The 144179-nt window shown below is 31.5% G+C and overlaps 3 protein-coding genes, 1 long non-coding RNA gene and 1 pseudogene across 6 annotated transcripts in view; 2 read left to right on the top strand and 3 right to left on the bottom strand.

The window, feature by feature from the left end:
* The first annotated feature begins 2540 nt into the window (after positions 1 to 2540).
* LOC134725510 (epididymal secretory glutathione peroxidase-like) lies at positions 2541 to 5016 on the top strand (annotated as a pseudogene).
* A 4010-nt stretch (positions 5017 to 9026) lies between these two features.
* Positions 9027 to 30281, bottom strand: LOC134727201 (uncharacterized). The gene is made up of 10 exons (XM_063591581.1): positions 30164 to 30281; positions 28409 to 28556; positions 26970 to 27020; positions 26634 to 26678; positions 22747 to 22896; positions 22399 to 22503; positions 21466 to 21497; positions 20308 to 20425; positions 15949 to 16011; positions 9027 to 9826 (listed from the first exon to the last, which is right to left on the bottom strand). Exons 1-10 carry the CDS (start codon positions 30272 to 30274, stop codon positions 9621 to 9623), a joined length of 1029 nt encoding a protein of 342 aa, XP_063447651.1. The 5' UTR covers positions 30275 to 30281; the 3' UTR covers positions 9027 to 9620.
* A 13799-nt stretch (positions 30282 to 44080) lies between these two features.
* Positions 44081 to 111672, bottom strand: LOC134725504 (uncharacterized). Of its 2 annotated transcripts, none has more exons than XM_063589376.1 (11): positions 111543 to 111672; positions 72864 to 72984; positions 65559 to 65715; positions 64692 to 64736; positions 63546 to 63590; positions 62349 to 62498; positions 59978 to 60082; positions 59693 to 59724; positions 52477 to 52594; positions 50680 to 50742; positions 44081 to 48514 (listed from the first exon to the last, which is right to left on the bottom strand). In XM_063589376.1, exons 2-11 carry the CDS (start codon positions 72972 to 72974, stop codon positions 48336 to 48338), a joined length of 1005 nt encoding a protein of 334 aa, XP_063445446.1. In that variant the 5' UTR covers positions 72975 to 72984; positions 111543 to 111672; the 3' UTR covers positions 44081 to 48335. The 2 variants fall into 2 exon arrangements, with proteins under 2 accessions (XP_063445446.1, XP_063445444.1); XM_063589374.1 differs by lacking the exon at positions 111543 to 111672 and adding an exon at positions 76937 to 77051.
* LOC134725505 (uncharacterized) lies at positions 80872 to 133076 on the bottom strand. Of its 2 annotated transcripts, none has more exons than XM_063589377.1 (11): positions 132679 to 133076; positions 102232 to 102382; positions 100695 to 100851; positions 99484 to 99528; positions 97844 to 97891; positions 96650 to 96769; positions 95120 to 95227; positions 93163 to 93194; positions 92406 to 92529; positions 87690 to 87764; positions 80872 to 86041 (listed from the first exon to the last, which is right to left on the bottom strand). In XM_063589377.1, exons 2-11 carry the CDS (start codon positions 102370 to 102372, stop codon positions 85911 to 85913), a joined length of 981 nt encoding a protein of 326 aa, XP_063445447.1. In that variant the 5' UTR covers positions 102373 to 102382; positions 132679 to 133076; the 3' UTR covers positions 80872 to 85910. The 2 variants fall into 2 exon arrangements, with proteins under 2 accessions (XP_063445447.1, XP_063445448.1); XM_063589378.1 differs by lacking the exon at positions 132679 to 133076 and adding an exon at positions 106219 to 106326.
* Positions 133077 to 136567: 3491 nt separating this feature from the next.
* Positions 136568 to 144179, top strand: part of LOC134725506 (uncharacterized) — an 8612-nt gene continuing 1000 nt past the window's right edge. Inside the window, exon 1 of the long non-coding RNA XR_010108565.1 lies at positions 136568 to 136667. This is a non-coding gene — a long non-coding RNA (uncharacterized LOC134725506). The remainder of the gene's footprint in view (positions 136668 to 144179) is intronic.

Below are 144179 nucleotides of genomic sequence, written 5' to 3'. Positions count from 1 at the left end.
GGGATAACATACCTAATTATTTAAAAACATCTCTGGAAAACTTACAACTAGAAGCAGCAAGAATCGTTACAGGTGGTACTAAGGTAACATCGAGACAGTTGCTGTACGATGAAACCGGTTGGGAAACTCTCCAGTCTCGGCGTGATAAACATAAGTTATTAAAAGTTCATCAAATGTTTCACGGAGATTGTCCTGATTATCTTTCTGTTTTAGTTCCAAATCAGAGACTAGATCTACACGACCACAGGACTAGGGGGTCTTCAAATTTACAAACTGTATTATGCAGAACAAGCTATTATCAAAAGTCATTTCTACCAGTCGTAGTAAACCTTTGGAACAATATTCCTGACGACATTCGTCTAAACCAATCAAAATCGGGTTTTAAAACTTATCTTTCTCAAAATATTAATAAAATACCATTGTATTTTCACTTCGGCTGTAGAAGAGAACAGATATGCTTAGCAAGACTAAGGCTCCAGAGTAGTGTTCTAAGGGACCATCTATTTAAAAAAAATCTAATCGATAACTCACTGTGTTCCTGTGGTCGAGTAGAAACTACCTTTCATTATTTCTTCAAATGTCCAAAGTATAATGAAATTCGAAGGGATACTATCGGGACGATCTCTTGTTCTAATCTTAATTAGATTATTTTATATGGGGATAGTCTAAAAGCTGACGAGGACAATATGCAAATATTTCATAAAGTTTCTGAATACATTAATAAAACAAAACGTTTTGAAAGTTAATCTAGTATATAGAGAATAATACATGGCAAAATCCGTATCATATGTCGTATCATCCCGAGACATCAATATCAGCCCGAGGGCCTTTAGGCCCGAGGGATGATATTGGTCGAGGGTGATACGGCATGTGATACGGATTTTGCCATGTATTATACGCTTTATCATATATTTCAACAGAAGAGTACTATAGTACATGAACTGTTTTCTGATCCATAGCACTGGGTTACCTTCAGTTCTGCTTTTGTCTTGTTTCAAAGCTTTAAAATAACTGCTCAATTACTTATACGAAGCACCTAGGTTACCTTACAATCTGTTGTTTTGAAAATATTTTGTTTATTATTGTATATATTTAAGTGTTTTGTATTTTTTATAGTTGCATTGAGTGTGCCAAAAAATATGTTGTAAACACTTGATGTTCGTGACGTCACATACAATATGAAAACTTGATGTACGTGACGTTACATACCAAACAATGACGTCATTCCAAAAAATTCCCTATTTTTTGAAAAAAAATTCTTAAGCAAAAAAAAACTGACTTTAGATATAAAAAAAAAGAAAAAAAAAAGAAGGTATGCGATACGGGTTTTACCATGCGATACGGGGTATGCGATACGGGTTTAGCCATGCGATACGGGGTATGCGATAATCATACAGGGTAGGTGATACAGACTGGAAAAAGAACCTTTATTAGATATACAAAATAGCTGTATTTTGTACTAAATATATGATAAATGTATTTATCGGGAATTTCTCGCTACATTGAAGACCTGTTGGTGACCTTCTGCTGTTATTTTATTTGGTCGGGTTGTTGTCTCTTTGACACATTCCCCATTTCCATTCTCAATTTTATATATATTATATATTTATACTTTTTTTTTTTTTTTTTTTTTTTTTTTTTTTTAAATATGATGTACAATCGAGTGGATGACCCGGTGTAGTTGATTATGGTCGGACGTGTGTATTGGTTCCAGTGACTGTCTAGAAAAGTAAATAAGAGTTGACTGTTTCTTGTTTTTTTATTTATTTTTTTATTTTATTTTTTCTCACTTTTTTTTTTTCCTTTATTTTATTTGTTGTATTTTTTTTATTTTGTGTGTGTGTGTGTTTATTTATTCAATGTATCATATGCTACCATAAAATGAATATACTGTTGGCACGTAATATTGTATGTTAAATAGATGTTTTTTGTTTTTTTAGGGAGACGGATTTAAAAAAGTTTTTCCAAACTTGTTTCCGAATCCCATATTTGTACTTTATGTAACATTGTAATATTTGTCTTGAAATTGTTTATTAATAAATATTGTTTAAACCAAACATATGATGAATAGTAGCAAATTATCATCATTCTTGGGTTAATTATACATGTTGAGCTAAACAGGAGATATAGCTTTTGAATTCCCTGCATTTCTTCGCTCTTAGTTTTTAATTTCAACAAAGTTCATTTACACGATTTGACAAATAATATTTTATTTTAGAAACAACCTCGATTTGATGAACAAGTGCGAATCATTATAAAATCTATATGTAATGAATGTATCTTGTTCATCAATGATCAATCCATCGGATGTAACACGTTTTAGTATACATTATACAAACAGTTTGAAAAAAAGACAATATGTATACGTACTACAAGTACTATAGATTATTGTATCATTCAGTTTTTGTCTGTTGATGAGACAGATGTTCTATCTCTAGGCAATAATTGTATTTGAATTGTGATATTTTTACATTATAAAGCAAAAGGTTGACATAAAGTTCAGAGGGGTTATGTGGGTGAAATTAACAGGTTGATGTACCATTCTTACACATGATCACCATAACAAGTGGTGTTTGTCACTGAGCAATTTTTTTTATCCTCCACCACAGGAGTAAACAATGAAAAATATTGCCACAATATCATAAAATGAGCATGACAACTGAGGCACATTATGAAACCCACAACAAGCCTTCGAAGGTTTTGACATCGATATAAAAGTGTCGTTACGAAGACCGACAAATACACTTTGGAAACTTGTGCGGTAACATGGCATCCATGTATGCCCTGGTGCTACCTATCTTGTTATCAGGGATACAGTGTTCTAAATTTTGCACAATATGTGACAAAGATAATTCGCTTTACCCCCAATCACTGCAAAAACTTGATGGGAAAAATGTGACTCTAGGACAGTTAGTGGATGGCAATGTAACTCTGCTTCTGAATGTAGCTACATTTTGAGGTATGTGCATCATAAATTACTCATTGACAGAAAGAGTTGTCTCTGTGTATGTGAAAACAATCTGTGTATTTTCAATATCTTTTTTTATATAATTTTGTAATAATGATCAAGAATAAACATTGTTACACAATAAATAAATTTATGTACAAAATCATGGTACATTGAGGGAAGAAACTGTATGTGTTGCTAGCTTTGTATATTTAATAGAACTGTCTATTTATAAACTTATGAGTAGAAGTAGAAGTCGGAATTGAATTATTCATATAAAATATGATTCATATAAGTTTTACTCGCGTAGCACTCAACAGTTTCGCATGTTGGCCACGTTGAAATTTGCAAGTATGAAATACTGCTTTATATAAATCATTTTAAATGCAAAATATGTTCAATGGCCGAATTAACATGCATGAAAGATACGTGAATCACAAGTAAGATGTTTAAGTAAAGTGTATACATTCGGTGTTTGTTGTTACTTGTAAGGGGAATTGGGGAACTTACAAAATGAGATACTATTTAAAAAGAGAAATTAAACATTTCGGCGACATTTCACTGAAAAAAAGTGTTAACACAAATATCAAACTCCAAGGTTAATTAAAAAACGGAGAGTCAGAAAATTGATAGATTAAAACCAACAAACGGAAGGAATGGAAAACAGTTGTCATATTCCTGACTTGGTTCAGGTATATTCCGAATAATATGCTTCATACTTGGTTACCCATGTCTGAAAAGTGTTAAATCCTCCTCTTGCATAGGTTAAGATGGTCAAACAGCACAAGTGAACAAACTAAAAACCAGTTGGAAAAGGCTTGACGTACATGTATTAGATCGCCGCTAATTCGCATAAATTCATAAAAAAAATCCAATAAAATAACTAACAGCCCAATGTTCCGATTTAAGCACAAACAGTTATTAAAAGCTAGCTCTTAACCTATGAAAACTTATACATTTCTCCTCTAAATGAATTTAAGAAAAAGAAAAAAAATGCATAAATACAGAAACTTGTGCGTCCTCAATAATTTTCAAATCAAGGAAAGTGACAAATATTAGATCATCTCAAGAAATTTTAAATTTAAATATGAATAAAAGTGATTAAGAACAAAGTGAATTTTAACATTTTATTTCTTTTTGTAGCTTTTACATACCAATATATACAGTTAAATGCACTTATTAAAAATGTTACAATGATGGGTACCAGCTACAACTTGTCAGTGATTGGTATCCCATGTAACCAGTTTGCCCACCAGGAACCAGCAGACAATGCTACAGAACTATACAATGGTTTACAATACGTCAGACCAGGAAGTGGATACATTCCAAAGTTCAAACTCATGAAGAAAATAGATGTCAATGGAGTTAACGAAACCTTATTTTATAAAAAATTAAAGGTAATTATTGAGTCGACATTTTTATTTCCAGCGATAAAAGTCAATATAGACATGTAACCGATGATCTTGATTCATTGTGGATTTTTTCTCACAAAATTTGTTGCACTTACATTTATTCTAAATATTGCAATACTATTATTCCAAATTCTACATTCATCAACTGTTTTTGTATTTACATTACCAGGAATCATGTCCATTACCAGAGGCAGCCATTTTTCACCCAAAGGAGAGCTTCTGGGATCCTATTTATCCAAGAGATATATCATGGAACTTCGAGAAATTTATTTTTGATCGACAAGGTCGACCTCTTCTAAGATGTCTACCAAAGGTTGAACCGGCTGATATTCAGGGTATATTAGAATTTGTGGGGAAAAGCAATTTAGATCTTCCGCGAAACCAGCTTGTAACTACCCTGACGAATAACTTCTTGCCTGGTATTGAATCGAAATATACAACCACTCTTAGTTAAATGGAATTTGATTTGTTTTAGATATATTAATGTATCGTTTAATTTTGACAAATTTGTTCCAGACCCAAGAGGAGAGCAAATTTTGATGTTTTGTTTAAAAAAATGGTTTGTGCATTGCCTTTTCTTTTAAAACGAAACCATAAGCGGTACATAATATACATATACACAAATAAAAATGTTGGCTTTTATTGAAAATATTGTTTTAAGTAAGAATAGCCAATGTCGCCTTTAACAAAGGCGGGAGATATAAAGGGAACATTCAGACTAAGAAGTTGAAAAAAACCTCACAACATAATAGCAAAAAACGAAAAAAAATAGAGTTGAAGGGGCAATAGCTGTCAAATTCATGGTCACCAATTTGACTCAAATTCTCATATTTGATTTATAACAATGTAAAACATTTATCCAAACTACCAAACGCTAAAGTAAACTGTTTACAAAGCATGGGGTAGAGAATATGTAGGTTCGTTTCGTGTGAATTTTAGTCCAGACGCCATCTAATTAGCTATCGATTTGGCCTCAGATGACCATATAAGCGATGTAATCATAAATAAAGATATGAAAAGATTAAACCAACACGTGCAATTGGATTTTTATAGTTCAGTTTGATTTTATTTTTATAGATTAAAAATAATGTTTCTCGTTGTTTTTAACAGTATAAGATGTGGTTCGAATCAGTAATCAAATGATTAACCGTAGTTTCACTTCCATTGTTGACATTCTTTTTATTTGAAAATAACCATTACACGTACAATGCATGCGTTGTCAATCTCTAATAGGGGCTTAATTGAAGTGTACATGCATACAGATTTAATGAGTTCGAAATTGAACCAGTTAGGCTGCTAAAAGTGAATTATCATTTCACTATTACACTTTCATAATTAATTGAAAAAAAATCTTCCTTTAGATTTTTTATATATCTCGTAGATAGTGCCCCTTTAAATAACAAACATTACAATTTTTAAACATTTTATTTTATAAGGTCTTGCTGCCATGGTTTTAAAGATTAAAAGCCTCGTCATTTTGAATTGTATGGATTAATATACACATGGAAAAAAGTGTTGCAACACCTTGATTTTTTAAAACTTGAAAAATCAGCCTCTTTTTTTGATGAAATATAATAAAATCGGTGTATAATAGTATTGAAACATAGTTTATGATAATATTGGCATTCAAACGAACAAAAAATGTTTGAAAAACAAAAATGATTAATATAACCACAATTTTAATAACAAAATGAAGTGTTTTTTGTACAAAAAAATGCATTTTACAACTTTTACTGTAGTCGAACTTTACATTGTCAGACATTTCAAAATTAATCTTCAGATGACTGTTCACATCACAGTTGATCGTTATACGCCAAAGAATTAGTACTTTGTGCGCAGCCTCCATTTAAACGGAAAACCGCATCTAAACGTCTTCTGATTCCTGCCATAAATCGACTAATTTGTTGCTTAGGTAGCAGCAACCATTTCTGATGTAGGGCATTGTTTATTTCATGATGTGTTTGAACTGGGTTGTCCTTTCGCGCACTTTCCGCCCAATAGTGTCCCGAATATGCTCGATATGGTTCAAATCCGGGCTACGACCGGGCCAATCAAGATGAACCGAATTCCATTTGAACATTGGACCTTCCTCCACGATCCTTATTTCCGACTTTGATGAGCTCTGCACTACATTGGAAACGGAAAACTGTGTGTCTGTTCGTTATCAAAGGTCTCCGAAATGGTCTTATCGCACGATAACCAGTAGCGATGAATCGATCTCGAACAGTTCTTGTTAAAAGGCTACTGTATGGTCACCACTCTCTTTTTAGGATTGTCTTGTATGCAATGGGTTTCCTTGTGACCAACCTTCATTATGCTTGATTTTCCCTAGCAAATGGTATAGGGGGTCTTCATTATCTCGAAAGGTCTTTAACAGCGTTTATTGCCTGATTTTTATTCTCAAAACGACTTATAGTGGAATGCTAATGACCAACACTACGTGCAGTTGTTACAGCGACATCCCTGCTTCTCTTATGCTGATAATCTGCAATCTTGCTGCAGTTAAAAGTTGTCAAGGACCCGTTACAAGGTGTCAATCACATAACTTTAAAAACTTGGTTATTTAAAGTGTTGAAAATAATGAGGATAAAAACATCTGTTTTGCTGTTTATGGGTACAGTAGCTGCATGTGCAGATACAAATTTATCGAGTCGATATTTATTGATTAAACTCAGGTGATACTTAAATAATGTTTAACCTGTTCTATTTACCAAATTATATCACAAAAAAACTACAGAGTGTTTTTTTTTTAATTTCAATTTCAATTTGGTGTTTGGTGCAATACTTTTTCCAATGTGTATATATTATACATCACCTTCCCTTTTAAAACTAATTCAGGATACTCTTGATTTATTTTGGGTTATACTTACCTGTGATGTCAAAAAGTAATCAAATTAGTTAACGTAATAGTATATATTAACAAAACACTCTGTCATGATTAATATTTTATTAGTGTATCTAAATATTAATTTAACGAAGAGCATTGTTGTATTATCATTATATTGTACAACGCAATTAGAAGGATTTCAATCAAAACTGGTGTGCTGCAGTATTGTGACATTTTGTTTACAATACACAGATAACAATACATATGTGCAAAATAACACAACTGAAATAGTACTATTTCCGGAAACGTGAGTTCATTTATGTGTAACTCATCATCCTTCACTACAGCAACCATTTCTACATTCACTATTACACAGACATTTCTCCCTCTGACATTCCACCCTCTGATGTTCAACTTAATTATGGTCGGTTTACTTCAGTTCACAATGATATACTTAGTATAATGAATAATTAGTTTTATGATTTAGTTTCACCAGTATCATTCTAAAATTTAATGGCTTAGTTTTCTCGTTTGAATTGTTTTACATTGTCTTATCGGGGCCTTTTATAGCTTACTATGCGGTTTGGACTTTGCTCATTGTTGAAGGCCGTACGGTGACCAATAGTTGTTAATGTTAGTGTCATTTTGGTCTTTTGTGGATAGTTGTCTCATTGGCAATCATACCACATCTTCTTTTTAATATATTCAATACTTTTCCCCCTCTTTTTTCACTTTGCAAACGAGAGGCAAGGGATTTCAAAAGGATATTCAAACTCAGAATTCAAAAATAAACTGACGATGTCATAAAAAACATAACGAAAAACACTGAAAAGACAAAACAAAACCAGTATACAAAACACAACAAATCAAACACAAAAAATTGCAAACGATTAAACAAAATTCATTGGATTATACAATTCGTTGGCATAATTATCTTTTAAGTAGGACTTCATTTATAAATACAGAATTGTATGTGTTCAACCATCAAATAAAAAATAATAATATGCAAATATAGAGAAAGACATATAAGAAGATTAATAAAAGATAAGATATTATCCGATTATTACATGGCATTTTTCATATCGCATGTATTGACCGAGGGATGATAACAATTGCGATATGACAAATGACATGTTATGATCTTTTTATCATATGCTTCAACAATGGAGAAAAACTGATTCGTATATATTGATCCTTTTACGTGGTTCTGTAATAGAAGTTCAAAGACTGAAAAGTTCACGGACGTCGGACCCCAAATTTACATTCGATATGAAATCGTTAGATATCATTTGCCTCAACAGAGAAGAAACACATTTTAATATGAACGAATCGACAAAAACAAACAAAAAATAACAATACACATAATGAAGACTGTTTTGCAACTTTTAAAGTAACTTTCTAAATTATGTTTGAAACTTTTAAACAATGCATTTATTTAATAATTTTTTTGTTATTTTTGTTATTTTTGTTTTTTGGGTTTTTTCTTGCTTTTTTATTATTTCACAAAATATACTTTCCAGTATCCAAATGAATGTTTTGTACACTACTTTGTAATGGTTTCCCCTGAAAACGTAGCATTGATGTTTATTTCCGGAATTTGCCGAGTATTACCAGAATGCCATGTGATAACGTTACGGAAAGGCATGTGATAACAATCGAAGTATGTGATAAACTTTTCATATCAGCCCTCTAAGAACCAATTCGAAAAATATGGAATTTAATGGTATTATCATACAGTAAAAATCATATGTCATTTAGTCTAAGTATATGATAAATGTCAATAAATGCTGTTCAAATTTTAAATTATCGAAAATATTGTTTATTGGGGTATCATATCAATTCCAACACATAATATACAGAAATGAAAAGATAAGTGTTATCATAATGCAACCAATAATTAAAATATATAAGTTGTAATTTAGTCAATGTAAAACTGTGTTTTCTTATTTTGTGTTATTTTCTCATTTCTGAATCAGTGGGAGAATTATATTTCTCCTGCACTTGTAAAAAAAATTTTTCTCGACACATGATTTGTCATAAGTATAATTTTTACTTCAAATTTTCTTCATTTCTTCTACAATTTCCTATTGTGACGTCATAAAAAAGTCGACCATGCCTGAGGAAGCCACATATAAAGAACATAATTTTCCACAAATCTTTGAAAAAGATTGCACAAAAATCATTAGAAAAACAGATTCCACCACTACAACTCGTGCATTACGATATTTCACAACACTCAACAGTTAGAATTGAATAATTTAAAAAGTTCGAAAAGCCTTGCCCTATGAATATTACATTTTAATTGTCTCGAAGGGAAAGATATCATTACACACTTGAAATATTTACATTTCACACAATTTCCACATCAAAATTGAAAATGTATGCACGTTTCACTGTAATGATAACTCTCTTTATGTGGGAGATAAACACACGTCTATAAAAAAGAGCAACTTTGCATTAGGCTATGACATTTTTCGCAACGTGTCTTGATAAATGTTTGACATGTTCCATAAAATTGCAAAATTGAAAGACCTATAACCGCCACAACAAGAAGTACAAATATTGCCCATAACAACATATTTGTAGTTGTAAGTTGAGAAGTTTCTGAATTATGCATTTCTTCTGAACTCGACATTCCTCCTGAAACATGAATAAATTGCATTACTATATTACAACAAACTAAGACAAAAATGAAATATAATTATAACAAACTTATAACAAACATTATTGTCAATATAATGAAATTTAATACGACTGTCATAAATATCAATAATATGACAGTTGTTATCTATTTGTTTGATGTATTAGAGGATTTGGTTTCGCCATTCGATTCAATAACGGATTTTCCGTTTTGCATTTTCCTTGGAGTTCGTTTTTGTTGTTGTTTTACTTTTTACAGAATGATTTTAAAAGTCATCAGTTTTTGTAGGATTCGTGTTGCTTAGTCTTTCTATATTCTGTCTCGTGTACTATTATCTGTCTGATTTTTTTTTTATTGTTTTAACCATGGCGTTGTCATTTTTTTTCGATTTATGTGTTTGTTATTTTCATCGGATTTTGTCTAATGCTTAGTCCGTTTCTGTGTGTAATACATTTCTATGCGTCGTTGTTCTCCTCTTATATTTGATGCTTTTCCCTCAGTTTTAGTTTGTTACCCAGATTTTGTTTTTTTGTCCATGGATTAACGAGTTCTGAACAGGGGTATACTACTGTTGCCTTTATTTGAATGTTCCTCTGGTATCTTTCTGCCCCTGATACAGGAGTGCTTTCCTATCAATGTTATATGTCCCTCGAATAAGGATATTGATTGTCAACAAAAAAAATTGTTAATAACTTGTTCTTATTCATTTTGAATGAATTGAAATATTTTGCATCGTCTTATTATTTGAGATATTGGCATATTTTTCGCTAAAACAGCACAGCCCTCTATCAACTAGATCCTAAAAATTCGTTTAAGAAACAGAATGTATGGGTATCTTGATGACATCAACTTTTTATCTGATTTTGTTATGGGAATGCTGTTTCACATACCAATGATCAAAGAATTGACCTCGAAATTTATAATATATTTTTTGAGAGGGTAGTCGACATGCTTGTCCCTCTCGTTTTTAATAAAGGGTTATCACATTAACTACAAAGTCTGTCACTTAGTGTCGGTAGAAGACATTCGTTAATTTGTCTTTGATGTATATAAAAAAGTAAATGTTTTGTTGTAACACCTTATATCTGCATTTAAATAATCTCAGATGTTCCCTTAAATTCATTATATTTTTCATAAATTTATTTTGGTTTGTTTTTGTTTTTATTTGAACTTCAATCACGATGAACGATAAATTGATATAAAAAATTTACGATTTATAAGTGACTATAAGAATTTCATTTTTTCTATTTTCTATCAAATTGGAACAATTTAAGAATCTTCTATTGTTCGCATCTTTTTTGGACTTATAATTTTTATTTCGCTGAAACTGTTACTTTGAAAAACTCCCTATCCACAGACAGTCACTTTTTCTCGCATAGAATCCGATCTCAAATGTGAACGCATCTTATACTTCAGAAAACTTAACAGATGCGACGGATGAAGATGTAGGATATCAATAAGTCTCGATTGACATTTATCTCTATAGCAACTGTAAGACGCTAATATATATCCTTTAGATAAATTAGTTAGCTGTTACGCATGTGGCCATAGATGTATTCTGAAAAGACAGTATGTATTTCTACCATGGTACTCCGAAAAACTACAAAAACAACCAATATATATGTGTGAACTAATTAATTGTCAAATCAAATTAATATTCGTTTGGATGTTGATTTTATTTGAAGTACAATTGGGGTGACAGTAGTTTACATATTTACTTGTATCGTAAACCGAACAGGAAGTGACAAATCAAGGTAATAAACAGAAACTTAGAAAAACCAATCGACCAACAAAGGGAGCGAAGGTGGATGCTGAGACAGGGTAAACGCCTCCTGCCATGTAACTGCGTCCTCCGCCATGTGAATTCACATTCAATATAATTGTCGCAATCGGGAATGAGATACAATCGGTAAAATTACTGACCAGACAACCTAGCTAGTGTCCAAAGATCTAGGACCACAAAAACGTGTCGGTAACGAGTTTAGACACATTTTATAAGTTAACTATTTGGTATGGTGATTGTAAAGCTATCTTTGATTTACAGTTCACTGGAATGTATTAGCTGGTACACTCTTAACAAATGCGGGTCATCAAATGACAAAACATCATTTATATATCGAAAATAGATATTAAAGAGTTTTACAAGAAGATGATGTGGTATATCATAGAGTGCAATACAGAAAATATACTGCAACATTTAAGCAATGTATTTCTACATAGGTAGCAATATACAGTAAGAAAAAAAAAATATCCGCATAAGTAAACCATCCCTTTTTCCTGGCTGTGTAATGATAATTACGCCTAATGTTAGTTTCGTATATGTGCACTAGATTTTATTCAGTATCTTCAACATATTTTATTTGCAGTATTAAAATGGTAAGATATAGTTTCTCTTAGGTGTATGCATGGCAACAATCTAAAAATATTTGCTATTAAAGATTGCAAAAAGGGATGTGAGGATGTCACACTTGGCCCAAAAGGTGTGTAAAAGTAGAATTTCAATCTCTTGGATTGATATCTTTCCTGAAACTGTTTAAATACATATACCAAGATATCAAATAAGAATAATATATCTTTCGTCTCCCTATTTCGTACATTTGCGTAAAACTTTTTTCGTGAAAAAAGTATTAGTAATTATAACAATAAATTCTCGGCATATGAAACTTGCGCGGTAGGAAAACTCGGACTGTCAAACAGAAAATAGCCCATGAAACATGAAAAATAAATCTTGATAATCATTTCAACCCACTTTAAATAGTACGGTGACCAGACCCAATATTTTTTTTAGATCTAATCGTCAAACATACTATATGGCTATATTTTATATCATTGGATTCAGAAAAATGAGTACTATTGAAATATCGATGTCGTCAAAAAGAAATGTGGTAACAGTTTTGCAAAAAACGAGGTCAAAGATCAAAATTCTGTTTTTATTTTTTTCTTCCATACTTTCAAAATTTGAAGAAATATATAACAATTAAGGTTAAATTCTAGATACAGACATTTTCTTTTATCAATTAGCAATGAATTATCTCGAAAAAGTTAAAAAAAAAAATGAATAAGAAATCGATTTTTTTCTGGAAATTGGCGTTTTTAAAATACTTGTTCTATTACACAAGATCAACACATATTCTGTTAAAATTACAATAGTTACCTTGCCGGCTGACATTCAACCTCATCAATAAATGATAAATATTATTTTTACCTGCATCCTACTGTCATGAAGGCATATTTTGCATAAGATCATTCATGAAATTCATTAAAACTTAAAAGCACTCAATACTTCGAAAAAAGTTACAATTTAACATTTCAATCAAAGAGATCCACACAATAGAATTTTATCTTCTGGTTAATTGTCAATTAACATGATTTGAAATTTTCTACATAATTCTGACCCTTTACAGGACCAAAGCCCCGGGCATGTAAGGTTTTGTAGTGAACAAACACATGACTCTTTCACATGCAGATTTTCCTTTCAATGAGGACACAAGATCCTGCAATGATTTCTGCTAAAATATGCCCTTTTAAATACACGGGGTGTAATGCATCATTTTACTCTCGCCAACCGTATTCTTAAGATGACCGGATAGGGGTTTAGCAATGTGTAATGCGGTCCAAATTTTTAGTTTGAAACGAAGTACGTAAAACATACTGTTTCAGTGCCCTCTCGCAGGAAGGTAACCTGACTAAACTTACATCTTTACTAGTGGTAAACCTGAATAATTATTATGACGGAGTGGTTTTAAAGAGATAGTTCTGATCATAAACCTTTGAAAGTATCTTTCATGCCAAAACAAGGGCTTCATCATTGTCAATATAACCGAAACTCTAAAAACAACTGAAATAGTCGTGCGTGTCCTTCGAAGTCCTATAGACAGTTTGTATACCTACTCCAAACAGAGACGAAGTTCATACATGTGCAGCAGGCAATAGTTTACAAATTGTTGGGGAAAGACAGACACATAGTTGTTGAATGGGTGGAAATATCCGCCCATCATTTACACTGCTAATCTTCCACATCTGCAACCACAACTCGCTTGTATGTGATCGATTGTTTTTATAGTAGCGAACACACAGAACTGCATGTAGTCTCTGTGCGGCGTTCCATTTCGACAGACTTTATAGAGTTGTTCGTGTCGAAGCGGTCAAAACATTTGCTACTATGTGCGCCATAGAAATTCATTGGGACATACTAAATTACTAAATTGAACCAATGCCATACCATCTCTTATGTAATAAAATCAACGGTACCAATTTTGATGCACCAGATGCGCATTTCGACAATACATGTCTCTTCAGTGATGCTCGTAGCCAAAATATTTGAAATCCAAAGCTTATATAAAAGATGGAGAGCTATAATCCAAAAGGTCCAAAAAGTATAGCCAAATTCGTGAAAGGAATCAGAGCTTTGCATGAGGGAGATACTTTATTTGTGAGTGATTGTATAAAGGAAGGTAGAGAAAGTGCACAAGAGACTTAAGATTCGAATTGCTTCACAAAATCCGACAAAGTGCCGTCATTTTCAAAAGGGGATAATGGAATGGGTGCAACAGCACATGTTCTATGATTACATCATCTCTTCATTCTGCCGAAATCAGTGCACGTCTAATCACAAGTTATGGATTTATGCAACCTGAAAGTATTTCCCCCGATTTATATTTAAGGTTTGTGTTTGACTTTGATATTGGACTATAAAAACTCCTTGTGATCGGAAGAAAGAGCACTAGTGATAAAATGTTTAAACATTTTCAAGCCTTCCTCGACAACTGTGAGCAAAGAACCTCGAATATGTCTTGAAGCATTCATTTAAGAAGACATATTGATAAGACATTGAGGGTGGGATTTCACACCAAAGGGATCAGTCATGGATCATTTAGATGGTTCACAATGGCAATAACATGCTCTTCATCTCTTTTCATTGCTGTTGGCTTTGTTTCTTCTTGTTAATTTGCATAATTTGCAGCAATTCCATCCCTTTTCAGCATTACAAGACTAATGGATTATATGAAATGTCTAGTAAGGGTCCATCTAACAATCGCAATATTTTGATTTGTTATGCCTACAGTGCCACCTAATCCCCTTGAGGGTTTTATAACGGTCTTTTCTGTTGCTATGTCATAGTACTGTTAAAATATCCAGGACTCTGTCTAAAAAGCAAAGTAGCCATCTATAAAAGGTGATCGAATGTTCTCAGAAAATTGAAGCATATCGAGTATCCACCTTCGTGTGGTACGGTTGGTTACAAGAATATAATGTTACATTTGAGATGACGATCTAAAGAAAGAGACCAATTTCCTTCTCATTTTGCTCTAACATTTGACAGCTTAATGTCTACTGCTTCAAGGAACATATCCCAGTATGTAAATGAAAGTAATACATCATATCCCAATTGCGTATTTGTATCTATAAGAGGCTGTATATGAGCTTCGAATAGCTCCGTCATATGAGCGTTATGAATTTTGTCTGGCTTGAATTGCTGAAATATTGCTTCCGAGATTAATGAATTTGTTATTTTTGATTAATAAAGGTACAGACGTATGAAATTATTAATTGCTATACAATAAAAGGGTTATTGCATGAATATTATAGGGTTATTGCATGAATATTGGGGAATATTGTCCCGAGTAGAATTTTATATTGCACGAGCTTGCGAATATATGATGAAAAAAAATAAAAAAATTAGTCATTGACATGTCAGATATAGTCATAACAATATATGTTCTACGAGGGACAATATTCCCCAATATTCATGCAATAACCCTTTTATTGTATAGCAATATGATATTTGAAAGGCAAAATTGGTTAATACATGCGGAACTGCACTGCTAACTGTATATTGCTTCCTAAGTACATACTAAGATTACTTTATGAAAGGTTTTCTGTACAGTACAGAAAGATGTGGCTTTGTAGTAACAAAGGGAAAATAATTGAAAGCTGGCAAATTATTTTGTCTATGGAGTATATTAACTAATGAAAACAAAACCAATGGATATTATGAATAAAAAGAAAGAAATTTAGTCATTGACATGTCAGATATAGTCATAACAAAATATATTTAGATGGTAAACCACTGTTTTATCAAACAAGATCAAGAGTAAAATTATATACTTTTTATAATTACCTTTCATCAAGGAAGACGTAGAAACTGACAGTCCACAATTCGGATAATCACCATTCATCGCTTCTGGAAAAGATACACAACTTTAACATTGTCTAGCAAGTAACACATGGACATAATTTTAATGGAAACTAAAAACTCTCATTTGTCTTAAACTCTAACTGATTGTCATGTACGATATTTCAACGTGTGACAGCGACAGTGCGCAATGTTCTTTTTATGAATGAATCTTTCAAAATATTTTGTCAATAACCTGCCGATTTATGCTGTTAGCATGGTTAGGTCGAGTTTTTTAAATTTCGCAAATTTTTTTTTAATCTAAGTGATCCTTGGGTGTTTATCTTTATTAACATAAACTCGCCAGTAAGTGTGTCGAAGTCAATTCTATTTGTCATACTGTAGCTGTTACACCACTTCCCAGGTTAGGAGAGTGTTGAATTCTTTTGCATTTAATCAAATAATTTCCATACTATAAAACGTAAGAAAATACAACAGACAAATTATTTGATTAAATGAAAAAGAAGTTATTCATGGAAAACGAAAAGTATATAAAAAACTTAAACAAATGTAAATCTTAAAGTATCTTACTACGATCACAAGAAGTCATTCCATCGAGTACTTACAGTGTGTTTGATTATAAAACCTTTAAAAAGGCCGTTTCTGTGAATGGATTGATCGTTAACAGACAATGTTTTTAGCATTCAGATTTTAAAGACTAGTATTTCCAGTAGATTTATTGAAACACGTACCAATTGAGCATCTCTTTCTTAATTGATTCAGCAATAGTTATAAAACAAGATATGATACACTTGCCAATGATACAACTATTGATATAAGACTAAGTGATATAGATTTAAACAAAAATACGTCACCGTTTAGCCAAGCACATTCCATAATGATACAGTGGTATATTATCGTTAGAATTATTTGCTCACTACTTTAAAGGGACACTAGCTACGAGATATATAATTCTTTTTAATACATTATTTTATTTGCTCAATCATTAATGAAATACAAATAGTGAAATAATTATTCGCTGTTAGCAACCAGTATGGTTCAATTTTGTTAAAATAAGCAAAATATCATTGATTATGAATTATTCACTTGCAAGTGAATAATTCGACCTCATGAAAAACCGTATTCATGTGAACTTAACTTAATTTAACCCCTTAGCTTGAGAAGGAAAACACGTGAATTGTATGTGTATATTTATTTAAAGGAAAAGAATGTCACCATTGCAAGTGAAACAAATAAAAGGTAAATCATTTGATTGACTGATTCGATCCACATAAAACATTCTATATTTAGGTAAAAACGATTATAAACACTTATTTTTCAGCTATACTATTAACAAAGTGTAGATACTATTCTGTACGCTTTCCGGAAGTCGCGATTTTCGAAGCGAGAACTTTTTGGATCACATTTTAAATTTGTCGGATATACTATATTAAACGGTAAGATGTTCATCTGTACATTGCTTAATGATTAATTCAGCTGACATCGATACTCACAAATAGTTTATAATTAAATTTAGCACATTCTTTATTCGATTCGTATCTTTGCCTTAATAAAGAGATTTTCAAGTGCATCACTAAGGAAAATCAGTCGGTGAACCTAAAAACAATCTTTTTGCACTCTTACTGTACAAATTAACGTTAAATCCAAACTTAATTTACTAAATAAAGTATATTTTAAGTGGTGGTAAAAGTTTCAGCCATATCTTTGAAGCCAGAAATAAGAAAATTACACTTGTTTGAATTTCTCACTGTACGATCAGTTTTGCTTGTATATTTTGAAACTGTATGATCAGTCTTTATTTCACTGTATTCTAGTAGTGATTTCAAAGTTATTTACGATACATTAGAAGATGGCATTTTTCTAAATAACACAAATATATTTTAATAAATGCATATCCTGTAAACCTTTCAAACATGTTTTAGCTTGATAGGGTGTACTCGACTTACTACATTAAGTATAAGGATGTTTGAGTGTGGCTGAAATAAGAAGAAGGTTTGTTTGTTTATAGAAGTTTCAGAAATGTCCTCCGTTATACTTAAAATTGTACAAACACACAGATTCAATTGTTACTATATAAAAATGCATGAATTTACAAACATTCGAGGCCGTACTGTAGCCTGTAATTGATCACAGTTCCTTCACTTTGTTTTGGATGTAGATCTGTCTCTTTCACACTCAATTGTACACCACTTTGTAAAGCGATGGTTTATAGTGATAATGAAGTCCGTCTTTCCGTTCGTCCGTTGGACCGGTACAACATGTTTCGCCGGTTTTGCAAGCGCATCTCCTCATAAACAACTTAATATACATTGGGGTTTCCAGACATTTTTAAATAGAGAGGGGGTCCAATCCAGGAGAAAAGAGGATTCCAAATATATGTTCCCATACAAATGCATTGAAAGTTAAAAAAAAGAGTTTCAAACCGCCGGATCTCAATTTTCTTGAATCCGTCACTGGTATAACTGGTAATTTATTTTTTTTTGGATTCCGTATCATAAATAAAAAAAAAAAGATGCGGTATGATTGCCAATGAGACAACCGTCCACAAGAGATCAATATGACACAGATATTAACAAATATAGGTCACCGTATGGCCTTCAACAATAAGCAAAGCCAATACCACAAAGTCGGCTATAAAAAGCCCCGAAATGACAATGTGAAACAATTCAAACGAGAAAATTAACGGCCTTATTTATATAAAAAAAGGAATGTATTTCTTATTTTATTAAAAATATTTTATGGGGTCTCTTTATATAAGATACGGACTTGAACATACCTATTTTATATCCAGAACTTCCTTCAGACACTTGTCATAACTTAATGAATCTTTTTCAGATTCCTTATCATTTAATTCAATTGTGTACCTCTTATTTTGTTTTTTCGAAAAATCATCAGTTTTTTTATTTCCATGATATGGACTTTTCCACTAACTTATTGGGTGGTACCCGTTTACTATACGCAACTTTCAAAAACTTACCATATACTAGTATTAATAAAACTTTCTCATATTCGTTATTAAATGATGCCCCTGTGCACCTATGATTTAGTTTTTCTGGTGGTTTATTTTTTACCAAAACATGGACTATAGAAGTGGCGGGGTATAATTTCGTTAATTCTTTCCTCAATACCTAAAGTTTTTAAACAAAGCTTTCTCTATCTATTTTTTTTTGTAATTTTAAAAGAGACAGGCTTGATGTATGTAATCACCTATTGGTCAACGGTAGACGGTGTACATAATCTTTAAAAATGTAATAGTTAAACAGATAACTGCAACGACACACTAATGCGAATCATGTATTGCTTTTTAGGCATTTGATTTTAATTAAGACTGACGGAACAAAAATTATTTTGCTGTCTACAAAAATCATCAGAAATATATTTGTATTGGCTGATGAACGACATTACACGTTATAGTTCCATGGACACAATCATAATATCACACAGTCACGTATATACCTTCAAATTGCCGTTGTTTTTCAGTCAATGTCGTTAAAAACTTCCATTTGTTGTTGTTTTTTTCTTCAAAATCACGACTGGTCATACAGACAAAAAATCTGAAATCGCTACTAGAATACAGTCAGTTTTAGACTGATCGTACAGTAATTTATTTTGGGATCCTCAAGGAAAGCATATTTTTTTATTTGAAATACGAACATTCTACTTAAATACGGTAGGAATATTGAAACAGTATATATTTTACTGTAAACTGATGCAATATATTTGCAATAAAAGATTATTTGCTTTGTACTACGAGAGCAAAATTGTCAATCGATTTCACTTTTTTCTATGAAGTTGGTGTAATGCACGCGAATATTCTATATTCTACTGCATGTTTTAGTTACAGTTACTCATATTTATGATGTTATTCATACATTTAAGATGTGCAAAGCACTTTATAGATATAGGAGTAAACAAATGATGAGAAAAAGCACCACAACAAAACCGTTCTGTTAGCCAGTTTGAAATCCTCGCTTCGAAAATCGCGACTTCCGGATAGCGTACAGAATAGTATCTACACTGTGATTAAACTTAATATAGAATAATAACAGCACGAGTTTGCTTAATCTATTTTAATCTATATTTATGTCGACATCGCTTATATGTTCATCGGATGACTTTAGAGGTTAACTCGATAATTAATAAGATGGCATTTAGACTAAAAAACACTCGAAACGAAGCTACGTATTTTCATGTCAGTGCCCTGTTAATTGTTTATTTTAGACTTTTAATAGTTTGGACAAATGTTTATCATGGTTATAAATCAAATATGAGAATTTGATAAAAATCGATGAATATGAATTAGACAGCTAGTGCCCCTTTAAGGGGGGTTTCTACCATACATACCGTTCCATTTACAGACATATGTGTCATGATTATCTAGTCGTAAAACACACTCAAGGTTATTAGAATTACTACAGTTTTCCAACCCATTTGATTTCTTGGATTTAGTACACAGTCTTTTCTGTTAAAAGAAAAAGCATACGTACATCTATGCAAAACATTTTGGCTTTTTAAAATAATTACATACGATGAATACAATTTTTATTGTGTAAGGTAATCCTAATTACCATTTTTGATTTAATCATCTGCTCATTTTGTGTCTTTTGTCTTTATTTTATTTGATATCCAATCTTTTTGTATACTAGTTATAAGTCTAAAATATAACTCGTAAGTCTTATTTTTGTATATTTATATAAAAAATCAGGTTGAATTAAAAGAATGAATGAAGTGAGTTGCTCTTTTCTCTTATTTTGAAGTAACCTAAAAATGAGTACGTAATGTTTTAAATTAGTTTTATGAATTTGAGTTTTTGCACAAAACAAAGATACATCTGAAGATATGACACTTGCATGAAAGCTGGATAGAACTACGCAGATTTGTTTTATCTGACATAAAACTTGTCGTTAAAATGACATATAAATAAGAAATTCAATTCTAAAAGTAAAAACACAAAAATACTTAACTCCGAGGAAAATTCAAAAAGGAAAATCAAAAATTAAAAGCAAAATCAAAAGTCCAAACACATAAAACGAATGGATAACAACGGTCATTTGATCGTAATGCTATCTTGTATGTGTTGATGACCGTAGAGAATGGTCTAATTGAAAACTAGTTTTCATGGATCGTATCTGAATAATACGATCTCAATACACAATAGCATGATAAAATTTGATAGCCCAATGGCATTGATACATATATTAATGTACACATTAGCAGTCAACTTTCTTTCAAAGCCAATTATTTGGATTTCAGAAATTCTAATTTTAGCGATAAACTTTTTTTTTCAAATGATTTATATTTTTTTTCCATGATAAAGATCAAAAGGAAAGCAAGACACAATGGCTGAAACTGATTAAAAAAACTAAAAAAACATGAAATTGGAACTTGAATTCGAAAACCGTTTTGGTTTTAGTGACAATTGGTGATCATTAAATTATCATACAAATGATGAATTCATGAATTGGCAAATACGACATATAGTAATATAGTTTTTATACTTACAGAAATTTTTGTACAGTAAGTACCACCAGTTCCTTAATTGGAAAGGAATAAATAAAACATTAATCAACTTTTTGGATAAAAGAATTAGACTGAAAAGTGAAGACACTTAGTTTTGCAATATGTTTTGTAAATACAGATATTTGTTTTTGTCTGTCTATCATGCTGATAATTCGTTATTATTAAGAAACTAAGGATTCAAATGGTAATTAAAGATAGTTGTTTTTGTCTGTTTATCATGTTTATTATTCGTAATTATTAAGAAACTAATGATTTTAATTGTACATAAAGATATTTCTTTTTGTCTGTTTATCATGCTGATAATTCGTAATTATTTAAAAAATAAGGATTCAAATTGTAAATAAAGATATTTGTTTTTGTCTGTTTCAGCCCAGTAGTCAGCACTTTTGTGCTGACATGAATTATCATTGAGATGCTTATATTTAAAAATTAAATGTTTACAAAATTTTGAATTTTTGAAATACTAAGGCTTTTCTACCTCAGGCATAGATTACCGTAGCTGTATTTTGCAAAACTTTTAAGAATTTTGGTTCTCAATGCTCTTCAACTTCCTACTTTATTTGGCCTTTTTAACTTTTTTGGATACGAGCGTCACTGATGAGTCTTTTGTAGACGAAACTCGCGTCTGGCGTAGATAGAAAATTTAGTCCTGATATTTATGATGAGTTTCTTTATCATGTTTATAATTCGTAATTATTTTAAGAAACTAAGGATTCAAATTTATCAGTAAAAAATTACCATTGGTGGATTTTGAACGTTCCTAGTAAATGTGATATAGACAAGAGCATCGGACGTATTAAATTCATAGGGAATAACATAATTTTTATTCTTTAATAAAAACTTAAATTTCAGTTTCTGAAATATGTGTTTATTTTCAAGGAGATGAAAAAATTGAACGAATTTGGTTTTACATACCTGGTTTACACAAACACTTCCAGGATTTCATAATTTTTTCAGTGCAGTTATAACATTTGCCGAAGTTTTGGCATGCACAATACTCTTGACTCGTACATTCTTTACCTATCAATATATGAATGCTGCTAGTATAAAGTAAAATAACAAATATACCGAACTCCGAGGAAACAGGAAATGGCAAAATTTAATGTGTATTAATGTTTATCAATTAAAGTTTATATAGTGTTTTTTTTCCTTTCAGCTGTCAATTGTCTCTCCATCTCTTATTCTTGACTTATTTTTTTATTTCTGCAAATTGTTTAACCGAAAGTGTTTAATGAATAGACATAAAAACAGTGTTATACTTACAAGGTCTTTTCATGTAGTGTTCGGTCTGAGACACCAAGCTATTCTTTGTTTTAGGGCAAGTGACATTATAGTCGCACATACATAAAAGAGGGATATATAGCTGGGTTCCCGGACACTGAAACCTTTTTTTCAGGTAACCACTAGTTCCATCTGAAACAGATATTTCGGTTAAAACGAAGAATCATGAGTTGTAAAATAAAATAGTGAAAAGGACCTCTTCATCAGACCAAAGATTTGTATAGTGCTATACACAAATCTTTGATCAGACAGTCTAGAAAAAGGCTTTAATAATAACAATGAGTCTACTTTTTTCAATTTTTACTCATATAAACTATATGTCGTTATTTTTACTCACATATTAGTTTTATTTAATGGTTAAAAATAAAAAAACAAAGGAGTAGGTCCGGTAAGGATCAGTTTTGGCCTCAAATTTCAGGTTCATCTGACGAAAGATTTTGACCACTTTTTAAACAACTAAGTGTCTATTTCATTTGAATCAATTAGTTTATGTGACAGATTTTAACTCTTTTAGTCATTAAAAACGACCCGATTCAAGCATAAATATGAAAAATCTACCAAATATGCCGAAAAATGTCACTTTTCAGATAGTTTTTGTGAAAAATGAAAGTGACCGCATCCGTGTTCTTCCTCAACCTTTATATATGTTATGTATTATCTAAAATACAACTTCCATTTCAATATTAAGGATGAACACGAATGCGGCCACTTTCGTTTTACACGAAAACCGTCTAAAATTTAACTCAAATGCTGGAATTGTGAATATTTCAGTAATTTAGCCTGACTTAATTGTGCTAGTACCCGATATATGTGCATTGAATTGTCAAAAAACAGCCTATATTTATTTAGCAGAAGCATTCTACTGTCCAATAAATAACTAAAAGTTTCCATTTTACCAATTTTGAAAAACTGCTATATTTTGGGACCAAACAGGGGTCTTACTGGACCTACTCATTTGTATTTGTTATGATGACAACTCGAACTTTTGCAACAAAATGTGACTGTTCGTCTTTGTTTTCTTTCTCTCAAGAAGTTGTATACACGCATATATTCGTGTAGATCTTTAACCAAATAATTTTGATAAATCAATGGCATCAAACATTCACAGTTATCGAATATTTGTTCCGTATTTAGAAAACAAAAAAATAGCAAAAGTTGTCTGTGAAATCAAGATCTGTGGTAGGTCATTAAATTATATAATGGCAAACTTCAGTCTTCTTATATCGTAATTCGTAAATCTTGTTAATTTGATCACTTCATTTGTGGGAAGGTGAGTAAAATAGTCACATAAAGGTTCCTATTGAATATGTTTAAAGGGGCATTAACTACGAGATGAAACAAATATAAAATAATATTTTTTGTTTTTCAATCATTAACGAAAGTTAAATATTGATATAATAATTGACTTTTAGTAGCTAGTTTGGTTCAGTTTTATCAAAATAAGCAAACAAACATGGCTAATGAATTATTCACTCACAAGAGCCTAATTCGACCTCATTAAATTCGCATTCAATTGGACCCTGTAGCTAGATATGGGTTACACATGAACTAGGCGTGCTTAGCTATAAACATCATATTCATTACATCGAAGTTTTGCGTTATTAGTTGTTTCTATTGGAATTTTTGGAATTTTGATTTAGGTTTTAGTATCTCATAAATCAAATATGAGAATTTGAGTCAAATCGGTCTTTATAAAATTGGTAGCTAATGCCTTTTTAATCAAACATTTTTGGGCTCTCAATAATGACGACTTCAGTATGCCAACTAAAGAGATTTATCCTACCGAACTAACTTTAAATAAAGCTAATACTAACAATGAAAACTGCGCTTTCCTGGATCTTGATATCTATATCTTTAACAGGAAGCTTAATACCAAAATGTATGATAAATGCGATGACTTTTCATTTCCTATTGTTAATTATTCAATGTTAGATGGTGACGTTCCCTTGGGTCTTTGCATAAAAAATAAACACATTCAACAACAAAAAAAGTTATTGGCTTGAGACGGGATATGTTCTTCTCATATTTTTTATGATGGTATAATACTAAACCCTTGCCTAACTGTAAAAGTACAAAACGTTAAACATACGAAAAAATACATGAATATAACTTTGCAATTTCGGTACTTATACAACATCGTATTTCAAATGTTTGGCTTTGAGCGTTCCTGATGAAGGTAAATCCAGAAAAGTGCTTCGGAAATAAGAATAATTAAACGTGTTGTTTTTAATATTTTACATAGCTCTTCATCTTTTATATAAGCTTTGGCTTTCAAATATTTTGGCCTCGAGCATCACTGAAGAGACATGTATTGTCGAAATGCGCATCTGGTGCAAGAAAATTGATACCGTTAATTTTATTACATCACATGGTCGATACCTCTGCTGGTGGACTATCAGTCTCCGATGGTATCATCAGCTCAGTAGTCAGTACTTGTGTACTGACATGATTTAACAAACTTTACTACAGGAGTAGGTCCGGTAAGGGCCGATTTTTTCCTCAAATTTCAGGTTCATCTATTGATTTCAATTGATTCGATTACTTTATGTGAAACATTTTTACTGGTTTAGTCATTAAAAAACGCTCTGGTTCAAGCTTTTATCTGAAAATCTATCAAATATGCCAAAAAACGTCACTTTTCAGATGGGTTTTGTCAAAATTAAAGTGGCTGCATCCGTGGTTATCCTCAAACTTTATATACTTGTTGTAATATCATCAAATACAACTTACATTTCAATATTATGAATGAACACGAATGCGACCACTTTCATTTAAGACGGAAACAGTCTATAAATTAAATAAAACGCAAAATTTTTGAAGATTTCAGTAATTTAGCAAGACTTAATGATGCAAGTACGCGATATTTGTGCATTGTATTGTCAAAAAAACAGTCAATATGTAGGTAGCAGAAGCATTTTACTTTAAAATATAGCTTAAATATTACATTTTCCCAATATTGAAAAACTGCTATATTTTGGGACCAAAAAGTTGTCTTTATACTGAACCTACTCCCGTTTATAAATTTTGAAATTATCAAGAAACTAAGGTTTCAACTCCTTCAGGCAAAGTTGGCTTAAGATGAATTTGGCTATTTATTTGAGGTATTTTGAGATATAGCTCTTCGACGGTTTCGGTACTTATACATCTTCGGATTAAAAAAAACCTATAAAGTGAAATATTCAAATCCGGGAAATTCGTTAATAGTTAATAGTAGGCTCCCTACATGAAAGACTCCATTATTCAATACCTATGATTCTGTAATCCATTTCATATTTAATGAAGATATGATACTAAACCCCCACCTGGAGGGATTGTACTTGATTTTCATATGCTGAAGACATAATCTTTCAAAATCAGTTTGATTGAGGTCTGTAGCAGCATGTCAGTAACTGCTACTAGTCCTTTGATTATTTATGTATCCATGTTTTTTTCTTGCGTAGTTTCTTTTGTTACCTATTCTGACATCAGACTCGGAATTCTTTTAAACTAAGTTTACTGTGCGTACTTCTATGTGTTCCTTATTTTACAGTGGCTAGAGGTATAGGGGAGGGTTGAGATCTCACAAAAAATGTCTACCCCCATCGCATTTTTGCGCCTTTTCCAAGTAAGGAGCATCTTGCCTTTCTTAGTTTTGTTTTCTTTTTCACTTATAGTTCATTTATATGATTTGGAGTTTAGTGTGACGTTCATTATCACTGAACTAATACACAATTTTATTCACGGGCCAGCTGATTTTCTCGCTCTGTTGAAGACTAATTGGTGGACTTCGGCTGTTGTCTTCTCTTTTATGGGGTCGTTGTCTTTTCGACTCATTTCTATTCTCAATTTTATTTATAACACTGCGGTTTATACAAAACACTTATATTTACCCATAACTTGTTTTGGTCTGCAATACTCATCCAAATTATCTGGAACTATAGTAAGATATAACATCAGTAAACATTCAATAAGTTGTAATAAGCATATTACACGAACAGTATTTAAAGATATTTAGCTTATTTAAAAACATCTGTTCTTAATTTGAATGATACAAATTCAGCAAAGATGTCGTAAATAGTAATTGAAAATATTTTGAATGACGCATAGAAGGACCAAATAGTACGATTCGCATATATAAAAATGATAATATCCGTTTTAATATTTAAAGCCAAAACCACAATATGTTTTGCTTAAATCTGAAATTACCTGAAAAATATCAAACTTACTCGATTTCCAGTATTCCCTATCGGTGATGTAAGCACATGTTCTGTCTATGGCTGAAAAGGAGGAAAATGAAAAGTGTAGTATATAAACTTAATGTGGCCTGTAGAAATGTACTGTATAGTTTTTTTAAATGTTGATTCCAGATTTCTGTTTTTTTCTTTCTGCATTGGTAACCTTGCGTTTATTGATATGTCGATGTTTCTCCAAAAAAATGGTCGTATTTTCACTAAGTTGCTAAGTTGTTTTTTTCTATGTTACATTCAAGATTGAAATTATAAGTTTTAATTGATTTAAAAAATAAAGTTATTTGAAAAAAAACACTGAATTGTCAGTAACTGTCTATTTATGATAAATCTATGATATATTAAAGGTAGGTTATCATAACCTGACAGTATCGCATGTAATCTATGAGTTTTAATCCTTTCATCGGTAAAGTATACACGAATCAAGATATTAAATTGTATTTTTTTCATTTTTTTTTAAATTTTCTGTTACTAATTTTATCCAACTATTTTAAACACCATATATTCCAATACAAGAAAAATAGCAACCAAAAAGATGCGCCTCTCGTTTAATTTTCTTTTTATTATTATTTCATACAATATATATATATATATATAAATATTGACACCGTATGTTTGTGGCATATCATCGTGGCCACAAGTTAATTTTTTTCTGTTTAGTATTAAATTTATATTAAGATCCATTTTGTTACATCTTTTGATCAATTTTATTTGGCAATCGCCAATGGCAGTCAGCAGGGTGAAAAAACATCGGTTGTTCGACCTTTTAGTCAAATACGTTTTGTTTAAATATATTTTTTCACTTTTTTGGGATTTTGGAAAATGTTGTTTGTGCTGTTTATAGACCCTGCTACAACGAAATTTGTTTTACATGCACACGTATGAAAATTGCGGTTTTTATCCAACGCAGTCATAGATTTGGTTAGTCATATGAGTCATAGGGTTCTTTATTCATCAATTGTACATCACATGCATTCATCTTATAATTACATACACTTACCAAATTTGTGGAACTGAGTTTGTACAATATATAACATCAACAGCTACACTATTTAACTTCTATACTAGTGTCCTTATAAAGATCAATATATCATGAATCTATGGTCAATACATAATATCATTATCAAAATACGCTATATTTCTGGTTTCTGACTGAATATATGTGTATCAAATATCACTGAATGATTCCGTCCTTATATGAAAAGAAACTACACAGACTGGATACTAAATAATTAAACTATTTAAACTTTTGTCAACAAAAACCAAAATTGACCAGTCATTAATTTAAATTCCCTCTATACTTATCTATACTAATCCCGGCGAGGGAAGAACACAAAAATTGCGAAAGCAAATTTACAGGTTAACATTGTTGGGTTAATGTTTAGACGAGTTCTATAACTAAATAGTCGAATAATTACCTTTCGTTTTATCAGATTGGTTCGCCGATGATTCAGGTGAGCTAGATTGCTTCGTAAAATTAGAAGGGAGTGACGGAAATGCAACTAACGCCCATACTACTGCTACCATCATTAAAATCATACACACGGAAACTGTCCATTTTATGCACTACAACACAAAGATAAAATGCAGGAAGTTTATTGAATGTTTAAATCACTCGTCTATGTAAGAAATATCCAGGACAAAGATTCAGATAATGCTGTACCTAAAGTAAAATACAGCTCAAAAGATCCGTTTATCCTGTAATAACATGCAGGAATGTTCGGGGACAAAATACTTGAAAATCCAAAGCATATCTAAAGGATAAAGATATATTATAAACAAAAAAGGACAACAAAGTATAGCCAATGATGGGCAATGAACTGGAGTTTTGGATGAGGGATTTAAAAGCCTTGATTTTGAATAATTTTCTAAACATTTGTAACAGCAAGATTTAAGTCCATATTTTCATGCCAATACCGACGTACAGGCTACTGAGATTGTAATACCATCGGGGTATTTAAATCAGCATTCATTTATTGATATTCATATCTGTATCGAAATATCCTTATTCTCATTAGACAACTAATATCTTCAACATCAGTTAGCCTAAGACATATTAAACAATGAATGTACCAAGAAGGTCTTCAGTAATCATTAACCTTGAATTTCAATATTTACAAGAATATTCAAAAATATATTACTCTTAAATGATTATAAGTTTTGATCTTACTAGTACACAAATGTATGTTAAAGTAATCAAGAACATCCATTATTTTCAGCCTATAAACTAATAACTGTTGGTTTAATTTCAAGGGTTGACCCTTAAACAAGTCTATTTCATAAATTATGAAATTAATATATTGTAACATGATTTATTTTTCCTTACATATAAAATAACTATTTTGGAGAAAAATAACACAATCAAATTAATTCTTAAAGGTACTGTCCAACCATTAACGTGATGCATATGGGATTCAAACTGTTCAATTCAAATGTGATAAATAAAGAGTAGTATACCGGTGTTCAAAAGTTATAAATTAATTGGAAAATAACGAATCTGGGCTACAAAACCAAAACCGAGGTAAACACATCAACTATATTAGAAAAGAAGGACCAACAGCAATACTGAAGTACAACACAAAAGTACGCCATCACACATAGAAACTAACTATTTGAAAACAACTGCAATATTCCTGACATGGTACAGGGCATTTTAAAAAATAAATGGTGTGTTGAAACTGGTTTAATGGCTAACCGAACCTCTCACTTTTTCACAATGTTAAAAAATATCACAAAACACTACGTGACAGAAATACAGCACAAACAAATATTCAGAACAGAGAAACGTTCAACCAAATAATATTATAGTCGACACAACATGCAACCGTAGAACAACAACTAACATACTCCACCAACGACTGATACCACAGGATATTAAAACACTGACGAGCGTACGTAATTAACATGCAATCTCGAACTTTTTTCAATTATTATCCCAAAATTCGTCCAAACAATGTTCATAACAATGATAGTATGGATACGTAATTTTATATATTTATTTTGACAACAAACGATAAGACATAACAGATTATCAAAACAGAAACCTCTTAAGTGAATACATGTTGAATGTATAAAACACCGAGACGCACCACACAGCAATGCAAATTCACACCCAGTTTAACAGTCATATTCGGGAATATGACAATGATAAAATAAAATTATAACATATTTACTTTTTTAGCATTATAATGGTATGTAGCCTTGGGATCTTCTTGAACCAAAGGGTAATCTTCTTTTGTTTTTTCATTGCCATCATCTCTGTTTTGTTCATTTGTATCACCCATTCTATTAGCCATTCTTTGTTGTATAATAAAAGATAAGTTTTATGAATATCAAGGTCCTGAATAATATAATGAATTTCTATCTTAATTATAGTTAAGATAAAAGTTTGCACAGACAACCATAAAATGACATTAATCAAAGTTGAAAGTAAATTCTGCTGTTGTCTGTTTTTTGGTCGGTTTGTCGTCTCTTTGACACATTCCCAATTTCCTTTCTCAATTTTAAATATTTACATTACGCTTTTGAGCATATTTTATTTCAAATTCATGTGTAAGGTAATTCTGAAATGTACCGCACTCTTCTGGGAAAGATCTGTTTAAGTTATAAAAATAAATTTTAATTTAATACGTTTCTTCTTCTTCTGATAACAATTTTAATTAATAATTGGGTTAATACTGCAATTGTTCTATATTCAGAATGTTAAATTGTGGTTACTGTATATAAGGACATGATTCACCTTTGCAAAACATTTGACAATTAATCTCAACTTAACTGTTTTTATAATTTGATTTGCTTTCCTAGAGGACATACTTTTATTTAAATTTATCCAGATCTTTTTCCACGGTAATTACGAATTATACTGAATATTCCATTTTATTTGACAGTTTGGAACTATATCTAAATTTAACGAATATTGGATTAATTTCAAAGATATCTCACTTGGGATTACTACTTTATTCTGCTTATCGTAAAATTCAAATGTATTTTTAATATAATAACCATTTTTGGGGGGTTCTGGATCAACGTGTACGTTTTTTAGTCTGTCCTTGAACAATTTAGGAATAGCTAATTTCAGCCTTGCCCATTCCGAGATCCAGTTTCTCTCATCTTTAAGAGTATTGTATATAAAGTTGTCGCTTTTGATGTTTTTCGTTTCTTCATCCCAAATATCATTTATTGTATGAATTCAACTTTTTCCGAAGTTAGCGAAAACAAATAGGTTTTTTATTGTATTGAATTTTTATGTTTCCAAAAAGTTGTTGGTTTAGGATATCGTTTTTATTTATTGGACTTTGTATACTTAAAATTTTTGACCACGTTTTAATTAACTCAAGATAGTATTTTGGAAAATTTTCCATTTGCAATCCTCGTAAGTCTGAACACTTTGCTAAAAAATTATTACAATTATATTTGATATCAAACTTCTGTAGCCACCATTTGGCTATTGTGTTCCAGTAATCGGTTTTTGATCTTAAAATCTTTTGCATACTTTTGATTTGTTTGGATTTAATGAACGAGTCTATATTGATCATACCAATCCCCCCTTCCTCTAACGGTAAGCAACACACGTCCCTTTTAATTAAATTTACTTTCCCCTCCCATATAAAATTCCACACGACATTGTTTATTTCTTTTTTATATTTTTCAGGTATACCTTGCATTTCGATTTCGAACCCTATTTTAGAAATGATCAATGATTTTAATATTAAGACCCTGCCCTTCAATGTTAGGTCACGAGATTTCCAAACCTCAAGACACGCCTTAATCTTCTTTATTTTTTCTAACCATATAGCTTCTATATCAACACTATATCTATGCATGACTCCCAATGCTTTAATTGGTTCGCTTGACCACCTAATTTTTTTTTATATTTTGGTGTTTTATTTTTCCAACGACCTAAATATACCCCTACATTCTTTTCATAATTTATCTTAGCACCCGATGCTTTCTCATATATTTCTAAAACCTTGAATGTTTCCTCGATTGATTCCTCTGTTCTATTAAACAATTGTGTATCGTCTGCAAACATGTTAATCTTAACCTCTTTCTTTTCATTTTCTATGTTAGGGTGGGGTAAATTTATTCCTTGAATTTTCGGATTAGCCTTAATTGTAGCTGCCATCGGCTTTGCTTGTAAAATGTATAGCATCGGCGATATTGGACAGTCCTCACTGATTGATCTAGAAATTGGGACGTATCTTGATTGAAAACCGTTAGTCATTAAACAAGTTTTAGCATTTTTTAGTAACATTTAAACCCATTCCCGAACATTTTCCCCAAATTGAAATTTTTCTAAACATGCATCTAACCATTCCCATTCTGCATAGTCAAAAGCTTTTGTTTGATCAAGAAAAAGGATTGATCCTTCCTCGTCTTCCATATCTATAAAATCGAAAATATCTTGCAGCATTCTATTAGAATCAAAAATATTTCTGCCCTTAACAAACCCTTTTTGATCTGTTTCAATAATCGATGGTAGAACTATTTTTAAACGTTCATCCAGAATTTTTGAGCAAATTTTATAGTCTACATTTAATAATGTTAAAGATGTTAAAGGTCGCCAGTTTTTAATATCCTCCCTCTTACTACTTTTATATAATAGGCTTATCATTCCAAGTCTCTGCGATTCGGATTTTTATCAAAAAAGGTTTCTTTTAATATTTGCGTAAGCTCATCCTGTATCAAAAACCAATATTCCTGATAAAATTCTGCAGTTATGCCATCTTCCCCTGGTGATTTATCCCTTTTCATTAATTTAATTGCTTTGAAAATTTCATCTTTTGTAATTTCACTATCACATAACCGTTTTTCTGCTTCAGATAGAGTTTTATTTACATTATATAGTAATTTCCCCCAGCCTCTCTATTACAACACCCCGAGGTTAAAAGTTTCTCATAATATTTTAATTGCTCGCCTAAGATTTCATTAATATTATTTTTGTATGTGCCATTTTTGGCTTTTATTTTTGACCATAGTTGTTCTTTTCCTCGTTTTTGTTCTAATCTGAAAAAATAATTTGTGGATTTTTCACCTCTTTCATACCAATTTATTTTTGATCTTATGCGTGCTGCTTCTGCTTTTTGTTCGTAATATTTATATATATCTTTTTTTAGTTTTTCAACCTCATTCAGATTTTGTTGTGTTCCATCATTTTCTAACAGATTTTCTAATTTATCGTCCCAATTTTTAACTTCATTTTCATTTAATCTAAGTTTCTTTGAAACCGTTATTGTTATGTCCTTTATTTTAGTTTTTGTTAAATCCCAGAACTCTTTTTTATCTTTAAAATTATTTGTGTTAAGTTTCCAAGATTTCCAAAATGTTTCAAAAGTATTTTTGAAAAGGTCGGTTTTAATTATACTATTGTTCATTTTCCACCGCATTTTCCAGTAACCCGGGCCTCTTTCTGGTTCGACGATGTTCATAGTAATTGTTACGCCGTCGTGATCGCTGCAGGGAAAATAAATATTTTTTGCATTGTTTACTCTACAATCGATATTCTCACTGGTGAATATATAATCTATTCTCGAGTATGATTGACCCCTTGAAAATGTATATTGTTTTTTGTTTGGATATCTGAGACGCCAAATGTCCGTCAGTTCATTTTTTTCAATGATTTTTTTTAGTTCATAATTTCCCTCATCTTCACGTTTGGGCATATGTTTTCTATCTAATTTCCTATTTAGACAACAATTAAAATCTCCCATAACGTAATTCACAATATCATTTTCTTTATCTATTTTTAACTTATTAAAGAAATGTTTTCTTTCTATGCCATTATTAGGGGCGTAGATATTAAAAATTCTAATAGTTTCGTTTGAGTCTAATTTGAATTCAACTATTAATTTCCTTCCCTCTGTATCTTTATATTTTTCAGTAATGTTTATATCTAAATTTGGTTTCACTAAAATTGCTTCCCCTTTGGAAACGGAAGTCCCGTTACACCAAAAACTTAAACCTCCCCATTCTTTTTTCCATTCATTTTCTACAAATTTTTTGCAATGAGTTTCCTGCAAACATATAAAATCAAAATTCTTTTTTTGACACCATTGAAATAATGCATTTCGTTTTGACTTATCTCCCATACCGTTTGCGTTTAATGAAACTAAACGAATAGACATACTTTATGGGAAAAATATGTATTTATATTACTGTCTTCAAATATTCTGAATATTTAGTTTGCTATACAGTTCACCGATTTCATTTATGTTATACAACATAATAAAAGTCCAACCTAATTATATTCAATATATTTACAACAAATGAATTTGCATGTACACTTACAATGCATTTTTTTAGAGTTATCTCCCATACCATATATTTCATATATAATTATTATCTGCCTACTTATTTCACCAACGAATACACATATTTGTATCACTAACATAAAACAGTTCAATAATTTTCCAAAATATTTACAATAAATGCCAGATTTTGCATACACAAAAATAGCATGTATTTTTTTAAAGTTTTTCATTATATGATAAAAATTTATATTAATATATTATATACATCTTACACAAAGTTCTCCTTAAGCTCGTTTAAGAAATATGCCGGAATAATTTACCTAGAAACAGTTTCTTCCAAAGAAGAGTTTTGTCTTTTTGATTGCTGTTTCTCGCCTGATCCTGGTGTTGAAGCTGAACTTCGAGTTCTCTTTTTACCACTTGGTGTTTGGTATTCGCCTAATCTGTCTATACTCATAAAGTTCTTGACAAGAGAAACAAGTTGTTTTGCTCTTCTGGATTGATATGTACCCCTCAATTTACTTTCCAATGAATTACTGAAAGTATACATTTTTACAATTTTGTAAAACTGCTATATTTTGGGGCCAAAATGGGTCCTTACTAAACCTACTCCTTTGTAAAGGTACTTAACAAATAAAAAAAAAAATAATATGTCTGGTTTTTTTTTGTTCACACATTGTTTTCAATGTAATAGAATTTTATGCGACTGTAACAAAAGTGAGAATCTTAGCTAGATATTAAACGAGGTTTAAGCCAAAATTATTGCCATAAGAAAATGTCTGTAACAGGTAAGACATATGACAGTTGTGTTCCCTTTGTTTGATGTGCTTGAGCTTTTGATTCTATCATTAGACATGGGACTTTCATTTGAGTTTTTCTGACTTTTTTTTTTGGTACTTTTTAAACACTTATTTAAAAAAGCGGGTTCATTTTGGTAACCCCTTATGTATAAGCAATTTTGTATACCACCATGAATTAGATATGGCTTCCACATTAAAACACGAATAAGCCGTGCGAGTAATATGAATATTCAGCTACTCAAACCCATATCGCACATAAAAACCCAATATTGCGCTAAGGGTGTTCTTTATCTAATTTTGAGTTCTCAAGCCAATCTGCAATCATGCCTGTGGTTTTGTTATATAAGTTTATGCTTTGTATCGATATTATGAGTTAAGCCATTTTCAACTGCTTTTTACAATTTGTTCTTAAGTTGTACTGTACACCTTTAAATATGTTTTCCACTGTCATATTTTTCAGGTTCCTCTTCTAAATTGCGTTCTTATAGATTAGGCCGTTAGTAATCGCAATTGAATTGTATAATATTTTCATGTTTGAGCATCTTATAGCTGTATTACTACTAGTATATGGAATGGGTTTTTCTTATTTTTAAATTACATTCACTTCATTTGAAATTTGGTAGATAGTTGGCTATGCTATCAAATTTACATCTGCTCATTTTTTATATTGTCACACTTCAAATTCAAATATATTTTATTGCTAATCAAAGCGCCCACAAGGAGCAGAACAATCAACATTAATTACATACAAATGATTACAAGTGGTTCAATATGATTAAGACACAATGTTATAAAAAACAAACCAAAAAGTATTTATTAAGACAAGTACAAGAATACAACAGGCACAGTGTTTAATAATATAAGGGGGGTCACTGGGCTTTTCTATATCTATATATTATTTGAGGAAACTTTCCTATATGAGGATAAATTTTCCAATAATTTTCCGAGTTTCTGGAGTATGGAAGTATCTTCAGAGGACATTAGCCAAATAAATTGTGATTTAATATCTAAACCACTTAAAGTTTTAAACCGTTGTTTTATTTCATTTAAAAAGTTAAAACGAATATTTGAAAGTTCGTGGCACTGAAGAAGAAAATGAATTTCATCCTCAACCTCAGTACCACACAATTTACTGATTTACAGATACGTTCTGACACTGTCAGATTTTTGTACCTTCCCCTCTCAATCTCACACTATATACGGTTGAATAGCATTGAGGCAAAACTTTCTGAAATTCATGTCCTCAATTGTTTTATCTTTGTACATCGGGTGCGGCACTTTATAGCGCTGCATAGAAGCCCCACTGGTGGCCTTCGCCTGTTATCTGGTCTTTGATCTGGTTGTTGTCTCTTTGACACATTCCCCATTTCCATTAGCTATATCACACTTTTTTTTTTATAGATCTAACCGTGCTGATCCTTTATGTGATCTAAAGTTTTTTTGCTTTCTATTATAATGTTAATCCTATAAAGCACAACAGAAAAAACAGTTTCATTTTAATTATCACAGTTTTCATGATAATAGACAATAATGAAAAATGGTAAAGTTTTATAACGGTTCAAAAAAATAAATGACAAAAAATGCATTCTACCCTTTTGTTCTGTTTTTAAAAATGATGTCCACGTTGGTTGTCAAGCGGGGTCATCGGACATTTTAAAACTAGAAAACTAATGATGATTGTTGCCAATTTTGGTTAAACAATATTCAAAATTTTCAGAGAAGAAAATGTTTGTAAAAGTTACCATAAATTACAAAAAAAAAAAATATAAAAAAATACTACAACCATGATAAAAGGCGTGCTCCTTAAGGGATAAACTGATCATTTTGGTCAAGTGTGACTAATTTGTAGATCTTTCTTTGCTGAATATTATTGCTGTTTACAGTTTATCTCTTTCTGTAATAATATTCAAGATAAGAAACAAGAACTGCAAAATTGCCGTAAATTTACCAATTCAGGGGCAGCATCCAATAATGTCTAATACGTCTGGAAATTTAAGGGTATAGAGATCTTGACGTGATGAACAGTTTTACTTCATATCAGATTCGATCTAAATGCTTTGGTTTTAGAGATCTAAGCCATATTCTACATTTTACCCTATGTTGTATGTATAGCCATTGCGGCCATTTTGGTTGGCAGGCCGCGCCATAGACACAATTTTTAAATATAAATTGTCTTGCCATGCTGTAGGGAAGGTTCCGCTCTCTGTGTGACCAAATGACACGAGTAAAACTTCAGATATTGATGTGTACCAGATATCTTATAAAACACATCTGTAGTAATTTAATCATTGATAATGTAATCAATTATATAAAAAATGGTAACTGGTTTACATAATAAAGTAAACTTAGGCGTGCAGAGAGTTAAGTATATCATGGACTATGTTCAATTCTTTTCGTGACTTTGTCCAAGTAAGAAACCGTCATCAAAATATATTTTCAATGTGGCTAAAATTTGAATGTTTCATGAACGTTTTCACTTATATTTGTATAAAGTTTTCCCCATAAGAAACTCATTTATCTCTGTTTTCATCAAGCCAGAATTTCACTGCTACCATTTCTAATTTGTGGGATTTTTTTGTGTTTAGACTGATAAATATTGTTTCTTTTGGAGCTTTTATATGGATGAAAATTCCATATAATCTAGTAATCAACTTTTGATAATTGAGCACAGCGTTTTATGACAATATCCAGGAAGTGGTTTAAATGTTGAGTTAATAAATATCGACCGGATACACTAAGTATCAACCTTAAATCGATTGGTCTAAGTAATTCTATGTATTGGGTGTTTTGTTCCTAATTTGCTTTTAGTACATTAATATTCGCGTCTCTCTCTGTAAGCAATACAAGGTACCTTCGTTTACTTCATAGGTGCAGAGATAAGATATTTCCTGCTTAGCGGAGATTTCAAATATTTGGCAACTGAATGTTTAGGTCTTCGCGATTTATATTCTAAACAGTTTTTTGTTTGTTAAGAGTATTATTTATGGTAATCAAGTTGGTCCACAACTTTTCTTTGCAATAATATTTATCCATAAATGTAATTGCTCTTCCCTTATCGACTTCCTTTATTATAATTAAATCTTCCTTCTTAATATTTTGTAACGCATCTTTTTAGCTGCGAGTACGATTTGTTTTTAAGTTTGTTCACTGACTGGAAATTATGTTATTGTATCAATATGCGTACATGCCGCTATGTGATAATCATATTAAATTTTACTGAAATAAATCCGGGTCACAAATAAAACTGAGAGAAACACATCAACAATAAGAAAAGAAACCCGGAACAATAAAAACACTGAACTGCTTCAAACACAAACGCCAACAAACATAGAAACAGACTATATGATATCAACGTCCATGTGTGTACATGTTATCCATATTTTTTAGTTTTGAAATGGAAGTAACTCCTTCAAGCCAACAACAACAACTTTTTAGTTTTTTTAGTTTGTTTCAATCATTCTTCACACATTTCTTCGTCTGTTGAAACCTTCTACATTTTTCCTCAGCACCGTGTTGTTTTTATAACTGGACGTGCCATTTTTTTGTTTTTAAAGGAACGTAGTTCTTTACTAACATTGTATGATAACTAACCCTTAATGGTAATTAACCATATACTTTTACTTACTTGTTATCTTATGTATTTATAAGAAGTAAAATCTTAAAAATACTGATCTCAGAGAAAAAAATAATAAGGAAAGTCCCTAATCAAATGGAAAAATCAAAAGCTCAAACACATCAAACAAATGGGTAACAACTGTTAAATGATGACCCAAGACAGAAATATGAAAATTGTCAAATGATTATTCTGATTTAATATACCATGACGGACAAGGGTTTCGTTATTCAAGCCTGACTTGGTTAGTTTGGGAACCATTCCCCAGTTTTAAAACAACTAATGACTTTTTATTTTGTCTCCAGAGCATTTTGTACTAAATAAAATTATCTAAACTTACATAAGCCTCTACAAAACACGTCATGGTACCCAGATCTGTTCATGAATAAGAATCATTCATTGTATTGTTTATAAATCTAGGTCCGTGTTTTAAACACAATGACTTTAGTATTTATTGTTCATTAGTTTTTATTGTTCATTAGTTGATAAAGGAGGGTGCATATACTTATAACTTTAATTGTATAAATATTCTTTAGTTTTGGCCTAAAATTCAGAATGGCAGTTGAAAGATGTGAATCGAAAACATTAACCTACCCTCATGAATATATTATGATATTTTAAACATCTTTATTTTGTCATGTATGTATGTCCATGAACAATTCCTATTAACATTCCTTGACTCTTGTTCGAGGATGTTGCAAATTTTATGAAATATTAAAAGTTATTTTAATGATGATCTGTTGTGCCTCCATGCCATTTGAACTATTTTAGATAGAACTTTATACACGATTATTTTGTCTCAAGTGCAATGTGAATGAAATTATTTAAATTTACAGTAGCCTCTATAACACACGTCATGATACCCAGATTTGTTGCTTCAAATACTGTTGACAAGCATATAGCATGCAGAATAAGACAACTGCTAACTCAGCTTACGGGGCCAAATAAAATTTACCTTTTTTTGGCAATTGTTGAACATGAGATATTAAATGTTTTTTACTTACTGCAATTTTTTTTGACGAAGTCAAAATATTCTAAAATATCATCATCCCAATACAGTTTCAGTGATTTCGCATATCTTGCAAAGTTTTGAATTTTACATTTGACGATTAATCAGTGAATGTCGTATTCTACTGCGCACTTTTAAACAAAGAATCTAGCTACTTCCTGGTAATGACAATGCTTACTATAAATAAGTTAACAGATAAACTACTTTAACTCTGCACATAGTGTACCAGGATAATACCTTTTTTTCAAAATTAAGTGTACTGTTTGTGTCATATCTGTGCATATGCCAGTGTATGTAGGTGATCAGTATCTTCCAAAGATTCGATATCCAGTAGAAAAAAATTGTAAGATGTAATTTCTTTTCGTTGTATCCATAGCAACAATCTGCATTTATTTGCTATGAAATATTCTAAAAAGTGGGTAAAGATGTCACATATATCCTAAAAAAAATTGTCTAGAAGTACAATTTGAATCCCTTTGAGTGATCATTTTTCTGAAACTTTTAACCTGTATCTATCAAGAAATTTTATGGGAGTCATATATCTTTCGTCGCATTGTTTTGTAAAACTAAGTCATAAACGTCATGCAGAAAAAGTTACATTAGTTTCTGGCAGGTCTAGCTATACAATTACAGAACACAAAATAGCACACAAAATATTTTTAATATAATATTGATGTTTTTATAAACCAATTGTTCATTCGTGCTCGTACGTTGCATACAATTATCAAAAAGTTGTCTGTTCAAACCTAAGAGAAATAATGCACGCATACTATACAACCCATTTTATTTGCTAATTGAAAATAAAGCGGAATAAAATAATTTAAGATAGAAGAGAATATAATTCTGTTTTAATTGTGTTTTACTTAGACTTAAATAAAGAGTGAGCTATTTGAACTTTAATGATGTCTCTAGTCTAGTCAAAATGTCAGAGTGTCCAAGTTAATTACACAATAAATTGCTGAAATAAGATAACATGTTTTCACGTGCAGAGAAATTTTACTTAGGATCAGTGCATGATTGAGTTACATTTTTCTATTAATCAATAATATGGCGGGTCAGCACGAGTTCGCCTGCAAGTTTGTTCTGTCGAAGTTCTCTTATATTTGATGTTCTTCCCTCAGTTTAAGTTTGTAACCCGGATTTTTTGTTTCTTTTCTAAGTCGATTTATGAATTTCGAACAGCGGTTTACTACTGTTGTCTTTATTTGTTGTAACTTCCTATTGTTAATCAACTCATCATAGATACCAGGACCAGTGCATGATTGAATTACATCTTTTCTATTAATCAATGATATGGCGGGATCGGCACGAGTTCGTCTGCAAGTTTGTTCTGTCGTAGTTCTCTTATATTTGATGTGGTTCCCTCAGTTATAGTTTGTAACCCGGATTTTTGTTTTTTTCTCAGTCGATTTATGAATTTCGAACAGCGGTTTACTACTATTGCCTTTATTTGTGGTAATTGTCAATAAACTCACCATAGATACCAGGACTAAATTTTGTATATACACCAGACGCGCGTTTTGTTCACAAAAGACTCATCAGTGACGATCGAATCCAAAAAAGTTAAAAAGGCCAAATAAAGTACGAAATTGAAGAGCATTGAGGACCAAAATTGCTAAAAGTTTTGCCAAATACAGCTAAGGTTATCTATGCCTGAGGTAGAAAAAGCCTTAGTATTTTGAAAATTCTAAATTTTGTAAACAATTAATTTAAAAATATAACCATATCAATGATAATTCAAATCAACACAAAAGTGCTGACTACTGGGCTGCTTATACCCAGCTCGGGGAAAACAATTTCCACCAGCAGTGGCATTGACCCAGTAGTTGTAAATGAACTCATCATAGATACCAGGACTAAATTTTGTATATACGCCAGCCGCGCGTTTCGTCTACAAAAGACTCATCAGTGACGTTCGAATAAAAAAGTTAAAAAGGCCAAATAAAGTGTGTCATCAACATTTGATGTGTTAACTTGTAACTCTTATCAAACAATTCGTAAAACTTCCCACCAACATATCTCCCTTAATGTTATCTTTTGAAGTAGATATGTATGTTTGTTTCTCCTCACCTTTTCTATTCTTTCTCATTTAATAGTGATGATAATTGATGTAATTTCGTATTAATAATTTATTACTATTTCATATTGAATATGAACTTTTATGTTTTATTTGCAAAATGTATATTTTGCATTTTATGGTTTTGAATAAATGACCTTTTTTTTCAGTTTAGTTTTTATGTCAAGCTCAGAGTCATTGACACAATCGTTCTTGTAACATCATGACTGTCGTCATCGTTGAAGTTTTAGAATTTTGCCAGATCATATCGCACATTATTATTTTTATTTGAAGCATTCATTTGAAGTCTCTGTTGTAATTTGACATTTAAACTATTGCATGTTTAACAAATTTTTAGAATGGTGCAAGCGTCTTAACTGATGTTCGGTTGATCTTTTTATTGTATAGATTTCAAGATTGTTATGGTTTCTTCAAAGTAGACTGATTTGATTCATTTAACGTCACAATCATACTGATGAAGGATATCTGTTATCCGAAAAATTTATAAATAATTACATTTATTTTTTTATCTTTATTTCCGACCAGGTAAGCTTTTCTCATCACTTCGCGCCCGTCGTCAGTCGTCCGTCGTCGTCGTCCGTCGTCGAGGTTTAGTTTTTACATTTTGAACTTCTTCTAGAGAACCAGTGAATAGAATGAAACCAAACATAGCATTAATGTTCCTAATGAAATGTTGACCAAGTGTTGTTACTTTGTCGTCAATCCAACGTTCAAGATGGCCGACAGTTAGGGGACTAAGTTTAACATAGGACCCTTTTGTAAATACATACAAATTTCTTCTTTTAGAACACCACTGAATGGAATGAAACCAAACATAGCATGAATATGCCTGATGAGATGCTGACCAAGTGTTGTTACTTTATAGCTGATCCATCGACCAAGATGGCCACCAGCAGGGGGCTTAGTTTAACATTGTACCCTAAGGGAAATACATACAAATTTCATCATTTGGAGAACCACTGAATTGAATGAAACCAAACATAGCATAAATGTTCCTATCCTAATGAGGTATTGGCCAAGTGTTGTTACTTTGTGGCCAAATTTTAACTTTTATTATATGATTTCAAACACCCAGGTAGAGTCAGGTGAGCGATACAGGCTCTTCAGAGCCTCTAGTTTGTTATTGGTGTTGTTTTGTACACTTTTTTGGCGAATATAATTTATTTATTGTGTACATGTATCGTTACTCGTAACGATCTAGCGCCCTCGTAGAAAAAATCGTTGACTAGTATTCCGCCGTTATATATATATATCGATAATAAAATTGAGAATGGAAATGGGGAATTTGTCAAAGAGACAACAACCCGACCATAAAAAAAAAAACAGCAGAAGGTCGCAAACAAATCTTTAATGTAGCGAGAAATTCCCGCACCCTGAGGTGTCCTTCAGCTGGCCCCTAAACAATATATACTAGTTCAGTGATAATGAACGCCATACTTAATTGGGACAGGCGCAAAAAATGCGGCGGGGTTACACATGTTTATGAGATCTCAACCCTCCCCCTATACCTCTTGTCGATGTAGAAAAGTAAACGCATAAAATTCCGCACATTAAAAATTCATTTCAAGAGAAGTCCGAGTCTGATGTCAGAAGATGTAACCAAAGAAAATTAACAAAATGATAATAATACATAAATAACAACAGACTACTAGCAGTTAACTGACATGCCAGCTCCAGATTTCAATTAATCTAATTGAAAGATTAAGATTTCATCATATGAATATCAGGCACAATCCTTCCCGTTAGGGTTCAGTATCATACCATCATAACATATATGAGAAAAACATAACCCGTGTCATGCCAACAACTGGTTTTTGAATACATGTGTTTAGTTCCGATGCAAAGACCCTATAAGTGAATCAATATTAACGCCAAAATATGCAATCTTTAATGACCTGACAACAGTATCGTAACTACATCCCTTCTAAATAAGTATATTTAAAGGTTTTATAGTTTCTGAGGTGAATACCGACATTTTTGTGCTTTATAAAGAATATTTCCATAAAAAATTGGATGTGAAATACCTGAACGTATAAGAAGTCTGCATGTTGAGCTATATTTACGAATGATGTCCTTATACCGATGATAAAACTTACTAAATGTTTGACTAGTTTGTGATATCAAAAACCCTGGTTTAATAATTTTTCATCAATACATAAATTTCTTTCGAATATATATCGAATGACATAAAGACACTTCCAAAACTTACTTATATCTAGGCATGATGGGGTTTTACGGAATGAAAAATAACTAGGTGGTATCAAAATAGTCCTTTAAATAGTATTAATCGTTTAGAATAATGAACAAAATACTGCTATGATATATGTTTTATTAGTGTATCTAAATATCAGGTAAAAAATGAGCATTATTATGTAATCATTATATTTACAGTGTAATTATAAGGATTTCTAACAAAACAAATGTGCTTCAAATGTTTGATTTCAACTAACAAAACACATATAATATAACATATGTGCAAAATAACGCATGTAAGAAATGTGACAAACACAACTCTTTCAATTTAGAACAAAATGAATTTTATGATGGAAAACATGAAAAATACTGTTAATGGAAACGCTAATTCAATTATATACGAGTCGTTTTCTGTTTACGACATTCACCATTTCAAATTTATTAAAAATACATTTCAACATTTGGCGTTCCATTCAATATGGACGGATATTATAGTTCACTTCAAAATAATAATGATAGCAAAATACAATGATATAATGGGTGATTTTTTAATGACTTACTTTCACCGGTATCATTCGAAAATTTATTGCTAACAACAAAGTTTTTCTCTTTTCTAACTACGCATTAGAGAGGCAAAAAATCCCGAAAGATATTTAAAAAAATAATGCTAAAACAAACAGACAATGTAATAAAAAAAAATGAAAAAGGACAAAAATACAAACCACAGTACACAAAACTCAATATATAAAACAAAAGATTTAAATATGCTTAATCGCTCTTCACTATACTACTACCTGTCGATACATTTATTTTTGGCATTGCACAAGTCATGTCTTCTTTGACTATTAATGACGTTAAAATACTAAATCCCTGTGATGTGTTTTAGTCGATTTTAGTCTCTGATGCATGCTTTTTTACTATTAATTGGTTTTGGCTTTTAACTAGCTGTCAGTAACTGCGAGTACTCTCAAATCGTATTTTCTTGTTAATTCGAACTGTTGATACTGTTTATAATGCTTTTTTGGCATTTTTTATTTATATGGATCTTGTCTGTACACCAGCTTTGATTATTTGTAATATCTTCAATTTTTCACTTATTCTTACAACATTTGTATAAACTTCAAGATTATAAAAAAACGTTTTTTTTTTCTAAAGTGAACATTGATTGGTTAAATATTTCTCAGTGTGTTTGAATTTGTTTGTTAGCCTTTTGGTCATGAATGTTTGTCTCTAAGATTTAATTAACTGTGCATTTGTATTCAGATATCGCAGATCAAATTTATTCGTTCATTGTGTAATCATACGTTTTTTGATTGAGTTAAGTCTGCCAATTGATATTTTATCGTATGTTTTTCTCTGTTGTGATGTTATGCTATTGTTTCAGAAAAAGGGAGAAGGTTTGGATCCATTAAAACGTTTAATCCCGCTGCAAATGTTTGCACCTGTCCTAAGTCAGGAATCTGATGTACAGTAGTTGTCGTTTGTTTATGTAAAATATACGTGTTTCTCGTTTCTCGTTTTGTTTATATAGATTAGACCGTTGGTTTTCCCGTTTGAATGGTTTTAAACTAGTAATTTTGGGGCCCTTTATAGCTTGTTGTTCGGTGTGAGCCAAGGCTCCGTGTTGAAGGCCGTGCTTTAACCTAAAATGGTTTAATTCTTAAATTGTTATTTGGATGGAGAGTTGTCTCATTGGCACTCACACCACATCTTCCTATATCTAATTAATAAAGTCTTATTTTTCAATTTGTTATTTTAATTGTCGATATAAGTAAGACTTCACCATTTAATTTAGATTTTTACTTTCCAACGATAATTTCTTATAGCTTATATAAAAAAAAAAGCATTGGATCGTTCTACATTTATGAGCGACAACCGTATCAACAGTACCAAGGGAATAATAATCACATACGAATGAACAAAATCATTTTAAACCATGTTGCGTTAAAAAAAAGTTTTAATGTTAAACGTTCTGAACTTGCCCTAACTGATGCGGATATCAAAAATGTGTGAAGTCGACTACTTTAACAGAAAAAAAATCAGGTGAGAAATGAAAGAAGAAGTTTCGACCCTTTGCATATATTGTTTTAATTTCAAACAAAATTTTAAGCTGAAAATATGAAGCTTTTAAAAAAAATATACTTCTTGTAGCAAAAACATACAAATTCAATCATTCAAACCTGGTTACTTGAAATGACAGAGCTGACGTACATATGTTCGAGTTTTTTTTTACACAATTCTGCTTATTCGATATGTTTAAATAATTAGTACCCGTTTGATAGAGATGTAACAACCGTGCACTACTAAATGTATCAGATTATAAAATGCATGCCAGTGGTCATTCCAGAGTTATAAACATGATAATTGTAAAATTATTTTAATTTAAAATGTTTTGGAATTTTGGAAGTGTTTTAAGCAGGAATATTTTTTCACTACCCTTAATGTCAAGAATAAAGAATTTGTTTTTCCCCTGAAATTATTGAAAGCATTGGATGATACATTTTTAAAACCGTTATATTAGAAATTACAAACAAATACTAGCCGATCCAGTATTGCAACGGTAAACTTAGTTTGAAAACTTTTTACAGTCCTAGATTAACACATCATAGATACCAATATTAAATTTTGAACCCCTGCACGAGCGTTTTGTCAACGAAAGACTCATTAGTGGTGATTTAATCAAAACCGTTAGATATACCAAATAAAGAAGGAGGTCGACGGACAGTAAGGACCTAAAATTCCAGAAGGTTTTGTCAAATACAGCTAAGGACTTCGGTGATCTTTCCCTTTGTTACAAAATTCTTAGTGTTTCGAAAAATTTAAAGGCAGCTTTTCGTTCGTTTGAAGGGAGGTAAATAAAGGTACACGGTAATTAAATTTTCACTGATTAGGAATTTATACTTGTTCCAATACTTGCGTTTTCGTAGATTTATAATTAAAACATAGTATATTACATATAATATACTTAAATCATTATTTCAGAAGGACATTAGGGCAACAGTTATATCTTTAACTTACTATTCCCAAAACTACGATAATTATAATACACGTACTACAAATTCACGATTTCTTTGCTATATTATGTTATGACGTTTTACAATTTGTTAAATATAACATAACAATGAACTTGGCAACACCACGGTAACCATCTAATTACAAAAAAATTATTATGCAAAGAGAAGTGAGAGGTAACAGTGGACATATATGTAGGACTCAAATCTATGGTGGGTTGCAAATCTATGACAGATTCCTAATATATGCCTATATCTGGAATGGTGTTAAATTCTACGGGTTTCGCCAACGTTTGCGGGGGCGACTATGAAATAGGGCGTTATTCAATTGTGACGCAAGTCAAAGATCTGCCATAGATTTGGGAGAAAACAAACATCTACCATAGATTTGAGTTGTTTGACGTTTGAAACGTCACATTTGTCATAGGTTAGGAATCTGCCATAGGTTAGGAATCTGCCAAAGATTTGGAACCCATCATATATTTGAGTCTTACATATATTTTTAGGTGGTTATACAACCATTGATTTTCTCCTACTTGTCTTTGTTAAATTTGTACTTTTCAAAGAAATTTGCTGAATTTATCTTTATTTCAAATAAAAAATACATGACATGAGTGAAGTTTTATCCTGTACAATACTATAAACAAAAAAAAGTCACATAATGTTTCATTGCATATACAAAATTAACCATCACTGGAAGTTAACCAATCTAATGTTTAGCCTTATTTTTCCGGCGTACAAGCTTCAGTCATGTAGCCTCGACTTTCCAAAGTATTCTATAGAAACCCAAAATAAAAAAAAAATGATGGTGCTTTGAAACACATAAGATGTATATCTATGACTTTGAAACTTTTTACTGTAATGAAAAATAGGATGAATTTCCTACAACTGTCATATTCAAGGGGAAATTTTTCCCGACCCTTTTTAGTATGCAACCGCATGTGACGAATTATGATTTGGTAGTATTGTACCTTTATATATGTCACTATATGTCGTTCATAAGTTTAGATTAAAAAAATAGCTTGTTTATTGATATCAATTCATTATCAATAAATTATACACACAAATGAAAAGATAATGGTTATCATAATGTAACCAACAAATAAAAGATGAAAATTTGTGTACAAGGTATGAGTTAAAGGGAAAAAAACTGTGTATCAGATGTGGACGTCTATAGAGTCTACATATTAATGTATTTTGTAATTATATCCACATAACAAAATTTACATCATTTGTTTCAATCCAAATATATTAACATTTCAGTAACTTTTAAAAATATAAAAATGTATGTACATTTCACTGCAATGATAAATTTGTGTATGAGAGATGAGCAAATGTCTATTCAAACGAGCAAACGTAAAATGTGATGTAAATGTTCATCTTTGCATTAGGCTATGATTTTTTCTTGCGACATTTCTTGATAAATGTTTGACATCTTCCATAAAATTCCCAAATTGCAAGCAATATAACAGCCATAACAAGAAGTAAAAGTATTGCCCATAACAAACTTTTTGAAGTTGTAAGTTGAGGAGGTTCTGATTTTTGCATTACTTCTGAATTCGGCATTCCCCCTGAAACATGAATAATATTATAAGTGTACAACAAATTAAGAAAAAATATGAGTATAACTTAATAAAATAGAATAGAATAGGATTAATGTCCTTTATACTGAATTTATGCCCAATACCAATTCTAGCATTGGCCACAATCCAGCCTTCTAAATTACAAGTCACCCTAAAGTATACAGCAACGAGTTTATCTTTTTGATATTGTATATAATATTTTAGATGAGAACGTATTATATGTATACATATATAGATATGGATGGATGCACACTATGAAGTTTTTTTGTTTAACGTATATCGGATGAATATATATATGAAATGTGTGAACTATTATTATATTTAATTTGCATTATTATATATAAATCTCGATATTATGAAACCAATCCCCCCAAAAAAATGCTTGTGTGAAAGGCGGAAGTACATCTTTTTCGTCTTTAAAAGTGAAAATGAATACGACATAAAGTACCAAAAATATGAATTTAAAACTAGACTAGGGGCATTTGTCACACACTGCTTTTACAATACAAAATAAATTGAAAAAAATCTTTGGACATCTTCGTATTGTAGAAGGACAACTTCATGAACTTTGATAGATGTGCTTGGTGTCTGTAAAAATTCGATGATCTAGGTTTAAATTTGGGCAACAGTAAATTAAAAATGTTCAAACATCATGAATTGATTAAGAAAAACGAAGTTAATCACAGGAACGAGAGAAGGTGTGTCGACAGCGTTAGCGTCTTTTACCTATACTGTCATAACTAGCCAACCACAATTGGTACATCTGTAACATTTGGATATAAGACAATCGATAAAGGTACAAATCAGACGACTAGTTTTGGTTTCTTCAGATCCGTGACTGCAAACAAATGCCAGTGGTAAATGGAGACACAGAAACATCGTCAACCAATTCGCGATGGTGACCAGATACAGTTTACCAAATAAGAATATTACCGAGATTGAAATAACATGACAAACACGACGGGTGACATGTGGAGCAGGATCTGCTTACCCCTCCGTAGCACCTAAGATCATCGCCCGTTTTTGGTGGAATTCGTGTTGCTTAGTCTTTAGTTTTCTGTGGTGTACTATCATTTGTCTGTTTGTCTTTTTCTTTTTTAGCCATGGCTTTATCAGTTTATTTTCGATCTATGGTTTGACTGTCCCTCTGGTATCTATCGCCCCTCTTTTAGTCTGCCCCATATCTTGACTGATAGCTAGAAATGGAGATCGACAACTAGGGTCGGTTAAAAGTTTATGTTAGGACAAAAGAGACTTTAGCTGTTAGCTTCCCAATTGTGAAATTTCCTTTTCTTTGTCGAAACATTGAAGCACCGTATGCATACAGAGTATATGTCTCCCAGTAGTTACGATAATTTCATGGCATTTTTTTTTTGGTGACTTTCATGATAGAGAGTAGCTTTTCAAAAGGAAGCTATTTTAACCAAGAGTTTCAAGTTGTGAAGTTAAAATCATCGCTTCATAAATGTATTGATGCAATCACGAATTGGTTGACGGCTATGGAATATGTAAACATGCACGAGTATTACGAATTGTATGAGATATGAAAACATCGGTGCAGAGCGGAAGGAAATGCTGTAAAATTTCAAGTTGATAGATTGAAGGTTAATGTTTTTCAGAGATTCCTGTCATCAGTCATCCATCTGTGTCAATGTCGAGGAATAGAACAAGATAGGAAAAAAACACAGTTCCTTGTGATATATGAGATGTAAGCACTCTTTGAAATGCGGGTCATTGAAAGACAAAACATCATCTGAATTGAAATTGAAGAAGCAAGATGAAAATGTGGTTATTATAGGGTGCTATAAACCATTGCATCAACATTTCATTTATATTTTCCCTAGTACATATTTAGATAACTTTGTAAAAGGTTTCTTGTAGTAATCAAATTGCTTTTGCCTTGAAATATCCGAGAAAACACAGTTTGGAAATAGGCAAATTAAAATAGAATATTTTCTCTAACGAGTACTTAAAATGGACACGAGATTAATGGATATGGTGCTGAAAGTAATTTTAAAGCCGGATGCAGTCTTAATCGATATTTTAGGCTCTTAAATGACATGAACATGTCATAATACGCTCCGGATGTATTTAGTTGGTAAACAACAGTTTTATCAAACAAGAGTAAATTGGAAAATTTTGTACACTTATACCTTTCATCATGTTCATTGCAGAAACTGACACTGCACAATTCGGATAATCACCATTCATTAATTCTGGAAAAGACACAAAATATTACAATTAATTTAAGCATAGTGTAACTTGTGATCTACAACGCAACACCTGGAAATCCTGTTAATGGACATAACAATTGCCCTACAAAACATCAAGAATATGTTTTTAGCATTCACATTCTAAAGTTTTTTTCTAGTAGATTGAAATATGTAACAATTCATTCTCTCTTTCTTTACTGATTAAACACTAGGTATTACCAAAAAAAAAGAAGATATGATATAACTGCCAACTAAACAACTATTAACATGAGACTAAAAGAGGTAGATGTAGTCAACTATAAGTTCATATAAAAATTAAGTAAAATCACAAAAATACTGAACTCAGAGAAAAATTTAATCGGAAAGTCCATAATCACATGGCAAAATTAAATTAAAATTAACAGGTATTTTCAAATGTAGAAAATGGTGGATTAAACCTGGTTTTATAGTACTAACCCTCTCACTTTGATGACAGTCTCGTCAAATTCAGTTATATTTACATTGATGCGGGAACTAAACAGACATAATAAATAAAATAATCGAAATGTAGATACAGCAGTCATAATCGTTTAACAATTTTAAAAGGAATAATTTAACAGAACACAACAACATCTATCCACAAACACATTTATTGATTCGCTCGTCTGACGTCAGAAAACTTTAAACGTCACATAAATTTGTCGGTCAATGTATATACAAACAATTCTAAAATTTCGCATAGGCAAAAAAAATCAAAAGTATGTGAGGATCAATTTCAGAAATAGACCAAGATTTAAAATAGTCCAAAAGCTATATAGAATTTATAAGAATCCAAAAATTGTTAATTACACTACACGATTGAATAACTTTGACGTTTGTGGTTCAACGCATTTTGTAATTCATAATAGAATTATAACATTCAACAAAAAACAAAACCGATTCCATAATAATACAGAGGTGTGATTTCGTTCAGATTTCCACTTAAACCTGAAAAGTAAGTACTTTTCTTAGGAGCCTTAAATTTCTAGAATTAAACATTTTTTATTTTAGGTTTATATGACTGTAAAAAAATAATTGGTGAAGAAAAATTCATATATGTTGGTGAACTTCTTTTTTTGCTACTGCACATTGAAAGGACCCAATTTTGATGTTTTTTGATTTTTCATCAATTTTTACCTATTTTGTTTTAGGTATAATCGTAAGAAAAAAAATCACAGTTCCACAATAAAACCTTTTGTTATACTTGTAATAAAGATGAAGTGAACCAATCTGAATAAACTGAAATAGAATAAACTATCAATGTAGGTAGGTGTTAATATGAGAAAGTTTTACCATATTTTTACGCTTTTTTGTTTCAAAACCATGTTGTCAATTTTGTCAATTTGCGATTTTTCTGGGTTGTAAGAACAAAATGCATATTTTTCGACTTCTTTGTTAGAAATGATTGAAAATTAGATATCTAAGAAATATGAAAAGAAAATAGGGATATGGAACTTATGATTCTGGTAATATCCACTCTAAGACTTGTATCCCTCACCCGTTTTTACAAAATTTCAGCTAAAAAGACACACTTGATTGGTAACAAAATGTGTTAATACACATTTAATTTACAGAGTAAAGTTTGACAATAACATTAATTAAATTCCTTGATATTTTCTATTTGTATATCATAATTTTGAAATAATGCCAAAACGAAACTTGAACTAGAGCGAAACGTCAGAAGGATACAGCATTAATGTTGTTGTATACCATACTTACCTTTCCATTTACAGATATACGTTTCATGATTATTTAGTCGAAGAAAACACTCAAGGTTATTCGAATTTTTGCAGTTTTCCAATCTATTTGATTTCTCGGATATACTACACAGTCTTTTCTAATAAAGAGAAATTAAAAAAGTAATTCTAAAGCAAATCATTTAGGCTTTTTAAAATAAGTTGATATACTACAAATACAGTTTTAATCGTATATGGCTATACTAATTAACATTTCTGCATTTCTTTGATTTGAAGTAACATAAAAATAAGTCAAATACAAAAGTAACTTCTGAAGATATGACACTTGAGTAAAAGCCGGTTATCTTCACGCATATAATTATTGAATTTTTATCTTACAACATAATACGTTAAAATAACATAGAATGGTGCGACACAAAACAAAAAATTCTAACTTCTATCTAATATGTTGATGGAAAGAATTATCCTATTGTAAGATCCCGTTCACATTAAAAAAAATATTTGTAATCGATCGAATTAGAATCGATCTCAATAAAACCAGTTAGCATTCATATTATCTTTAGTCATAATAATCTCAATCGGTCTCATCTGAACCCCTGCGTTCACACTACAAATAAAAATGCAATCGATCTGACTATCCGGCAATCTGTAAACATTATTGGGTTGTTGTATCTTTGATACATTCCCCATTTTAATTCTCAATTTAATTGCATGAATTTATCAAGTTCATGTGTTGATACACTTATACTCACACTAGACAACAATTAATAAAATTGGATGAGTTATTGCTTCTCTTGAATCACAAGTAAAAATTTGAAAACTGGTGTTATTGCAGTTTTCTTTAGTTTGAAAAAAAACCTGTGGCAACAAAGTTTTAACATATCGAAATACTGCGGATGAAACATTGTGTCCTATCTTTTTTGGTTAAAATCTATGCCCGGTGTTGTCTTATTTGTTATTTTATCCTGACTTTTTTTTACATTGATTGTCATCCTGCCTTTTTTTTTAAAGTTGTTCATCCTGTCTTTTCTTTTTTACTCAACACTGCTGTCATGTCTGTGTTCAAATTTGACCATATAGTCCTCCCCCTAGAAATTAAATGGTATCTTCCTAACCGAGCCCTAACCTCGTGCATCTTTTCTATCCATTATGTGTTTGCAATGAGAACAAATTAGAAAATGTGAATGAAATAGACTCGATGAATAAACGTTGTACTTGAAATGAAAATTACCAAATTACATATTAAAGGTATTTGTTAATGTTTGTGTCATTTTGGTCGATTGTGGATAGTTGTCTCATTGGCAATCATACCACATCTTCTTTTTTCTATTGTTCTTTTTTATAGAAAATAGGATTCTGTTATAAACTTTCATGTTCACTATTCATATTTCTTCTGTTTTTACATTCGTTGTTAAATAGACTCATAGTACATTCCATTGTCGGTCACCTGTGTCAATTCACGTGCACACTACGATTGTTGTTGTATTTGAATCTTTAGACCAATAAAATGTGACGTTACACATTGTTTGTTTATGATACGTCAGAATTTCATCAATGCATTATCAAACGCTTAACTTGACTGCAATTCAGTGTAAAAAGAAAAATTCAACAAAAGAAAAGAAGACACATTTTTTGCAAATTTATGATAAGGCGACCAAAGTTTGTTTCAAGTACATGTACACAAAGTTCTCTGAAGGTGGCTCGTGGGTACAAAACTTTCAGTAAAAAAAACCCTTTTTTTTTCATTAGAAATTTTATTTATTACACTATTAGTTATTACTTTCTGATATGGTACAAAAACCAACCCAAAAAAATCCATTCGGTTTGGCCCCAGATGACTTTTCAAATGTTTATATCATTGAAAAAGCTCCGAATTATCTCCCTTTGGTGCAAAAATGCCATTTTTAGGCATTAAATTTGAATTATCTTTTTTAACTCATCGGCTACCTTTATCTTTTATTATTGTTTTCAAATAAACTGTACATAAACTAAATAATTCTAAAATTAAAGCGATTTCTGTAATTAGGTGTTTTTTTTTTATTTCGATATTACCTCTATTTCTCCTATTAGTAGTTCAACAGAAAAAAAGACATTAACAAAAATGTAAGCTTTTTCCGGAGGCAGATTGTGGGCTTAAATAAATGGTAACCCCATTTTTTTTTTATTTCATTTTTCTTTAAGTATATGATAAAGTTCATTTATAAAAAAAATATAGCGAAATCCTATATTAGAAAAAAAAAGATTTATACCCAGGAGCCCCCTTAAGCTGGGGTCACACATTCACGATTTTTACTACCGTTCTTGACAGGACCATTCCCGATTAAAATTTATTAAAAGTCTGATCAAGATCCTGTGAATCGTGTATGGAAATTCAAACTTAAATTAAAATTTGTAAAAAAAATTATTTGATCACGACAACAATGAGATAGTGTTCGGGAAGCACCGATATTCAACCGTTTCTAAGCGAATAAGTCCCGATAATCCCGTTCTGAATCCGCTTCTAATCCGATTTGTATTTTTTGCCAGGTAAAATTCGACCGAGTCTGTCACGACTGCGTCCCGACTCTACCGAATGTAATCCGACTGAGATCAGACAGTGACCAGACAGTGAACCGACGCTGACGGAAGTTATTTGTTCGAAAACTGTCGTCATGTTCGGGATGATCAGGTACTGTCAGAACGTAATCCTATCACGGTCCGCTCTATCGCATTGCAAACGGCTTTGTCTGGTCTCAGTCGTATTGTATTCTGTAGTTGTCGGGACTCTGACGTGGGTATGATTGACGAATTTCGTATTTATAACGGGACTGTTTCGGAACGGTTTCGGCAAAAAACGGTTCGCAATCGACAAGATCTGGATGCAATCTGGACTCAATCGGCAGAAAAACAGATATGAAAAATTACTCCGGATCATTCCCGTTCCACAGGACACCGTCCAGAATACACAAGACATTGTTCGGAATTCGATCCGATACAGCAGAATCTGTCACGACATAGCCACGATTGTAATCCGATTAGACAAAATCGGCTGAGTTCCCCCGAATGTTACGGGACGCACCTAACTTTCGGGATGCTTTACCGAACTATTCGGACCCTTCCCGATCCGTAGGAATCTGTTACGAACTAAAACGAATGCGTTCAGACAATGATAGGACATTCCAGATAATTGAGGATACCAATCCGACTTTTTCACTTTTCATATCGTATTGCTGTCTGATCTCAAACGGGAGCAATAATCGGCAATGTGTGAACCCCGCATTAACAGAAAAATATGGGTTAAACAACAAACCAATGATATAGTTTTACCGCTACACATGGAAATACATTATTTTTGACTCAATCATACAAGTTTAAACCGATCTCTGCGTTTACATTTACAGTAAGATCGATTCAAACTAAACTAACGCTTTCGGTGTTTTAGTTGAAAGCGATTGAAGATAGATTAAAAGCGTTCAGATTAGCCATTTAACCGATTGTTATTTTAAATCGATATAAATATTCTAGTGTCACGGCCGACACTCGGCTAACCGAGAGATAGGTCGGTTAATCTATATTGAGTATGCGGCTATATCGGCAGTGGGTCTGTTAATCGGGTTGGCTAAAGTCTGTTAATCAGGTGTTATCGTGAAAATCAGTGCAAGGTCTGCATGTTTCATTGTGTAACTTTTTAATTATATTTATATCATAAAAACTAATCATGTCTGACAAAATGATTTGGAGTACTGAATCCAGTGGTGTAATTTTTTTTTTTCTAGCTTCAATAAACGATCTATAAAATGAAAAGGCGGGTTACTCATCAGTAAATTTATACACATTTTACACACACAAAATGTACACAAAAATGACAAGTTGGTTGAGTTTACTTGCATGCAATCTTTTGAACATCGAAAAAAGACTGGCATTATGTTTGTTTACCATATTAACATCAATATGTGAAAAATCTACACGAAAAACTGTATTTTGGTGACATGAATCAATTTTTAATAAAAATATGGTCTGTTAATGGGTCGGATGTATGAAACTCGGTCTGTTAATTAGTCTGTTAAGAGTTATGAATGACATTACAAGTATAATTTTAATTGTTATATGGGGTGTTATCTGAATCAAGAGATAGGCCCAATATTAGTGGCTAGAATAAATGGAAACAACACATGAACAATGAAACATAAGTTTAGACAATGGAATCTGAAAATTGATAAAAATGATTTTAAAAAGTGTAAAATCAGAGTAATATTAATTTCATCAAAGAATGGTCGCATATATCATGTGGATTCTGTTTCATTGATATGAATGGCACCAATTTGTCATTTACATAGTTAACAAGTACACAAATCAGAGATAAACTTCTTAATGTTTTGATTTTTTTATCAAATGAACTGAAATATGTTTATTATGCAAACAAATACAGACAAACCATTCAACATCCATCTTTCTCTACACAACATTGAAGGTCACTCGATAGAAAAACAAGCACGTTTGCTGACTGCGAGTCGGCTAAATGACTTACGATATCATTGGAATACATCATTACTCGAAAAATAAAATTAATATTATGCATTTATTGTGATTTACAGGAATATAAAATTTTCTTGTTGTTACCCATTAAATCAGCACCCAACAATAATATAAAAAAAACTTACTAATGTCTATTTCTTCTTTAGAACCACGGTTTAGAGCTTGGTATGAGAATGATGACTCGGTACAAAGAAAAATACATACCGGAAATAAACTCCTCATAGATAACAGGAATGAAATTTGATATTTGCGCCTTATATTTACGCCAGACACGCGTTTCGGCTACGAAAAACTCATCAGTGACGGTAAAAAAAATGTTTAAAAGGCCAAAAACAAAAGTTGAAAAGCATTGAGGAAGTACAACTAATACCGGCGTCACACATCAGCGTATAGCTCTGGCGGGTTAAAAATCATTTACGCTGCCAATATGTTTTAAGCGTGAATTGGGTGTACTAGAAGCGTATAAGGCTAAACGTTTATCCGGCATTCAAGGAACGTATGTTGGCGTATGTTGTATGTTTTTTATGCTGCATAAATATTTCCTCGGGTTGTAGCGTTCATCAAGCGTATTTACTTTCCTTTAGTGGCTAGAGGTATCGGGGGAGGGTTGATATCTCATAAATATGTTAATCCCCTCCGCAATTTTGCGCCTGTCCCAAGTCAGGAGACTCTGGCCTTTGTTAGTCTTATATGATTTTTAATTTTATTTTCTTGTGTATAATTCGGAGTTTATTATGACGTCCATTATCACTGTACTAGTATGCATATTTTTTAAAGGGCCAGCTGAAAGACGCCTACGGGTGTGGGAGTTTCTTTCTACATTGAAGACCCATTGGTGGCCTTTGTCTGTTGCCTGTTCTTTTGTCGGGTTGTTGTCGCTTTGACACATTCCCCATTTCCTTTCTCAATTTTACCTTTGTATTTCGACGTACTTCAAACTTATGCAACGCGCTTTGAACGATTGCTAAGCGTTCCTATGGCGTGCAACTAACGTATACCGACTTTGTCAGTTTTCTCTGTACGTTTAGTGCACGCTATAGTCTATCCGTCAATGTGTGCCGCCGGCATAAGGTAATCTATTCCTAAGGTAGAAAAGCCTAAGTATTCCAAAAAAATGGAATTTAACCAGCTGAATTGCAACACATGACAGATTCATAGATGTTACAGACTTTGAACAGACAAAAAAATAAGGCTGATTGATAACTTGGCGTAAATAATAAATTCATGCGAATTCGAGCGGCCAATCAGTCCATATAACGCTAATTTGAAGTGACACACCCTTTTAATGAAATGCAGAATTTAAAAAATAAAAATAAAAGTGCTCTTTCTATAAGGATACTGTTGCACCGTATTGTAATTTTTTCGTCATAAGTGCATATCATTGTTTTCAATGTGAAAATATAAACTCAATGTAGTAAGACTACTGTATTGTCGTGGCTAAATAACTCTTAACTGACACGATTCAAATTGTCCAACCCATTAACAGACTGTATTCCCCTAATATTCATTAAAATGTGGTATAACTCAATTTATATAACAATTATGAAATATTTATCAATGACAATTGATCTTTTAGAACCAAAGTACTACTTTGTGTCCTTTAAATCATATCTAAAAATGGTTTTTGGCCTTTTATCTAAAATATTGGTATGCGTACAAGCATAAAAAACACATACTTGCACGACGCCTTTTCGTTTTACTTAAAATTGCACAGGCTATGCATTTGTTTTAATGGTGGAAAATGTCCAATGATAGATATCATTTTGTCAGACACTTTTCTTTTTTTGATGTGATTCTCATAATATGCCAAAAAATCTGTATATTTAACAGAGTTTAACATTAAATTGTGAGTTTTACTCTTAACAGACTTTAGCCAACCCGATTAACAGACCCACTGCCGATATAGCCGCATACTCAATATAGATTAACCGACTTATCTCTCGGTTAGCCGAGTGTCGGCCGTGTAGTGTGAACGGGGTCTAATAATTAGTTCACACAGATCGTATCCGAATTTACGATCTCTATAAACAGAAGCATCATGAAATTGGGTTGTAATATATCGTTTGTATTTTTATATAAATACAGTAAAATTTCCCAAAAAATAGATTTATGAAATCTAAGTTTTGGCGGAAGACATTTCTTAAATTTTTGAGAACAATTTCCTTAATTTTATAACAATTTGTTAAAGTCATATATAAGTTATAATGCTTAATATGAACATATACTTTTCTGAAGAAAATTCTTTAATTTGTCCACTGTTAGAAGATTTTTTGAATTGCTTGCTTCCAGGATACGCCGAAATCTTTTCCGAATTCAAAGTGACCTTAGCGTGGCCCTTCTCGTAAAAAATCCGGTTATCGCAATACGCATTATCTGATTGTACATGTTACACACGTGCTCAATATCAATGCGTCTTTTATGATTGTTTACTTTAAGGTGACAACCGGTAAACTAAGCTTCAAAACACGACAATTAATGAGCAGCCATATTTTCAATCATAACAGACAGAGAGAGAAAATGACGATTATACGATATTTTTGCGTAAAAATGATAAAATCGTGTACAGAAGACTAAGTTTATGATATATACACGCATTGGTTCAAGAATTGAATTAACCTTATTTTCACCAGTCACTCGTTTCATATGACTTAATTACCATACAAATAAAGTCAAATACATGAATTGGCAAATACGAAAGGGAGTAACATAGTTTTTATACTTACATAAATTTTGGTACAGTAAGTCCCATTAGTTCCTAAATTTGAAGAGAATAAATGTCATGTAAATGAAACTTTCATGATAAATGCATTCGACTAACAAGTTAATTATTTTTTACCAGGTAATTTTAATCTAAACATGAGCGTTCCACGAATTTGATTTATAAGGTATGAAATGCATTTTTGTATTGCTTTTCTTAAATCAAAAAATGTGTGTGCAATTTCTGAATTACGTGTAAATTGACAAAAAGATCAACGATTTTTTCGAACAACAATATTAGTTTTACATACCTGGTTGACACAAACATTTCAAAGATGAAATCTTTTTGTCCGTGCAATTTTGACATTTGCCGAAGTTTTGGCATGGACAATAATTTTCAGCCGTGCAATTTATACCTATAAATAAAAGAATGCTGCTAGAAGGGGATAGTGTCAGTTAATGGATAAAAATATTTTACACAGTATACTAACGAATGGTATAATCTTATCCGTCCAGTTGTGTTCGAATAACAACTACTAGCTTGCAAAAGCACGTTTTAATTCCCCAATCTACCCACTGGTGGTAAAAAGGATTCAAAAGACATGTGCACATATAACTGGTAATATCTGAAACTTGGGCAATGATAGACGAGATAAAACAGGTCAACAACAAACCATGTCAAACACATTCTGAGTGAATTAACGAACAGGTATGATTTTTGTTTATAAAATTCAACAAGAACATAAAGAGAACAACACGTAAAACGGGAGAGATTTACTTAGTAAGTAAACAGCGGTTTAAATGCTAATTAAATATGCCAATGAAAGACAAAACAATATATATCACGGAACGAGAGCAGTAGTTGAGACGTGAGGGACATTTTAAGAAGTTCTTTAAAGAAAAGATTCGGACGTACTAGAATATATACTTGAAGCATATATGAGCCTAGAATAAACTTTAAACACGTGAAGTACAGACCAACATCAAATGCTCGAAAAAAGAGGCATCTGGCCCAAACAAAATAAATGCAGTACTTTAAGGTCGATCCAGTGATGAAGAGATGGACACTGTACCTCATTAAAGGATACATATCATGCTGATGATTTAGCATTTAACGCATACTATAGAAAATTTGCAGGAAAAAAACAGAATGTTAAAATGATACAAGTACTGTTTTCCCAAAACAAAGAGAACTCCTGTCATATATGTACAGAAACAACTGGATACAGAAGACCCATTTAACTACATAAGAAGTTGTATAACAAAAAAAAAGGAAAAATCGGATAACAAAAAAAGGTGCTGCTGAAAGATATTTAAAGGTTTTAAATTGGAAAAACCAAGATAAGCATTTAAAAGTTTAGGCAACATCTTGAAAACAACTACCTTTTCAAAGAAGACCAAGCATGGACTTCATAACAGCTGTGTACTATTTGTAATCCAATATGGCTCAGAATATAAAGAATGACGGAGACAGACATCAATAGACTCACCAGTTCAAATAACACCTGTCTGAGGAAGCAAATGAAAATATTCTTGCCAACAAAATCTCTAAAAAAAGACCTTCATTTGATCACACACACCAATGATATGGATACAAAAGACATTAAAGTGACCCAACCATATTCTATGCAAACCAATTAAAGACTTTACCAAGCTAGCTCTTTGTTAGACGTCAAAAGCAATAAAAAATAGGGAGACCAAAAACAACGTGCAGGTGCACAAACGAAAATTAAATGCATGCTAGCTTCTTAAATTGTTTAGTCAGGAATCAATCTAATGTTCAGTAGTTGTCGTATGTTGATGTGGTTCATTAATGTTTCTCGTTTCTCGTTTTTCATTTATTAATATTAGACCGTCGGTTTTCTCGTTTGAAAGGTTTTACACTAAATTTTTTTTGCCCTTTATAGCTTGCTGCTAAGTGTGAGCCAAGGCTCCGTGTTAAAGGCCGTACTTTCACCTGTAATGGATAACTGTTATACATTGGGTGGAGAGTTGTCTTAATGGCATTAATACCTCATCTTCTAATATCTATAGACTCGCTAATTCAATAGCAATGATTCGGTGTTCTATGATCTGAAGATTTGACTGGCCTGTCACAATTACTGCCGATTTCAATTTAATGTATAATCTTTTTATTTACCATTTAAGCATTGAATGTTTAGTAAGATTTTTTTTATTTTGGTTGGAGGCAGAACACAACCCATGAGTTTTATCATCTTTTATAGCGAGCACATGTTAACCTGTAACCGAATTATGCGCTTTATTTATTTTTTTATTTATTTTTTATTTAAAAAGAAATTCTTAGCGGTGATCCTGTTGGTAGCGCCATTGATCAGGGGTTTCTTTTACAGGTGTTTTATCACATATATTTTAAAAAGGGACATAGAAAGTTTTGTATATATTGAGTCAAGCTATAGTAGCATCTGGACCTAAATCTATCTCGACAATTTGCGTTCGTCATTGTTTGTACTTGTTTTTATGTCTGTTTTTTTTAGCTTACTGTTTTTCGGTGGTAAATGTGGTCTTATTTACCTTTGTGTATTTTTGACAATTCCTGTTATTTATTTATTTTTTATTGAACATCACAGCTTTTGATCTGATATTGATCTGTTTCTTTTGGATGAAGAATCTAAACAATCTCTATTATGTTTAATGAAAATATGAAAGCAGTTCCGTACTTACAAGATCTTTTCCTATAGTGTTCGGTCTGGTCCTTTGTATTGTTTATATCTGGACAAGTAACATTATAGTCGCACAGACATAGAAGAGGAATGTACAGCCCCGGGGCTCCTGGACATTGGAACATTTTTGGTACGTAACCACCATCTCCACCTGAAAAAAGATATTTCTGTTGAAACGATAATTCATAAATTGGTACACAAAAAATTGTTAACATCCCCACTTCATCAGACATATCTCAGTCTAGAGATAAAGACTTTACAAATTGTACTGAATTTACTTCAAATCAATCTATTATACTTTGTTAGTTTTACTTACATTAACTTAACTTCGTTGATTTTTCTCATAGAAACTATGCTTCGTTGATTTTACTTATAGTAACTATGCTTCGTTGATTTTACCCATAGTAACTATGCTTCGTCGATTTTACTCATAGTTACTAAACTTCGTTGATTTTACTCATAGTAACTATGCTTCGTTGATTTTACTTATAGTAACTAAACTTCGTTGATTTTACTCATAGTAACTATGCTTCGTTGATTTTACTCATAGTAACTATGTTTCGTTGATTTTACCCATAGTAACTATGCTTCGTTAATTTTACTCATAGTAAGTATGCTTCGTTGATTGTACTCATAGTAACTATGCTTCGTTAATTTTACTCATTTTAAGTATACTTTTGTTAATTTTTAATTACATAAATTATACTCCGGTATGTTTTACTCATAAAGTTAACTTCGTTGTGTTTATAGTAATAAAACTAAGTGATATGATTGCCATGAGACAACTCTCCATCCAAGCCACACTTTGTAATGGTAAACCATTATAGGTTAAAAAAATTACGGTCTTCAACACGAGGCCTTGGCTCACACAGAACCACAAGCTATAAAGCCTCCCCCCCTTCTAAAAAAAAAGAGAAAAAGAAAGTAAAAAAAAGACTAATGTAAAATATTCAAACGGGAAAACAAATCAGTGTAATATATATGCTAATTCGCAATCATGGGAAAAAATGGTCTACATCTTCTACTTTTTATTTAGCCTAGATACAACCTCAGTCGTGAATCAGGATAACGTTTGTGTTATTTCATCATTTACATATTTTGAGGTGAGAAAACTAAGTCATTCAAAGGTTCATGTTTAAATATATTAAATCAAACAATTTGTTCACTGCTATTTACATCAAAAACCTATAATACTTACCTTCAACCTGCTTTGGTTTACAGTACTTGTCCAAATGATCTGGAACTACAGTCCGAAAAAAACCATCAGTAAATATACAATAATTATTGATATATAAAATTTCTACAACATATATTCTTACTTCAAATGATGCATAATCAGCGCGTAAGCAATAAATAGCAATTGAAAGTGTTTTGGAGGGAAAATGGATCCAATGCAGCACTCCTATTTGCATTCATGAGTTTTATAAGTATTTTTTTTTTAGTTTTCAATAATCTTTCTGTCTATTGTATTGAATAATAAAATAAAATTTAAAAAATAAATAAAAGAACACCAGTGTCCTCATTTTCATACAGCACAAATGAAAATAATTGTAAGAGTAAAACCAGTGTCATTTACTTCCCAAAATACTTTTGCCGTTAAAATTATTTTTTTTTAGAAACAAAATATCTGTGGAGTCTATTCATTTTGCATATATTTTCTATCCATTTAGTTGCCCAATCTAATTATACTATTTACCGGCTTTGTAATAACATGAGCAACACGAAGTGTGTCCCATGTGAAGCATGATCTGTTTACTCTTTCAGAGAACCTGAAATCAATCCCCATTCTTTGGTTGTTTCGTGTTGTTGATGTACTCCTTTTTGTGACACTTTGGTCACTCGCATCTTTGTCAATGAAATAAAATTTGATGCGACTGTCGTACAAATGGGAAATTTAGCGCTATAAAACTAGGTTTAATCCACCTTTTTCCGATTTGAGTTCAGCATTTTTGTTCTTTTACTTTTTGCAAAAATACGTTATTCAGCCTATTGTTTTATAGAGATTCCTACCTTAAACTTTCTAATATTTATTGCAGTCATGGCATGTGCATATTGGATAGAAATATTGTCTTTTTATGTCATTTGCGGACTTATATCTCCTATTGTATTCATATGTTTATACATCTTAAGTTAGTTTCAATCTTAAGGGATTTATCATTCCTGATTAATGTTATTTTAAAAAAAGCATACGGAACGCACAGATTAAAAAACACATCTTTTTTTAATTTGCACGCATTTTCTTAACGGGGTCATACATCTTTAATAATAATATTCGTTTGAAGCCAACACAACTACAATTTGTTATTCTAAAATTTGACAAGTATCAGGAAAAAATCACACTTACTTGATTTCCAGTATTCCCTATCGGTGAGGTAAACACAAGTACTTTCTACAGAAGAGAACAAAGAATGTTTTAGATGTAACTTGTAAGAGATTAACTTGAGGTGGTTTCTTGTATTGTACTGTCAATTTTGTCTTTAAATTTTTCCGATTCCTGGAACCTTTTGGTGTACTTAGTAGTTGTAAACTTTCTTTAATTCTTGATAATTAGCTTGAGGACGTTTCTCCAACCATGTTTTTTTTTTAACCATGACGCAAAGTTTGTTTTACACTTTCGATAGAAGCTAGCATTTTGTGTGAATTTCTTACTAATTTCTTAACAATTTATTCATCGATTAAAAAAAACAGGGGTAAATTGAGAACAAATCAACTAGTAAACATTGAGAAGTATGCTATTGAACAAAGAAAACTGGTAAAATTCAGAACCTGTTGCACCTTTGTGGTATATCAGTAGCAGGATTGCAACGTTAGTAACAACATAGTTTATATTTTAACCATATAACATAGTTTTTACGTTGGCTATTGTGTTACAACATTGGATATTAATCTATCATTGAATGTTCTTTTGTTTTTATTTGGTGTGTCCTTTATTTTTTATAAATGATTTTCTTACCAAGAAACAGTTTTATTCGTAAATGCACTATTATCTCCGTTTTCAAAATTTTGTGAAAATTCCAATGTTCAATTAACACATAATATATCATACATAGTTATACAGTATAGCTGAGTAGTGTTTTGTTTTAATTTGAATGAAAATATTTCTATAAAATAAGAACCAAAAAACTGCTCTTTTCTCATTAAATATTCTAATTCAATAAATAAATAAAAATTCATGAAATAAATTCTGTTAAATAAGATCAATAATCGTTACCTTTTGTTTTAATAGATGTTATCTCAGAAGATGCATGTGCATCAGATGGCTGAGACAAATTAGTTGTCACTGACGATAAATCTACTAACACACATACATTCAATGCCAGACAGAGAATGATACACACCGTAAGTATCCTTCGTAAATGATCTTTGCACTACAAAATAGTAAAATAATATAGACAGTTAAATGTATTATACATTCTACATTTGAAAATACCTGTACCAAGTCAGGAATATAAAAGTTGTTGTCCATTCATTTGATGTGTTTTATAATTTGATTTTTGCCATTTGTTTGGAACTCTTTGTTTTGAATTTTCCTCGGTGATTTTACATTCTATTACACACGTGTATTTATCTACGTATAACAATTCTTAGGCCTGTTCATCGAGGAGCTAGTAGCACTTAAACATGTCCTTAGAATCTATACCATCTGCTGATTGAACTGAAACCGGTGTTCCTTCTAAATGAAGTCAAAAATTCGTCTATAGAAAACGGTAAGTTTTTCAAAAAAACAAATCAGATGTTGATCCTAGGGGTTGGAATGATATGTGTCAGTGAATCCCACCTTTTTTATTGACAACTTATGCTCTGGTGTGTGCTAGTGGTAGTGTTACCACAGGGATTGGATATGCGTCTAGTGCAGGGGAGTCCTAGACCATACCCTGCCACTGGCTAGCCTACTTGTAGGTGAAACAGAAAGCCGAGTGCGTCAGTCTTTCTTGCCAGTACAAAGCTTCTATCAGGCCAAGACCTCTACAGGGCCTCCCAGCGACAGCACACGGTAACTAAGGTCTTGTATCCTAGGCTAAACTGTAGAGGATCTTGGAGTAGCAAGAACCCCAGAGATGCAGTGTGTAGGCCCACCGGTGTGTGAATATTCCCTAGCACTCATCCACCTTGCCCAAGCTATTGGTAAATAGTCAGCCAGATAGGGGCTGTAAGCCAGGTTAGGCAACTTGTCTAAGAGAGAGAACTCTTACGAAACTGGGTAGATCACCACTCACCAGCCCAGCAAGGCAACTGATCTAGAGGACGGGAACCTCAACGACAAAACCCCTGGTCCTCCAAGTTGGGGTTAAGCATGAGGCTATTAACCTCATCTTATAAAACACAAACTTATTACAGAAATCAACAAACAGAAGGTACCCATGGGATGACGGGCTGCACAGGCAGCAATATGATTGTACAAGGAGAAAGCCTAACTCAGGAGGCCTTAGACAGGAATCAGAATCTCATGGATCCAAAAAAGACCATTAAGATCGGCGCATGAAATGTGAGAACTATGTTCCAGGGAGATGAGAACCTATAAATGAGCGATTGATCAGAGCTCTTTTTAATTCAATCTATGCCAAGACAACAGTTATACAGTGCTACTCGCCTACAAACGATGCGGAGGAAGAAATCAAAAACGCTTATTATGAAGCTATTCAGGCTCAGATTAGCAAAACACCACAATATGATGTCCTTCTTATTATAGGAGAACAAAATGCTAAGGTTGGAAAAGATAATACAGAACATGAAAGAGCTAAAGGAAAAGAGGTCTAGGCGTAATAAATGAGAACGGAGAGAGACTGGCAAATGTGTGTTCAACTAATGGACTTATTATTGGAGGAACCCTATTTAAACATAAAAACATACACAAAATCACGTGGAATTCTCCAAACAATAGGGACAAAAATCAGATTGACCACATCATCATAAATGGCAAATGGAGACGATCATTACTTGATACGCGAGCATTTAGAGGAGCAGATGAGAACAGCAACCATCTTTTGGTTATATCTTAACTCCAACTAAAGCTTAAAAAGGTACCAGATAATAACAAACCTGAGAGAAAGATCATCAATGTCAACCGTCTGAAAGAACCTGAAATCAAACAAAAGTTCGTCACAGATTTCGAGTACAAGAGAAAATTAATCAAACTGAAGACAATTTCATAAAAAAGAAATGGGAAAACTTCAAAGAGGTGCATCACAACCCAAGTGAAAAGATCATTGGTTTCCGTAAGAGCAACAATAAACCATGGTTAACATCAGACACCTGGAAAGCAATCGATGAACGACCAAAACTCAAAGAGTGAAGGACTGGTTTATCGAGGTTGAAAGAACAAACACAGAAAGAATATGAAGAGAAAGATAAGGATGTACAGAAAAGAGCTAGAAAAGATAAAAGGAACCAACTGAAAGAACAACCTGAAGAAGCAAAAAAGGCTGCCACAAGAGGTGATTTAAGTACAGTTTACAAGATAACAAAAGAACTATGTGGACAATCTAAACAACCACCTCCAGTGAAGATAAAAATGGTAAAATCTGAAAGGGAACAGCCTGCACGTTGGAAAAAATACTTCAAGGTTGTTTTGAATAGAACAGAACAAAAAAAATGAATTTCAGGGAGCACCACAATTTAAAGATCTAGATATTAGCACTGATTCACCACCTAAAGAAGAAATAACAAAGGCAATTAAATTCATGAAATCAGGAAAGGCAGAAGGCATAGATGGGATTCAAGCTGCACTACTAAAAGCTGACATCAGCACAGTAACAGTCATACTTCATAATCTTTTTAAAGACATATGGGAAGAAAATAAAATACCTGATTACTGGGCAGAAAGAAACTCTGGACAATCCTTTTATCATATGGAGTGCCACACAAGATTGTAACACTGATACGATGCTTTTATACCGACTTTGAATGTGCTGTGATTCTCAACAACAAGAAAAATGACTGGTTTGAAGTAAAACTGGAGTACGACACGGCTGCAATCATCTCACCCATCTTATTCCAGATTGCCATTGAGTGGGTGATGAGGAAGACCACCAGTGACAAAAAAAGAGGCACCACATGGTCAATGTTTACAACCCTAGAAGACCTTGACTTTGCTGATGATATAGCACAACTGTAATCAAAACAAGATCATATGCAGGAAAAGACAGATCGACTCAGCTCTTTTGCAAGCCAAATTGTACTAGAATTGAACGCAAAAAAAAGACCCAAGAAATGCGACTTCACACAACATCCAATTTGAGACTAAAAGCTGAGGGCACATAAATCCAAGAAGTAGATAGATTAACTTATCTGGGAACTGTGGTTAGCACAGAAGATCCAACACAAAAAAATATTAGAAGTAGGCTAGCCAAGGCAAGATGTGCATTTCAAAGACTACGACCCATTTTGAAATCCAAACAATACAACAGGAAAACAAAGATCAGGCTATATAACAGTAATGTTAAGTCTGTCCTTCTGTATGGAAGTGATTGCTGGAGAGTAACAAAAACAGATATGAGATCGCTCTCAAGTTTCCACCACAATTGTCTGAGGCGGATCTGTAAAATCTTCTGGCCATACCGGATTTCAAATGAACATCTCCTTGAAATGACCAAATCCATGTGTATCCTGAAAGAAATTCGAAAGAAGCGCTTCAGATGGCTGGGCATGTTCTCAGGATGCCTGTATCCAAGATTACCAGGACAGCTCTTAGATGGACACCCTTAGGGTAGAGGCCAAGAGGAAGACCCAAAAGCACCTGGCATCGAACGATTGAAGCCGAACTTAAGGAGCTTGACATGACCTGGGGAGAAGCAGAAACAAAGGCTAAAGACAGAACTGGATGGCGAAATCAAATGGCGACCTTATGCTCCGTCAGGAGCGAAGAGGATAGGTCGGTAGTTAGGTTATGCTCTGGTGAAACATATGGAGACATATGGTTGAAAGCTCCCTTTTTATAAAACTTGCATACGTTGGAATAACTTTTAAAATGGCGTCATCCACCTCTGAAGTGCCAAACGTGAAAACTGACTATGCAATTCACAAATTAAAGTTAGCAATTAAAAAGTACGATAAAAAGGTTACGGTATGCCTTTTTATCGCAGCGCTTAGGTTTATACTGACTTCAATCTATAAAGGTCCACACCATGACATGTGACTAGGGACAGTTACAGCGGGGGTAAACGTTTACACTTATACATACCCTAATATTCACTCCATTAATATGCAATGCAAATTCTAGTGCCTATAAGTCTAATATACATCCCTGGCACACAACGTTTGAGCATGTAGGAACAATTCTGTCAGTCCGCCTGTTAGTTATTACGACATTGTAAGTACAACTAATGCGTTAAGGTCCTAAAAGGCTTATAAGAATTTATATTGTGATTTACACAATTGAAGCACATTATGTAAAATTCACATCAAAGAAAGTGTTCCAATAAAAAAACAAAAAAAACCAGCTCTTTTTCTTGACCCAACAAATTAAACTCACTCAAACATATAAATGATTGTTGCTGATTATCTTTTAATAATTTTCATTATTTACAAATAGTTTGATAAATATAGATTCTTACATTGATACCAGTGGATTATCGGATTTATCCAATCGAGATAGTTAAATTATCAATTTTAAAGTTCGAGTCGCCGCGGCGAGTACTTTAAAATTTATAATTTAACTATCGAGATTGGATAAATCCGATAATCCACGAGTAACTATGTAAGAATCTGTTTCTCTAATGATTAAAAAGACATTTTCTGTTTTTGTTTACCGAAAATCTCCTTCGAGTGCCTTTCACGTTGCACGAAGTTGTCAATTTCATTAACACCTGTTATCATATTTTGGTTCATCCAGTCTGCCAAAAAGGTCATGACCCTTAAAATCATCCAATGATCTTCTGAGATCACCAGCAACCACACGTTGATTATTTTTTTTTATACAATGGGTTCGAAAAGGGATAAATTTCCATAGAATTAGAGAAACTATTATCTAAAATTCTATTACATTTTTGTATTTCTGTTTCACAAAGTTTTAAAGTCATAAGAAACGAGTGACCGGTGAAAAATAATGTTCTTCTAATTCTTGAACCAATGCATACAAACATCATAAACTTAGTCTTCTGTGCTCGAATTAATCATTTTTTTCGTGTAAATTTCGTATAATTGTCAATTTTTTTTTCAATTCGTCAGTGTTGTTGTGAAAATATGGCAGGTAATTAAAGTTCGTGTTTTGAAGCCGAAGTTTAACGATTGTCACCTGTTTGTCAACAATTGACGAAAAATAAACACAAAAGCATGGAAATTGAGCACGTGTTTAACATGTAAATTCAGATACTAGTTTATTTTAAGGACATCCGTGCGTATTGTGGTCACCGGATTTTTACGAGATGGGTCACACTGAGGTCACCTTGCATACGGAAAATATGTCGGGGGAATTGCTTGCTGGAAGGAAGCAATTCAGATAAAGTAAACTTCTTCTAAATATGAATAAATTAAAGAATTTTCTTCAGAAAAAAGTATATGTACATAAGTTTTATAATGAAAACTATCCATTGAGTTATAAAAAACATATGCATTATTTTTTTTTATTTGAGGTTTCTTATGACTTTAATATACAGTTTATAATTATACAAGTAATATTGTGTTTCTCATTTTTAATTATAAAATTATTCAATGCATTTCAAAACAATTAAAAAACAATTAAAAGTTTACAATCCAACTTTTCCTCACGCTTACAGTTAATACAGTGGTTTGATGAGGTCGAAATACTTAGCATTTTCTTATCACAGGCCTATAAAGTGTCACTGATGAGTCTTATGTAGACGAAACTCACGTCTGGCGTAGTAAGTTATAATCTTTTTACCTTTGATAACTATTTAGACAGCTTCAGTTCTTAAAACAAGGTCTAAACAAACATTCTTTTATTCGAGACGTATGCTGACTACTACATATTTTTTTGCTTTTATATGTTGTTTGTTTTTAATACACTGTTTACCCTTCCGAAGCACCCCCAGTTTTTGGTGGGGTTCGTGTTGCTAAGTCTTTATTTTTTATGTCGTGTCTTCTGTACTATTATTTGTTTTGTTGACTAATCTATGAGTTTGACTCTGGTATTTTTCGACCCACTTTAATGCTTATCCAGCAAATATTCGGCCTTACGCCCTTTCATAATCATTTGATTATATAATCCAGTTTTCCCTGTGGTTATTCAATGTTACACTTTTTGTCATCTTTTTGTGTATACAATTTTCCGTAATTTTAAATAACCCATTTTAAACGGAAACTCATGTAATGGTGATTTTAAATACGTAAATTTGTTTCAACCTATTGAAATTATTACGTTGCCATTTAAAGAAAATTATTTGTATCTGTTCCATTTATACTAGTATTTAATTCTTCATCAGGGATAACTATTAATAAGATTCATTTATTGTATTAAAATTGTAATGGTCTATTTCAAGTTTTGAATCTATTCATTGGTAAAGCGTCAATAAAACCAGTATAAACCGGTTTCATAACGCCATTAGAAGAAATTCTCAAAGATTGAATATTAAGTGCAATTTCGGAATTTTGAGTTATGATGAGTAATGATGGTAAACTTTTAGACTTAATTGGTTAGGTTTGTAAACGCTTGAGGCAATAAAGCTATCTTATGACAAGGCGTTATATTAGGATGGTATATGGATATAAACTCAGCATAGATACCAGGACTAAATTTTAAATATACGCCAGACGCGCGTTTCGTCTACAAAAGACTCATCAGTGACGCTCGAATCCAAAAAAGTTAAAAAGGCCAAATAAAGTACGAATGTGAAGAGCATTGAAGACCAGAATTCCTAAAAGTTTCAGGTCAAGTCGTAAGTCAGATAATCGAAAGTCTTCTAAGCTAAGGCATGTCCGAAAATGTGACTGCAGTATAACAACGTTGCTTTACTTCAAACTTTATCTTGAAGACGCTTGTTAAATATCCAGAATTCCTAAAAGTTTCAGGTCAAGTCGTAAGTCAGATAATCGAAAGTCTTCTAAGCTAAGGCATGTCCGAAAATGTGACTGCAGTATAACAACGTTGCTTTACTTCAAACTTTATCTTGAAGACGCTTGTTAAATATCCATGGGTAGATCCTCGCAAATATTTTTTTTTCACTACAGGAAATGGTTTCACTTAAGCGTTCTTCATTTTTCGACATGTTGGGACTACTGAATTCATTTAAAGTAATCAATGAAATGTACTGTCCATGCACTTGGGATTTGAACTGTTCACTATGCCCTAACAAAGTTTATGCAACAAGACCCAGTGGTCTAAGCACTTCGAAGCTCATCACCAGCCTATCGACACTGAAGTTGTGAGTACGAGCTCCAAACCGTTCCACTCTTATCTTTAATGGCTGGGACTACCAGTTTTACTGTTGGAGGTTCTATCCGGGTACTATGACTTACTTCACCAATAAAAACTGCCCGCATGGAAAAAAAACAATGGTGCTGAAAGAAGCACCAAAGATAAACTTATCAACTTATATGGTACGGAGTATACCATATTTACCTTAGAATGGCTGTGACCATTACTCAACTTTTCTTCGGGATCTGTTTCATGAAGAGCAATTTCTTCATCTCCTTTTACTTTGTCATCACTTTGTTCATTTGTATCAGACATTCTTCATCGTCTGAAAAATATTTAAATATTAATGGGATTTTATTATCATTATAATTCAATTCAAAACTCGACACAGAACAAGCAATGATATCAATAAAGGTATAGTTCAAGGCCTCAACTATTTTCCATACAACAATTGTAACCAACAGGGAACTGGAAATAGATATATGATAAAATAAGCACAACATATATTAAATGTGAAATGTCTGGGAAAGCTAACAACCGAACCAATTCATCAAACAAGTTAATACGTTAAGAATAAATCAATTGTTTCATGTTAGACATAACACCAATCTAATGTTCCTGTAAGTATCTACGATCATAGGAATTAAATATCACTACCATGGGTTAAATCAAATGAAATCCTGTTATTGTTTGCAGACAACAACGAACAAATAAGGAAAATTATAATTTATATGAATAAAATAGAACATAACATAGATACTAAAAGTAGGTCCTGTAATGCATTAAGTTCTAGTCCAGTGGCAAATTTATATGCATATTCAGGACGGGAACATGTTTATGTAATATGAATATTAACCATGCTTTGTACTGGACCGTTACACACACTAAGTCCGAATTTCAACGTACTAGTTCAAAAGTTAAAATAGCACAGGAAAACATCACACCTTAATTACCCGGACACATGATGCTGACTCCGAGCCGACCATTCTTCGGTCTGACTCTTAATATCACGTATTTAGCTAATTAAAAAAGTATTTGTTTTGACTAGCCGGGGATCGAACCCACCACCTCCCGCATTCTAGGCAAACACGCTACCACGAGACCTCCGAATTGGTTATATTGACAACTGAAAGCCCATCTAAAAGAAATAATCCACAAAGAGAAGCATACACAGTTCGCTACAAATTTGAGGTTTTGGTATACAAATTAGACACATTTTGTAAAAAATAAACTGCCAAGGATATTTAAACATGTAACAACGGAAAATAATATATCAGAATGATAAAGTTAAGCATCGACAACATATGTATTGAAATTGTGAGATTTTCTAGGAGTACTTATTAAGAAGAATGATTTTGAAGAAGGGGAGAACGATCAATATTCAGGGTCACTCACAACTAATACAGGAAGGACTGGAGCTATAGGTTTTATGTTCTGGCGTCGTGTATCATTTTATATAATTTCCATTCGTTCTGTTTATAGTTACCGTCTGGTTTTGTCAGGTTTCAGTACGTTTTTTTCTTTTTTTTTTATAGAAACCAAAAACGGAAATACTATGTAATTTTGATTTCTTATATTTAATATTCAAAGAAGAAAAGTGTTTTGATTCGTTTTTTACAATATTAGAGGGACTTTATTATTTTTGGTTAGTGTGATGTTCGCCTGTTCGGTCTGTTCGTTCGTCCGTCCTTCCCGCTTCATGTTAAAGTATTTGGTTAAGGTAGTTTTTGATGATGTCAAAGTCCAGCCAACTTGAGAGTTAGTACGCATGTTCCGTATGATATGATTTTTCTAATTTTAATGCAAAATTATAGTTTTTATCCTAATGTCATGGTCAACTGAACATGGAAAATGATAGTGCGGTTTGGGCATCCGTGTTCTATGGACACACTCTTGCTTATTTTGTTTATTTCATATACAAAACAAAAAGTGAAAATGAAAAACCACTTACGTTTTCCATATATTTTATTTTATTTAAACTGCCATGACATGCGTAAGAAAGCAACAACTTATAAATTTTAATGCAAAATTATAGTTTTTATCCTAATTTCATGGTCAACTGAACATAGAAAATGATAGTGCGGTTTGGGTATCCGTGTTTATGGACACACTCTTGCTTATTTTGTTTATTTCATAAACAAAACAAAAAGTGAAAATGAAAAACCACTAACGTTTTCCATATATTTTATTTTATTTAAACTGCCATGACATGCGTAAGAAAGCAACAACTTATAAATTATATTATACAATTATAGCCATTTTATAAGGTCGATACAAAGACATTATTGACCTAAAGGAGTATATTGACTGAGGACGATGTCCGAGGTCGATCTACTTCTTTGGTCGATATATCCTGTGTCGACCTCATACAAAGGTTAGCATTGTCATATTATTAATTTCCGACCATAAAAGAGGGACGAAAGATACCAAAGGGACAGTCAAACTTATTAATCTTAAACAAACTGACAACGCCATGGCTAAAAATGAAAAAGACAAACAGAAAAACAATTGAACACATGACACAACATAGAAAACTAAAGAATAAACAACACGAACCCTACCAAAAACTAGCGTTGATCTCAGGTGCTCCAGAGGTAACAGATCCTGATCCACATGTGGCAACCGTCGTGTTGCATATGTGATTACAAATCCGGTAAATAATTCGGTAGGTCACGTTCATGAAAGGGAAGGGGATTGTAGTTACGACGTAAGGGAACATATCCGATATCATTTGTAAGACGGTTTTTCCATAACGGTCAACCAACTCGTGATGGCGTCCGTCCGTAAAATTTACGAAGGGATAATAAGTGTACCAACATTTTCAGTGTAATATATTCATTCATTTGATTATGTGTGATTTTAATAGATGTCATATTGTTTCCTAGGCCATAAAAAAATATTAGTTGTTAGGTCATTTATTTTTTTATGTTTTTTTAGGTCATCTTACGTATTTTAAGAATTATTTTCTTTAAATAATCGATCATAAATATACTTTGAACAATATTATTCATTACATGAGGTCTCAAAGTGTATCGGCTTTTAGATATTCTAAAAATAACCGTGCAATATGCTTTTTGCTACATTTATCCACCGTTTTCTATCTACCTTCGAAAATTTAGTATTACATGTATCTTCTCCTGAACGATTCAAATTAGTAAAAATATACAAATAAATAAGATCCAGTAATACAAATTTTAAGGAAATAATAAATGATAGGGAAACAATAAACAGACTCCTTATGGCATTAACTTTCAATGACGATTTTTGAATTTAATAAATGATATATATGCATGTAAGCATTGTATATCCTTGTATAAAACATAAATTTAATAAAGAAGCCATTGGTGATGCATCTTATGTAGTAAAAATCGTATGTAAGCAAACAATTTTATATATTCTAACCCAATCTCCTGTCCTCATTTGAAGCGTTATGCCAAAACATGGCAGTGCGCTGATTATTATTGTGTACAAGGTTTAATTATGCACAAATATAAATGTAGTTAACATTTGTACATGTTATCGATATCTATTAAATATTTCAGGTTATCAGTATTTTGAGAACCTCTTTACATATTGACATAAATTATGACACTATGTATATCTATGATATGTATTATATCTGTAATATTACTTTGACAACACTGTAGAGTAGAAACCCGGATTGAAATGGTTTTTTTTTTTTTTTATAAATACGACCTTTAAGATATTTACCAGCTCATTTTACTCAAAATCATAACGTTTCAGTATACATTTAACTTACCATCATTTTTTGTCGAAAGATTTTATGATTTCTACTTGTAATTGTGTATCTACACGAGACCAATCATAATAATCAAATGACTAAACTTATAAAATATGTCATGGAATTATGCTTGTCTGCAAATTTGATGCGTCAAACATGATTATGTGGTTCATCCGATAGGGAACAAACGGGTAGAACAGTAATGCTATTTTCACCATTCTAGATCTCTAAAAAAAAGAACACTACCTATTGATGGTGTCCAAGCATGTATGATGACCAAGGATGGAAGGTGGAGAATCAAGCCTTACTCGGCTAGTTTAGGAAAGTTCAAAACTTATACAAATAAAAAGTTTGTCATTTTATTAAACAAAATTACGTTAACTCACTTGAACTTGGTGTATAATCAAAATATGCCGTTGAACTTCAGTACATGCAAATGATTTGCAATATGAGATTACTACTGAATTAACATAGTTACAAGGTTGAACAACATAATTGTCTTTTTGACACTATATATTAAATACGTTTTACTTACTGGTAATTTTTTTCCGGAATTAAAAATATCCCAAAAAACATTATCCTAATACAGTAAAGGGTACCATATAGATTGCAAACCTAGCAATTTTCTCATTAAGAAAACGGTTTCTTAATGAATCATATTCTATTGTGCAGTTGTAAAAAGTTAAACTATATATACTTCCTGGTAATGACAATGCATATGATAAATAAAGTGAATAAGATAAAACTACTACATGTATCAACGTGCACCAGGTGCAATTCAAGATAATGTCACCTTTATTCTCAGAACAATTAAACGTTCAATGGAATAGTAAATATTCACAAAACGGAATAAATAGTTGATAATAATTTGTCTAAACATGACCAAGTCAGATAAATAATAAGTTAGTATCTGGTTTTTTTTTATTACTTATCATATACATGAGGTGGATGATCAAAAAGCGAAACAATTGATTATACGACTGGCATATAAGTGGGAGGTTTTACTAGCTATAAAACTAGTTTCAACGCACTATTTTCTTTGGAAAGGTCTGTACCGAGTCAGAAATGTCAGGATGTAACGCGTTTTCTGATTGGCTGACGTCGTTTTGTTTATCATATCATAGACACAAGTTTGTGATGTGACCATGACGTCATCAATGTTAGTAGGTTCTTAATTCAAACGGCATTGACGACTAGATCACTATAAAAGACTACTCGTCTAAATACCGCATGTTAAGATAGTCGGTTAGTTTAATTCGTTTCATATTGTGCTAGTAACCTAATACGATATATACGGGGTCAGTAAATTCCATATGGGGATTCGAGCTTAGCTCTCACTCCATATGAGTAGAATTTACTGACTCGTATAAATGGTATTAAGTTACTGGCAAACTATGTAACTAATAGTCTTTAGAGTATTTTTAGAAGAAATTTACGTTGAGAGAAAGAAGATAATAAAAAATTGTGATTTTAAAAAGTTTCTTGATTTATATATAATGCAAGTTAGAATTTGTTTCAGAACAAAAATGATTTTTTTCCCTATCATTTCTTTATTAGAACAAGACAGAAGACAATTGGGTGATTTTAAAAAAGATAAAATAAAATATTTGAAAAGGAGAGGGATTGTTTTCTGTGTTGGTCATTGTATGTGATTAAAAATACGATTTTGACACAACTACATTTTTCATTACTTGCAACCGTTTTACCTAAAAAATACCAGAAGAATATATTGTTAAATAGTAAAATCACAAAAAATACTGAACTCTCAGGAAGATTCAAAATAGAAAGTAACCAATCAAATGGCAAAATCGAAAGATAAAACACATCAAACGAATGGACAACAACTGTCACATAGCCGACTGAGTACAGGCATTTTCTTCTCTGAAAAATGGTGAATTGAACCTGGTTTGATGGCGCAAAACCTCTTACTTGTATGAAAGTCGCACCAAATTTTATTACAATTCGTGAACAAAACAGACATAATAGGTAAAATTGGCAAAATAGGGGTACGTCAGTCATCACTGTGTCACTATCTCAATCATAAAAAAACAAACAAATATTCAACAAAGTAGCACAAAAAGCATATATCAAATTTGATAACCACGTTCATTGCTTACCTATTTTTGTATTTAATTTATGTATGCTAAATCAACCCATAAAGGATTGAAATGTTTTCAGTCCTGTAAAGAGTTTCCCCCGTCGTTCAATGACAAAAAAAAAGATATACAATAATGCTGAAGAATTGCATTTCTGTGTGTATTTTCCATATTTATATGAACAGTCAAAATACCTGAAAAAGTTTATTTTGTTTTTACAAATCATGGTCCTCATTTAAGGCTCTAAGCTATTATAATTCAGAAATTATACATTATTTACCTTAGATAGCCTATTAGCTGGCAATGACACACTTTTGTCTGTTTTTTTCCGTATAAATAGTAATAATCGATAAATTCAAGGTACATAAGGTATAAAACACGTTGTAAATAGACACTGAATGGGCAATCTTTACAATTTAAAAATGAATAAAATAAAAATAGCACAGGGCTTTGAAAACCTCAGGTTGCAATTCATTTAAATAACAGTATTTCATTTGATTCTTCTTGTCCTGGTTTGTATTTTTTAAGCCTAGTTTATTTTAAGCATGACTGTTAATTTGGCCTGGAGAATCACCGTAGCCGTAAACACAATATTTATCGAAATGTACACCTGTTGAAGTAAACTTAGTACCGTTAATGTTATATCCAAAAAGATGCAGTTTGATACCCAAAGTGATAACTAGCCCAAATGAAGCGAAATGATAGATAGATAACCCTTAAAACTTCATAGCTAGTTAACGACGTACAAGTTCCAATACTATTTAATTACAAGTTCATGTAAAAAAAAAACAGAAATAAGGCATGATAAACAATTGGACAACTTTTCATAGAGAACATTTGGTCACGATACGGCTTTAAAAAAATCAAAAATAGTATCATGTTAAAAGATATAAAAATCCCCAAAAGGACACTTAATAAACATGTCAAACGAGAACACCAACGACTATAACATACATGTTTTCGAGTGCTTAACCTTCCAAATAACCAAAGACAAAGGTTTAAAGCACAGCATGAATCCTATAATATTAAGTTAAAGAGCTTAAACAACGAAAATAGCATACACATACACCAAAAACAAAAACAAAAATAACAAAAACACCCCCTTAAAAAAACAGGTAGTAATTTGGTCTAAAAGCCAACAAGGACTAATGATTAACTCCGTTTCCATGACTAAAATCAACTTGTCTTAATCCACTAAAGTTTGTATAAAGACGAAATAAGCAGTTTGAGAAAAAAATGAAAAAAAATTACCGTGTACAAAACCAAACTATAATTACCGACAGGATTCAGGACCGTTTGTCTACAAATACATTTTTGAGAAATATTAAAACAAATACGTATATGTAAATTCCGAAACTCTAGTATTTGAATACTAAGTAAACTTTGACGTACAATTTTCCTTCAGTGCAAAAACAAAGTAACAGATAAATAGGGATTGATACTACGGTATTTGCATTCAAACAAGGATATTGTTTCTGTTAATCCGTTGTTTTCCTCTTATTGTTGAGCTGTTGATGTTTGGTTTGTGACCTAGATTTGTTTTCGCTCAATTAATGACTATTCAACATCGGTATGCCTTTATTAATAGCATATACAGTGAAAATGTACTGTTTATACACTGATATATGGAATTGCTTTTGTAATAAGACAGGAAAGAAGATATGTATTTAATTAATTATGCATACAAAGCATTATAGTATTTGTTAGTTTTAGGAGTTTGTCTAATTTTAATTTACAACAATTAAAACATAAAAGGTAACTGTTACCCGATATTTTAGTCACTTTAGTTGTACACAATAGATATGGACGGCACATGAAACTAACATTTTTTCTAAAGCTGTGTTCTGACTGTTTAACTAGCAGAACAGTCCAATTTGCGTTATTCACGCAAAACAATAGAATTTGATTTCTGAAACATTTTGATATTTTCACAATCCCCTTTCATTGGTTTCCCTTTACCAGATGAGTATAGCTAATGCTTTTACCTATGACACATAAATACGAAAATAGATCCTTTTGCATATATTTTTCGAAGAACAGTATATGAGCCATATCCCAAATTTTAGTAAAACTTTGCATACAACGTTGGCTCGTTCAACTTTAAAAAAAAAATAAATTAAAAAACCTGCATTTATTTCATTAAGTAGATTAGATTGTAAAGAAAGCACATTAAGATAACTGAAATTAAGCCTATATCTTATACCCTGTTAGTGTTACGTACAAAGCTAATCGATAAATCATTTGATGATCTATTTACAATAGTCGTGAGAAGTTTGCTTGTTTTAAATAGGCTGAATAGGTTGTAACATATAAATAGTCACAATACTTGTGGACTGATTTGTATAAATAATAACAAATACAGCTTTGATTTCAACATGTTTTATTCTTTACTTACATCTATTAAAAATCAAATAATTACAATAAAGATATCGTATGAATTTACAACGATTTCAATAAACAATATCTATTTTAATATTTACAATTAAACTTGAGCCCTATTAACAATTGTAAATCACATAGCGTATTTTACACAATCAGATATTGCACATTCTAAAAAGATAATTGTCAAACCGTTTTATATAATTAAAAGTTACATAAATGGAGATCATATATACAAGCAAACGTGTATTCCTTTATGATTAGTATATAGTTTACAATCATAATCACATAATCAAAGATTGTTCACAAGCTACAAACTATGTTCGATTTTAAGTTAACCAACATTTTAATCAAAAATCCTTCACACTTAAATAAACATATATACTTGCATTGATAAGGAGGTTGTTAAGTGGTAATACATTTGATAACAACATTTACTTAAACAAAATGAACAGTGACATTTTTTTTTTATCAAAGTAACAAAATAACACAATGCAAGGAAAATATTAAAAGCTTTTATACAAACATTCAACATCCAAAAACTGCATTGGTCCCAGTTCTGTTCACATTGAGAGTTTGAGCAAAATGCTGAATAAACCATAGATTGTTAGTGCAAAAATAATACATATACAACCTTTTATCATACTTTATGACATCAACATTCCTTGCATGCATTTTATCCTTTTTCGCTATTTACCATAAATGCACAGTATTTACCTTTAAGATATTGTCCAATTTTCTTCTAACCGCACCTGCATTCAGATGTTTTCCCCTGGTAATTATTCTTTAAATGATTTAGATAAGTGAGATAAAAAATGAATTATATATAATTTGTTTACGAAACATATAGTTGATAATATATATCAATCTCAATAACTTGGAAAACAATTTATGGAATGGAATAAACATCAAATCTAGTCATGGTTACGTTATACGTTGTTTTTGTTTTTGGGGAGGGTGGTAGTGTTGAAAACTAAGGTCTATTGTTTTAAAAAAGGAGCTTCTTCTACAGGTCCAGTTTCAAGACGTATGTTTTATTTCAAGAAATCCAACAAAACAGCACACATAAATTAAGACTAAAATACTTATTCGATTGAAATGTATAGTGCACAAGAAAGTAAAGCTATAGATGATAATATAAATGGACACGCTTTATAATAGGAGATAAAACGACTAATATGAATGTTAGGATTGTGTTCACTTGTTTCTATGGTTAATAACGTAAACACATTTATGTTGTTTATGTCATTTAATTATTTAAACACACAATATGGCATGGCGGCTTAGGAATAAGCATTTTTTTAAATAAGGATTGACTGTAATATTTTTTCTGTCTATAAAGAAATACCATAAAAAAGTGGTGCCCACTTAATAACGTGCGTAGTGGGTTTTCTAACAGTGTGCACAACATTTTTTTAATGTTATTTCGAATAGACTGACAAAATATAGCAGCTATACTTATAATTTAATTCTAAATTCCATTTTAAACCAGCGTAAATCATGAAAAAAAACGTTTGTGTCTATGATATGATAAACAAAACGACGGCAGTCAATTAGAAGACGCGTTACATCCAAAATTAAATTATTTAGAAATAAAGAGGCCCATATCAGCTGGCTTAATTCAATACAAAACGTGTTTAATCGTGAATTACATAACAGGAAGTTCTATTGTTGAACATTAAATGTAAAGAAAGAAAAAAACGATTTTTGTGAGTAAAGCAATAAAACTATTCGGACAATAATTTTTATCAATGTTAATAATGTTGCAGTCAATTAAAAGTCATAAACGAATAGACTAACTATTGTTACGTAATTGTCCTGTAAATACACTATTTACTAGAAGCAAATATTTGCGTCGATTAGAAGTCGAGGTCTTGGGTTTGAAAATTGATAAGGGCTACCTTGTTATTTGAAATAAATCCAATGAAAACCGGATTAATATTGTCTTTAAGTTTAACAAACAACTGTTTTGTAACGATACTTTGGTATATGTTTTTAATATTTCCTATTCCTTTTTAAATAAAGGGGGGCTTCATATAAAAGCGTCTAAGTATGAATGAAACGAAAGTACCACTTTCCATAACAATAACTTTCGCTATAAAGATGTTGTCTTCTTACAAAATTTTCAAAGTTTGGTGACTACGCATCTATCCCAACGTGTTTGATTGCTTCACTGATTGATCGCTATTTTCTAGCGGCCAGTTTCAATTGGTGGGGGAAACAGGAGTGTCCGGAGAAAATCACAGACCTTTGACCAAAAAAAACTGACAATCCTGGTCAATTAAGATTGGAGTCAAGTGCACCTGTACGAGCGGGGTTCGAACTCACAACCTCAGTGTTGACTGACTAGTGATTACAATAGTAACATTATTAAGATCACTTGGCCACCAAGGCTCCCTCCCCAACTTGTTTGAAATAAAGGGTATAGCATTTTCATATATGAACTTACATCTAGATATTGATAATTAATGTCGATTGACATCAAAATTTTAGGACAAAAGTAATGATTTCAGAACTTTCTTTTTCTATGTAACAGCATGCCAGCAGCATATACGTATCAACTGGAAGATATACGCTCAATTTATAATAAACTTTCATCAAGAGCTATGATATAATCATTGTTTTTAAAAATCCATACCCCAAATAGAGAGAAAAATTTTACGATCGAGGTGGAAATCAACCCGATCTTTGTTTCACTGCAATATATGAAATTGTAAAGGTAAAAAGTCCACTTGCAATAATTGGAATATCAATGAATTACCCGTAGTTAAACGAATGAAAAGCAGCAATTATGTTTTAATGTGGCATTGCTGGCTGGTGTAAATTTAACGATAAACACTCAAATAAAAATATTTTCTGAAAAAAAATAGATTACGTACAGGTAAAAGATCGAAATCAGAATGCAACACATTGCCATAAAATTTTGGAATCTACCTTTGATAAGGTTAACGGACAGACAGTCTTTGTGAAGGCAAATAAAACCCTCTTTCAGATATTTGTTGTTGGTGTTGATATAAACACAATACGCGTCTGATTTAAAAAAAACCATGTAGCATGAAAGACGAGGTAAATTTGTGGAACGTTTTCAATAAAATAATTTATACATCTGAACAAAACAATGAAGGAAAACAGAATTATTAAAAAATGACTGCCATAAGCAAACAGAAAAAGTTTATATTTTGCTTCATCAGAAATGAATCTTCAGTGAAGTATAAGTTCGGTCAAATCGATTTTTAAGCAGACGAATGCAAATTTATGTTTATGTCACGAGATATTTTCTTGCAAGCTGCAGAAATATATTTGTGTATCATTTTATTTAAAATAACATTATTAACTGAGTTTTTAGTTATACTATAGTGACATATTAACTTACAAGGCGAACAACGTTTCGTTATTGACCCTTTGTAGATTCGCTGAGCCAACAAAGAGGACAATTAAAAAGACAGTGATTATCATTTCCTATTTCTTAAGTCCTACTCACAGTTTACACGTTTCATTGAAGTAGTGTGTTTTTAATCATGTTGATGGTAAGACATGTGTTTTATTTTTTTGTATCTATTGTCTAATAAAGACACTGTTTAACAATAAAAATAACTAACATCAACTAAAACATAAGAAAAACTATACACAACTTAAGAAACAAAATTATTTAAAGTGCTTTCTATCACATTTTTCAAGCAGTAATAGGTAAAAAACAATTGCATGAAACACAATTCATGTGGTTACATTCGTGTGATTTGTTTTAGCTTTTTATTTTGCCTTTGTTAACGGACTTTCCGATTTGAATTTTCCTTGGAGTTCGATATATTTATTATTTAACATTTTATATATCATTTTATAAGATTAACTACTATCTTTATAAGTTGATTAAGATATTTATTTCATTATTCTTTATCTATTACAATATTAGGAATTGAATTAATTTACGTTTTTCTCTTAATTTAGCCGAATTTGAATTTTCGATACAGTCAAAAACAAGCAACCATTAATATTAAGTTATGTCTGTAGAAATATGCATTCACGTTTTCAACTTGTTAAAGTGAATTATTCCAATCTGCCTTAAATTGGGACACGTATATGTCATATGAAGCCATTTTGCAGATTTGTATTTGTTAACAGATAAACGTTATTCAGGACTTATTGTTGACAAGCTATCGATATGTACAAATTAAGAAAAAAAACTTATTATGCTTTAGGGAACCCTGACAATTAATAAAACCCTGTTAACGACTTAATGCTATTTCATTCAAACGAAAACCGCGACACGTGTTGCATCTTGTTTAAGAGAAATAAGATCAGGTCCCGTTATATGTAATGCCCCCAAAAAATAAAATCGGTTCATGAAAACATAGTGTATGCATTTCATATAGAAGACATATTATTTTCCAATGTGAGCAATGAACACATTGTTGTTATAACACTTCTGTAACAGACACAATAAGGACGGATGATATTAACAGTTTGTCTCACCCCATCTGTGAATGAGACACAAATAGTATATGTCATACAATTTTTCTCATAACAATTACAATGTTAATATTTCTTACTACCTGACTGGAAAAATCTCGTGTATATCCTCTCGTACACGTGGAAACGGCAATTTTGAATTTTAAATTTCAGGAAAATTTCTTTGATACTATTTCATAATTGCCATCCCATTGACAATTTTACAAATTGTACCTCTTGATTAGCTCTTTTATCCAGATGAATTTCGTGAACATTCCATGTAAAGCTTTAAATGTAATTACATTATGATCACCAAAAGGCAAATCAAACGTCACTTATAACATTATAGCTAATTTTCCTTGTTGCTCTGGCATTTCCAAATCAAACTCTTAGTATGGTTTGAACTAATTTTGTTAATAATGATATGAGATTATTGTGCCATCCTCAAAACAATTGGTAGTTTGATCTTCCATCTAATGGCCATGGAATGAGTTATTTTTAGCTTCTCAATCGTCAAGCGTAGACTGTATTTTAATAGCAAATTACATATAAAATACAAATTCGTCACCGTCATACACTTTCTGGTTGTTAACTTGAATTTCTTCTACGCCAAATGTATACCAGTACAATAACGAGGACACCGACAGTAAGGATAATACAAACAATTAATATTGCTTTTGTGGGAAACACCACGGAATTCTTCTGTTTTTCTTGATTTTCTGTAAGTAAAAAAAGATATTGCAAGTACCTACAATAATACAAAGAAATGTTGGTTTTTTTTTCTGTTAGAACAAAAAGATGTAGCATTAACCTACGATAATACAAAAAAAGTATCCCTTTTACCCGTAAGTATTCCAGAACCATGCACAGCAGTAGTATATGTATTTTTTAATTTTAATGCATACAACTCCTTTGTTTAGTTACCGACTTTTCAATGATAAATAAAGGCAACAGTTGTATACCGATATTAAAAAATCACAAATCGATAGAGAAAAACAAACTCGTGTTACAAACTAAAACCAAAGGGAAAACATAAAATATATTAATGATGAAAACAAAGAAACAACAGGAACACTGAAGTCAACGCAAACTTACACCTTCCGCTTATATAGCAACAATAGTAAACCTGTGTTCATAAGTAATAAATCGATTGAGTGAACACAAATGAAGGTTAAAAACTAGACCGAGAGAAACACATCAACTAAAAGAGAAAAAAAACCAAAGTAACAATAGTAACTCTTTAAATATCGTTAAAATGACAACATCCCGTGAAAGGGATACATGCACATACAAACAAACACAAGAAACACTCAGCACAGAGAAATGCATAGAACAGAACAACAATAACATATAAACTGCAGAATCACAATGAACTTTTTTTATTAACGACTCAAAATATTTACTATTCAAAAGTTGGCAAATTGAAAGTGGAAACCTTCTACTTTGTTATATATTCTATGTCGTCAAGTTGTGTCATAATTGAGGAAAAGATTTACAGATGAACTTCACCTTTTAAACGCTTGTCTGAGGAAAGTTGTTTTAGCTGTACGGGCTGTATAAATTTGAATCTATATCCAGGTAGATTTATGACATTAAATCTGTTTTAACAACGCTGTGTGAAGTTTAGATGTCCATTTTAAAGACGGAAAGTTGTCATCGTACTTTTTATGAATAGGCCAAAGGAGAGAAAGATAGATTTGTCATTGTCTGAAATGTTACCTTCTTGAATAGTGAAGTTATTTACGTTGGAATTTTAAAAAGAAATGCATGTACTTTCGTTAGACAAGCTATAAGAGCTCCCTAGGAGGCAAACTGTGAAAATAAAAATGAGACAGCAATAGGTCTGATTAATAAAACTTGTTGGTATAGACGAGAGGTGATTTATATCTATCCGATTTTCAAACACAAATTCTGGTAATCCCTACCACTACGAAAGCCACAAAATGGCCCCTCTGTCTTAATATATATAACTCGAATGCTTTGATGGTTTAGCGACACAAAGTTTGTAAAAATATAACACCCTGCTGTATCCCTTAGTTAGGTACTCGAATCACTAATATGTTTGCTTCTAAGGTTTTATTGCCACAAACATCTTTACCGCATAGAACTGAACATTCACAATCCTCTTATTATTTTTTATCATAGCGGGTGTTATACCTTTTATTCTGGTACTTCATTTTTTGAATATATGTTGATATGATGGAATTAGGATTATATCCTTTGCATTGCTCCATAAAGGACCGTATTTGGCATACACACATATGACATCTATTGTTTGAGTGCTTAATTATCCGTCAACCTGGGACAGGAGTGTACAGCACAACATTTGAACAAACTATAATTATATGTTGAAACGATATTTCATACCTATGGCTACCTGGAAGGCGTTCCGTCCTTGTTCAACATCAATATCTGAACAGTTTCGTTGATGTTCTGGCAATTCTACAAAATGAAACATTCATATATTGAACTGTTATCATTTATATGAAGGGAAACATATATTTAACAAAATCTCTCTTTCGGATCTTTGTTTCATTGCATTGAAAACAAATTGTATCATGTCTTATTACAGCTTATGTTAATTAACATGTCTACACTCATATGAAGTGTTTGGTTCACCGCAGTCAAATCTTATCAAATTTACTGCGAAGGTGAACACATCATCGGAAAGTTATGATTCTGACAGGAAAAAAACATTCTAGATGAGATTTAGCTATCGTATTTGTTAAATCACATGTGTACCGCGTTTAAAATGGACCAATGGACTAACAATAAAAAAATACCAACATCTGTTCAGGAAAACTATGTAGATATATAATAAAATTATAATACAGTACTACAACATCACAAGTACTACCAATTCAATAGTATTCCGTTTCAAAGAATCCTCGCACTTACTTACTGAAAAAAAACTTAAGTTTCACTAAAGTTTCTTTATTTCAAACAAAATACCAACATTATTAAGGTTACCGAGAGTTAACTAGATTGAAAAGATGAACAAAAATATTAAAGTCATATGAAAAAAGTGACTGTTGAAAATAGAGTTAATTCAATTCTAGCACCAATGTATATATATATTCTTAACTCAGTCTTCTTTTCAAGTCTATATATGTTTTACGCATTCATTACGTATAATCGTCAAAAATATATTTCACTAGGTCAGTGTTGTAGTGAAAATAAATATGGCAAATAAGTAATGGTGGAGTGTTAAAGCCGGCGTTTACCGATTGTCACCTTTGTAAACAGTAAAAAAAAAGCATGGATAGTCCGGTAAGAACGTGTACAATATAAAATAATATATAGATAATGTAGATGACGAAGCAATGTTAATGTTTGTTGCAGTTCTATTGATTTGATATCCCTCCCGATCACTGGAGTTTAAAGAGAAAGGTCGCGCTGAGGTAATTGCATACGGAAAACATTTGAGTGTATTGTTGACTGGAAGCATACTATCAGAAAAAGCAAACGTCTTATTAATTTGGACAAAAATATATGTAAATTTGTTTTATAATGAAAATTAGCCATTTAGTTGTAAAAAAAAAACCCACATATGCAACATTTTTCATCTTTGAAGTTTCATATGGCTTTAAACACAACGTCTTCTAATGTAACGAAGTTATTTACATAAAACCATCAAACTCTGTATACAATATTCTATTAATTGTTAAAGTTCAAAAATATATTAAATGAAAATGAATACATCTTTTTAAATAAGTCTCTGTGCACACACTTAGTATCTCATTTTGTGTTAAACAACATATCGCATGACTAGCCTTGATTTTAAAGAAACAATTTTCGTCATAAACATGTAATTTAATTTAATTTTACTATTTATATCTATGTTAAACACTGGTTTTAACTCTGAAAAGTGTAGTAAAACTGAGTTGTTAAGAAATTCAGAAGCATTTATGGTGCACGAAGAAATCTATTTCAACTAGAATCCAATAGAATTCAGTGTTGGACTGATTATACATTTCAAAATAACTGTTTGAACAGCAGAACCAAAAAGACATGGACAGACAATGTCAAATTCTTTTTTGTAAGATCAGTTGTAATTGTCAGTTTTTTCCTCAAACAGTCAAAGTATTTATTGTTATCATGCAGCTATCAAAGTTCAAGGTAATGGTTACTTCAGAGATCGATAGTTTGAGTAGCTGCATTTGAGCGCTAATTAACGACGAATATCAAAAATGCATATCATTGACGCCGAAACAAGTCGTATTGCTAAACACCTAGCAGTATTAAAACAAGTCTAACGAAAAAAGTAACATCAAAATCAGAATAGATTCACCTTTGTCTGAGGGTGGTAATTCTAAAAAAAAATGTGATATAAAACATTCAATAACAATATTCATGATCTTGGATAGACAAATTACAATGTAACATACATAAAGAGGTGTTTAACTTGGTCTTTTATATCTATGCATTCCCCTTGATCACAAAAAGAACCGGGACAAATGAATAAATAATTAAATCATAAGAAAAGGATCGCAGGTTCATACAAATTATATACCTATTTGGAGTTATTTTCTTTCAGAACGTCAGGTCATTCTTTTTCAGAATCAACCCGGACGATACCATATTTCAATGGTATATGCTCCAAGGCATAAAATAATGACCTGTGTGTAAGGTCATTATTTTCCTTGATAAACATGCACTCTATGATTTACTTCAACATTTTATTCGTCTAATATTTTTTTGTTGCCGATTTGGAAATTTATTTTCTAAAGTTCAACCGATGATAGATGTAAAAGAAACCGTCATTGTAGACCCGCAATTTAGTTTTAGAAACAAATAACGTGAAGTTTTGTTGATTTATCGTTATAAGAGAGAAACATTATCATATAGGTCAGATGAATTTTAATATAGACTTTCATAAAATAAATCCAGATTTAACATATTCGTGTGTAAGATTTTGAAAATCTTATTTAGTCAAACTGAATAGGTTGATTGCTTAACGTCCAGTGGCAAATATTTCATGCATGTTCAGAACGATATACACTGAATAGGAAATCATACTGTGACCTACATGTATTTATATTCGTCTTCGTGTCAGTTTGTAACTTTTTAAAATGTATGTATATCTTTTACTCTATCAAATGATCAACTAATAAAATAACTCACGAAAGGGTCGGGTACGGAGGGTATATAATTTTATCCTGATTATCTTTTAATAAAATGTATTGCTATTCGAAAGACAATCTTTCTGAATTTTTCATTCCCTTCAAGTAAAATGGTTAAATAAATAACAACTTTTCCGCGATAGAAATAACATAACAAAACGAAAATAAAAAAACATATCCCTTCCCCTTTTCCCATAAGCTAAGTGATACAATAAATAACTTACAATGTGTCTTGTATTTGTCATACACCGTTATCGGATGGAAACAATACATTTGTGTTTTACTTCATGCAGTTACAGTAATATTTTTTAATGTGTGAGGATAACAATTTTTAAAAGGTTTATATCTAAATTATTTAGTGAGTTTTATTTCACATTTTAAAAGAGCCGCAGGGCGTATTAAACCTGAACGCATTAGAAAGGAATATCCCACTTTAGTGTTGTCGGTAAAAAAGGATACTAAATTTTACAAATCTTTATAAAATTAATATTTGTTGACGGTATATAAGTCAGATAATGCATATTTTACGTTTTTTTTTGCCGTAGAACACACCTTGGGGTGTCAGGATTGTTCAAAGAAAGACCTCCCTCCAGTCGGTCTTTCATTTGATCAATCCTGACACCCCTCGGTGTGTTCTACGACAAGAAAAACCTTAAAATATGCATTATCTATAACATACATTATAAATTGAAGTAAATTATTATATTCAAAAATAACTTAAGATACTTTAAGCAAGCTAAAACTATCAAACTTACTGAAATGAATCAGTCTATAAAACATAATAATATTAGATGGATTTGGCTATTTGCAGGTTTCAAATTGATTGGCAATGAGACAAATCTCCACCAGAGATCAAATGAAACAGACATAAAAAAAACTATTTATCACCGTACGGACTTCAACAATGAGAAAACCCAAACAACATACTCAGATAGTCCCCGAAATTATATAAGTAAAATAATTAAACGAGAAAACTAACGGCCTAATTTATAAACAAAATAATGAACAAGACACACATATGATATACAGAAACAAGATTCTGACTTGGGACGGACACATCGAGAAACTAACGGGGTTAAACTAGTTAAGTAAGCATCCCTAAACCATCCTTAACCTGTGACAGTGGTGAAACAGTACAAGATCAATGTATTAAAATCAGTTGAAAAAGGAGTTTGAATATCCCCTTTACATGTTTTGCCTTACTTTTAAAATAAATCGTTGATATACCATATATTACTATAAATTGAAGGAGACAAATTAGCAATGTTTATGTAGTATGTAGTTGTAACAAGTAGATTCATACTTCAATGGCAAAATAAAATTTACATAAATTTTGACAAAATCTTTATCTCTGTATAAACAATTGTATAGCCTCCATCGAACTTCGAGACATAACTTATTGTCTTCAAAATCGTGTATATCGAAACAATAATGAAATGTAAACTACATGAGATTAGGTCAACAAATATCACAAAGTGAAAAAAAAATAGAGGGAAAAGTGGGAACGTTCAAAATGAAATGTTGTATCTTTAAAAAAAAATAAGAACACAACACTTTCTCCATTTTATGCCGTATTCAATATTATTGTCAAATGCATCTGTTTTAAAGGTCAATTGTTAAAAAATCTATGAAAAGGCGTGAAAGATGACATTAAAACTTGTTGATCGAAAAAGACAAACACAAAAATTATTGTACACAACACACAACATAGAAAACTATATACTAAGCAACAAGTTCCCAACCAACAACAGGGGTGATCTCAGCTGCTCCAGAAGGGTTAGCAGATCCTTCTCCACTATTCTTATATAAAGTATACCGGTCTTTTTAAAAGTTTGAATAAGTAAGAATTGAGCTCGACAACTATATCTTCTTTGTACGTTAGGATTATCTTCAATCTTGATAGATAAAATATTGTCAACACATCTGCATCAAACTTGAAAAATAAAGTTTGTCGACTTACCAGACAAATCACATTTGAAGATAGTCTTGCCATAGTCAATCAAACAAGTGTTGTTGTTACTGTTATTACACCTAGCGTAGGTTACAAACATGTCTGATTTAGATGCCGGATTACACTTTCTTTTCTGAAAATTAATTAAAAAAAGACAATCTATAAAAAAAAACCAAGAGAATGTAAACATTTTGTCTATCAACTTATTTTTGCGTTTAATCTTTTATAGCCTGCTTCGCGGCAATTTAACTTTACGATATGTAACTCTATCTGTAGTTAAATTTCAATAGATCATCAGTTTACATATTCGCAACGATTAATATTTGCATCATTTTCCTATTTGCGATAGTCGAGATATTCAATAGCCCGAAAATTTGTTGGAGCACAGTAATTGTAAAAATCAAAGAATAGATAGGAAATTGTGTTTTCTAACTGTTCAATGTCATTTACATGGTCCTTGCATTCATTATGTTTTGAAAATATTTTGTACGTTTTTATGCTCTTCTTTAAATAATTTAATGGACCATAATTATTATAACCTATCCAGAGTTATTATATTTATAAAATATGAGTATTACTTTTGTTATCAAACTTTTGAGTGTTTGAGATTAAGATTACCATTCACAAGCAATTTCATGTTGTTTTTAGTAGAAATTTGAGAAGCTCGAGAACCTTTTTCTTATTACATTTCTGTCTCAATTTTGCCAGAAAAAGAAAAAAAAATGAAAACACCTGACTCACTGTTGCCTATATTTATGTTACTTACATCAATTTTCGTGCAATATTTCCCCTGCGTACCTGAAAAGTTATTAAAAGATGAGGAAAAAGAAAACACATCCGCTGTCTTAAGCCACTCAAATGATTTGGTCTTCAATAAAAAAAACCACCAAACGCACATTTAAAACTAAGGGAAAAACCCCAATACTGACCTAAATAATGAATCTTGCTGAATTTTAATAAAAAAAAGCAAAATAAACTTTTTTTTATTTTGCAAATTAAAGTATTAAAGTAAAACATTTCTGTATGTGAGTGTCTGTTATTTAGTGGTTGTAGTTTGTTGCTGTATATCATATTTGTTTTTCGTTCATTGTTTAGTATGTAAATCAAGACATTTGTTTTCGCGTTTGAATTTTTCTACAATAATTTGTCATTTCAGGGCCTTTCATAGCTGACTATGCGGTATAGTTAGCAATATCCTTTAACACTACTTTCCGCTATATATATGATGTTCTTTCACTAAATAATTCAAAATTTGGTGACTATGTTATACGCATCTATCCCATTGAACTAGATATACACGATACAACAGATACAGTTAAGTCGGCATCATATCTAGACTAACATCTAGATATTGACAATAAGGATCGATTGAAAACAGAACTTTACGACAAAAGAGATGATTTCAGCTTTCCAATTTTGAACTTTCCATTACTAAGTAGCAACATTATAGCTGCACCTGCATACGATGTATATAACTTCCAATTGATACGATATTCCTATGCTTGCATTTCCTATCATGATTTTCTTGATAGAGGGTTCTTGCTCACACGGAAGTTATTAAAGGGCACTAGCTACGAGATATATAGAAAATTTAAATTTTGTTTTGTTTTTGTTCAATCAATAATGAAAGGGAAATAGTGAAATAACAATTCGCTTTTTGCAGCCAATAAGATTTATTTTTTTCAAATTACGCTAAGAAACATTGATAATTAGGTTTTCATTTGCAAGTGAATGAGTCGACCTCTTTAAATCTGTATTCATGTGAACTTCAATTTAACCCCTAGCTAGAGATTAACAACGCATGCATTGTACGTGTACTTTACGGTAAATTATTGATTACTAATTCGATGCACATACAATCTTTCTTTTACGGTTAAAAGCAATGAGAAACATCTATTTTTAATCTATATAATAAAATCAAACAGACCTATAAAAATCCAATTGCACGTGTTGATTTCATCTATTCATATCTTTATTTATGTTTACATCGCTTATATTGTCATCGGAGGTCAAATCGATAGTTAATTATATGGCGTCTGGACTAAAATACACACGAAACGAACCTATATTTTATCTACCCCATGCTCTGTAAACTGTTTATTTTAGACTTTTGATAGTGTGGATAAATATTTTACATTGTTATAAATCAAATATGAGAATTTGAGCCAAATTGGTGACCATGAATTTGACAGCTAGTGCCCCTTTAAATCAAGAGTTCCAAATTGTGAAGTTGAAATGATCTCTTCGTAAATAATACGGACGCCATCACGAGTTGGTTGACCGTTATGACATAACCGTTTCACAAATAACATCGGATATGTTCCTGACGTTGTTACTATAATACCTTCCCTTTCATTAATGTGACCTACCGAATTAGACTATTTACCGGATTTTTTTTATCAAATAAGCAACACGACGGTTACCACATGTGAAGCAGGATCTACTTACTCTTCTGGAGCACCTAAGATCACCCCTAGTTTTTGTTTGTTGTGGTTCGTTTTGTTTATTCTTTTGTTTTGTTCCTCTTTTTTAACTCATTGTTGAAGACCTTACGGTGACCTAAAGTTATAAACTACTATGTCATTTTGGTCTCTGGTGGAGAAATCTCTCATAATAGGTCATATCACATATTCGTATTTGTGTATTAGCAAAACATGAAAATAGGGGGAACAAATCTCCTTGGTGAACAATTATATAATGCAAGTAATTATCTGTTTACATACCATACGGGCATAAACACTTGTTTTCGTTTGGATGCCCTCGTGAAGGACATCTCTCACACTTTCCATTATTTTGGCACGGGCAGTGCATTTCATCTCTGCATGTAGTGCCTGTAATTGAAATGAAATAGTTGTGAGCATGACACATTAGCATTTTTTATTTATTGATCAAATGATATTTCGTCTTAATTTTTAAGTGTATACCTAAATTTATATAAGTTCCAAAATGTTAAAATTGCGCGTTATAAAATGTAATAAATGCTTATAAAATAAACTAAATGCTAGTATAATGTACTAAATGCTATAAATATTGATTTAGATATCAAAACCAATTAACATCAAACTAATAGATTTGTTGTACACATATGTAGGTTAACGATTCTAAAATCTTTCGCTCCTTTATTTTGGCATTGCACATGGTCATCTTTTTTTTTCTGAATATCCATGACGTCTTTACACTTAATTCATTTGATGTTGGATGTTTACTTATTAATATTCTTAAGTCATAGTTAAAGGGATTTTTGTTAGTTGTTATTGCCTCCGAACTAGCTGCTAGTAACTACGAGTCCTCTCAGACTTGGTACCCTTTTTGTAAAGAAATGAGGCTTTGGTAAATACCCTGCCATGTCCGTTCTTTGTTTATGTTTGCTGTTTTCTGAATCGATCTGATGAGTTCAGTCCTTTTCGTCTGATTTTTATAGTTTGTTTTGATGTTGTGATCTTATGCTACGATTAGAGGGAGTGTTTATCGCTCAAAAGCATGTTTAATCCCGCTCCAAAGTAAGGAGGCCTTACTTCAGTGGTTACCGTTGGTTGTCCTTGATTGTTGTTGGTTCATGTCTTTCATTTGTGTTTTTGTTAATTTTGTGATGAATTATAAAGATAGTTTTCTCTCCTAAATTATTTCACATTTTTCATTTCGGGGAATTTTAGAACCGACTACACGATATGGAGTTTTCATTGTTTGAGGACGTACGGTTATATTAAATTGCTTATATTCAATGCATTTGCACTTTGGTAGATAGCTGTCTCATTGGCAATCGTACCTTGATTCCTTTTTTCTAAAAAATCTGGTTAAGGAATCAAAGCTTTCAATAAATTTGAAGCGCATTTAGAAATTTATTATTTAAATTGTGCCACACATTTCATTAACTTTGCGCGTTTTAAATTAATATTTTACAGTTTAAAAAATAAACCATTCTTGATTAAAATGTATACATATTTAATATTAAATACAAATCATGTATGCTCCTTCGTATTTAGTGTTTATAACTGTATTAATAATTTTGAATTTGATATGCAGTACAAAATAAATACACACGCCTAAAATAAGGCGATACCAGTCAGAAGGATAATATAATAATCAGACCAGTCTAAAAGCGAAAAATAGTTTTCCAATCATGAGTACATTATATGATCTACTATCTTCGTTTAAGCCAAAGGAGAAGAAAATAACTATATACACAAACAATTAATGCATAGTAATACAATAGTTTAAAAACAGTTACCGGATCATAAAAAACCATGACTTACAGTTTTGTTTTCGATATTGGTCTTTTGATGAGTTAATGCACTGGGCTTTAGTATCACACATGCAATATGCTGGTATGAATAGCTGAGTGTTTGGACAAGGAAACCAGTCTTTTTTCGTTCCTTGAATATAAGAAATATAAAATAAAACTAATTATTCTTTAGCAAGAGTACAAAATCACTAAAATACATGTATATCTTAGATTGTCAGTTGAAGTATACTTAGAACAATAATCAACAAATAATAATATAATTTAATACACTAAAACGTCGAGCATATTTAGATAAATAGAGAGGTAACTGTAGTCTTCCAATCTTTTATCCAACAACATGAACAATAAGAAAACAGAAGCTAACATTTTTGAAGTAAAATACAAAACGAAATCCAATCTAGCGACCGTTAAACATATATACTGTTGATATTCTTAATGAAAACTGCTGGTGTAAAGATTTTTTGGAGCAACTATTTAGTGAAACCCTTTTTAATGGTTACAGACACGGGAGTAACTGATTGTTGCATGTGTATGGAACGTCGTAGATGTTTTATATATGCACATACTTTTTAATATATGCACATATTTTTCTATATATGTACACATGTATTCACATACGTTAATAATAAATGCACATTGTTAACTTCATATGCACATATTTTTGCTTTATGTATACATACTTATTATATATGACATAGTTTTTTATGTGTGTCTTTTTCTCTTTATAACGGCGTTCCATACATGTGTGTAAATGCCGTATTCTGGTAATCGGGACTTATTATTGTTATGTGTATAATTTGTGATTAATAAAGTCTATTATTTAGGAACTAGGATTTAAATAGTAAAAGGGAACTGAATTCGTGACATTGTTTTATGGTAGATTCTAGATTGAAGTTAAACGTCTGTTTTGAATTTATGAAACAGGTCTATTACACTAAGAAGTTGGGCTTTCTTTTTATGTATTTTCAGTAATTTTCAATAATAAGATGACAGTACTCGGTGGAAACTTGGTAAATATATATAAAATATGGGTAATATTAAACAAAAAAGCATTCTAGTTAAAGAATGGATATGCATCATAAATATTTGGACATACATTTTGTGGTCCCATTAAGAGAGTTAACATATAAATGTAGTTGCGGACAAGCGTCTGTTTTCAGATGAACAATGATATAAAAATATAAAAATGCGGATGCATAATTACCTTCTTTAACTAGCTGAGGTTCACACAGGAGGTCGATGTCATCGGGAACTGAAAACAAAAAAAATAACTGCTAATATAGAAATAGGTTATTGTGATACGTTTGCAAATGAGTCGTTTAAGTAGTTCATTCATTTAACTTAAAATGGTTTGGATTTTTTTAATATCATGTGTGCTTGTCTTATTGTTGTATATATGTTACTGTAACAGTGAATTTGTTTAATCAAGGGTTTGTAGAATCCCTGACTTTTTCAGGGATTATTTAGAATCACTAAAATCCTTAGTGATAATATATTATCCCAGAAAAAGACCACCGATTTACATACAAATTCCCCGAAATGATTTGTTTGATTAGAAAAATTAAATAGTACAGAAATCTTATCGTTTGTTTTTCTTATTGCTTGAAAATTAAAGTTGACAGTTTTAATTTCTAATCTACTACTCCTAGGTCTATATTTAGTGAACAATTTTCCTAGTGATGTTTTACCACTTCTTCCACTCTGGTAGTTAACGGAGACTATACAAGATAATGTTTGGAGTAGAGACAAAAGTTGCCCTAAAAACATCCTCCTTGCCAAAACATGGTATCTTCCTTATATCTTATACAAGAAACAGTTCAAGGTTGCTGATTTCCTTTTTTCACAACCTTTATTTCTCTTAGACATGCTGTAAAATATTATTCAATAGGTGAAGGACAAGGTTTTTTTCTTAAAAGTTGATGTTTTGGTAAACAGATATGAATCAAACAGATGCGCCTTTAAAAAGCAAGACACATGTGCAATAGTCTACTGCCCAAACTAAGTTTTTAAAATAAATGATTGTTTTTTTTAATATTGTGCTTAACATTCTAAACTATTGTGTAACATGCTTATGTAGTGTATCTAACATTTTTATATATTGTGCTTTATATTTCAATCTTTTGTGCTAAACATTCGAAAATATATAGTTATTCTCAATTTCAAATATTATGTATAATTCCTGACGTTTTTTTCTAGCGAGTATACATAATTTCTGAAATCTCTAGAGGTTATATATAATTCCTAAATTAACCAGTGATTCTACATAATACCTGAAAATTTAAGGGATTTACATGATCACTGATTTTACAAATTCATTGTAACATATACACAATATCGAATCTTATGGTGTTTTTTGGGGTTTTTTTTTTTCCATAAAAAATATTTGATATGCAAAATAAAAATGGGATTTACATATTTAGTGAAATCGTGATTTTTTTTTATGTTTTTCGTACAATTGCATCGTAATGCGTTCGGAATAATATTGTTAAATTTATTCGTTGTATTTAACCATATGTTTCTTCTCATTATGTTTTAGTATTCAGCATTTGTATGTGTGTATTTGTAATCGAAACAATCGGAATAGACCAATTTTGGCAGAATCCTAAAGAATTGTTTTTTAAATGAAACTGCATTGCCTCAGTTTGGGATAAATAAAGTTAATCATTTATGTGACGCAAAAAAGTGTCTAAACTTAATATAAAGAAAGAAGGTGTGACGTGTGTCTATTCACATAAGACAATATTTATTGGTCTATTAAAAAACAAACATGGCTGTATTTAATGCAACCAATTTATGATGAAAAAATAAATTACTCTACTGATTTAGTTAGGAGACGATACGTACGGCTTTCCAAAAATTCAGGTCGTGTATAGTGTATGCAGTAATTATCTGAAAAAGAAATGATATTATCGTAAACTTACACTGAATTTTGCAAGTATCATGTATGAATCGCTAGTAATTATCAATTTGAGAATCGTACTGGAAATGTATTTTTATACATTTTGCCACTGTACGTTAAGCATACCATAAGTAGTTGATCAATTTGATATTTGATATATAATTCTTAACTTAACGGATGAAAGATTTATTGAAAAAGGATAACAGTTACAACTTAAGTTGCTGATATTTTTTTGTTATTACCCCAACACAACTCGTTAGTTGAATATCATCGGTGGTTTGGGGATCAGCAATACCTAGCCCATAGGACCACAGAAATTCAAAGTTGCGAATTGCGAACATGTAAAACATTATGAAATCTAAAGTAACTCGATCGGGGCAGTCTTAAAGAAAAAAAAAACGTTGCAATTTAGAACAAAAGATTGACAATACTCATCAGTTTCAATTATATTTGTTATATTTTGTAAATATTAGACTATAAATATTTTAATAACTTGTCGTTTCTTGAATACAGCTTCTATATTGGTCAGCAGTGTATGCTAACCAAATAAAAAGAGCCATCCTTTCTTTTTTTAATTAAACAAAATCTGTATAAGACAGAAAATATTTTATCATTAATTCAAATCGCCATTTGTATTACAGTATGTGTAAGCTCTTGAATATATCAGTTTTAATGTTATTGTGAAAATATTGATTATCAAAAGCAGCAATCGTCTAAATTTGTACATTTTCCAATCCGTATTTACTTAGCAGAATGTTCAATTCATATGTTAATGTATGTGAAACTCCAAACTAAAAATAAAAAAAAACAAAACATGTTTTGTTATCTTAGTATAAATACTCAAAAGATAGGGGCATAACGAGTTGGAAACAATGTGACGATTCTACTTAGGCATGCAAACGTGTTGTCCAATACAATTTCAGCTACCAATACTAAGGTGTGAATCCGCGGAGTTTTTTTTTCGATTCTTAGAAATATGCATATGATAATGTTTATTTGAAGTTTTGTTTCGTCGTCTTTGCAACAAATATTATTAGTTGTTTTTGTTCTTGAAAATGTGTCATAATGATTTCTCCTTTTATCTTATTTCAGAATTTTGGTTTTAGCACTCTGATTGTGCAACAGATGTAACATTTAAATAACCACAAATTCTTACCTTCTTTATGTTTAGCTGTTATATTTGAACTTTGAGCTGATGTCAAACCATTGTTTGATGCTTTAGGAATGTTAGCTGATTCAGGCAAATTCAATAATACCGCTACCAACATTGCTACTATACCGATAAGCATCACAACAACAACACACGGCAGCCACTGAAAAAAAGTTTTCTTTTCATTTGATATTTATACGTATGCGAATTAACCCTGCCGAAACGCACAATGCCATGCTTTTTGTGCAGACTGTTTATGACACATTAACACTAAATCCTTTAGTTGTGTCCTTATTTATGTTATAGTCTGGTAAAACTTGATTTTGTTTTTGCAAAAGATCGGGTACAATACGTACTTTGTCTTTTTGCCAGTTCTGAGTACTTCTAGTGGTTCTGAGGAGTAATTCCGTTTTTTTTTATTATAACAAGTAAATTGTGCTGTTTAAATCAGCATCAGGTATAAGAAGGCTATGACAAGCCATATTCCTGACAGTTTGAATCGGTTCTAACCTCTCTTAAACTCTTCTTCTTACAACAGTTCTCTCATTATCTTTAAAATGGTTTCTGACTACCTTTGATGCCTGTTTTGTTTACACATTGAAAATTATGAAATTGAATGCGACAGTCATATAAGTGAGAGGCTTAGCTAGCTGTAAGGCCATGTAAACATCACCGTTTTCTACAAAAAATATGGTTTAACTAAGGTCAGGAATATGACAGTTGTTATCCATTTATGTGTTTTAACTTTTGATTTTTCCATTAAATTAGGGACTTTACTTGTTTAATTTTCCTCGGAGTTCACTTTTTTTGGTGAATTTACATTTATCTTTTACAGACGCTGTTCTACCCTGGATTACAATTTAAAGTTAACAGTGCTATTAATGACAAATTCTAACAATTATATCCTTAACCGATTTTAAAAAGTCTGCTATATAACAGTTAAGGACGTTACAACTTCAGAACAGATTCTAACATGTTTTAGCAGTTTTTTCATAGAACAGAATCTCACAATCCTTTCTAAATATATATATTTCTTTATTTCTGTTTTGATCTTTTTTCCAAAAAATATTTTTATACCGTCATTACTATCTAGAACTATATCATTATAAGATATTTTTCTACCTTTTGTTATCTGTTTTCGTTAATAGTTATGTATGTGACCCATTGTTATTTGCGTATACAAAATTAATCAAATTCCACGAAACACCTAGAGATCTGCTCAAGGCAAATGTTTTAAGACTTATGATTTTTCATTGTTTCTATTCAATACCGATACCGAAGATAATGACATGACATAGAGCGACTTTGAATTACGTCCTTTAGAATGGTTCTACCCTACAACAGATTATTTGACAATAAAGATAATGTTTCTTAAAAAATAATAAGAGAAACAGATTTAGACACACGCCAATCCTTTTTAAATTTGAAATTAAACTGTTTTCTAGTACCGAACTATACCGTCTATGCAGTGGTAGACTCTATATTACTTGTTGTACATAATACATAAAAGAAAACAAATATGTGTAGTTTAAGAAAAACTAACCTGTTTACCCTTTCCATGACACCTGACACGCTTCGAACTAGTTCTTGTTTGTTGATCTTGTGTGGATGAAATCCCCAAAAGTTCGGAAGCTGATGCATCTGCATCTGTTGACATATCCACGACATTAAAAGGAGACGTCATTTTGTTTTACCTGAAAAACATACTAAAATTGAAATGTGCATTGGCTATTTAAGTACAGGAAGGAGCCGGGTAGTTTCCAGGAAATATAAACATTTCACAGGTACATTAAAAGTTGATTGATTAATTTACACACGAAGTTAAACACCTCATTCAATCTGAAAGCAGTCGTTAGAAATTGTTGAACATATTTTACATTCTTTTATCTTATTGTGTTTGTATTATTAACGAATTCGATCGTGTTTTGTCAATGATTTTATGGTGATTATATGTAAAAGGGAAGATGTGGTATGATTTCCAATGAGAAAACTCTCAACAAGAGACCAAAATGACACAGACATTAACAACTATAGATCACCGTACAGCCTTCAACAAAGAGCAAAGCCCATACCACATAGTCAACTATAAAAGGCCTCGAAATGACAATGTAGAACAATTCAAAAGAGAAAACTAACATGATTTATATAACAAAAATGAACGAAAAACAAATATGCAACACATAAACAAACGACAACGACTGAATTACAGGCTCCTGATTTGGGACAGACACATGCATACATAATGTGGCCGAGTTAAACATGTTAGCGGGATCACAACCTTCCCCTAACCTGGGACAGTAATATAACAGTACAATATAAGAACGAACTATGTATTTGTATAAAATTACATTAAATACAATTGTGTCTTGGCTAAAAAGATTTCTATGCGCACCAAAACAACATGGTCCCAAATAATACAAACATATTTGTCATGATCTGTGTTTTGTTGTAATACGAATTGTGTTTATGTTTCAAAAAATTTAATTGAGGCAAATTAAAGTACGACAACGGAAACAAAAAAAAAAATTAGGTTTATAAAAGGACTTAACTCTTGAACGGTTTTTTTAAGTAACGCCGCCTTATTTCGAACATATAAAAAAGAAGATATGGTATGATTGCCAATGAGACAACTATCCACAAAAGCCCAAAATAACACAAATGTCCAAAATAATCTATATTTTGTGGTAATAAGCATTGGGTGTAAGTTTTATAAAATTTCGTTAAGGCAAACTAAATTTCAAGTATCGAAACTAATGGTTGGGGACGTACGAAGGAGACGGACCGCATGAAAAAAGGTAACACTTAATGTCCCCGTCGCTACGGCCACCTAACCTGTAATATAGAATTAATGTTATACTGTTGTTTACTCTTATATCAGTTGACGTACTTTGAAGAAAGTTTCGTGCAGCAACATCGTAACACAATGTTTTGCAATGCATAGCACAAGATTTCAATGAAGACAAAGAACAAAACATTTTAGTAACGATTAAAACCACAAATAAACGAGTTCTGGTTGGTATCCATCTCTAAATATACAAGACGCCATGATTAAACTGTACTTTTACCCTAGCCATTATAAGTAAGTCTATCAAGCCAAAAATAAAGATTTTCGGACCATTCCTCGTAACGTAAGCTTATTACAAATGTCTAATTGATAGAGTTAAACATGATTCACTACTCCTTTTAATATCGATACATAAAATTATGTCGATTAACTGTTAATGTTAATTTAGTAAAAATGAGTTGAGCAGATTGAGTATTATTTGTTCATTAGAAAACAATTGGAGCTGAATAGCCAAGTTTGATTAAAATATTGCGATGGACGTTTAAATCCATTTAAATCGAAAACATTACTGGAGATATGCACATATCCGATTATTTGAAAAAAAATACTGTCCATTAGAGGGAACCGACTTTACGCAATCGACAGAACATGGGAGAAAAATAGGAAAAGAAAAGTACCCCAATTTATCAATAGTTTTTTACAAAGATGACGAAGAGAAATGACGATTTATGGCCCATAAGAGGATAGTTTTCCTGATATATATAGACACTTCCAAGAATTGTTAAACATAATCCACAAGGGATATGGATTGAGTCTTTCTGAAATTTTAAAACTAACAACTTGGTTCAAAAAAGGAAAGGAATACATTTGCAAAAAATTAGCGCACGATATGTCAAATACAAATACAAGTTGTTTTACATAAAAAAGTTATATGAAATTAATTGGGATGTGTCCATGGGACACACATGATACCCTTGGTATAGAATGTATTAAAACTCAAGAACTATGCAATAGACACTAACCAAATTGATGCTTGGTCTTAGTTTGTTTAGGGTAATCAGCATATTTGAGTCAAACTCAAGTTAAGAGACTGAAACGAACAATTCAGCAAGTGTTTCCATTTATAAAGATGCATGGTGTCACTAGAACGGTAAAAATTATACCAACTATATTTTGAAACTACGTGTTTTGTTGTAATAAGCACAGTGTATAAGAGGCATAACATTTGTTTGATGCAACTTAGTTTTAACAGAAACCAGTTTTGGGACTTACGGTACAGACACACGTACAGACGGACAAGAGTGAAACCCTTCGCTACGGTGGTGGCATAAAAACGAAGATAAAAATTATGAAATATAGAAAGACTTTAAATTTTTTATAACTGCGATTTGAAAAATGGTGACAGCTACAAATATAACGGGAAAACATAAGTGAATATTGTGAGAGAACGAAGTATATAAGATATATCTGTCAACGGAGTAAAATTAAGCACTATATGACTGCCAATAATTATTCATGATGTTTGAATGAAGTTACATTGTAATAATTGTACACTGACACATTATTGATTGATTGATTAGTGTTGAGCGCCACTTTCAATACAATTTGTGATTTACCGCTGCGTTCAACTTTTATTGGCGAATGAAGCCAGAGTAACCGCAGCCAACTGAGACACTCACTGACATCAGAGATTATGAGAATGGCATTCTTGAAAAAGGACATCAGACGGAAATAAGATTTAGTTTAGCAGTACGATAACAACATTATCATAAATTGAAATATGTTAACTATAAAACAACTCAGAGAAACATACATATAGTCAAACTCCTCCCCCAAATAACAATCAATTGATTTAAAGTGCATCATATTTTTTTCAACGATTATTATTCATTATATTATGTTTGACCCAAATTAAGAAAAAGACATTATTAATTTGGAAAATGTCTGATCGTATTCCAATTATGGTATGAACTCTCACTGCCAGTACTCGTTATTGTAGTCTAATATTTCCATATTTTCTTAATTATTTGTTTCCTTTTTCCGTTATTTAGTTGTTTTATGATTGTCTTCAATAACTTATTTCACGGGTATTATCTAATTATCATGTAAAGATATGAATATCCAAACGCTTGAAATCGAACACTAACCACTGATGTGCTGAAGGTCGCATTACCGTTTATTAACCTTAGACGGGAAATTGATGAAGTTACATTAAAGAAAGAAGTAAACTGTTACTCTTATATATGTGGAAGAAATTTTATGCAAGTACTGTTTCTGTTGTCACTTGTTATATTTGTTTTGATATTGCTTATTTCTCATTAAAGAAAATAACAAAACAAGAGAATCTTTTCTTTTATGCTTTTAAGACTCCACTTGAAAAGTTATTTTTATTGAATTTATAAAATACTATAGTCTTGATTTTTTTTGGCATACTGATTTGAAGTAAAAAATGCCGAAAAAAGTGAAAGCAGCAAATGTTTAATGCACTTATAGATAAGCTGATAGTTGCACAATTAAAGCATACAGGTTAAAGCAGGATGAAGCTATATAAAAATAACACATGCGAGGTAACAGTGCATCTACAATTCTTAAATAGGCAGACTAAAAACTTTACTGCACATTTAACAAATATGAATATAATGAAATCATATTTCTATTCGTATGTGTTAAGCTTGGATCCTTTAATTAATAGGTTGTTCAAGTTTCAAGAAAACAAAAAAGTGTACATATAACATAACTACTTACAGTTTCACATGGTTCTTCATGCAATCGTATATAAACAGCATGCTGATGCAGCAACAAACAAAAGCAAAATCCGATTCTACACGTGCTTTACTCCATGCTACACGTGACGTATCCCATTAAACAAACAGAATCAAATGATTAAATGATAATTTCTAAACATTTTTAACAGGTAGCATGCATTTTCCAAGTACAAGGACATAATTATTATCTAATTCAAACAAATACTTGTTTTTACATCGAAATGCATAACCCTTCGCTTCAATTCGATGAAATTTCATGCCTGTCAATAAAAAATATAATACGTCAAGTCACAACCCAGTAATATCTTGTTTCTTCATTTCATTGAAAATTATTTGTAATGTGATTAAGTTGCGTTTTAAGTTTCATTTGAAAAAAACAGTTGAGGGTACTAGTTAAAAGTAGTATATCAGGGAGTTAAAGTGACAACAACCATTGGCAAATGGTAATATTGTCGCTAGTTTGAGTGACAACAATATTAATAATGGTAACTGTAGTATACCGGTGTTCAAATGTCATAAATCGATTGAGAGAAAACAAATCCGAGTAACAAACTTAACGCGAGGGAAACCCATCAACAATAAGAAGATAACAAAGAAACAACAGGAGGAAGTGTGAAGTGCAAAAAAAACATTTTGAATATAAACTAAATTAAAGCTACAGAGGTATTTGCTATAACCCTAAAATGAGGAAACGACGAATGATTTATTTTTGCTCTATGTGTCTTCATATATATCGAAATCGTACAATGGAACAAAGCAGTTGACATGGATATTTAATGTTACATTGTCAGTCTTTGAACAGAGCCCCCGAAATAAGATATAAAATACTTGATGTATCAAATTTTTATGAGTTTAAATAAAAATAATAATTTGTGAATCTAAAACGTCGGGCGCATTTTTGATGGATTTAACTCCGCCATGCTTGAAAGTAAAAAGAAATTTAAAAACTAAGGTTGTAAAAATATTTGCCCATTTTATTTCATCTTTATATTTGACAAAAGCGTATCTCTTTCGTTTGAGCGTTCCTTCATTTGCGAAATCTTAGTTGAGTTTAAGATCGTGATGTTTTTTGTGTTTTAAATGGTTTAATGAGACTTGGACATCAGTAAAATACTGTTGCCTATTATCAACTGGCTTATGTGTATAAAAGAGGGACGAAATATACCAGAGGGAGAGTCAAGCTCATAAATAGAAAATAAACTGACAACACCATGGCAAAAAATGAAAAGGACAAACAGACAAACAATAGTTCACATGACACAACATGATAAGTCTTGCTTTACTTAAAAAATCGTACTCGCATTGCAAAGATAGTATAGCTAAAATGGTGAATGCATTAAAATATTAAAGAAATCAAATTAAAAAGTTCTCCCATATAATAAAGTTTAACATGCTTTTAGTGATCATAATGAAATACAATGCAGTCTTCGTTTCATCACAATTTTTAGCGTAAACCAGCTTATTCCGGCGAGTGATTTAATTTCACAACTTTTGCGACAGGCAAACTAATGCAAATCTTAATCTTCATAAAATATTATCTCTTATATCAATGCACAAACTAAGTTATGAAATTGCGAAAGTAACTCGTCACGAAATCGGATAGGAACGAAAAACACGCAAAATATTCGCACAAATTAATTGGCGCATGGATATCGGCATCTTTTTCTTTAGAGGGGTAATTCAATTCGTATTTGAAAGATTAGCAAGATATTTCAGATTTACTTTCTTCATTTTTTTCATACAATGGTTTTAATCTGAACAACATGCGCATGTCTAATGTCATGTGGTTTTTTTTTAACTTTCACATTTTTGTAATCAAATTTTTAAAAGTAATTCATTGCCGTCCGAAAAAATTTTAAAAAGTTTATATTGGAAACATCACAATTATCAAAATTACCGTATAGCTGCTTCTACAATAATCCACATTTGAAAAATTCGTAACATTGCAAATAAATGATTATATATGCAAAGTTCTAGTTAGTTAGTCAAACATAGGATTTTCAATCTCAACTAAACGGTTAATTGTGGGGAATTCTGAATCTTATTTTGTTCAAAAAGATAATTGAATTACCAAAACGTCATTTAAATATGATTGTGTATTTTCTTGATATCTCGAGTACTAAACTAATTAGTCATTTACATTTAAATTCCCTAGTAAGTCTATTTTTGTATGTTAAGACTATTTTTAATTTGCAGAAAATCAACATAAATTTCCTCCTAAAGAAGTCATGGAACTCCGAAGTATTATCTATAACAATATATGCTATACTATTGAAAAGTACCACAGATCTTTTTTTGAAGTTATTATTATCACATTTTCAAAGAATCGTACAGAGGGAGGAAAAGAGATAATAAGGAAAGATGCATATTCGCAGAAACCTTAAAGAGAATGTTTTATAGACTACTTTAATAAAGTAGGGAAACCAAAGAGGATCATGTTTTAATCAGTGGTGTTATTTTAACCGCACGCATAACGAAAGTTATAATAACAATAGAATCTGCCATAGAAATAAATCATTATAAATATCAAGTTATATACTATAAAAGTATCATTTTCCGTCTTTAAAAAAAAACATAAAAAAGAATTATCTTGAAATTGAACATTTAAAAATTACAGAGACTTTAATTAAAACCAAATACCACTGTGCTGTATTTTTTTAGTTGCACTTAGAATAAATTAATAAAAATAACTCATTATCAACAATAAATTGATATTCAAGTACAAAATAAGTTCAAAATTGGAAACAACTCGTTAAATAATTTCATGCGTCTGAAGCGCTTTTCTGGATTTACCTTCATCAGGAACGCTTAAAGCCAAACATTTGAAATCAGAGGATGTATAAGTACCGAAACCGTTCAAGAGCTGTCCTAGATATAACTCGTGAAAATCAAATAGTTCCTCATATCAGTTGAAGAACTTGATTACTGGGCACGTTTTAGATTCAAATATACCCACACTTTTCGTTTTACATATATAACTTTGAATTTCCATATCTAAGCATTCATGATAAAAATAACTTCAATGTGTTCACGAAACACCCAGAATAATAAGCATGAAATAGTTATCAAAAGTACCAGGCTTATAATGTTGAAACATACACGAGCAATAAAAAATGTAAACGGCTTTGTATTAAAAGAACAGAATGCATTCTGCATCACATATTTTGTTATTAGTTTTTAGGCAAACAAATGCATGTAAATTTTGAAATAATATTGTACACTTTATTTCCATTATACGTGTTGTAAAGCATTCTTGTGAAATATTTCGAATTTTATTTTTCAGGAATATAGAACAGGTTTGTAAGATAATGCATTCAGTAACGATACATATTTAGTTAATAACTTACCAATCGACTTTTTAAAATAATGTTACTTTCTGTTGTTGGTTTAGTTTTTGTAACACATTAGAACAGAAATGTCCAGTTCGCTATTCCATATTATGTTTTCCAAGAAATAATATTCAATAACATAAAGTGCTTATTCGTATAATGAAAATATAACAGATTATGTGTCTATATTGGTCTTTATATATGTTATCATCAACTCTTCGTATACTTAGAAATGTCATACAGTAATAGGTATGTAATTTAACTACATGGGAAGCAATATTAACACGTCTAATAGATAAAACAAAATTGACTATTTCGTGAATAAAAAACATTCATTACCTACAAAGATCACTTTCAAAGTATTTTATTCAAATGTTTGTAGTTAATATTTAAATAATAAAATTCTTAACTCTGTGATTTTCATATGAGTCATATTCATACTTAAATGTACCTAATAAGTTGGCCACATATCAAACTCATCATATATACCAGGATTTACATTTTGTAATTTCGAGACGCGCGTTTTGTCTACAAAAGGCTTGTCTGTTGCGATCGAATAAAAAAGTTGAAAAGGCAAAATAAAGTGCGAAGTGAGGACCAAAGATTCATAAAAGTTTTGCTAAGTACAGCTAAGGTAATATATTCATGAGGTAGAAAAGCCTAGTATTTCAAAAATGTAAAGTTTGGTCTACTGTAAAACAAACATAGACATTGTATTGAAATATACAAGCTTGGTCTATATGAAAATGTCTTCTTAGCGAAACACCGACACTGGCCACTACAAGTCACTGATCGTATTCGATTTTGATCTTTTTTTATGTTTCAGCAGTGATAAGTGAATTACAATTTGAATTTAAAAGTGAGAGGGTTAGCGCTATAGAACCAGATTTAATCCACCATTTTCTACATTTGAAAATGCTGTACCAAGTCAGGAATATTACAGTTCTTGTCCATTCGTTTTTGATGCGTTTTGTTATTTGATTTTGCCATGTATTATGGACTTTCCTAATTGATTTTCCCCTGAGTTCAGTATTTTTGTGATTTTACTTTTTACCTCGGAGTTTAGTACTTTCTTTTTTTTTCTTTTTTCTTTTACTTTTAAGTTAACAACACTGGTCAATCTTAGTAGTTGAAGCAACACAAAGTCACCTTTCAACCATGGATAAAACCGTTGTGGAAAGGCATTCCTCCAAGACCAAAAGATGTGCTTCTCATGTATGGTATGATGGTATGATACTTAACCCCTAACGGGAAGGATTGTGCCTGATGTTTATATGATGAAATCATAATCTTTCATTCAGTTTAATTGAAGTCTGGAGCTGGCATGTCAGTTAACTGCTAGTAGTCTGTTATTATTTATGTAGTATTGTCATTTTGTTTATTTTCTTTGGTTACATCTTCTGACATCAGACTCGGACTTTTTTGGACTCTTGAACTGAATTTTAATGTTCGTATAGTTATGCGATTACTTTTCTAAGTTGGCTAGAGGTATAGGGGGAGGGGGAGATCTCTGGCCTTTGTTAGTCTTGTATTATTTTGATTTTAGTTTCTTGTGTACAATTTTGAAATTAGTATGGCATTCATTATCACTGAACTAATATATTTGTTTAGGGGCCAGCTGTAGGACACCTCCGGGTGCAGGAATTTCTCGCTACATTGAAGACCTGTTGGTGACCTTCTGCTGTTGTTTTTTTCTACGGTCGGGTTGTTATCTCTTTGACACATTCCCCATTTCCATTCTCAATTTTATTTTTGATATAGGCATTTTTGTCGAGTGGTCTATGACGCTGGAAAATGCAGGCGGTGTTGCAGATTTATAATAGTACCATAGGTTCTAATCTCACTGAGAGAAGAACTCAAATGTGCACTTCAGATGTTGAATTGTTGACCTAAATTGGAAACAATGAGACAAGGTATATATTCAAATATTTATGAAAACGAGTCTCGTCAAAAAGAATCATCAATAAGAACTTACCAAACTTTATGAATATTGTTCATCCAGAACTATTTCATAAACTCCGTCAAATATCTATTGAAGACACGTAAAATTTGACATTCACAAGAAAAATAGGAAGACAAAAAGTAGTGTATACTTGGGAAGTTTAAACGTTTGCAAATAACAGTTAAATGAATCTTTATATCCATAATGATATGCATTATATATTTTAAAGCACTTATCATGTTTCATTTGAACTACCGATTCTACAATCTATAGACAGCGTTTAATAATAATAATGACATCAATACTAAAATTTCTAAGTATCAATGGATTCTTATAAAGTAAAAAATATTTGTTTGTTCAACTGAAAGTAGATATTTTAGTAATGCCCGTAATGTCTAAAAATACTTTTACATCAATAATCTAAACACATGCACATTTCGCGGAATAATAAATTTTATGCAATTTCGTGTCATTTTCAAACGAAAGTTGGAGAAAATATTATTATCTAATGCGGGTTTTTCTTTATGTATTTATCATGTTTACAACAGATAAACAATATTTGTTCTCGGAATTCAAAATGTTCAACTTTTAGAAAATACAAAGTACTGTCAACTGTTGGATCTCGTAAATATCGATTCTAACATTTCTTACATTTTCGAAGTGCATTTGACTATATAAGCAATTTCTCCGTAGGGATTTTACACGGCTTAAGTAATAAATATTTGTGAAGCTTAATATCTATAAATTGGTTTAATTGAAATATGTGTGTAAGTATCCTACGTTAAAAGTATATTAGATATGAAATATTAACATACATTCAATTTATTCTACAGTTCTTTCAAAAAAAAAAACATTGGTTAATGATACAATTCCAGAGATTTTAAACATCTCAAAACATTGTCATAACACATTAGAAAAATCGTTCCGCAATGAAACTAACATTTAGGGGGCAAAGCACATAACAGGCGATGTTGCGGAGTAGTGATACAAGCATGGAATCAAGTCCAGCTGAGGAAAGAATTAAAAATGTCTACCTCAACTTTAAAAGATATATCATTTATACAAGGTATGCATGTAAACATCTATTGTATATTGAACTATTGATTAAAAAACCGATACATGTACTACTGTCCAACACAAACATTGTTTCATTTAAACTTATAGTTCTAAGTATCATTGATTTTTTATAAAGAATTTCTAACAAACTGAAAGTATGGGAATTAGGTTTGCCCGTAAGGATATTAATGAGTCTTAAAAAAATCATCTGAAAAATGTACATTTCGCAGAATATTATATTTTATGTTTTATCGTTTCATTTTAAAATGAAAGCTGGATGGAAATAGGATTTTATTATTAATACCAATATTGAAAGCTGTTTATTTTTTTCTTTTGTTTTCGCAACATATATATAATCTTAGTTCTCGGAATTTATAGTGTTCTACTTTTCAAAAGTTTAAAATTCCGTCAACTGTGGGTTATCTCCGATACAGATTGCATCAATTCTATTAAAGAACAGTGACTTTTTCGGATTGCGAATTCTTGACGCTTTCATTCTTCTTTGTGATTTTGAACGTTTGGGATTTTGAACGATTGGGATTTTGAACGATTGGGATTTTGAACGATGAATATTTCATTTAAGAATAGTTTTGAAGCTAAACATTTGTATCTAACTATTTCGGAATTTCATTGAATGCATCATTTTCGTAAGTATTCTATGTTTAAGTTATAGATACTGTTATATTTATGATTTTATTTATTTTTATTTTGAAAATCTCCATACTTTCGTTTCATTCAAAAGTCTAGTTAATTAAACCATTCCAAAGAAAAATTTCTTTAAAAAGATGTCAGCAAAGTGAGATAAAAATATCTCGACAACGTTTTATCTATATTCAAGTAACCCTTGTTCAAATTAATGAAATAGTAATACTGTTTTTTCCTAACTTATTTTTAATTTAATTCTAAAAAATTGTTTGAGACCAAAGTATGTATTATCCTATAATAATGTGAACTTTGGGTCATTGGTTTATATTATGATGAGTATGTCTTTTCTCCTTGTTAGCATATCCTATAAATCATACAAGCCGCAAACAAAGTTTTGACTTTTAAAAGTTTAATATTTATCCTATAGAACTTTTTTCACTTGTCTACTTTACTATAAACGAAAAATATTCATATTTGTCTTTAAAGTATAATCAAATCATTTGCAATTGCCTTGTTTTACCTTTTCCAGAGCCAAAAAAAATGTCTTAAGTTAACTATGTATACATTCAGACCACTGCAAACGTACACATGGGGAAGCCATTTTATTGACATATATTTATTATAAGATAGAAGAAATATGAAGTTTAACTACAATTCCTTCCCCCGAAATCGCTGCAAACTTACAAAAATAAAATTGTCAAATAATTATAAAAGAAGTGGTACTTACATGCGTTTGCATTTAGGGTCAATAGAAGCTAGAAGGCGACGCTTTCTGGTTTGAAATGGCGAACTGATTCGGAAGTTTTCGTTATTTTGCACACGAATGTACATTAAAAAACCTCGGCGATACATTGGACAGCCCAATAATAGTACAACATTAGCATATGAACTTTTCTAAAACCTGTGCATACACAGTCTTGGCTATAATGTGTTCGTTGTTCGGTTATACTGTCATTTATTTTGTGTTTTATTTACCTTATGTCCCAAAGAAATGACATTCTGACATGACAGTCAACATTTACTCGCATACAGTAAATCATCTATTCGCCATCTTAACAATTATCCAATGTTATGATTTTTTTTAACTGAAAACAAATAAGATGATAATTCCTATTTTGAAATTTAGCCATTTTAAATGCAAAATGTTATTTTCAAATTTATTTTTAATTTTTCTGATAAATATATTTTAAACTTAAAATACTTTTATGGTAAAAAAAGACTAAAACAAATAGAAATCGACAAAAGAATCAACATGTTTCTTTTAATAGCACCTTATTGCATTTTGAAGATACGGTATTCTCACTGAATTTTCAATTTTATTTTACATAAAGTTTGTACGAATTTTCTTTAATTTTTTAACCCATCAAAGTAATTGGTAAAAACATAAAAACTTTTGTAGAAAATTCATGGCAAAGGTGAGTACCACTATATATTTTCTACATCTTTCCCAAGCATATAAGTTTCCTTCTCACATACTTTAAATAACATGAAACCAATAATTTTATTTATATCAAGATTTTAAGATGGCACTAGTTTTCTTTCAATATGTTATAACAATGCTCATGACTACCAATACTTAATATGTTGATCAGACAGAGGTATAAATACCTTTTTTACAAATATTATATGTGCATTGTTAAAAAGACTTGGTAGGGCCAAAACAAAAACAAAATTATTGTTTGGCTAAAAAGTTTGGCTTGGTATCCCCAAAACAAAAAGGTAATTATTTTTGCTTAAAAAGTCTTGGTAGGCCCAAAGCAAAAAACGTCGTTATTTTTGCTACACGAAGATGAAATCAGAATGGATTTTCTCGAGTTGCCTGTATTAGGAATGCTTAAACCTTAAAATTTCATTGAACAGATATTATGTAGCTTTTACATTATTTTCACTCCAAATAAAAGTAAAATCTTTGGGACATTTGCTTCCGAAACCCCAAAATAAAAGGGTGTTTTAGTGTATATTATTTGTTTTTAATTTTCGACTTATACATCATACTTCCATTAGTTCTTTAAAAAACGAACTTCAAAATTATTTATTCTAAATTGTTGTAAAATATGTTTTACAATTGTTGTTGTGCAAGGAGCGGAAAATTCACACGTCGGCTAATCCAAGAGAATACACATGTGTATAGATAGAGATGAATATAACAAAGTGTAAACCTTCAATTCGTTCTTGATTTATTGTGAAACATATACTGAATATAAAAAAATAATCTGAATCAACTAATCTGGATATCGTCTAAAGACGGAACCTTATTTATATCCGTGGCATATAATAAATATGTGGTTTAATGAAAATATTTTTGAATTATCAGCATAACCAGTCTAAAAAATTATTATTTCTAACAATCAAAATAATTTTTCTTTCAATATTAACTGGCCTTTGAATTTATTACAGTATTTAATTGAATTTTACGACGATTTTTTGACCAGAAAATTCCAACCAACATGAGTTCATTTGTTGGATTCCTGTAGCAATGATCACAATTTCGACCTGTTTTCTCAACTATGGGCCATCTTTACATTTATTTGAAGCGGTCATCCTGTGTGTAGTACATTGCATGTTTCTATCGAGTACTACATAATTATATAAGGTCTTGATGGAAAAAAAGAGATATACTCACGGTGAGTGGACATTTAACATTAAAAAAACGTGATTTATCTTTCGTGTATACCTAATTTTTATCTATTTACACAGTAACGACAGCTTTGTTCTTGGTCGTGGACATGCAAGCAGCTAAATGTGAATGTGTGATGTAACAACCAATAATAGACAGAAAGTGTTTGATGGATTTTGACAGCAGTACAACTATTCAAACTGAGCTATGTAAAACTGCATTTATTGTTACTTAATTCTAAGCAATACAAATCAAATGACTAAATGATTGTTAGTCTTATATATTCCTAATTATCAAGTTTTAGGGAGAAACGTGGTAAATGTAATACATTAACGCTAGGTTGAAGCTCAACTTATTTAAATTGCAAATAAAAGTGTTCAGCTTGACTAAAATCAAATGAAGTTAAAGTACTAATAATATGACCCATTTTTTAAAATTTAAAATTTTGAATAAGATTAATGTTTGAATGCTGTACTTTTAGTTATGTACTTTCAATCGGTTTTATGATATCTTAATCAGTTGTACTTACTATTATATAAAATTTACTGGTTGCAAAACTATGTATTATTCTTGATAATAATGATGTTTGTCCCAGGCGGATAACCCTGGCCTCACAACTTTTTGGAACTTTTGGTCCTCGGCAATCTTCAACTTGGTAGTTATTATTGCTTTCAAACTTTTTACATCCGAGCATAGTTTTGTGTGGAAGTAGCGCGCGTCTGGTGTATAAAAATATTTTTTAACCTGTTACCTTACGATAGCTATTATTCTTTTGTTTCTCTGTCATATATGTTCTCCCATTTATCTGTTTATTTATTGTAATCCTGTCGTGTAATGTTGTAATTCTAATGTTATAATTAACACTGCCTTTAAAGCGGTTTGGCATACCACAAAAACAGGTTCAACCCACCATTTTGTCATAAAATGCCCTGTACCAAGTAAGGAAAATGGCCATTGTTACATTATAGTTCGTTTCCCTGTGTGTTACGTTTCGGTGTTGTGTCGCTGTTGTGTCGTATACAAAAAGAAGATGTGGTATGATTGCCAATGAGACAACTATCCACAAAAGACCAAAATGACACAGACATTAACAACTATAGGTCACCGTACAGCCTTCAACAATGAGCAAAGCCCATACCGCGTAGTCGTAGTTCTCTTATTTTTGATACGTTTCCATCAGTTTTAGTTTGTAACCCGGATTTGTTTTTTTCTCTATCGATTTATGAATTTTGAACATCGGTATACTATTGTTGCCTTTATTTATACTTTACAGTTTCCAATTTAATGTTATACATATTTCAATTTTATGTTTTACATACATGTTTAAACACTTAATTAAGAAATGAGAAAAAACTTAAAGTATTATAAACCCTACCTGTTTTATAATCTACTTCTGTGGCGCTATAATTATTGTTACAGTTCGAAAAAAATAAACATAGACATTTTCCAGTCAAAGTAAAACATAGAATGTGTTAGCTAAAAGCAAATGAAGTGTCCCAGTACCGAAATAAAAGCAGACACTATATTTGATGTTAAGGCATTATTAAGCAAACCTTTTAATTGAGAAAATTATTACACTGTAAAGATTAATTTGTAAGCCATTAAATCTTTTTGTTCATTATTATAAATTAAAACTGGTATTTAAAATTAATGCACAATTATTGTTGAAAAAGTTTGAATTTGCTTTTTCTACATTTTATAAATATGTTTTGCTGATTATTTCATTCATTGTAAAGCAGAAATTGGTTTCTTTTTAAATCGCTATATGTTTTGCCGCGATCTTTTATAGTGGACTATAGTTTTATAGCAAGTCTTGTGCATGCAACATCTCTCTTTTTATAATGTTATTTCGACATTGACAGCAGTCAATTTTAACGAAATCGACAACATAGTAGTCAAATATAACTCCAAATATTAAGGCACAATGTAAACCTTCAACGTATAATGAGCTATAGAGGCCGAGCATGACTAAGTGAAAAAAATAAGTAAACAAGAAAAAAAATGTATGGCTCCTTTTGTGCCAAAAACAATAATTTTAAAAGATTTTGTTAGACAAGTGTTTAGTAAAAATGTTTTAAATATAAAATGAATCTCTTGGAAATATGACAAGTGTTATTTTTTTAAATAAGTCATGCGGATAGAGAGCAATCAGGCGAAAACAGTTAATTGGCTACATATACTGAAATATACTATGTAAATGACGAGCTGACATCGCCATGACAACAAAACGGGGGAAGAGACAGTATCCAAACCACAACAGGGAAAATTAATTACTGTACAGCATTATAAACCAAACCAAAATCCGTAGGGGATCTCAGGTGCTTCAAAAGGGTAAGCAGATCCTGCTTCACATCTTTTCCCTGTTACTCGTTTACAAATTGTACTTGTTGATGTCACATTTAAGAAAATAGTACGGGAGGGTTGTCACGACAATTTGAACATATTCGTCGTTGTTTGTGAAACACATATTCCTTATTAGTCAACCGACTTGTAAAAGCGTTCATAAAATGTTAACAGGAATAACTTCATCTTCATCATTTGAAACCGTTGGTTTTATAGCTTCCTCGTTAGCAGCAACCCTCTGTCAAGGAAATCACGATATAAGTGCAATCACTTGAATATCGTATTAAATAGGAGAAATACTTCAAATGCACGCTGCCGGAATGCTATATTTAACATAGAAATGAAAAGTGGGTAGCTGAAATATCTCTTTTGTCTTAAAGGTATTGTTTCCATTCGACCCTCAATGTCAATTTCAAGATGCAAGTCAATATTTAAGGCAAACTTTAATATAACTGTGAAGTTTTCACAAAAAAATGATTCAACTTGGGTACCAAACTTTGAATTATTTAGTGCGAGGACTTGGAAGGAGGATTTCGATAAGTTGCCGACTTGCATACGTCCATGTTGCCTTTATACGTCCATAATTGATGTATTTATCTACTTTGGTAGCCTAATGTATTGTTTGTTTATTTTGGTTTGCTATTTGAATTGCACGAATTGACATGCGGTAAACCAAGATATAAAATTTAAATAGACACCGATGTGTTCACATTAAAAATAATCATTATATACGTGTATGAACTGTGAAGGACAATTGCTGCACATTATGTCGTAATTTATTTATTGATTGGAAAATTCGAAACCACAAAGTCAAATAAAAAATTTATTCATTGAGATATACAAAGACTTACCTGTTACAAATATATTTTTGAAAATGGTATTTAACATATCAAAACGAATCAATACATGTACGAAGTTTTGATTTTCTGTAAAGTGATAATATTGCGCAATCTATAAAAACCCAAGCAGTATCGGTAGCTATTTATAAGTTTTTTTTATTTCTTGTTAAATCTTATAGTATCATTACATGAAACTTGATATTTATGTGGTAATAATGTTTAGTGGAAACGGTGTCACTGAACTAGTAATCAGTATCGGAAATCCCTACATAAATAAACGTCACATTGTCTCAGTATCAAACACCTCTTGCTATTTTGTACTCATGAGGAAAGAGAGTAAATATTGCTTTTAACATGCCTAAATATATATTTATGAACGCATGTTGTTCTTGTTGGTGAAAATATAAACACTCAAAGTATAATAAGTTCAGTTAGATCTAAATAAAAAAAATGTTTTTACTTAAAAATTATATGAAATATCAGGTTTTTAAGTATGAAAAAAAGAAAATCATGGTATACATGTACCTAAAACGGTATCAGCATGTTTTTTCTCCTTATCGAAGGTCGTATGGTTGTCTATAATTGTTAAGATTCACTTCATTTAAATGTCGATGGGTAGTTCACTGGCATTCAACCACATCTCCTTATTTTTATATCAGACAATTTTTTATATAACAGTGATCAAAATCGCCAGTCGCCTAGAACTGTCGAATAAATTAAAAACTTAAAATTAAATTCTACACAATTTCTTGTTTATGTATTTGAAAGTATGTTATTATATTTGTTTGTAGTTTGTCTACCATTGAAAACGATAACAAAGACTACAAAAATCCATTTCCTGGGTAGCTAACAGTGCACAACGTATAATATTTTGACACCTTAACAAAGATAATATCAGAGTTCAGTTTCATAAATGGTCGAAATATGATGACGCTATATTTGAATGAAAAGAAGTTGTTGTTTATACCAAAACCTCTGATAAAATCGTTATATTGTTCCAAATGTATTTTATCTTTGAATAATTTTCTTTTTGTTTATTCTCCTTCTAATTCACATTAACGCCGGAACCGAATTTTCAGGATTTAAGTTTAAATCATGGGATTTAAGTTTGATGCCTTACATCATTTACAGCAATAGACTTACTGCCTTATATATATATATATATAGGCGTTACAAATGTAGCATAGCGCCTATATGAATTAAGCTTATTGTCTAAATTCACTTATTGCCGCTAACATATACGCGAAATCGCAGGCATTTAGAGATTGGTTAAAGTATGTAAACTGTTGTAGGATGATTTTTTAAAAGGTTTTAAGTCTTGAGAACTTCAGAAAAAGTATCAAAAGTCATAGGTATACTTGGAGGCAGGAAAATTATTTTAAACTCTCTCTCTTTCCAATGTCTGTTATTTTATGGTTTTCGCATTTCTGTTTATGATGAACATACGTTTATTATAAATGAAGTGTATTTCTATTTACTATCAATTCCACGTCTCGTCTCCACGGCGATGATCGCTATATTATTTAGGGAGTCTATATATATTAAAGGATTATATTCATAGTATACATGTAAACTAACGCGTAAATAATTGTCCTGTCCCCGAGTAATTATGAAAATTATGTTTAAAAGTTTAAGCCGAACGTCTTGTCTATGTCTTAAAAGTAGGCCTGATGACGGAAACAATACCGTTTTTTCCGTTTTTCTACCCAAATAACCCAAACTGAATAATCATAAGAATGGATGACAAATTCGTCTATATATGCATGGTACCTATAGGACACAGAGGCATAATGATTCATTTATTGCGGAAAGAAGAGAAACGGCACACAAAATGAGGTCTTCTCGTTTAATAGTATAGATCAGTATAGATTAAGTTCTCATTCTAGAAAAGGATGAAAGAATGTTAATTTTACAAGCCAGTTCACTCATGTAAATGCACAACATTGGTATGTAGATTAGTTCATAGCTTTTGTTTGATTGAAGTATTTCAAATCTTTCGTTAACCTAAGATAGAGAGGCAAAAAAAACCAAACTTAGAAAATTAACAGACAACGCCATGAAAGAAAAAGAAAAGAGAAAGAAAAATACAAAAAGAAAGTACGGATTGAAAATGTTTTGAGAACTCAATCCTCCTCGTAACTTGTGGTATTTGCAGTGTCTGGGGATGTTAAATAAAACATAAGAATCAACTACAAATCAACAAATCAACTAATGATCTGCACGAAACACCAAAAAAAAACCAACTAACATAAAAGCAATAGACAAAAGCACTTATATAACAGCGCACACATTTATCGATAGCCTCAAAGCTAATTACAACCAATAAATAAATCATGTTCTATTTGCATAAAGTAGCAAACAGTACACAGCCATTGGATTTAGAGCAAGTTAAAGCGTCATAAAAAGTCGCCCGACCTTGTGAATGTCAAAATATAGTAAACAGTATAGAGTAGATATATATATATATACATATATAGGACCTTGTGTATCAATAAATATACATACATTGATATACCAATATTAGTTTTATCTTCATGCCTAATCTATCAAGTCCTGTGTTACAACTCTAGATTTTACTGGCGATGAAAGGTAACACTAGGCCACCGAAAGATGAGTTTTTAGTTCAGTCTAGGTGACCGAGTGGTCTAAAGGTCTGGACAAAGTGCATTCTGATTTGTCTCGATATCCCGATAGTATAAGTTTGAATACGGCGAGGAAAGAACAAAAAAATTCAGATATACAAAGCTGATATTTAGTTTGAACAAAACATAATGAACAAATTATGATTAGAACAAACAAAAAAGTACAAATTATGACTTTGTACACATTATAATTGAATTAATAATATAAATCATCGCAACTATAATTATGTAAATCTGCAAATTTGCGGAAGCAATTTCTTGTTTTTACAGATTACAATTTGTACAGAATTAAAAAAAATAAAATAACTTATAACTTGTACAACAATATATAGAATGCTTTTGTTATAAAAAAAAAAACAATGAGCTATGACAAATATTTATACCTGAAAAATGATGGGGCCTACAACCACATTTACGTAAAAATCTTGTTACTTTTTACGTACACGTTATGAAATAGGAATAATCTTAATACTTGTACAATCTATTTTCCATGTGAAAAGTAAATCAACAAGATTGCAGAACTCCAAGTGTACTCGGAAAGTGAAATTTTCTATTTAGTAGAAAAATGAATAGAAAACAATTCTACAGGCTGTTAATCTGACTTTTAGAGTACGTATGCATATAGTCACAACAGCGCCTCATTGTCAATTAACAGGTGTGTTTAAAAATCCTCAAAAGATTAGGTAACGAAATATCATCATTTATTGATCTTGGATGATTTTGTTAGTGTTCCCTCCCTGTGTTTACGCACTAGAGATAGCACGTAACCTTACTAGTAAACGATGTTTCCTGTCTGCTATCAATGACGAGCACTTATGTTATCATCGATTTTTTGTACGTAATCTGTGTTGAACAATCTAAATACAAGTACTTGATTTTATCTTAAAGTTTCTTCCGTGTTACTGAAAGAATAGAGTATCAATTTGAGAAAGAAAAACAAAACTTTGTATTGATGAAGATCGTTTATTAACTTCGGACTACTGATGTATGGGTTTTAAAAATGAGCCAATTCATGTATTGGTCAAAGTAATTAACCGTGTTGAAATTGCTTACTCAATGAATATTTGAATGTATTCACTGTTTATTTTATCGCCATATAATACAAATGTGGTACGATTGACAATGAGACACTTCTCAACCAGTGATCAAATGATATAGAGGTTAATAACTGCAGGTTACTGTAAGGGCTTCAACTGTTGGCAAAACCAATACTGCACAGTGAATAAAAAAAAGCCCGTAAACCAGTTCAAACGTGAAAACTCGCGGCCTAATATTAACACAAATCAATAATTGAAAACAAATATGAGAAACAGCAACACGCGACATCCGTTCTCAGTGGCGGATCCAAGGGGGGGGGGGGGGGGGGGGATGTTCCGGGGATTTGAACCCCCCTAATTTTGGCCGATCAATGCATTTGAATGGGAGCAAATAGTTGGAGCCCCCCCCCCCCCTTTACTCTGGGTTGGGAACCCCCCTTTTTAAAATGGCTGGATCCGCCACTGGTTCTTGACTTCTTGACAGGCACGTAATGACTATGTCATGGTCTGCTGGCTGGGTCAAACACGTAATGTCCATTGGTTCGATGCAATACTATTTATTTTAGACTACTACAAATGTAAATAATAAAAGTAATTTACTAATTTCCAAGGTAGGCTAGCAGTAAAAAAAAAGTTATATAAGCGTTTTCTTTTAAGGAAATATTGACTATATGTATATACCACATTGTATCTTTCTTTTGAAATAATACAATAGCTACATTGGTACTATCATTTTCACTGTTTTTAACGTCTTTGTATACACACAATCAATTGTCGACAACCGAAAAAAAATATTATTATCAGTGATCCAAATTCTTTTGTCAAATTCAAGTCTTATTGTTAAAGAAGGTAAACAAAAGTGATAAAAGTACAAAGTATGAATTTAAGGTAAACACTTATACATGCTGTTTTGGTATTTCCTGTCAATTAATATAGGCCTGGTTCATTAAAGTCATGGAAATTATATATGTACTGACTTGATCACCGCACACAACATACATTGTATGACACATACTTTTGTAAAAAAATAGCATAATATATATGTTTGATTAATAACAAGTACATTAGCGACGTAGTCTGAAGCAGTACAGAATACGATAGTAAACGCTTATGCAATTTTTTATGAAGTGCATAATCAGAGACATATATACACATATGTATATATATGTCTCTGGCATAATTAAATAATATCATCTGTCGTCCATCTGCCTACGTCACTCTTTATCTTGCCCGAAATCAATGATACGAATTTATCACGTGACTATGTTTAAGAAGACGATGATAAGTTTCCTGCTAAAACAAATAAAGCTACTGACCATCAAGAAAATCATTCAAATTCAACTCGATTTAAGAAATATCAGATTATGCATATTATCAAAAATTATTGGTTGCAATTATTCTACAGTATCATATTGAGAATACTGATAATACGTACGTTTTAAAGTGAAGATATTCGTTTGGTTACAAGATACGAAGGAAAAGGGATACATAGTGACACAAACAAAAATGATTTGGACACATTTCGACAGAATGGAAACAAATAAACAGCAAAGAGATTTTCCATCAACACAATTCTTAAAAGGACAAGGACAAAAATCTAGCCTTGCCGCAGGCTACATTTGGACCCATGACAGAGTTGCTGTTAATGTACTCAACGTAAAGAGATTGTGACACTCTAGAACACTAAAAATAGGAGTTAACGTCCGAATGTTGACACGATGTGGCTTCATATATATAAAACGCGCTTCCAAACGGACGGCCCAATTTGCAAATGGTTTTACTGATGACCAGAAGAGGTCCAAAGAAGAGCCATGTCCCAGTCACCCTATGTTTATAAGCCTAACAAGACAATTTGAAAGATAGACTCCATCTAACTACCTATCGACATGACCCACAATAATCATGTGATCCCGCTATCAGTATAATATAAGTACTAATGTATACGTAGAATTCTCGGATGATGGAACACCAAATGGTTTCAGGTCACGGTAAAAATGAGGTTGTGGCCACGTCATAATAAAAACAAGTCAACATGACATTGTTTATTTAAATGTGAACCTTTAAAGGTATTAAATGACAAATTAGAGGGTTTACTGAACATATAATATAATAATTAAAATAATAATGCAAGCGTTGCATGATTTCATACGGAACCTATTCATTCTCGTTTCAATATAGTGTTTATCAAAATAACGCTCAAAGGAATTTTTAAATTATTTTCCATCTGCTTGATGTTTTTACGATATCTAAAATCTATAGTTGCTCTATAGTATAACTTGTTGATTACATAAAATGCCTCTTTCTGTACGTCACATTTTATTTCTACATAAAGCCGGAGTGTCCGGATATAACCACCGAACCCTGACAAGAAAACTGACAATCCTAGTCAATTCAGATTTTAGTCGAACACACCTGACAAGGTGATGTTAGAACTATTATATATAAATAAGACATTTGGCAATGAGACAACTCTCCATCTAAATCTTAATGTACAAAATGTTAGAAATTTTAAGTCCAACACAATGAACAAAACTAACATCGCATACAATCAGCTAAATAAAATGTATAAAAGACCCCAAAATAACAAGTTTAAAACAAATCAAACTTTAAACTAATGGCCAGATAAATTTTAACACAACAATAGAAAAACGGATATAAAACATGTCAACAAAAGACAATACCTGAATTACTGGCTTCTGACTAGGAATAGGCAACTACCTTGAAAATGTGGCGGATTAAAACATGTGTGCAAGCGCAAAAGCCAACACCCCTTATACCTGGGACAGGGTCCAACAAAATAATAAACTATAGGAATCATTTAATCATTTGCCTTTTTTTAACCTTTTTGGGTTCGAGCGTCACTGATGAGTCTTTTGCAGACGAAACGCGCGTCTGGCGTATATATAAATTTAGTCCTGGTACCTATGATGAGTTCATTTACAACCACTAGGTCGATGCCACTGCTGGTAGAGATTTATTTCCACGAGGGTATCACAAGCCCAGTAGTCAGCACTTTTGACATGAATTATCATTGATATTGTTATATTTATAAATTAACTGTTCACAAAATTAGATTTTTTTTAAATACTAAGGCTTTTCTACCTCAGGCATATATTACCTTAGCTGTATTTGTCAACACTTTTAGGAATTTTGGATCTCAAAAATCTTCAACTTCGTACTTTATTTATTTGGCTTTTTTTTCTAACCTTTTTGGATTCGAGCGTCACTGATGAGTCTTTTGTAGACGAAACGCGCGTCTGGCGTATATATATAAAATTTAGTCCTGGTATCTATGATGATAAAATTGAGGATGGAAATGGGGTATGTGTCAAAGAGACAACAACCCAACCAAATAAAAAAAACAACAGCAGAAGGTCACCAACAGGTCTTCAATGTAGCGAGAAATTCCCGCACCCGGAGGCGTCTTCAGCTGGCCCCTAAACAAATATATACTAGTTCAGTGATAATAAACGCCATACTAATTTCCAAATTGTACACAAGAAACTAAAATTAAAATAATACAAGACTAACAAAGGCCAGAGGCTCCTGACTTGGGACAGGCGCAAAAATGCGGCGGGATTAAACATGTTTGTGAGATCTCAACCCTCCCCCTATTTAAAAAAGTTCTATTTGACCTACAAGTTATTTAGTTGACCTAATAACTTTATACAGTATCATGGAATATATATATTATGTATATGTGTATAAGTATATTAATACTAATATATATATTTTATATTTTTAACTTAAGAAATGTACTTTAAAGTATTTTTAGTACAAGCAGTCCATTGGTAGGGGTATACAACTGAGTGTAATGTCCCACTTCCCTGTTGTGACAAAATTGGCAAGATTGTGTTATTGTCTTAAAATGCAGATCATCCAAGTAAACATTTTTTTTTTCAAAATAAAGACGATAATAGATTTCACAAAACATGTATTTCTCTGTTTGTATGACCTATACATGTTACTAATTCGTGTCTTACGAATAATTGAGTCTATTATGTAGATAATTGACATATGTTGATTTTGATTGCTGATCAGTTTAAGTTACATTGTGTGGCCTTGACATGTTCCATGTTTATGTTACATTTAGTGACCTTTATTTTTTTAGCTTGTTCTTTGTGCTATTCCCACATAACAACCGGCTAGATACACTTTACTACTTCTAGGGGTTGTTTAATGACCTTGACTACCCATGAGGGTCTCACACGGTCGCTAATCTTATACGTACATGTAGACATATACAAAATGTGACATATATGCTATAGACATACGTCTCTTGTTTAAGATCTCGTTACTACGAGATGACTTTTGATATTATTGGGTCGTTGGGCTGCCATAAAACTTATGAACGTATTATTCAACTCAAAAATCTTTTTATATCTCTATTTATTTATTCAGAACTATTTATATATATACATATGTCTTGTTTCAAGAACAATTGTGATCTGCTTCTTTCATAATAACCTTAATAGATCATTTCTCTTTAGTCTTTAATGTTTATGACCCCTTCTGTAGCCATTTTTGTACGAATTTTTCAAACATCAATTGTATCAAAACTACAGAGATAATAAATAATAGATACAGTCCATTTTAAACATATACTAGAGGGAAACTTAATGGAAAGCATAATAATTTACTGTTTCATTGCATTTAAAAGAAATAGAGTACTTTGTGACAAATAAGCCAAGATTTTTATAGAAAATCCACAGCCTTTAATACAGAGATTTCTGTTATAAAATTTGAAACATAGATTACTCACTTGCTTTTCTATGATGTGCTAGTGTTTATTTTCTAAAAAAAGGTTCTAATCAACCTGTAAATTCCAAAATACTTCGTGCTGAGTCACTAAAGTTGAGCGCACCCTCAAAGGTGTACCTGATTTGGTAACAGTTCATACTTTTTTTTTAACCAATAACTACATTAATAAACTTGTTCTAAGGAGATCAATGTTAGCACTGCATGCAATATTCCTATATCTATCAATCATAAACTTGCCAAATATGATAATACAAGGATAAAGGCTGTGATTTTTTTATAAAATTTCCATATGTTAAGCATTGAATCAACAGAAGGTTACATAATCCTTAAAACTCCTTCATTCAACAAGTACATTGTATATATAAAACATTTCTATTTAATCCTTCTTCAAACATAAAATGTCAAAACTAATGTAATTGCTGATTTACTATTCTTTGTTTGTCCACACTTATACATAAATTTATTTGTAAAGGAGATGAGGGGCACACATTATAAAAAGTTCAAAACCTCAAGGTCATACATCTAGATGCCAACATACGGTCTTAACAAATATTGATGTGAGTACGTCCTCTAAATTGAACCAACTCAAGAAATACGTTAATGAATAAGAGAAAACCCCAATGACTAAATGAGAGCACCATTCTACACCAAATCCTCAGAATTACAAATAAAACCAACAACATAAAGTTGTAATGAAAGGCAAACACTTAAGTCACTTAAGATCAACACTTGAATGTATGTTGGAGCCCTTTATAGCTTGCCGTTCGGTGTGAGCCATGGCTCTGTGTTGAAGGCTATACTTTGACATAATATTATAATTGCTTACTTTTTACACAATGTGACATGCATGTAGAGTTTTCTCATTGTCAATCATACATGCACCACGTCTTCTTATTTGTATTTAAACATATAAACGTTAATCTAACTTAATGTATTTTTGTGTTTGTCTTTTTTATTTTCACATCGCTATATTGAAATGAAGTTCTTTGTATCGAATATGTATTTTTGAAAAAAAAGGACATGATTTACACAAACAATCCTTGAAAATATCACCGAAATCAAAGTATAATTGATTTTTGATAAATTGTACATACTTGAGCAATTTTCAAAGCAAGATTTAAATGATCGATAGAAAATATCTAAGCTGTGTCGTTTAATTGGCGTTTCTGTAATGCGGTATCTATAGGGTATCATTTATATTTTTACATAATTCCAATTATACTTTAATTGTTCAAGGTTATTGGTGGAATAAAATATACTACCAACAAGATCATCTTTATTAAATTTAACTTAGTCACCTATACACTATAGTAGCACATATCGGTCAATATTAAATGGAGTGGCAAAAGTATCTATATAGATATAAGAAGATGGGGTATGAGTGCCAATGAGACATCTCTCCATCCATGTCACAATTTATAAAAGTAAACCATTATAGGTCAAAGTTCGATATTCAACACGACCCTTGTTTCTCACCGAACAGCAAGATATAAAGGGCTCCCAAAATAACAAGTGTAATACCATTCAAACGAGAAAACTAATGGCCAAATTTATATGAAAAAAGAAAAACGAGAAACACTTATGAACCACATTAACAAACGACAAGTACTGAACATAAGATTACTGTATTAGGATTTCTTTCAATTAAGCCTCATTCCCATCTCCAAAAAAATTAAGCAAACAGGTAAAGAAAGAATGATAGTGAAGGAAGTTAACTTTACACAGAATTTGTTTATATTTTCCAATGAATTGACGTTGTAATCCGACTTTGTTACACCTGTTATCTTACCATTAGCAAATGAAGTACGCTTTATCAGTTTACCAGGTACATCCCGTAGATATGTCCTTTGTCTAGTACAGTCTTATGTTTGATCGAGCTATTTAGTAATGCGTATTGATTATTTTTTAATGTTATACAATGCCTTTACAATTTGCTTTGAATATCATGTATGACACTTAATGATATAAAAAGTTTGATTATAGATTCAAGGTAATATTAAGCTAAAAATGGTATATTATTATATGTATACATAAAATTGAGAATGGAAATGGGGAATGTGTCAAAGAGCAACCCGACCAAAGAAAAAACAACAGCAGAAGGTCACCAACAAGTCTTCAATGTAGCGAGAAATTCCCGCACCCGGAGGAGCCCTTCAGCTAGCCCCTAAACAAATATATACAAGTATATATGTATCCATTACATATCTTGTTTGAGGTGCCATTTTAATTCTACTTGTCCTGTCTATACTTGTTTTATTGGAATGTTTCACAAGACAGTTTTTACAGAATAAAATTGAGAATGGAAATGGGGAACGTGTCAAAGAGACAACAACCCGACCAAAGAAAAAAACAACAGCAGAAGGTCACCAACAGGTCTTCAATGTAGCGAGAAATTCCCGCACACGGAGGCGTCCTACAGCTGGCCCCTAAACACATATTTTAGTTCAGTGATAATGAACGCCATACTAATTTCAAAATTGAACACAAGAAACCAAAATTAAAATAATACAATACTAACAAAGGCCAGAGGCTCCTGACTTGGGACAGGCGCAAAAATGCGGCGGGGTTAAACATGTTTGTGAGATCTCAACCCTCCCCCTATAACTCTAGCCAATGTAGAAAAGTAAACGCATAACAATACGCACATTGAAATTCAGTTCTAGAGAAGTCTGAGTCTGATGTCAGAAGATGTAACCAAAGAAAATAAACAAAATAACAATTATAATACATAAATAACAACAGACTACTAGCAGTTAACTGACATGCCAGCTCCAGACTTCAAATAAAACTAATGAATACTCATTTGTATTTAAAAGTATGTCTAATTATTATCCGTCTTTTTATTGAAAAAATGTTCCCTAACCTAAGTGTGTCAAATTCGTTTGAGTTTAAAGTATAATTATGAAAAGAGGACACAATGAAAAAGTTGAGAAATAAGTAAAATAAAAGTCAAAGTGATTTTTCAACATCTCCAATAACTTACTAAAGATGTAATTTTTCTCTGAACAATTTTTTAGGTAATCAGAGACGATTATTTTAAACAATAAACATTTCTTATATCTAAAGTATGTTAACTACTTGGGAGGTAAATTTATATGCTTTGAATAGGTTCAGATTTGTATAACCGTCGTGGAATCAATACAAAATTGTGCGTCAGAGTACCTAACTAAAATAATCTAAAACTGCCCGCTAAGCGGACTTGTTTCCCGCATCCTTGATAGACGTTTAAAAATTATAGTAAATGAAAAACAAGGAATCAAAGAAGTTGAATTATATACCTTTGCACTTTTTTCTTAGTGTTTTATTTGATGTTTTCTCAGTTGTATTTACATTCTACATGCATGCATATTTGCAAAACCATGAAACTTGGTATAGTCTAAAGATATATCTATGAACTATGCGAAGAATGCGAAGACAAAGTTGGAACTCGACAAGACACAACCTTTCTCCTAGTTTCAATAGGGCACAAATCTAGAAAAAATCAATGGTCTAGACAACGTTACATTCTGTACATTTATATATATCGGGATCTAACAGCTAGGGTACCAATTTCCATTTGGTTCTGATAAAGCACAATTAAGGAGTTGCAATGCCAAAGAAGGTGATAGACAGGACCAAAATATTCATAAATGAAAAATGCATGTTTTGTGTGGAAATTCGACGGCGTGCGGACTTCTATCTACATGTCTGTGTATCATAATTAATAATTCTACAAAGTTTGAAGTAAATCAGTAAATTAGACATCGGTATTAAGACTTGGTCCTAATGGACAGACGGACAAGTGAAAAGACATGCTGATTCCTATGTGAATTCAACACATTGTTTTCGGGGGTATTCATTTTTAGTAATGCAGGTTATATTGTGAATGTAAACAATGACAAGTTTCACAAATAATTACAATATTTATGTAAAAATAGATGAATAATGGAATTAAATATTATTATATATTACAAATATTGGAAAAAAAAATAGAAAATAGTGACTGGATACTTTTAAAAATCATAATGATCCAATTATGCAATTAATCATAATATGTGCTCTATAGCATCAGTAATTATATATGTCCAATTATGTGTCAACTTAGTGCAGATAGTCTGCATCGACTTATTCCGTGGGTATGGCTGGCTACCAACACATATAACATATCGTTATCTTCTTCCGATATGTGGCCACAACAAGGTCGGATACAACCATTATTAAAAGCGGGTTCCAAACCAAGGATAAAAAGGGGGTCCAATTATATATCCCCATTCAAATGCATTGTTCGTAACAAAAAAAAAGAAAAAAAAAGGTGGTAACAACCCCCTGAAATCCCCCTCTTGTAGGTCCGCCACTGCCGCAGTCAACTGGTTGACTATTCTGCCACATTTTTGAGTATATATACTTCTGATGAGTGAAAAATTTAGCCTAACCTTTAGCTCTCCTTTTGCATTATTCCAAGCGGAGACCATGTATATATAATGAACGTCTACATAGACTTTTATTATATTTAAAAAAAAATATGTAACCTTTAATGTCAACTAAAAAAATGTCAATTTGTTTACCGTCCATTCAGTGTCGTGGCTACGACTTCCGAAATATGTTTAAGCGGTTTAAAATATTTATATACTAACATATAAAAGTGTATCATGATATTTAACTTGATAAGATCAATAACAGACACTTCACATTAAACACATGTGCAGTAAAGTAAATATTCTGTACAGAAAAAAAACATTTTCTAGCACTAGCCTAACAATGATAGTTCCTTAATTATATCAAAAGGGATGTATGTTTTGATCATTGCATGTATTTTGACCTATTAAATGTAAACAAATAAAAAATAAAATTATGTTACACTAAATATCAGTGTCAAAAGATTACCAAGAGTATTTTACCGACAATTTTATTACATAATTTATGTATATTTAAAACAGATGATTTGGAAGTCAAGACAACACTTATTCGTTGAATTTTACTTTTTTCTTGGATTTAAACAGCAGCACAACTACTATCCAGTATGGAAAAGCTTAGCAATCCCGAGTGTCAATTGACCAACTAAAAAAACACAGAATCAGTTTTATTTAAGGCTTATAATCATAAAAACAGAGGCGACAGATATGATTATCAACGGGGTATTGAAACTTATTAGTAGCCGACAATATCATGACGTTACATATAATTCATGTACATGTACATGTGTACCAGTAATATTATAATAAAATGTTAGATATAAATATAACTGCCTACCTTGCACGTTAATTCGTCCACAACAATTTATAAAATGTTTGGGAATCCCCAAGTTTTATACATGTAACAGTTTTGAAATATATATTAGGGAATCCTAGGATCCTATGATACAAATTTTCCTCAGTCCAACTCCTACACGTTATTATTAAACTTTGAATTTCCGAAAGCGGTGGCTTCCAGTTACATATTTATTCCGGAAGAAAATTAGTTACTGTATTATCAATATCGGTCACACTTTAATATTATGATTTGCGTGTGTAAAATAAATAAATAGAACATAAAGAGTATACATCATTAATAGATCGACCCGGGACGGTACATATGAAATTACATTTCAATGATTATAGTAATTATTGTACATCAAAAAGTAAACTTTAAACAGAAGCATAAATCATATACTCATTAAATTCAAGGCTATTTATATCATGTTAAACAAGGTCAGGAAATATTTTATTTATAAACTCACGTTACCTGGAAATCCAGAAATGAAAAAACCCGCCGCGAATCGTCTGCTTTTTCGATTAGACTAAGACACACATATTGATTTGAAAAATTGCCCATTAATTTGACTTAAGCATCCGATACCAAGAATGAAGAAGATTACCAAACCGAAAGTATATATAATATGTTCTTTCATCATCCTAACATTGTGAAAACCATGCATCAAATCTATTGGGAAACACCGTATATTAATACGAAGGTATAAATAAATAAATAATCGTTATTTCAAGAGAATACTCCAATTAAAACTAATCTTCCTGAGAGTCCTTAAAATAATAATAATATATTTATAGGTACATACAAATAAATTTTATAATGATATATAATACACAATCTAAAGTTGATTAATGTTTGCGCAATTTATGAAAAAAAAATTGTAACATTTTGTTTTAAAGATACAATGTATTACCAATCTTTATTTGATTGTGATAAACTGTTCCATATGTATATTTGAGACCCAGAATATGCATTTTTTCTGAAAATTTTTGGGTTTGGAAGTTTAAATAGTTTTTCAGCAGCTGAAAGTAAATTATAATTTTGATTATCAATAAAATCTTATATTCTTGTAATCTTTTATCAATCTTTACAAACAAACAAAAACATAATAATCATAGAGCCTCAAATATACAGAGTGCGTGACAATTTGAAAATATGCAAATCAATATGTACACCTAGAAAAAAATATTGCAACACTTCCATTGAAAACAATGTAAAATAAGACATTGTAGAATGTGTATAATTTGTTTAGGTTCATAAATTATGATGAATCTAATAAAATAAATATATCTTAAAGATCCTTAAAGAGTTTAATATTCAACTAAACACAATTTTAGCTACTAGTATAATACATTATTGTAATTCGGCTTGTGTTATTAACCATGACCCATGTCATCGAAGTAATTGCTTTAAAGAGAAATGTAATAAAGTGAAAAACTAATTTAGTTTCCTATTTTGAATTATTTTTTTAAAACCCTTTTCAAGACAGGACTTCTTGAAAGTTACCATACGGTTTGGGTTTTACTTACTGCTAAAGGGTGCACGGTGAACTATATTTTTTTATATTCACGTCAATTGAACTAAAGTGGATATTTGTCTCATAGGCTTTATTTATTCAATACATTTTTTGTAATTTCATAATGAAGTTTGCAAAGACAAATATATAACACATAGCTTTCAGCTGATTTTGAAAGGCTCAGTGAAATGATACTTTTTGATCAAATTAACAAACTACATACATGTATATACATTGTTAAAACACTGAGTTAATTTTCGTATGCTTTCTCAGAATATTTATACAAAAAAAGTGAATTGAAACAACGACTTGTTCCATTGCATCTTCCAAATGGTTGTTTGAGAGCAAAAAGTAATTCAAAAATTTCAGAGGAAAGAATTAGTTATCAATAATTTTCTTCTCACAATGAATAGTTTTTATGAGAAATAAAGGCAACAGTAGTATACCGCTGTTCGAAACTCATATATTGATAGGAAAAACCAAACCCGGGTAACAAGCTAAAACTGAGGGAAACGCATTAAATATAAGGGGATAACAACGACACAATATTAAAATGTAACACACACAGAACCGTAATCAATTGAAAATGTTCCATATTTAATCATTCAATAATGGTTGTTTTGGTACAAAAGAGAAGGAATATGAAAATTTGAAGATTTATTTTAAAAAGAGTCGAAATATAATAAATACTTTGATATGAGCGTCACTAATGAGTCTTATGTAGACGAAACGCGCGTCCGGCGTACTTAATTATAATCCTGGAACCTTTGTTAACTATAACTACCAATTATTACTTTTACTTGAATATACTGTTAACTTTCATTTCCCTATTTTTGCGTGTACGGAGCTAAATTTCCGTATCATATATAAATCGAACATTCCGGAAATAAATTCGTGTGTCCCACACAAAACAAAAGTGCAAAGTTAAAAATTTTGCAACAAAAACAGTTGCTCAACGACACGGACATAATTTATATTTTGGATTTTGTAATTCGTGCTCCCTCTAAAAAAATAAGTTTGCTAATGAAAGAGGGGGGTCATGAAACAGTTCCGCCAACCATGAGCTAGTTAATATTTCTTTTTGTTCTAACAATAGTTTTAAAATAACATCGGATAAGACCAGGGTTAAATGAACAGACTTATGAAGTCTTCGCATTTTTACGTATTTAACAATACAATAGATAAACAGAAATACAGAAATACAGAAAGGAAAATGGAAGAAATGATATGCCATTATTAGTATCTTCGGGTGCGGGATTTTCTCGTTGTTTTGAAGGCCCATTGGTTGGTTTCGGCTGTTTTTGTTTGCTTTTTGGTCGAAGTGTATGTCTCTTTGAAACATTCTTCATCTCCATTATAAATAATTTTATTTACTTTTATAACAAGATGGCATCTGTTCGTCCCTCTTATGAAGTCAAAACCTGTTGAAGGATATTTTCATATGACTGTCTGGTAAAGAGATAACTGCCGTATGTTTAATAGTATTATCTTTAAATGAAAATCATTAGGGAGCCAGCTAAGATTGTAATAATATTATTTTATTTACTTATTATACATAGAATACATAGGATACAAAGTGGAAATAGGGAATATGTCAATGAGACAACAACCCTAATCAAAAATAGGAAACAGCCCAATGCTACAATTGGGTCACCAACTCAGCGAGAAAATCATACACCTCAAGTTGAGATGGGATCTAGCTGACTCTAAACAATAACGTAAACTATAATAGTTATGCGAAATTGACACCACACTATACTCCGAAACATAAAAAAAAACTGAAATTAAAAAATAAAAACAATCACACAAGACTTGCATGCGTATGGCGGGGTTAACCACGTTTTGTGAGATTCAATCCTCCACCTTTACATGTAACTCTAGCCACTGTGGAATAAAAAATAAACAAAAATACGCATAGTAAAACTTGATTGGAAAGAAGTACGAGTCCGATGATAGAATAGGTGACAAAAGAAACTAAGCAAAATTACAATGATACATATATTAATATTAGGACTACATGTATAAGCAGTTACTGTCATGCTAGCTCCAGTCCTCATTAAAACTGATGGATATTTTATGTCCTCATCATATGAAAATCAAGCACACTCCCTCCCGTTAGGGGTTTTAAATGAGTATCATATGCCATCATATTTTATACAAGAAGAACATAACCTCTATCAGGTCAACAACTGGTTTTAGAATAAATGTGATTATTTTCAATGCAAAGACCCTTATGAGTGAATTAATATTAGTAAAAAAGTGCTATTTTTAATAACTTGAAAACAATAACATAACTGTAGTCCTCCTGAATAAGTCAATTTAACGGTAAGGGTAGCTTTTGATGTGAGTCACGATATTTTATTTGCTTTTTTATATAGAATATTACTATAAAAGACGTGATGTGAATTACCTGAACGTATAAGATGCTTGGACGATGATTTTTTTTTTACAAATGATGTCCTTGTCTTCTAAACGTGTAAGTAAATATGTAACTACTGTCAAGTTTTTATATCAAATTGGTCTATGACCTTATAAACTTAAAAAGTATAATGTCAATTAGTTTAAATCTTTGGAACGCACTTTTATTTTGTTTTGAGATACATAAAATTGAGAATGGAAATGGGGAATGTGTCAAAGAGACAACAACCCGACCATAGAGCAGACAACAGCAGAAGGCCACCTATGGGTCCTCAATGCAACGAGAAATTCCTGCACCCGGAGGCGTACTAGTATAATTGAACATTAAACATATTAACAAGAAGGACAATGTCATAGAACATCGCATAGCATTGGAATATTGAAAAATTGTGTAAAATGCATTAATTGAATCGTTATATTGGTATTTAAATAAAAGTAACTCAATGATTGCGGCTTCACTGAGGAATACACACTCATTCGACCTGCATCCTGTCATTTAGTACACTTTCTTTAGACTTTTATAAAATAATAAAGAAATGAAACATAGGTTGTGAACTATTTCTGCTCTATGGTCGGGTTGTTGTCGCTTTGACACATTCCCCATATCCATGCTCAATTTTATAGATAATACAGCCAATATCATGGATAAAAGAGTGCATCATTCATATATATGAGATTTTACCGCGTTGATCTTCATAAAATAACAGTTACTATGTTATGATGAACAAACATTTATATGCAATCGCAATCTTCGTGATACATTTTGAACCATTTTATTATTTATGTAGATATACGTAAGTTCATATGTACCCACTGCCCTTTTTCATTCGTTCTATTATCTTTACAATCTGTGTATAATGTTACAATGTTTACATCTTTATTAATAAAAGTGTATTTTAATTTGTTTTTTAATAAACCCATAAGGGTTGGAGGTTCTTGACTTGGAACAGACGCATGTATGTTGCGGGTTAAACATATTATGTGAGATTTCAATCCTCCACTTTTACATGTAGCTCTAGCCAATGTGGATTAAAAAAAAACCGCATAGTAAAACTTGATTGGAAAGATGTCAGAGTCCAATGTAACAGAAGAAACTAAACAAAATGACAATGATACCTAAAGTAACATTATTACTACATGTAATAGCAGTTACTGAAATGCCAACTCCAGGCCTCATTTAAACTGATCGATAGTCTATGTCTTCACCATATGAAAATCAAGCACGATCTCCCACGTTTTGGGTTTTAGAAATGTGTATCATGCCATTATATTTAATAATAGAAGTATGTAACCTGTATCGTGCCAACAACTGGTTTCAAAATAAATGTGTTTATTTCCAATGTATAGACCTTTATGAGTGAATCAATACAGGGACTTTCTATGACAACTGTGAAATACGCAAATAACTACTAGTTTTCTCGTTTTAATTGTTTTGCATTGTCTTATCGGGGCCTTTTATAGCTGACTATGCGGTATGGGCTTTGCTCATTGTTGAAGGCCGTACGGTGACCTATAGTTATTAATGTTTGTGTCATTTTCGTCTATTGTAGATAGTTGTCTCATTGGCAATCATACCACATCTTCTTTTTCATACCACCGTATATCAGAGATACGAAACTATTTAAGTTTATTGATGTGCTGAAGCTTTAAACAGGCGGCTTCGTAATCAGTTAAAATCATTAGAGACGAGTCCCTTAGTATAAAAAGTCCATGATTAATATTATTAATTAAAAGAAATGCTATCTGTAATAACTCAAAAACACGAGTGATGTCCTTGTCTAAAAAAAAGTTTTGACAAGTGCGAGTTTATATGTTGCTACCGTCAAGTTTTTATTTGGCTGGTCTATGACCTTATTAACTTTAGTACACTGTTACTTAGTTTAAATCGTTTGAATACATTTTATTTTGTTCTGAGATACATACATGTGTACGTGAACATTTAGAATAATAACATGGAGAACAATGTAATATGCCATTGCATGATATTGGAAGATCAAAATAAGTATTAAATTTATAAATTGAATCTTATATTGGTATTTGAATAAAATTAACTAAAGGATTGCAGTTTTACTTAGGAATATACACTCATTGGATCTGCATCTTGTCATTTAGTACACTTTCTTTACACTTCTATAAAATAATAAAGTAATGTGATAATACAACTAATATCATGAACATAAGAGCGCATCATTCATATATACGAGATTGTGTATTGATAAATAACAGTTCCTATGTTATGGAGAACAAACAAATATATGCAATCGCAATCCTCAAGCCCTTTTAAAATATTGCAATTATATTTTTAACCATTTTTACATGCATTCCTCGATCTTGATATCTATATCACTAACGGAAAGCTGAATACTAAAATGTAAGATAAAAGAGATGATTTTTCATTTCCTATCGTTAATTATCCATTTTTAGATGGTGATGTTCCCTTGTCACCATCTTACGGTGTTTTCATATCTCATTTTATTGTACGATTCGCTCGTGTATGTAACAATGTTTTAGATTTTAACGAGAGAAATTTATGTATTACTGAAAAATTATTACACCAGGGTTTTCGATATCACAAACTAGTCAACATATTTACTAAATTTTATCATCGGTATAAGGAAATCATTCGTAAATATAGCTCAACATGCAGACTTCTTATACGTTCAGGTATTTCACATCCATTTTTTTATGGAAATATTCTTTAAAAAGCACAAAGGTGTCAATATTCACCTCAGAAACTAACAAAACATTTGAATAGACTTATTAAAAAGGGATATAGTTACGATACTGTTGTCAGGTCATTAAAGATTGCATATTTTGGCGTTAATATTGATGCACTTATAGGGTCTTTGCGTCGGAACTAAACACATTTATTCAAAAACCAGTTGTTGGCATGACACGGGTTATGTTCTTCTTATATATTTTATGATGGTTTGATACTAAACCCCTAACGGGAAGGATTGTGCCTGATGCTCATATGATGAAATCATAATCTTTCAGTCAGTTTAATTGAAGTCTGGAGCTGGCATGTCAGTTAACTACTAGTAGTCTGTTATTATTTATGTATAATTGTCATTTTATTTTCTTTGGTTACTTCTTCTGACATCAGACTCGGATTTCTCTTGAACTGAATTTTAATGTGCGTAGTTTTATGCGTTTACTTTTCTACATTGGCTAGAAGTATAGGGGAGGGGTGAGATCTCACAAACATGTTTAACCCCGCCTCATTTTTGCGCCTGTCCCAAGTCAGGAGCCTCTGGCCTTTGTTAGTCTTGTATTATTTTTATTTTAGTTTCTTGTGTACAATTTGGAAATTAGTATGGCGTTCATTATCACTGAACTAGTATGTATTTGTTTAGGTGCAGCTGAAGGACGCCTCTGGGTGCGCAAATTTCTCGCTACATTGAAGACCTGTTGGTGACCTTCTGCTGTTGTTTTTTTTCTACGGTCGGGTTGTTGTCTCTTTGACACATTCCCTATTTTCATTCTCTATTTTATGTAGATATGTTAAGTTTATATGTACCCACTGCCCTATTTTAATTAAGTTGGTATATGAACTTGTCAATAGTGCTACAATGTTTAAATCTATAGTACATTTAAGTTGGGTTTTTTAATACATACCTGTATTACTAACCTAACTATTTAAAAACTGAACACGAAAGACAATGTCATAATAAATTGCAGATTTCGAATACCGAGGCCTGTAATTGCCGGGCACTCGATTATTAAAGTAACAAACTTTTAATCACATAATCATAATAGTTATATAATCTTAATCATTTAATTAATATCTATATGTAAGTTTCTTTTTTTTAATAATGGAATAATTATGTTGTATAATTTTACAATTTACATGTTTAATATTTATTATGTACATACATATATAGTGTTTTAGTTGATTATCGTCTCTTATAAATATGTACAGATTGGCTGGCTGATGTATACATAATGTATCTTCTATAAACTTATTGTGTAATTTTATACATAAGGTGAGACGTAAATAAAATATTGAATTGAATTCAATTTTCTTATTTATTTCCTAAATAAACAATCATTTGGTTTGTTTTCCCTTTTTTTGGGGGGCGCATAGTCATAAATACGACTGCTGGTATTCTTGTTGAACTGTGTCTCAGTTTGTAAATTTGGGGTTTTTCAATGGTTGTTTACGATCTGAGTTTTGCTTATTTCTTAATTGAACGTCAATTGGACTCTGATGGTAAACTTATCTCCTAATTGTATCATCACTGTGTGCCCAGATGCATATTTCATCTCATCTACGTAAAAAATATTAATGGGTCAAGCAAACCAAATAATGAGAAAGACAAACATATAGAATATTGCAAACCAAAAAAAAGAGGAAAAAGTTGTACAAAATATGACTGCTACCATTTATGACTAGGGTAGAAAAACCTTGATTTTGAAAGAGTGAACATGATCTGACCCATACATAATAAATATCATCTTATTGACGTATGCATGCTGCCGTATAAAGCCTTGGGGAAAAACCAGTCTGCTTAAGAAATATAAATAAAACGAAATTGGTTTTCTCTGTATATCATGTATACATTGTAATATGTACATGTATAATTAGCAAATGGCACATACTTATCTATTTCCGAGTGTCCACTTGAACGTTAAACTTTTCGAATAGAAGTGCATACGGTTAAGAGTGTATTAAAGTGAACGTCTGATCGTGCAAACATAGAGGAAATACTAACCCTTTTAACTTAAAAAGGAAACCAAAGGATTCACATTCTGTTTAGAAATGAGTCAATACATAACAAACAAGCGTAGTGATATCACTAATTTAAAATAAACTAAAATATCTTATAGGTAATATAATTAGGACAAGTCGAGCTTTTTCGTCAAGTTTCATTTCATTTGTTTTGACACTCTATGTTAGTACACGCGTGCTCAAGGAAAAATGCAATAGTGTCCAAACTACCTCGTATATATGTCGATGTCAATGTGGTGTATATCTGTCACACTCTTGTCTACCGTGCACACCTACACATTTATCATATCTTAAGTTTATTCCAAACTTTCATGTTTGGTCTTGTTTAAGAATAATATAACGGGATATTTGGAGTACACGTTTAATTTTTTTGATTCGAGTGGCACTGGTAAGTATTTCGTTAAAGAAACGGCTGGCGTAAGAAAATAGAAGTTTGATGTCTTTGATGTTAAGTTTAAAAAACACTGTGTCGAATCCACTGTTGGTGGAATTTTTCTCCCTGCTGATTTGATCAGCCCCGTATTCAACACCTGTAGGTTGACATGAACTAATATTGATATGGTCATATGAATAGATAAATTGTTTACAAAATTATGAATTGTCAATTAATTGTTTACAAAATTATGAATTGTCACTAAGTAGTATTTTTTACCTCAGTAAAAGTTTACATTTAGCTTGATGTTTCAAAACTTTTCGGAAATGTTTGGTCCTCAATGCTTTTCTACTTAACTTATTTGAATTGATCTTCATTAATGAGTCTTTTGTACACGAAATCATCGTCTGACATAAAAAATTATAAGCCTGGTATCTTTAATGAGATATTAACGAGAAAGTTACCCACGACTCAATCAATGAGACAATCTGAAATAGTAGAGTTGTCAGGTCATTAATAAAAGAAACAGTAGTACATGCAAACCAAAGTTCGAAAGTCATAAATTGATTGAGAGAAATATAAGATGGCATATTTTGGCTTTGATATTGAGTCACTTTACATTGGAAATAAACTTATTTGTTCTAAAACCAGTTCTTGGCACGATACGGGTTATGTTCTTCTCAAATATTTTATGATAGTATGATACTTAACCACTTACGGGAGGGGGGTTGTGCTTGATATTCAGCTGAGATCTGGAGCTGGCGTGTCAGTAGTCCTTTGTTAATTAATGTATCATTATCATCGTTTCGGGGTTTTTTTGTTACCTATTCTGACATCGGACTCGGACTTCTTTTAAACTGAGCTTTAGTGTGCGTTTTGATGTGTGTTTGATTTTTGTATATTGGTTAGATGTATAGGGGGAGGGTTGATAGTTATCAAAGGTACCAGGATTATAATTTAGTACGCCAGACGTGCGTTTCGTCTACATAAGACTCATCAGTGATGCTCAAATCAATATATTTATTAAGCTAAAAATGACTACATTATTGATATTCATGTCAACACCGAAGTGTCGACTATTGGGCTGGTGATACCTTCTGGGACGAAACGTCAACCAGCAGTGGCATCGACCCAGTGGTGTAAATAGTTATCAAAGGTACCAGGATTATAATTTAGTACGCCAGACGCGCGTTTCGTCTACATATGACTCATCTCAAAATATTTATAAAGCCAAACAAGTAAAAGAGGGACGAAAGATACCAAAGGGACAGTCAAACTCATGAATCTAAAACAATCTGACAACGCCAAGGCTAAAAATGAAAAAGAAAAACAGAAAAACAATAGTACACACGACACAACATAGAAAGCTAAAGAATAAACAACACGAACAAGTAAAACGTTGAAGAGTATTGAGGGTCCCAAATTCCAAAAGGTTGTGCCAAATACGGCTAAGGTAATCTATGCCTGGGATAAGAAAGTCCTTAGTTTTTCGATTAATTCACAGTTTAGTAAATAGGATATCTAAAAACAGCTATGTTTAATCCCGCCGCATTTTACGCCTGTCCCAAGTCTCTGGCCATTATTAGTCTTGTATGATTTCTAATTTTAGTTTTTTTATATGTTTTGGAGTTTAGTATGGCGTCCATTTTCACTAAACTAGTCCATAATTTTGGTCAGAGGACAGCTGAAGCACGCTTCTGTGTGCGACATTTTTGCTGTATTGAAGACCAATTGGTGGCCTTTGGCAGTTTTCCCGCTCTTTGGTCATTTTCTTTTTGTCTTTTTGACACATTTCCGATTCCCCATTTCTATTCTCAATTTCATTTTGCTACTACTAGGTATTATAGTTTGTTTTAACCATTTTTAACACAAATTTTAAAGCTTTTTTTTAAAATTAACAGGTTCCTGTTCTATTTGACCTTCGCATGTTTTATTTTGACTGCCATTGCCGAGTCTAATAAACATTAAATGTTCGTATTGCGTCCGATTTTTTTTCTATCAAAATGAACAGGATTCTTTTCAAAGTAAATACATTACATACATTACAAACTAGTGAAATGTATGGTCTTAAAAGTTGTAAATATATATCAATATTTAAACTTTGTTACTGATTTTTTCAATTCAAAATATTTGGCATCAGAGACTTATATATATAGTGGTAGTGCCTCGGTTGGTTTATATGTGGAAAACTATTTTTACTTTACATTTATTTGAATCATACGTATAACAAAGAACTGATGGTATGAGGAGAAAACGAGGGGATTAGAAAACAGAAAAAATCAAAAAGGAAACATCAAAAGATTAAAAGACTACAGGGACACCAGTTTAAATCACTACATAGGAAAATCAAAGATTAAGCAATATGAACCACAGAAAAAATTATCAGCTAACTCGTGTCATTAAAATTAAGTCTTAGATGCATGATTTTGTTTTATTATGTGTTATTTGCTCTGTACTATCTGTCA

This window comes from Mytilus trossulus, chromosome 7, assembly GCF_036588685.1.
Source record: "Mytilus trossulus isolate FHL-02 chromosome 7, PNRI_Mtr1.1.1.hap1, whole genome shotgun sequence".
Lineage (NCBI taxonomy): Eukaryota > Metazoa > Mollusca > Bivalvia > Mytilida > Mytilidae > Mytilus > Mytilus trossulus.
This window is presented reverse-complemented; position numbering and strand designations above follow the sequence as displayed.

What these genes read in the sequence shown, in the direction of transcription:
- LOC134727201 (XM_063591581.1), bottom strand. Translation starts at nt 30,274, where the DNA reads ATGGGTGATACAAATGAACAAAACAGAGATGATGGCAATGAAAAAACA. An exon ending in CTTACTGTACAAAAATTTCT is followed by an intron (nt 20,426 to 21,465) that starts GTAAGTATAAAA and finishes TTCTTTTAACAG; the next exon opens with AAAAGACTGTGTACTAAATC. An exon ending in TACGTCTTCCTTGATGAAAG is followed by an intron (nt 9,827 to 15,948) that starts GTAATTATAAAA and finishes TTCATGTTTCAG; the next exon opens with GAGGAATGTCGAGTTCAGAA.
- LOC134725504 (XM_063589376.1), bottom strand. Translation starts at nt 72,974, where the DNA reads ATGTCTGATACAAATGAACAAAGTGATGACAAAGTAAAAGGAGATGAA. An exon ending in ACACTATAGGAAAAGATCTT is followed by an intron (nt 60,083 to 62,348) that starts GTAAGTACGGAA and finishes TTTTATTTATAG; the next exon opens with GTATAAATTGCACGGCTGAA. An exon ending in GTATATCTGTAAATGGAAAG is followed by an intron (nt 50,743 to 52,476) that starts GTAAGTATGGTA and finishes TGTCTTTTCCAG; the next exon opens with AATTAATGAATGGTGATTAT.
- LOC134725505 (XM_063589377.1), bottom strand. Translation starts at nt 102,372, where the DNA reads ATGACGTCTCCTTTTAATGTCGTGGATATGTCAACAGATGCAGATGCA. An exon ending in ACCTCAGCTAGTTAAAGAAG is followed by an intron (nt 96,770 to 97,843) that starts GTAATTATGCAT and finishes CTTATATTCAAG; the next exon opens with GAACGAAAAAAGACTGGTTT. An exon ending in CTTCAAATGTGATTTGTCTG is followed by an intron (nt 87,765 to 92,405) that starts GTAAGTCGACAA and finishes TTCATTTTGTAG; the next exon opens with AATTGCCAGAACATCAACGA.